The sequence below is a fragment of the Heterodontus francisci genome, chromosome 11 (assembly GCF_036365525.1).
Source record: "Heterodontus francisci isolate sHetFra1 chromosome 11, sHetFra1.hap1, whole genome shotgun sequence".
NCBI lineage: Eukaryota > Metazoa > Chordata > Chondrichthyes > Heterodontiformes > Heterodontidae > Heterodontus > Heterodontus francisci.
In genome coordinates this window covers 95,037,989-95,159,884 of record NC_090381.1, presented here as the reverse complement: position 1 = coordinate 95,159,884, position 121,896 = coordinate 95,037,989, and the positions used below count along the sequence as shown (strand labels likewise).

Genomic DNA, 121,896 nt, shown 5'->3' with positions numbered 1-121,896 from the left:
TAGAAAACTTTGCAATTTTGCAACATAGGTTTGTTTGGTTTTGGAAGTGGAGGGATATCTTTGCACTATAGCCACAATGTACCAATCTTGGTACTTGAATCATTGGAGAAACTGATACCCAAAATGGCCAGATCATGGATGAAGGTGGCCCAGCAGGTACAGGATAAGATTATATGCTTAGGTAGTGACCTCCCATATTATACATTACTCCTTTACAGTAACTATAGATTTATAGTTTGTTTCATTTATAGGTTGTTTCATGTTCTTGCTATTGTTTGGTAAATCACATCATAATTCTTGCATGACGAGCAGTACCATGACTGTGGTTGGAGGATCAAAAGATTATGGAAAGAAATGTCCAGGTGCAGTCTGGAATATAAAATTTTTGTTCTAGATATGATCTGCTAATTCAGCATGTAACAAGACTGATCCAGGGTCATTCCTGGTCTATATGACTCATTTACTTACTGGATAACCTTGCAGTGCCACTGGGAAACTGGAATTTTCAATACAGTAACAGGTTATGTTTTAAACCAGTTTGTGTAGTTTGATTGTGACACGGGTATGTTGCAGTAATAAGTAACTTAATGTCGTCTACTACTTGGAAAAAATTACCTCATGGCAGATGTTATGCTGCCTATCACAAAGTCTACAAAGATTTTATTTCAGTACAGCATCTCTTATAATTGGATTTTAAAATGTAAAATTTAAAATATTGATGTGATCTTTATGAACATAGTTCCAAAATCCTGTGGCAGTAGTTCAATAATAATTGGTTAAAGACTAAGATTAAGATATTGTTGACTGGAAATTTTTTTTCAAATGTTGAAGGGTTTCTGGGCGTCAGTCAAGGCAATTTTGAGGTCACCATCTGTGAGACCTTAAACTGCTCATAGGAAGATTATAATTGACTTTTGGGAGAGGGAGAGGAAAACAAGGGAGAATGCCCTTGAGTTCCTTGGTCATAAAAAGGCCACACAATGAGGCTCAAGAGCCTAAGAGGATGCATAACATCCTAATTCAGACAAAAAAAAAGTAAACTCAACAGTCTTAAAAAGGACAATTTGAGTTACATGGATAGTTTCCGCGAATCATGTCAAAGGAAGATATTTTATCACTTCTTATCATGGGCAACCTAGGTTTACTCATGTGGCAAGTGAAAAAGGTAATGAAATATGATTTTCATTTATATTGGTAAAGAACGAGCCTGCTTTCTAAAAAATTTCTGTAAACAGTTTTAAAACTTTAAGTGCAGTAATTTGAATCCCATCATCCCTTAAACTGCCACAGATTTCATAACTTAGTGGCTTGCATACCAAGTTTAAATGCAAAAATGTAAACCATTCTCAGTAACTGTTTAGAGGGTAATGTTATTATGCAAAAAGTCTTCATTAGTCAAGAACCACCTGGGGCCTTAAACAATATATTTCAAGGTTTAAAAGATTGCCCTATGCACAAGCCACTAATGTCTAATTCGGAATCCAGATGTGTCTCATTGCATTTCTGGTTGATGTGGATGTTGGGGATGTGATCTCAATATTTATATTTGCTTACTGTACATATGTGTACTTTAACCTTTGTGTGTTTTCTTCTTTTTTTTCATTTTACCAACAATGTGTGAATGCTTTACTTTCCTCGTTAGTGAACAGTGGTAGATGTTAATATACATGAAGGACACGAACCTGTATTATGTGAGTGCATACAAGGCATTTTCTACTAAAATTATGTATGTGGCTAAAATGGTGTCACTGTAGTCACATCTGTGGTTCATCAGCAGTAGCTATCGGACAAAACTGGTTTAGATTAAATACTGCTTTAAAGGCTTCTGCTCAAGAGACAAAAGTTTTGCAAAGTTTAAATATGCCAATCCACACCCCAAAAAAAGTTTAAAATCCAGTTTTATTTTCTCTTTTTTTCCATACAGGTTTTAAGGCATCTGCACGAAAGACATAAATTCTGCAAAGGTTATAAAATCATTTACGGTCAGCCTGGGGTATCGTTTGATCTTGCTTCCTAGATTTTCCATTCTTCTTCTATGTGAAAGTTAACCTGTGTTAAGTCCCATTAAATATGTACACAGCAACAGCACATTAAGCTTTAGACATTCACTTGGGGCAAAAATCACAGCACAAAAAGGACAAAGACCGCCATTATTCAAAGCTATAAGTAGAGCTATTTACAGGTCCCTTATTATGGCATGATGTCTTAATATGTGCGTAATCTGATCCAACAGGGGGTTGGGCTGGGGCAAGGCAGGCAGCTATGTATTTAGGATTTGTTTTAACACTTGATATTTGGAAGCACAACATGACGCTACCATAAAATGCCATTTAGCTCATACCCCCTTCAAAGTGGTCACACATCTACAATGGCAGGTCCAGCGCATTTTAACAAAACAAGACAACAAAGTAGTCATCGTGCAAGCTCTCCCGTTCATGCTATTCTGTTACGTGAACTCTGAAAGCTACCCGACCCAAGAACCGGTCGCGATCATCATCATTCTTCAGATTGGTACCAGTTATTTTGCACTCAATCATTAAATCCTTGTTGGTATCATTGGTACCCAACATTAGTTTTACAGCAACCAGAGGCTGAGAGTAGTTAACCTACAAGGAAAGATAAAAACAAAGATCAGGTTTTTAATTTTAATGTCACCTCTTCTAGCTAACTCCAGAGCATTTTCCACTATAGTTGGAGGAATGATATACCTAACTCCATATAGAAAGCCAGCTGGTTACTTGTCAAATACCATTACTGGATTTATGTGACAAAACAAACTTTCACTTGGCTAATTTCACAAACATGAAAACCGTCACAGCAACATTGTAAAGTCAGGACTGTTCACCTGTGGGAGGATGGGAACAGGAATTGGACATTCAGACCCTCGAACCAGTCACAGAGCATGGCTGACCTGTACCTCAGCTCCATGTACCCACCTTTGTTCAATGTCCCTTAAAACCCTTAGCTAACAAAAATCTATCAATTGCCTTGGAAATTTCAATTGATCCAGCATGCACAGCTTTTTTGGGCAAGAGACAAGCAATTAGATCATGGTTTTGTTAGGTTAGTGTATATGATTGCAATGTCAAAGAGGAGCAGAGAAATGTAGAATTAAAATTAAAACAAACTTACATGGGCTTTTTTGCCATAATATGGATAGTACATTTTATCAAATGATCCAAAGTATTTTAAATCCACTTGCGGTTCTTTCTGCATAAAGACAAAAAAAGTTTACAATACCTCATATTACAGTTGAATACTATTACTTAACTGATCAGAGGTTCTGGGAGACATATGAAGTACATATTAATTTAAAAAAGCAAATTATAGATTTAATAACACATCCATCATTTTATGCAGATATTTAAATTGAAGACAGAGGCAGTCTGGTGGTTAAGTGCATTCATGTAATATGCTGCACCATGAAGCAGAACGATGAATGAATCTCTGATGAGTTAACCAGTTTTGGCTGGTCAGTCAGGCTAAGGGAGGAAAAACAAAACTAAAACATCCAGTAACATTTAGTATTCCCTAGTGATTGCGCACAAATAAAAAGTCGAAAAACAAAAAGCCACAATCTTGCTGTAACAGCTATACTTAGACAATTACAACTAAATCTAATACACATTACGAGATCATGTCTCATTGGATTTCTACCGTGGTGCAATTGGAGTGGGGGGAAAATTTTAAAAGGTATTCCACAACTACCTTGCTGACCCATGACTACCTTTTAAAGTCCTAAATTTAAAGTTCCTTATAAAATACACAAGATGAATACACCGAACTAATACACATTTCATCAAAAGCAATGTCTCCACACTCTCAAATTGGAATTTTCTTTTCCTTCAAATGTGTTCAGAACTACCAGCATTACTGGAAATTTCTATTGCTGAAAATAGACATGTCGAAGCTTTTCGTCTTGCACTCATCAGGACAATCTGCAAGAATACCAATGTAAGGGAAAACAACAATTTTATACATGCATTCTCCATGGCACGCCTCTACCAATCAGAGTTCACTTGCCAACCAATCAGCACTCTCTTCTCATAAAGTATAAAGTAGTTGTTTTCCCTTACATTGGTATTCTTGCGAATTCTCCTGATGAGTGCAAGACAAAAAGCTTCGACAACATGTCTCTATTTTCAGCAATACTCAAGTTCTATACTACTAAACAAATATTTGGACATTTCTATATTGCTAAACAGAACACTAGTGATCTTGCAAGAAAGTGCCATAACACAGATGTATAAACATCAGGATTCTAAAATTCAGAGAGTAGAAAGGCAGCAGAGGCTTATTTAAAAGTAACAATTCTAAATTGAAAACTTCTAATTTTGAATTGTATATAATCCAAAACCATTTAAACAAAAGTTAATCTGAAACCTAGCACACAAGTAACATATTTGCCCATAGAATGCACAGATTTAAACACCAACAATTTACAGTTTTGTGAAGATTACAAAGGACAATATTTAGCACAACCCTATAAACAACAATCTGTTCCACATCTCTCATGTAACATTGCTCGAGGGGTGAGCCAGATGGAAATTCATCTGCTGCTACCCTTTGTTTTTCCTAAATGCCAAAATTTCTGTTCTGCCTTAACTTTCCCCTGTACCTCACCCAATTCCTGAATCAAACTGGTTGTTAAAGCAACTAATTTTAGTAAGGCTGCAAGCAATGAAAAAAAAAAAATCGCTTAAAAATTTTAATCTGTTACTTTTGGTTTTAATTGCATATTTGATATAATTACTGCATCCATCTCTATCGATGCTATCATCCAAATATGAATCCAGCATAAAAACCTATTTCTTTTTTCCCATTTATGCATTCATACAAATCTTCTGTACTTTTAACATAGCTAAGTATTATGTATGTACTCACACATCAGAACCACCTGATCATGTGACCATGATTGCACTGAAGTTAGCACATGGACAGAAGAGCTACTACTCTGGAGGACCTCAGATCGTAACAGCAGGTGACAAATGCTGTCAGCATGAAACACTGACGGTTGTTGTGTGTCAATTGATACTTCCCTCTGACAACATCGTGGAGCCTGGGTATTCACCACTTTTGGTATCAAAGGCATCTAATCCACATCCTACCAGAGTATTAGTTCATGACACCATGATGAGTTAAAAGTTAAATTTGTTGGTGTTGAAACTACCCTGTGCAAATATTATTGTGCAAATGTAGTGTACATTTGTATGTTCCCAATTTTTAAAAAGTTCTTCAAGTGTCATGGTGTAGCCATTACACAATACCGTGGTGTGTTGAGGATCAGGTCTGAACTGTGATTTCACCACCCCAACTATTGAGTTCCCAATCTCAATGATAAAGTGACAAAAGTGCCAAGCCAAGACCAAGTTTCTCCACTCAGAGAGTAATGTAAAATGAAAGTCAGCAATCTCACCGGCCAGCTCAGAATGGTCCAAGTAACAGGAGGAAAGGAATTTTTTTTTTTAAAACTACAAAAGCAGAGCTTACTTTTTTTCAGAAAAAATCTTTTGTGGAATATCTGTGATTTATGTAATTTTTTAAAATCAAAAGAATGAATGCATTACTCACAGAAGTTAACTGATTAATTTCTAATTTCTAGCCTTTTACAGTTCTTGAATTAGTTGTACCAGATGGTATGGATTGATTCTTAAGAAGAGTGCATTGACCATGAATCAGGAATTTCATGTACAGGAAAAATAACAGAAGAAAACAAGCTATTCTCTGAATTGTAGCACAAGATATTTCACAGACCATACCATTCAAAAAAACTAAACCGGTAGGAACAGCAAAAGGGCATCAGGCCCAAATGACTTTTTTTTGCTGGAAATGAATCCCAACAATTTTCCTTCTTACCATATTCCTCCTTCAAGAAAAGAGATCTACTTTCTTCTTAGGCTAAGTTATGTAGTGTGGGGGTGGGGGGGGGGTGGTGTCAGTTAGCTCAGTTGGCTAGAGTGTGATGCAGAAAGACACCAACAGCGTGGGTTCAATCCCCATACCGGCTGTGGTAGTTCATGGAGGCCTGCCTTCCCGCCTTGCCCCACACTTCAGGAGTAGTAACCCTCAAGCTATACATCACCAATTGTCTCACTCTGAAGGGGAGAGGTACCTATGGTCCATTGGGATTATGGCTAGAGCATAGCATAGTTATTTAGTTGGTTTAATAGCTTTGTAGCTTATTTTATAACTTCCATTTGTGTAAAACACACATTTTCTTTCTCTTAACTTCCCAATTTTTAAACTCTTGTCTGCTACTATGCAAACATTCTGTTATTGTGAACAATATTTCTCTCTGCACAGCTTTAGCCATCCCTTTCATGACCTTAAAAACTTCAATTAGGTCACCTCAGTCTCATTTCTAAGAAAGTAAGTCCTAGTACTTTGATATTTTCACACAAATTCCTATTAATTGGAATAATTTACATTGCTCACCTCTTTACCATTTCAAGGGCAATAATATTCTTCAGATTAGGAGACCAGAAATGCACATACATACTCCAGGTACAATTTACCCAACACCTTATCCCCCCCACCTACTAATCCAATTATGGAGGGACATACTTCACCTGTATTTTGCAATTCTTTACCTCACCCCTTGATTTTCAGTATGGAATGGTGTCAAAAGCTCTTGAAAATACAGGTATATAAAATCAACTGCATTATCCTTCTCTTCAGAAAACCTAACCAGTTGTCCTTCCCAAGTAGTCACCCACTAAACCCCTTAAAAAAAAATTAATACAACAGTTCTGAAGGTCACTGACCTGAAATGTTAACTCTGCTTCTCTCTCCACAGATGCTGCCAGATTTGCTGAGTATTTCCAGCATTTCTTGTTTTTATTTCAGATTTACAGCATTGGTAGTATTTTGCTTTTATTATTACAACAGTTTATTCTCCCAATTGTTAAACTTACTGCTTCTAGATTTGTGCATTGGCTTCTTAATAATGAATGATGTTAGCAATCCTCAGGCATCTCTCCTCAATTTAGTGAACTTAAAGATATTAGATAAAGCTTCACTAAATGTCTGTTATCACAGACTTGTAGAATGGACCAGTTAGTGAACCCTTCTATAAGTACTTGTTGACTGTTACCCACTTCAGACTATCTAGGCCTGTTCAGCCATTCCCCCAAAACAAATTCTGACTTGGGTAGTTTTTCCTCCTCAGTAAAAAGGAATACAGTAACTTTTTTAAAGTAACTATTCAGCGTCCAAATTCTAGCTTCATATCTTCATTGTGATGGAAAGTCCTGATGAAGATTACACAGATCATTCTGAAAATTAGTCTTATTTTGTTAGTTGGGGCTTGAACGTGCACAAGAACCCAATGACCATGCTTAAAGTCTCCACATTAAACTACTGAAAAATCCACCGTTTGTTTGCCTAATATGGTGTGCGTGCACTCACCAATAAAGACACACTCTACTTATCTAAGCCCAGGAAATTTAGGCCAAGGCTGGCAAGAGCAAAAGCTTAGGGACCCTGAAGCGCGCATAGTAGCATTACTGAAGTTTAACTAGCTACATCAATGCAACCCTCTGGCACAAATCATCAGAAATTTTCCCACTGCCTCTCTACCCAAGTCTCCCCACCCATTAGAGCACTGTCTAGAAGTCTTATCTGAAGCCAAATGGGGAAAATGCCTGCCTCTTGTGCTGCGTCAACACCTCTAGCTTCCAACAGTCAGATTGGCCAATCAAGGTTTTTTTTTGAGAAACTTTAGCAGGAGGAAAAGATTCATATTTGCAAGAAACAACCAAGATTGAAAACAGAAGAGAAAATGAGGTAAATAAAGTAAAGCAAGTTTTGGCATTGCCTAGATGGAGATTATAGTTTTAGAATGCTTTACTGCTTTAAAGTTATATTTTCATCTCTGTTGTCTTAAAACACCATTAACCATTCCATCCTCAAAAAATTTCTCATCTAAATTCTACAGCTTTGCTTGCTCATGATTCTGTCCAACCTATGCAATGCCTCTGATGGCTTTTCATGGTGTACATCAGGTGCCCTTCTCCAATCTGCCTTCAACAACATCTGGAAACTTGTATCACAATGACACCCAGCTCAGCCCATTGGGCGCAGGCTTGTTCTACTCTCTCCAAATCCATCAACAAGACCTGAATGAGCCAGAATTCCCACCAGCTAACTCCTGAAAAGCCAAAAATTTTTGGCTCCCTTAAACATTTATGGGATTCCCCAAGGCTCTCAATAGTGAGCTTCATGAATTCCCTCTCTTTAAACTACAGCTCATCCACCTTTCATTCTCACTCATATCCCTATTATCCCATCCTTGTCAAGTTTAACTAGGTCCCTGTGCCCCAGATAATTGAATAAGCTTCTTGTCCTGTGCCTCATTCCTCCCTACCTCCACAATTTCCTTCAGTCTTATATACCCTAATGCACTCTCATTTAACATAGGCCTATGCAGTTGTCACTTCCTCCACTCCACTATCAACAGCCACACACCCCCACCCTCTGAAGCTCCTCATCACCTTCATCCCTACTTTCAAAAGCCTCCTAAAGATCCTTCCTTTAGGCATTTTATTTTTGCTCTCTTCTCCATGCACACCCAACGTCCACAGCTCTGTAAACCATTACGAGAAGTGAGCGCGAGAAAACAGAAGTCATCAATGATGGGTGAAGAGTTATATAATTTTGAGATTGTGTATTATAGAGTTAGGTTACTTCTGCTAATTTAACTTTGTGGTTTTAAATTTATGTAGATTTACACAGAAAATCAATAAGCACCAAACCATTCAGACCATAAGAACATTTTAAATAATGTGAAAATTCGCAACGCAAGACTACTGCCTCCTCATGTACATTCATAATTCAAACAGAATTTTAATCTAGAACATCTGTCTGCATTTACTAACCTGAACAATTTCAATGTTACAGCATACATTGACAATGCTGCACAAAGAAAATCAAAGCATGCTGAAATACATTGTCTGTAAGGTGGTTATATGGAATGCTTGACCTGATTTGTTGCAGCTTTCAAAGCAAAGTTAACATTTTCACTGAATTTTAGACCCCTGAATGGAGCTTTCATCTTACCAAGAAATATTACTGGGTTGGAAGTTGGCAGCATGGAAGTAAAATAAAACGAATATGAATACAGACAACAAAAATAGACAAAAATACCCCCCGTCCCATCATCTCCCCCACCCAGAGTAGCTCACTCCAAACCCCTTCTGGGACTTACCCAATGAATGCCACCACTAAGGCAGGCAGACTGATACTAGTATTGCCCATGGGACAAGCTACCTGTGGAAGCACAACAAGTACCCAGCAGTTCACCGAGTAAACAGATGAGGCCCAAAGATAAATTTCTATTATTCTCAGGGCTTTTGCTTCAGGCACATGCTGCACAGAGTTTAGGCCCAAAAACAGGTCCAGACTAAAAGCAGAAGCATTTAGCAATGTTGCACTGAATATTGGCCCCATCTGGAGTTGAGGTATTCTGTAAAGTTATGGATTAAGACCCAGTGGACTCTCTGGCTATTGTAAATGCAGAGATTTTCACTACAGCATAAGCTCCACTTACAAAGCAAGGTTTTACAGCAAGCACTTGGAGACTCCTCCCCAAAATATCTTTATACCACTCCTTCAACTAAACACAGAACACAAGCAGCCAGTGACTTTCATCCATAACTTGGAGCACCCTGTCCATTTGAATGAGACTCTATCTCAAACAAAGTACTGGAAATACTCAGCAGTACTCATTTGGTTTAGTGACAGCACCTTTCCTACAACTTCCAAGACTGATGAGGTCAAGAGTAGCCTCATTTTGGGGAACCATTAGAGGTCGGCTAGAGAGGAGCCGAGAGAATATATTTCACCTAAGAGGTGGTGGGCGTCTAGAAATCACAGCTTGAAAGGGTGGTAAAGGTAGAAACCTCATCACATTTAAAAAGTACTTAGATATGCACTTCAAGTGCTGTAACTTACAAGGCTACGGATCAAGGGCTGGCATGTGTGATTAGGTTGGGTAGCTCTCTTTCGGTCAGCACAGACAAAATGGGCTGGATTCTATGAGCTCGCTGCCAATCTGGCAGCCCACCCGCGCAGGCTGCACGCCAAAGAGCCACCGTGATGGCATCAGCTGACTGTGTGCAGGCGCCATTTTTAAAGGGCAGTCAGCCCTGCCGGGATATTTAAATGTTTAAAGACATATCTCCCAGCATTACATAAAGTGGCAACGCCCATTTTCCATCCCCTCCCCCCAATAATAATTACATGAACTATTTTCCCTTTCCCTCCCAAAACACTTAGCTTTAACATCTGACCTTCCTCCTCCCAAACTGCACAAAATTTAAAGCACAACCCTTCCCACCATCCCCTACACCCATGATATTTATTTGACCCCATCCCCCTCACCATACTGATAAACTTACTTCCTCCCCTCCTCCCCACCAGTGTTGCGTCGCATTTCCCCGGACGACAATCTGAAGGCGCGGGAATGCCGACCACCGGGCCGAAGATCATGGCGGGCCCTCAACATCGCGGGTGAGTATATTTAAATTAATTAACTTTATTGATTTAAATATTCAAATTGTGGTTCTGTTGCCCAGGGGAGGGGGCAGGCGAAGGGGGGGTGCACCATGCAACCTCCCCCGCCACCCCCCAGGAGGATCAGGCCGGGCCCTGCCGGAGTCAAGGTCCGTGGTGGGCCTCATCTAGAGCCATGCTCCCCCGCCACAGATCATGATGTTGAGGGCTGCTTAAAATCCAGCCCAATGGGTCGAATGGTCTCCTTTAATGTCATAAATTTCTATGATTCTATGATTCATTTCCTCAAAGTTCCCCTTCCAAGTTACACACTATCCTGATTTGGACATGCATTGCCATTCCTTCATCATCACTGGATCAATATCCTGGAATTCTCTATCTAACACTATCACCACATGGGCTGCATTGTTTCAAATAGAAAGCCCATTAACACCTTCTTAAGGAAACTATGGATGGGCAATAAATAAAGACTTGCCAACATCAGCTATGCAAAAAATTTTTAAATAAGTAGAGACAATAAATTTTGAGGGCTGGTTTGTGGATCAGTATTGATTAATGCCAAGTTTCAAAGATAATTTTCAAGCCAATTTGTTACGAGATCAGCTGAAATTTGGAGAATGCTGTACATGGCTGAAGGTTGTTTGAACTGATTGGTGCTAGGAAATCTGGCTGATGAGTAGCAAGAACTTATGGCAGGATGCAGAAGTCTTGAAACCAAGCCCTGACGTGGAAAGTTATGGAACAAATGAATAAACATTCCAAAAATTAGTTAAGCTAATAACTACAAATGGTGAAAATACAATTCTCTACAAGAAAGATTTGAAAGGACAGTAAAAACCATGAAAAGTGCAATTTAATTATGGAATCCTCCTGGTGCCTTGCAACAAAATAAACTACTGCCATACTAGTCTAGACCTTGTATGCAGGAGGGAAATGAAATGACAACATGCTTTTTGGAATAAGATGTGGCACCAAAATATCAAATTAATGATATATTGGTGTTTTCTCCTGTTCTTCCTTCCCCCTACTCTCCACTTACTAGATGACATTTTTATATGCAAGCTGAATTTCTATTCTCAAATTTTTGGCAAACCCATCTAAGCTTTATCTTATAGGATATTTTTATTTGTATTTTTTAGCTTTAGTAGGAACTGGATTACATACAATTAATTACAATTTTACAGTAGCATTTTACATTGCACTAATTCCTCAACTTAAAGAAAGTGAAGTGTACTGAGGCAATTTCTTTTCAAAGTACTGCCTCAACTTGGTCTTAAAGAAATATAGCAAGTAAAATAATAAAGGAATGAAACCGGACAGACCACCCGGCATTGACCTAGGCACCGGAAACGACAATGGCAAACCCAGCCCTGTCGACCCTGCAAAGTCCTCCTTACTAACATCTGGGGGCTTGTGCCAAAGCTGGGAGAGCTGTCCCACAGACTAGTCAAGCAACAGCCTGACATAGTCGTACTCACGGAATCATACCTTACAGACAATGTCCTAGACACTGCCATCACCATCACACCAGCAGGACAGACCCACCAGATGTGGTGGCACAGTGGTATACAGTCGGGAGGGAGTTGCCTTGGGAGTCCTCAACATCGACTCCAGACCCCATGAAGTTTCATGGCATCAGGTCAAACATGGGCAAGGTAACCTCCTACTGATTACCACCTACCGCCCTCCCTCAGCTGATGACTCAGTACGCCTCCCTGTACTACAGCACTTGGAGGAAGCACTGAGGGTGGCAAGGGCACAAAATGTACTCTGGGTGGGGGACTTCAATGTCCATCACCAAGAGTGGCTCAGTAGCACCACTACTGACTGAGCCCTAAAGGACATAGCTGCTAGACTGGGTCTGCGGCAGGTGGTGAGGGAAAAACACACTTGAGCTCATCCTCACCAATCTGCCTGCCGCAGATGCTTCTGTCCATGACTGTATTGGTAGGAGTGACCACCGCACAGTCCTTGTGGAGACGAAGTCCCACCTTCACATTGAGGATACCGTCCATCATGTTGTGTGGCACTATCACCGTGCTAAATGGGATAGATTTCAAACAGATCTAGCAATGCAATACTGGGCATCCACGAGGCGCTGTGGGCCATCAGCAGCAGCAGAATTGTACTCAACCACAATCTGTAACCTCATGGCCCAGCATATCCCCCACTCTACCATTACCATCAAGCCAGGAGACCAACCCTGGTTCAATGAAGAGTGCAGGAGGGCATGCCAGGAGCAGCACCAGGCACACCTCAAAATGAGGTGTCAACCTGGTGAAGCTACAACACAGCACGATCTGCGTGCGAAACTGCGTAAGCAGCATGCGATAGACAGAGCTAAGCGATCCCATAACCAACAGATCAGATCTAAGCTCTGCAGTCCTGCCACATCCAGTCATGAATGGTGGTGGACAGCACATCAGTGTGAAAGATAAGGCTGAATGTATTTGCAACAATCTTCAGCCAGAAGTGCCGAGTTGATGATCCATCTCGGCCTCCTCCTGAAGTCCCCAGCATCACAGATGCCAGACTTCAGCCGATTCGATTCACTCCGCGTGATACCAAGAAACGACTGAAGGCACTGGATACTGCAAAAACTATGGGCCCTGACAATATTCCGGCAATAGTACTGAAGACCTGTGCTCCAGAACTTGCCACGCCCCTAGCCAAGCTGTTCCAGTACAGCTACAACACTAGCATCTAACCTGCAATGTGGAAAATTGCCCAGGTATGTCCTGTACACAAAAAGCAGTTCAAGTCCAACCTGGCCAATTACCGCCCCATCAGCCTACTCTCAATCATCAGTAAAGTGATGGAAGGTGTCATCAACAGTGCCATCAAGCGGCACTTGATTAGCAATAACCAGCTCACTAACACTCAGTTTGGGTTCTGCCAGGGCCATTCAGCTCCTGACCTCATTACAGCCTTGGTTCAAACATGGACAAAAGAGCTGAATTCAAGAGGTGAGGTGAGAGTGACTGACCTTGACATCAAGGCAGCATTTGACCGAATATGGCATCAAGGAGCCCGAGCAAAACTGAGGTCAATGGGAATCAGGGGGAAAACCCTCTGCTGGCTGGAGTCATACCTAGCACAAAGGAAGATGGTTGTGGTTGTTGGAGGTCAATCATCTGAGCTCCAGGACATCACTGCAGGAGTTCCTCAGGGTAGTGTCCTAGGCCCAACTATCTTCAGCTGCTTCATCAATGATCTACCTTCAATCATAAGGTCAGAAGTGGGGCTGTTCGCTGATGATTGCACAATGTTCAGCACCATTCGTGACTCCTCAGATACTGAAGCAGTCCGTGTAGAAATGCAGCAAGACCTGGACAATATCCAGGCTTGGGCTGATAAGTAGCAAGTAACATTCGCGCCACACAAGTGCCAGGCAATGACCATCTCAAACAAGAGAGAATCTAACCATCTCCCCTTGACATTCAACAGCATTACCATCGCTGAATACCCCACTATCAACATCCTAGGGGCCACCATTGACCAGAAACTGAACTGGAATAGCCATATAAATACCGTGGCTACAAGAGCAGGTCAGAGGCTAGGAATCCTGAGGCGAATAACTCACCTCCTGACTCCCCAAAGCCTGTCCACCATCAACAAGGCACAAGTCAGGAGTGTGATGGAATACTCTCCACTTGCCTGGATAGGTGCAGTTCCAACAACACTCAAGAAGCTCGACACCATCCTGGACAAAGCAGCCCGCTTGATTTGCACCCCATCTACAAACATGCACTCCCTCCACCACCAACGCACAGTGGCAGCAGTGTGTACCATCTACAAGATGCACTGCAGCAATGCACCAAGGCTCCTTAGACAGCACCTTCCAAACCCGCGACCTCTACCAACTAGAAGGACAAGGGCAGCAAATGCATGGGTACACCACCACCTGCAAGTTCCCCTCCAAGTCACACACCATCCTGACTTGGAACTATATTGCCGTTCTTCCACTGTCGCTGGGTCAAAATCCTGGAACTCCCTTCCTAACAGCACTGTGGGTATACCTACCCCAAATGGACTGCAGCGGTTCAAGAAGGCAGCTCATCACCACCATCTCAAGGGCAATTAGGGATGGGCAATAAATGCTGGCCTAGCCAGCGACACCCACATCCCTGAATGAATAAAAAAAAAATTACAAAAATATCAAATCTACTCCCTCACCAGAAATATACTATTTCAGCATTCCTTCTCTCCTTGGGCACTCCAGTGATGTCAGTTATTGGGAGGGGCTGGAAGCAGAATGGAGACCAGTAGTTCAGACTAATCAGCAAGTGTATTTCTTTAAAAGCACTTACTGGTTGCCATTGTTTTAAATGTTGTTTTTCAGCGTCCAGCAGCTTTGGTGGCTCCCATCACCAAGAAAGGCTCGGTAGCACCACTACTGACTGAACTGGCCAAGTCCTGAAGGACATATCTGCCAGACTGGGCCTGCCGCAGGTGATAAGAGAATGAACAAGAGGGAAAAAAAACTACCTGACCTTTCCCTCACCAATCTATCTGTTGCAGATGTATCTGTCCATGACAGCATTCAGTAGGAGTGAACACCGCACAGTCCTTGTGGAGACGAATTCCCATCGTCACGCTGTGAATACCCTCCTACGTGTTGTGTGGCACTACCACCACGCTGAATGGAACAGATTCAGAACAGATCTAGCAGCTCAAAACTGGGCAACCATAAGGCGCCGTGGGCCATCAGCAGCAGCAGAATTGTGTTCAACCACAATCTGGAACCTGATACCCCAGCATATCCCTCATTCTACCATTACCATCAAGCCAGGGGATCAACCCTGGTTCAATGAGGAGTACAGGAGGACATGCCAGGAGCAGCACTAGGCAAATCTAAAAATGCAATGCCAACCAGGTTAACCTACAATACAGGACTACATGCATGCTAAAGAGCAAAAGTAGCATGCAAGAAACAGAGATAAATGATCCCAAACCAGTGGATCAGATCAAAGCTCTGCAGTCCTGCCACAAGCAGTCGTGAATGGCAATGGACAATTAAACCATTAAAGGAGAAGGAGGCTCCACAAACACCCCATCCTCAATGACGGGGGCGCCCAGCAAGTCAGTGCAAAAGACGAGGCTGAAGCATTGCAACCACCTTCATCCAGAAATGTTCAATGGATGATCTACTGTGACTTCCTCCTCAGGTTCTCAGCATCACAGATGTCAGTCTTCAGCCAATTCGTTTCACTCCATGTTATATCAAGAAACAGCTAAAGGCACTGGATAATACAAAGGCTATGGGTTCTGATAACATCCCGGCTGTAGTACTGAAGACTTGTGCTCCAGAACTAGCTGCACCCCTTGCCAAGCATTTCCAGTGCAGCTACAACACTGGCACCTACCCGACAATGTGGAAAATTGCCCAGGTATCTCCTGTCCACTAAAAGCAGGATAAATCCAATCCAGCCAATTATCTCCCCTTCAGTCTACTCTCTATCATCAGTAAAGTGATGGAAGATGTCACAGACAGTGTTATCAAGCGCCACTTACTCAGCAACGACTGATGCTCAGTTCGGGTTCCATCAGGGCGGCTCAGCTCCAGATTCATTACAGCCTTGGTCCAAACATGAACAAAATAGCTGAATTCCAGAGGTGAGGTGAGAGTGAATGGCCATGACATCAAAGCAGCATTTGACCGAGTGTGACATCAAGGAGCCCTAGCAAAATTGAAGTCAGTGAGAATCAGGGGGAAAGCTCCACTGATTGGAGTCATACCTAGCACAAAGGAAGATGGTTGTGCTTGTTGAAGGCCAATCATCTCTGCCCAAGGACATCGCTGCAGGAGTTCCTCAGGGTAGTGTCCTCAGCCCAACCGTCTTCAGCTGCTTCCTCAATGACCTTCCCTCCATCATAAGGGCAGAAGTGGGGATGTTCGCTGATGATTGTACAGCTCCTCAAATACTGAAGCAGTCCATGCCATATGCAGCGAGACCTGGACAACATTCAAGCTTGGGCTGATAAGTGGCAAGTTACATTCGTGCCACACAAGTGCCAGACAATGGCCATCTCCAACAAGAGAGAATCTTACCATCTCCCCTTGACATTCAAAGACATTACCATCGCTGAATACCTTGCCATCATCATCCTGGGGGTTACAATGACCATAAACTTAACTGGAACAACCCTAAATAATGAACCCTAAAACCCTAATTATTTAGACGTGAATATAGGAGGTATGATCAGTAAGTTCGCAGATAACACGAAAATTGGTGGTGTTGTAAATAGTGAGGAGGAAATCTTTAGATTACAGGGAGATATAGATGGACTGGTAAGATGGGCGGAGCAGTGGCAAATGGAATTTAATCCTGAATTTGGGAGGACCAACAAGGCAGGGGAATACACAATGGATGGTAGGACCCTAGGAAGTACAGAAAGTCAGAGGGGCCTTTGTGTACTTGTCCATAGATCACTGAAGGCAGCAGCACAGGTAGATAAGGTGGTTCAGAAGCATATGGGATACTTGCCTTTATTAGCCGAGGCATAGAATATAAGAGCAGGGAGGTTATGATGGAGCTGTATAAAACACTAGTTAGGCCACAGCTGGAGGACTGTGTACAGTTCTGGTCACCACACTATAGGAAGGATGTGATTGCACTGGAGAGGGTGCAGAGGAGATCCACCAGGATGTTGACTGGGCTGGAGCATTTCAGCTATAAAGAGAGACTGAAAAGGCTGGGGTTGTTTTCCTTTGAGCAGAGAAGGCTGAGGGAGGACATGATTGAAGTGTACAAGATTATGAGGGGCATTGATAGGTTAGATAGGAGGAAACTTTTTCCCTTAGCAAAGGGGTCAAGAACCAGGGGGCATAGATTTAGGGTAAGGGGCAGGAGGTTTAGAGGGGAGATTTGAGGAAATATTTTTTCACCCAGATGGTGGTTGGAATCTGGAACGCACTGCCTGAAGAGGTGGTGGAAGCAGGAACCCTCACAACATTTAAGAAGTATTTAGCTGACCACTTGAAACGCCATAGCATACAGGGGTACGGGCCAAGTGCAGGAATATGGGATTAGAATAGTTGGGTGCTGTATGGCTGGCACAGACACGATGGGCCAGAGGGCCTGTTTCTGTGCTGTATAACTCTATGGCTCTAAATACTGTGGCTACAAGAGCAGGTCAGAGGCTGGGAATCTGCAGCAAGTAACTCACTTCCTGACTCCCCAAAGCTTGTCCACCATCTACAAGGCAAATGTCAGGAGTGTAATAAAATACTCTACACTTGCCTGGATGAGTGCAGCTCCATCAACAGTCAAGAAGCTCGACGCCATTCAGGACAAAGCACCCCACCCACTACCTTAAACATTCACACCCTCCACCACCAGTGCACAGTGGCAGCAGTGTGTACCATCTACAGGATGCACTGCAGTACTCGCCAAGCCTCCTTCAACAGCACCTTCCAAACCCGCAACCTCTACCACCTAGAAGGCCAAGGGCAGCAAACACATGGAACACCACCACCTGCAAGTTCCCCTCCAAGCCATACACCATTCTGACTTGGAACTAAATTACTGTCCCTTCATTGTTGCTGGTTCAAAAAGCTGGAACCGCCTTCCCAACAGCACAGTGGGAGTACTCACACCAGGAGTACTGCAGTGGTTAAAGATGGCGGCTCACCGCCATCTTCTCAAGGGCAATTAGTGATGCGCTGCAAATGCTGGCCTAGCCAGCGACACTCACATCCCATAAAAAAATTTTCAATTTTTTTTTTGAAGTAAAAACACTGGGGATACTTAGTACAGAAACTACTCAATTTAGATATTCTTTGAGAATTATCAAATTACAATGATATAAATAATGTATTCCAAGTAAAATTTTTCAACACAAAGGATTTTGAAGATGGTGGCAAAAACACTTTCCCAATGGGAGAATAAGGCACCATTTTGAAGCTGTGTGGATGATAACTGATAACCACTGCTCCCATTTGTTCAGACAGCAGGTGACTCTACTGTTGCCATTTACAGCACCTCTAAACCAATCTTTTTTTTTCAAACTTGTCCTATCACAACTCCTTTTTGCCTTGCACCATCATCCCTCCTGACATTTAATCTCCCCTGTCTTCCACCCTTTCACAGACCTTCCCTTTTGTTTTTCTCTGCCTCTAAACTTGCTTAAAACCATCTCTAACCTTTGCCAGAGAAAAGGTCATCCACCTGAAACATTAACTCTGTTTCTCTCTCCATCGATGCTGCCTGACCCGCAGAGTATTTCCAACATTTTCTGTTATTATTGGATGAGAACTGAGTTTTGAGCACTTTCCCACCTGGAGGGAAACAGGTGAAAAAGACACTTGAGCCTTTTGTCATCTTCTATTGATCACCCCTCAAAAGCAGCATTAGCTGAATCACACAAGGACATTGGCCCAGAGTGACCTAAACAAGGTATTTTTGTTGGGGTGGAAGCTGGAGTAGGAGAATAGAAAGAAACCAGTATAGTCAACCAATGTAGGGTTGGAAAAAACCATTTGTACTTTAAAAACTAGATACCATTTCATTCTTTCTTAATGGTGAGACATGATTTTACAGATCAGATGATCTCCTGTGCTATTCCTTATTGGGGGGGGGGGGGGGGGGGGGGGGGGGGAGGTGGGGGCATGGGGAAAGGAGTGCCTCTTTCTGGGAGTCCCACTTAAATTCTTTGCATTTATTGGTCTTCCATTTTCTTTCATTTTGTGATCCCTCATCCACTCCTGGCATCTCCATCTCTACAAGTGTTTCTCACTCTCTGCACAAGCCTTTCCTCAATTCTCTCTCTTGTACATCTCTTATTCTGTTTGCTTCTCATATGCCGACTTCCATTACAGAAGTCTCTATTGGCTTTTGATGGGTGTCTGATATCCGACATGTTTCTGCATCTCTCCCCCTTTCCTTTTACTCTCACCTGTCACGGAGACCAGGAGGCAGACTCGGAGCTCCAAATCTTTGGAACCGCAGAAAGAATCTTGACTCTTTGGTAGTGGAACCTGAGGCATATCATGCGTGCGATGAATAGGCAGATCAGGGGTGGAGAATGGGAGCTGGTACTTGGGGATAAAGCTTGGGGGGCTCAGAGGAATTGGGAAGCTGGGACTCAACTACAGAGCAATAGTTTGACCAGGAGTACAGGGACTGATAACCACATAAGCAACATTGCACTAATGGTTAAATAGTTAGGATGGATTAAAGCAGATCTGTGGAACGTAATGCACGACTATAAAAAAGAAAAATCTTTATATATAAATATTGAATAGATATTTTATTCCATTATATAAACACCCAAATATGAAATTATAATACTGAATTATAATTGTCTAAATAACTAAGATTTCAATTTATAATTATATCCGGCAAATGAAAGACTTCTTTATAAAAGTTGTTATACAAAACAACCAATAGAATTTTAATATCATACATAAATTGGCAATAAGTTAGAATTCCAATAAAATGAATATTAGCCAACAGTTAACAACATTGTAAGCACAAACCATTTCAGGACTGAAGGGAAGACTGCAGAGCAAAAGCTGTAATAAAAACAAGAAATGCTGGAACCACTCAGCTGGTCTGGCAGCATCTGTGGAAAGAGAAGCAGAGTTAACGTTTCGGGTCAGTGACCCTTCTTCGGAACTAGCAAATATTAGAAATGTCAAAGGTTATAAGCAAGTGAGGTGGGGGTGGGGCAAGAGATAACAAAGAGAAGGTGTAGATTGGACAAGGCCACATAGCTGACCAAAAGGTCATGGAGCAAAGGCAAACAATATGTTAATGGTGTGTTGAAAGACAAAGCATTAGTACAGATTAGGTGTTAACGGACTGAATATTGAACAGCAGCAAGTGCAAACCTGAAAAAAACAGTGGGTAAGCAAACTGGACAAACTAAGATGAAATGAAATAAATGCAAAAAAAAAAAATTGTAAAAAATGTAAAAAAGAAAAAAATAACTAAAAATGAAAGTAAAATGGGGGGCTGTCATGCTCTGAAATTATTGAACTCAATGTTCAGTCCAGCAGGCTGTAGTGTGCCTAATGGGTAGATGAGATGCTGTTCCTCGAGCTTGCGTTGATGTTCATTGGAACACTGCAGCAATCCCAGGACAGAGATGTGAGCATGAGAGCAGGGGGGAGTGTTGAAATGGCAAGCAACCGGAAGCTCAGGGTCCTGCTTGCGGACTGAGCGGAGGTGTTCCGCAAAGCGGTCACCCATTCTGCGCTTGGTCTCCCCAATGTAGAGGAGACCACATTGTGAGCAGCGAATACAGTATACTACATGAAAGAAGTACAAGTAAATCGCTGCTTCACCTGAAAGGAGTGTTTGGGGCCTGGGATAGTGAGGAGAGAGGAGGTAAATGGGCAGGTATTACACCTCCTGCGATTGCAGGGGAAGGTGCCATGGGACGGGGACGAGGTGGTGGGGGTAATGGAGGAGTGGACCAGGGTGTCGCGGAGGGAACGATCCCTTCGGAATGCTGACAGGGGAAGGGAGGGGAAGATGTGTTTGGTAGTGGCATCACGCTGGAGGTGGCGGAAATGGCGGAGAATGATCCTTTGGATATGGAGGCTGATGGGGTGAAAAGTGAGGACAAGGGGAACCCTGTCACGGTTCTGGGAGGGAGGGGAAGGGGTGAGGGTAGAGGTGCGGGAAATGGGCCGGACACGGTTGAGGGCCCTGTCAACAACAGTGGGGGGGGAATCCTCGATTGAGGAAAAAGGTCATATCAGAAGCACCGTCATGGAAGGTAGCATCATCAGAGCAGATGCATCGGAGACGGAGAAACTGGGAGAATGGAATGGAGTCCTTACAGGAGGTAGGGTGTGAAGAAGTGTAGTCGAGGTAGCTGTGGGAGTCGGTGGGCTTATAATGGATATTAGTAGACAACCTATCCCCAGAGATGGAGACAGAGAAGTCATGGAAGGGAAGGGAAGTGTCAGTGATGGACCATGTAAAGGTGAGAGAAAGGTGAGAGGTGAGGTTTTTTTTTTTGCATTTATTTCATTTAATCTTAGTTTGTTCAGTTTGCTTACCCACTTTTTTTTTCAGGTTTGCACTTGCTGCTGTTCAATATTCAGTCTGTTAACACCTAATCTGTACTAATGCTTTGTCTTTCAACACACCATTAACATATTGTTTGCCTTTGCTCCATGACCTTTTGGTCAGCTATGTGGCCTTGTCCAATCTACACCTTCTCCTTTGTTATCTCTTGCCCCACCCCCACCTCACTTGCTTATAACCTGTGACTTTTCTAATATTTGTCAGTTCCGAAGAAGGGTCACTGACCCGAAACATTAACTCTGCTTCTCTTTCCACAGATGCTGCCAGACCTGCTGAGTGGTTCCAGTATTTCTTGTTTTTATTTCAGATTTCCAGCATCCGCAGTATTTTGCTTTTATTTTAGAGCAAAGACTGTATCTGGTCTTGGACTGTGCAGAGACTGAACACTGTTCAGCTTGTGGTCATGGTAGGAGAGGAAGGGAGCTTTGGGTTCAGGCAGATCAGAAAGATAGATTATAAATTTTAAAAAATGAAATAGTTAAAAATTGGGAAGTGGGCTTAAAGATAGATAATGGAAAGTATGGGTCAAAGAGCTAAATAATTTACAAAAATGTAGGAGTCAAGCTTGTGGTATATATTCAGTGGCTAAGCTAACATTTCCTCTTGAACCCACTGCTAACTTGCCAGCACTGTGGTAATGCAACCTGTTCAATTTGGTGGACCAGTGTTGTTAACAGGTGAAATTTACCTGTAAAAGGATTTGGCTAGATTTGAGGGGAGGTGCAGTGGGTAGGAGAGAGAACCACCACATCCCTCTATACAATGCTTATTGCTGCATTTAGCTGAGTCCTAAAAAGAATCATGTACAACTAAGAAAATATTATTGCAAGAACAGAATCCAAACAGAAAAATGGTTGATAACTAACCTTGGATGAACAGTTTACTATAGGATTGCTTCCTGCGCCTGCCTCTAATCCAATTATCTAGAAAAAAAGTCGTTAAAATTTAGTTTCAAAACCAGCTAGTTAAATTATTTTCAAACAGATATTTCTTAAAGAATACTTACTCTATTCATTTTAACAAGGACACATGGTTTTCCCTCATTATAGCCAAAACTGCTATTGTTTGCTCCAGAACAGTCACCAAGCATTGTGCGGTTAAACTGACAAGCCTTTTTCACCAATATACTTTCAGGCTGCCTGAGGTACTCTCCAGGGTGACAATGAATATTTTTTCGTGCTTGTATCAAATCATCGTAAGCTATTTAAAAAAAAAATATTTCAACAAGAATGAATGAGGCACACAAAGAACATCGAAAAATATTCAAATTAATCAGTACTTACGTTTTAGAAAGCCATCAAGAGCAGCTACATATTTTTCATAAGACTTTGCATCAGATTTGTTAAATACAATTTCCAGACCAGATCCTACTTTTGGTCTAATCATAAGACCTACAAATAAAGGAAACAAATTTCAATTAGTATGAATATTTATATATTAAAGGACATGTTTAAAATGTTTTAAATATTCAGCTGCATTCCTTTCTTCCATTCTAGGCAATTTTTTGACTCATTGTGTCTCAAAAATCCTTAAGGTTTAGCCAAAGTGAAGATTCACTGGCCCAGATTTTGCGGTAGTAATGACAGCAATACTGTCAGCATTCACTGTCATTTCTCCTTTGAAACTGATAGCAACTTCTGGAGTCCATGCATGCAGAGTTAAACACAGAAATCCAGAAGTTGTTGTCAGTGATTCTACACTTTCCCAGTCTGTTGAAGTCTGCCCAAACATGCATTCAAGTAGAAGAAAATCACTGAACTGATAAAAACTTGCACTTTTACACTATCTCGCTGTATAAACATTCGGAACAGTTACACTTTGTCGAATGAGGTATAACTAAGTTCAGAATTACTGCTGAACATCCTCACTGGCTCTGAAAAATAAATTCTATATTTGTGGAATGTCCTATTCCTACATTATGATAACAAAAATCACATTTTAATTTTTTAAATAAAGTTTATGATATTGCTAAAGTTTATGATATTGCAACTTCTACCTTAATCCCATGTCTATGTCCCAATCATTTATTTCACTCCCTAAAATTTTTAATCAAAAATGAAAAATTCAGTGCATTTTACTTCCTGGTTTGCTGTCTGTGAGAATAATTCAATGTGATTGGCTGCTTACCCTGCTTTATGATATCATACCCTGCTTGATGACATCACTGTAGCTGGATGCCTGGAGATGCTGTTGACTTGAGGCCAGATTCAAACAGACTTCAGGAAAGGGTTAATCCACACCACAGAGATCATTAGATCTTTGCGAGCAGCTTTCATGGAAGTCAGTGGCTTTGGCGTGACTGTAAAATCAAGGCTATTGTCTGCTATATTAACAGACAGAATCCTGCATTGCAAACCCACTGGTAGATGCACACTTTGCAAAAATGAATCAATAACGTGAAAATTATTATTTCACACTTTCACATCAGCTCACCTTCTCCACAGCCTGCTGACTGACCAGGCTCACCAACTACATACCCAATTCTTTGTTCAACAAAATATTAGATAGCATCAGAGTCTAGTTAAAAGTTTTAAAACATTTCAATCCACTTTTGGAGCGAACACAGTCACTCAGCTAGTGACAATTAACAATCATCACAAGAATTATGAAATATAAAACTGTGTTCTAGAATTTATGTATATAGCTACAAATTAAATACACTAAAACCAAATAAGCCAGAAGTCTTAGCCATACCAGGTCAGAAAGAGAGGGGTTACCAGCAATGTTCCCTCTAAGCTGCGCAAAACGTCCTGTGCAGGCCGCACAGAAGTCGACCCCATTAAGTTACCGCACATGCCTATCCGCAAATAAAATATTTAAAGGGAAAAACATAAACGAATTGGCTTCACACGATGAAAAAAAGAGGGTACGTTGGTTGCCAGAGAGGAGCTTTTTATATGAAGTCTGTACTTAAAGATAGCAAAGGCGACAAACAGTATGCAACTAACATTCATTGATCATTTCATCAACTCAATGTTGAACCAGGAAACATACCACACATGTATGAACACTGTTGGTGAGGAATTAAAATTTGTTGGAAACATTATAAAAATAAAACTGAAGACTGGCAAAGTTTTTTGAACCATCCATATAGTAATGCCCTATGTCAATAAACCATAAGTCATCTCCTCTTGACAGCAAAATCTCAAGAATAGGTAAAACCTTAGTATACCAATTTCCTGATACAGCTGTAAATGAAAGTAATCCTGAGCATGAATGAGAGCGGAGACTGCTAAACAGTCCTATCCTCAATCCAGATTAAATATAGTCCAATGAATTAGATTTGCTGCTTCTGCATACTAATGCACGAGTCAAAGCAACAGTTTAGAAGGCAAATAGCTTCAGTTTACAAGAACCTATAGGCTTAAATGCTTGACAGTTTTTTGATAACTAAAGTCTGTTGAAACAAGTTGGAGCTATGAAGGGTTGTACCTAGTAACCAGATTTTCTTATCCAGGACACCAGGACCTTATCTCACTTGTCAGAGGCTGATCGGCTGAAATAGTAGCAAAGTGGACTCTATGAAGTTGAAAACTATGGCATACTGCTCCCAAACAGCTTGAAGCAGTGTTCCTGACATCAGTGGATGAAATGCTTCCAGTGGCATTATACACTTTTAATATGAACATTTTTCTGGAGGATAACCAAGCCCACATTACCGCTGGAACTGTATTCTGACTGCATTTCTCAGAGCCATCCTGTCAAATCACACTGGCTCAAAACATCTGACCTTCTACCAAGGACTTGGCACATTATGCCATTATTCAGGACTAGCCAATCATCCTAATCTAAGTATACATCAAATTCTTCTTGCATGAACAAAGCTGCTACTATGAGCACCATCAAGAAGCAGTGGCGAAGAAACTGTGTCAATATCAGATCAGATGACTTTTTGGATAGTGTCAAACTTCTTATGAATTACGACATTAAAAGTACAGAGATTAAAGATGGATAAAATGCCGTACACTTTTCATGACTACAAAATAATGGAATAGAACTGGAATTTTCCTGGTCTTAAGTGATCTCTTCAATAGCTCCAGTCACTAGCAGCTTGTGTACCGAAGAGAGTACATGAATCTTTGGACATTTGTATGCAGAGTCAGCGAACCTAATTCATTAAACTCCAAGAACTTTGGAGATGTTCCTTAAAGCAGAAAGCAATAAACATTTTCAGTCTTCCAAACCCACAACCTCTACCACGTAGAAGAACAATGGCAGCAGACGCATGGGAACACGACCACCTGCACAAATTCCCCTGCAAGTCACACACAATCCTGACTTTTTTTTAATTCATTCATGGGATATGGGCGTTGCTGGCTAGGCCAGCATTTATTCCCATCCCTAATTGCCCTTGAGAAGGTGGTGGTGAGCTGCCTTCTTGAACCGCTGCAGTCCATGTGAGGTAGGCACACCCACTGCGCTGTTAGGAAGGGAGTTCCAGGATTTTGACCCAGCGACAGTGAAGGAATGGCAATATAGCTCCAAGTTAGGATGGCGTGTGGCTTGGAGGGGAACTTGCAGGTGGTGGTGTTCCCATGCATTTTCTGCCCTTGTTCTTCCAGTTGGTAGAGGTCACGGGTTTGGAAGGTGCTGTCTAAGGAGCCTTGGTGCGTTGCTGCAGTGCATCTTGTAGATGGTACACACTGCTGCCACTATGCGCCGGTGGTGGAGGGAGTGAATGTTTGTGGATGGGGTGTCAATCAAGCGGGCTGCTTTGTCCTGGATGGTGTCAAGCTTCTTGAGTGTTGTTGAATCTGCACCCATCCAGGCAAGTGGAGAGAATTCCATCACACTCCTGACTTGTGCCTTGTTGATGGTGGACAGGCTTTAGAGAGACGGGAGGTGAGATACCCGCCGCAGGATTCCTAGCCTCTGACCTGCTCTTGTAGCCATAGTATTTATATGGCTACTCCAGTTCAGTTTCTGGTCAATGGTAGCCCCTAGGATGCTGATAGTGAGGGATTCAGCAATGGTAATGCCATTGAATGTCAAGGGGAGATGGTTGGATTCTCTCTTGTTTGAGATGGTCATTGCCTGGCACTTGTGTGGCGCGAATGTTACTTGTCACTTTATCAGCCCAAGCCTGGATATTGTCCAGGTCTTGCTGCATTTCTACACGGACTGCTTCAGTATCTGAGGAGTCGCGAATGGTGCTGAACATTGTGCAATCATCAGCGAACATCCCCACTTCTGACTTATGATTGAAGGAAAGTCATTGATGAAGCAGCTGAAGATGGTTGGGCCTAGGACACTACCCTGAGGAACTTCTGCAGTGATGTCCTGGAGCTCAGATGATTGACCTCCAACAACCACAGCCATCTTCCTTTGCGCTAGGCATGACTCCAACCTGCAGAGAGTCTTCCCCCTGATTCCCATTGACTCCAGTTTTGCTTGGGCTCCTTGATGCCATACCCAGTCAAATACTGCCTTGATGTCAAGGGCAGTCACTCTCACCTCACCTCCTGAGTTCAGCTCTTTTGTCCATGTTTGAACCAAGCTGTAATGAGGTCAGGAGCTGAGTGGCCCTGGCAGAACCCAAACTGAGCATCACTGAGCAGGTTATTGCTAAGCAAGTGCTGCTTGGTGGCACTGTTGATGACACCTTCCATCACTTTACTGATGATTGAGAGTAGACTGATGGGGCGGTAATTGGCTGGGTTGGACTTGTCCTGCTTTTTGTGTACAGGACATACCTGGGCAATTTTCCACATTGCAGGGTAGATGCCAGTGTTGTAGCTATACTGGAACAGTTTGGCTAGGGGTGCGGCAAGTTCTGGAGCACAGGTGTTCAGTACTATTGCCGGAATATTGTCAGGGCCCATAGTTTTTGCAGCATCCAGTGCCTTCAGTCGTTTCTTGATATCACGCGGAGTAAATCAAATTGGCTGAAGTCTGGCATCTGTAATGCTGGGGACTTCAGGAGGGGGCCGAGATGGATCATCAACGCGGCACTTCTGGCTGAAGATTGTTGCAAATGCTCAGCCTTATCTTTCGCACTGATGTGCTGGGCTCCCCCATCATCGAGGATGGGGATATTTGTGGAGCCACCTCCTCCAGTTAGTTGTTCAATTGTCCACCACCATTCACGACTGGATGTGGCAGGACTGCAGAGCTTAGATCTGATCCGTTGGTTATGGGATCGCTTAGCTCTGTCTATCGCATGCTGCTTACGCAGTTTGGCACGAAAGTAGTCCTGGGTTGTAGCTTCACCAGGTTGACATCTCATTTTGAGGTATGCCAGGTGCTGCTCCTGTCATGCCCTCCTGCACTCTTCATTGAACCGGGTTGGTCTCCTGGCTTGATGGTAATGGTTGCGTGGGGGATATGCCGGGCCATGAGATTGCAGATTGTGGTTGAGTACAATTATGCTGCTGCTGATGGCCCACAGCACCTCATGGATGCCCAGTTTTGCAATGCTAAATCTGTTTGAAATCTATCCCATTTAGCACAGTGGTAGTGCCACACAACATGATGGAGGGTATCCTCAATGTGAGGATGGGACTTTGTCTCCACAAGGACTGTGCGGTGGTCACTCCTACCAATACTGTCATGGATACATGCATCTGCGGCAGGCAGATTAATGAGACGAGGTCAAGTATGTTTTCCCCTCTTGCTGGTTCCCTCACCACCTGTCGCATACCCAGTGTCTAGCTGCTATGTCATTTAGGACTCGGCTAGCTTGGTCAGTAGCGGTGCTACCGAGCCACTCTTGGTGATGGACATTGAAGTCCCCCACCCAGAGTACATTCTGCACCCTTTCCACCCTCAGTGCTTCTTCCAAGTGGTGTTCAACACAGAGGAGAACTGACTCATCAGCTGAGGGAGGGCGGTAGGTGGTAATCAGCAGGAGGTTTCCTTGCCCATGTTTGACCTGATGGCATGAGACTTCTTGGGATCCGGAGTCGATGTTGAGGACTCCCAGGGCAACTCCCTCCCGACTGTATACCACTGGAACTATATTGCCGTTCCTTCAATGCTGCTGGATCAAAAATCTGGAACTCCCTCCCTAACCGCACTGTGGGTGTACCTACACCAAATGGACTGCAGTGATTCAAGAAGCTGGCTCACACCACCTTCTCAAGAGCAATTAGGGATGAGCAATAAATGCTGGCCTTGCCAGCAATGCTCACATCGCACAAATGAATGAATTAAAAAAGTCTCTATCATCCGTGCCTCCAAAGAAACAATTACTACAGAAGTCAGCCACGTAGGAACATAAGAAATATGAGCTGGAGCAGGCCATACAGTCTACTGAGCCTGCTCCACCATTTATTAAGTTCATGGCTGATCTTTGACTTCAACTCCACTTTCGCACCCAATCCCCATAGCCATCTTAGACTTCAAAAATCGATCAATCTCAGCCTAAATAGCTGACCCCTTGTCCTGAGACTCTGCCCCCCCCTAGTTCTGGGCTGTCCAGCCAGGGGAAACAACCTCTCAGCATCGACCCTGTCAGTATCTTGCATGTTTCAATGAGATCACCCCTCATTCTTCTAAACCCTGGAGAATACAGGCTCATTCTACTCAAAGAACAACCCTCTCACCCCAGAAATCAATCTAATGATCCTAAATTGCACCCCTTCCGAAGCAAATATATCCTTCCTTAGGTTTGGAGACCAAAACTGTACATGATACTCCAGGTAGGGTCTCACCAAAGACCTATACAACTGCACCAGGACTTCCCTACTCTTGTACTCCAACCCCCTTGCAATAAAGACCAAGATACTGTTTGCCTTTCTAATTTTTAGCTGTACCTGCATGTTAACTTTCGGTCTTTTGTGTACCAGGTCACCCAAATCCTTCTGATCAACAACATATAGGGTGGTAATTGCATCTCTGTAACGCTACTGAGGCCTTGTGCCCTCCTGGATGTGCGCGCTGTGTTACCAGCTGCTCCTGCAGCAGCCTGCATGGTGAGCTTTCGAAAAGGATGCCTGGGCAGGCATCCCAAGCGCGTGCTGGAAGCTTCAGAATGAACACTATCCTGAGGTCACACAGCCCTTCCGGCTGATGTAATGCCAGAATGCAGGTCCAAGCAATGAATTTTCACGTCATGCTACAAAGAGAAGCACTGAGCTGCAAGCGGGGCCCAGCACGAGCATTATTTAAAGGGCAAGACACCCAACTTGCAAGTTAGGTAATTTTTAAGAACTGCTATTGCAAAGTGTCTGCAAGTACTGCAGAGCGTTTTGGGAGGTGTTGTGGTGAGTTGCTGCAACCTCACAGGGGGGTGCAGAAGATCTGGTGACTTGTCCACACAAAGGCTGCAGCAGGTATGCAGACAGCAGTGGCAGTGCCTCTGGGTCTGCAGCATGACAGGTAGATGCAGCAGAGGCTGCAGAGAGTGCAAGCACTGCACAATACCCTCTGCTAACTTGAAGCTGGACTCCTCCAATCTTCTTGACGTGACAGGAGGCTGACTAGCAGCCCAGCTAATGCACCCAGCATCTGAGCGTACATGGCCATCAGCGCTCTCCTATATGCCACAACACTGAGGTCCTCAGAGTCCTCTGCAGCAGAACTCGCCTGCAACCTTGTCCTCCACTGAGCTGACAAACAAACTATCCTTTACCCCTGGTCTGGCTTCAGCCCACTCGTGCCCAGTGATTCACCACGTGCTGATCCCAACTCTATACTAGTCTCCAAGGTACATGCCGTGCCATATATCTGAGCTGGTAACTCCGAGTGTTTGATGACTCTTCATCAGCGTTGGGCTGTTGCTCTTTCTCTTCCTCCTGAGGCTGCTGTGGCTAGGTAGGCAACAGTACTTGGATGTTTGAAAGCAGAAAATCAAAAGGGGAAGGTTGGTGTGAGGGAAGGGGACCAAGGTGAGAAGCAAGAGGTCCACGGTCACACTATCTGCAGCTTGCTCATCATGCCGGATAGGAGAATGAAGGTGAGCTGCGAGTTGAGAAGTGATGTAAGTGCCACTTTGTCCTGCAAGAGAGAGGGCAGAATGTCAGTGATTTCGGAGGACTGTGTTTGGGTGATATGCCCACCATAGCTGAATAGCTGGAGGTATGTGGAGGCAGCCAGTAGCGATGATTGGCTAAGTGGGTGAGGGTGAGGTGGAATGTCTGGACGTTAGGTGTGAGTGCTGAGTGCCAGGCACTGCTGCTGGGTGAGTGCTGGGGTGTGGTGCATTGAGCAGCACGAGAGGCTGGTGGTGTGGTGGGTATTCACTGACCTTGATCACCCATGTGAAGTCATTAGTCTTCTTGTCACACTGCTGTCAGGTCCTCCAGGCCAGATGCCGGGAATTGGTCTCCCTAGCCACCTGCTTGCACTCCCTTCTGAAGATGGTCCTTTAAGGCCTCCTGGCCCCCACATGGAACCAAGGTGTGTCTCCTCCTGCCCACTAATGCCTCAAGCACTGCATCCGTCACCCTGGAAACCTCTCTCTGCCCTGTTGTAAGATTTTCCATGTTTTAAATTGTAGCAATATTAATCAGTGGAGCATCCCTTTAAGAGGGACAGACTGTCTTTAAGAGCAGCAAGCTGGCTGCACCACATGCTATTAACACAAAGCTGAGTGCAGAGGCAGCATACAATGAGGCAGACACATGGCCCCAAGCTGTAATCATAGAAATGAAGTGGGAGCACCGAATTTACGTGCTGCCCATTTCCAACAGAATCACAACCCAAAAACCAGGGTAAGATAATTTTTAGAATCTGTGCCCTCCTCACAGCTTACTTTACCATTTAGCTTTGTATCGCCAGTAAAGTTGGATACATTACACTCGTTTTTTTTTTATTCTTTCATGGGATGTGGGTGTAACTGGCAAGGACAGCATTTGTTGCCCATCCCTAATTGCCCTTGACAACTGAGTGGCTTCCTATACTATTTCAGAGGGCAGTTAAGAGTCAACCACATTGCTGTGGGTCTGGAGTCACATGTAGCCACAGACCAGGTAAGGACTGCAGGTTTCATTCCCTAAAGGAAATTAGTGAACCAGCTGGGTTTTTACTACAATCGATGATAGGAATGGTGCCATGAAACTGAGACTAGCCTTCAATTCCAATTTTTATTTTAATTAATTAATTGCATTAACTTCCACCAGCTGCTGCAGTGGGATTTGAATCCATGTCCCCAGAACATTAAGAACATTAGCCTGGACCTCTGGATTACTAGTCCAGTGCCATTACCACTACGCCATTAGCTCCCACTTCATCTAAGTCATAAATATAGATTGTAAATAGCTAAGGTCCTTGCACTGATCTTTATGGCACCCACTAGTAAAAGTTTACTCTCTGTTTTCTGTCCTTTAACCAATCCTCTATCCATGCGTCTCTATCTTGTGCAACGGCCTTTCGTGTAGCATCTTAGTGAATGTCTTTTGTCAAACACAATTTCCCTTTCATAAAACCATGCTGTTTCTGCCTAATCATATTATGATTTGCTAGGTGCCCTGTTACCATGATACATGATACATGGGAATGCCACCACCTGCAAGTTCACCTCCAAGCCACACACCATCCCGACTTGAAACTATATCGCCGTTCCTTCACTGTCGCTGGTGGAACTCCCTTCCTTACAGCACTGTGGGTGTACCTACCCCACATGGACTGCAGCAGTTCAACAAGGCAGCTCACCACCATCTTCTCAAAGGCAATTAACGATGGGCAATAAATGCTGGCCTAGCCAGCAATGCCAAATCCCATGAGTAAAAAACACCATTTCCTTGATAAGAGCTGCCAGCATTTTCCAACAAATGCTGTCAGGCTAATTGGCCTGTCGTTCCCTGTTTTCTCACTCCCTCCTTTCTTGAATAGTGGTGTTAATTTTGCTACCTTCCAATCCACTGGGACCATTCTAGAATCTAGGGAATTTTGGAAGATCCAACCAGTGCACCCACTATCTCTGTAGCTGCCTCATTTAGACCCCAGGATGTAGACCATCAGGTCCAGGAGAGTAGTCAGTTTTTAGTCCCTTTAATTTCTCCAGTATTTTTTCTTTGCTAATATTAATTATTTTAAGTTCCTCACTCTCATTAGACCCTTGGTTCTCCACAATTACTGGTATGGTATGTCTTCTACTGTGAAGACAGACACAACATATTTGTTTAATATCTCTCTATTTTCTTATTCCCCATTATAATTCCTCCTCTCACAGCCTCTAAGGGACCCACATTTACTTTTGCTACTTTCTTCTTTTTACATACTCGTAGAACCTCTCACAATCTGTTTTCATATTTCTTGCTAGTTTACTCTCATTGTATTTTCTCTTTTGTCAGATTTTTTTGGTTCTCCTTTGCTGGTTTCTAAAACTTTCCCAATCCTCAGGCTTACTACTCTTGTTGGTAATATTATAAGCCTCATCTTTAAGTCTAACACTATCCTTAACCTCTTTAGTTAACCATGAATGTATCACTTTTCCTGTGGAAATGTTTTTAATTTCTCAATGGAACAGATATTTGTTGAGAATTAGGAAACATTTCTTTTAACAACTGCCATTGCTTATCTACCATCATGCCTTTTAATCTAATTTCCCCATCTATCTTAGTCTACTTGCCCCTCATACCTATGTAATTAGCTTTATTTAAGTTTAGTACTCGAATGTCAGATTTATGTACAATACTCTTAACTTTATGGGAAATTCTATCATATCACTGTTCCCCAGAGGATCCCTTACTGTGAAATGACTAATTAATCCTGTCTCATTACTCAAGATCTAACATAGCCTCTTCCCAGCTTGGCTCCATGGCGTATTGTTCTAGGAAACGGTCTCAGATGTATTTGATGAACTTGTCCTCCAGACTAATTTTTGCCGATTTGATTTGTCCGGTCTATATGAAGATTAAAATCCCCCATGATTATTGGATTGCCTTTGTTACAAGCTCTTCTTATTTCTTTATTAATACTTTGTACAACAGTACAGCTACTGTTCGGGGGCCTATAAACTACTCCCACCAGTGTTTTCTGCCCCTTATTATTTCTTACCTCCACCCATATTGATTCTACTTCCTGATCTTCCAAAACAAGACTCTTCCTCGTTATTATATTTATGTCCTCCTTTATTATGAGGGCTACCAATCCTCCAAATGTTTTGTGTCTGTCTTCACAATGGAAGACACAAGTTACATAACAGAAATAGAGGGTAACCAAGGGGCTAAAAAGAGTGAAGAAGTTAAGGTAATTAATATCAGCAGAGAAAAAGTATTGGAGAAATTTAAGGGACTAAAATCTGACAAATCCCCAGGCCTCGATAGCCTACATCTTGGGCGCTGGCTATGATTTTTCAAAATTCCCTGGATTCTGGAGTGATCCCAGCTGATTGGAAGTTAGAAAATATAACACTGCTATTCAAGAAAGGAAGAAGAGAGAAAACAGGGAACTACCAGCCAGTTAGCCTGACATCAGTTGTCAGGAAAGTACTGGGATCTATTATTAAGACAGTCTTAACAATGCACTTAGAAAATCATAGTATGATCAGACTAAGTCAGCATGGTTTTACAAAACGGAAATTGTGTTTGTCAAATTTATTAGTGTTTTTGGAGGATGTAACTGGTAGGGTGGATAAAGGTTAACTAGTAGATGTAGTATACCTGGATTTCTAAAAGGCATTTGATAAGGTGCCACACAAAAGATAAGGGCTAATGGAGTTTGCAGCAATAATATTAGCATGGATAGAGGATTGGTTAATGAACAGGAAGCAAAAGGTAGGCATAAATGGAGCATTTTCAAGTGGGCAGGCTGTGACTAGTAGAGTGTCACAAGGATTAGTGCTGGGGCCTTAGCTATTTACAATCTATATTAATGACTTAAACGAAGAGATAGAGAGTAATGCATCGAAGTCTGCTGATGATACAAAGGTAAGTGGAAAGGTAAGCTGTGAGGAGGACACCGAGAGGCTGCAAAGAGATATAGACAGGTTATGTGAGTGGGCAACAAGGTGGCAGATGGAGTATAATGTGGGGAAATGTGAGGTTAGTCACATTGATCATAACAGAAGAGCAGAATATATTTTAAAAGGTGTGAAACTTGTAAATGTTGATGTTCAGAGAGATTCGAGCAGGCTCGTACATGGAACACAGAAAATCCGCATGCAGGTACAGCAAGCAATTAGGAAGGCAAATGGCATGTTGGGCTTTAGTGCAAGGGGACTGCAGTACAAGAATAAGGAAGTCTCGCTACAGTTGTACAGGACTTTAGTGAGACCACACCTGGAGTAGCATACACAGTTTTGGTCTCCATATTTAAGGGAGGGTATACTTGCATTGGAGGCAGTACAGTGAAAGTTCACTAGATTGGTCCCTGGGATGAGAGGGTTGTCCTATGATGGGAGGCTGAATAAATTTGGCCTATATTCTCTGGAATTCAGAAGAGGTGATCTCATTGAAACTTACAATATTCTGAAGGGGCTTGACAGGGTAGACACAGAGGTTGTTTTTGTTGACTGGGGAATCTAAAACATGGGAGCAAGGGGGGACAGTCTCAGGATAAGGGGACTATCATTTAGGGCTGAGATGAAGAGAAATTTCTTCACTCAAAGGGCTGTGAATCTTTGGAATTCTCTATCCCAGAGAGTTGTGGATGCTCCATCCTTGAATACGTTTAAGGCTGATATAGACTGATTTTTGGTCTCTCAGGGTATCAAGGGATATGGGGAGCGGGCAGGAAAGTGGAATTGAAGCCCAAGATCAGCCATGATCGTATTAAATGGCGAAGCAGGGTCAACGGGCAGTATGGTCTACTCCTGTTCTTATATTCTTAGCCATTTTGTCTGTCTTTTCGGAACGTCAAGTACCGTGGAATATTTAGTTCCCAATCTTGGTCACCATGCAACTATGTCTCTGTAACGGCTAATAAATCAAACCCATTTATCTCTATATGTGGCATTAATTAGTCTAGCCTGGTATGAACGCTTTGAGCATTCAGATAAAGCACTTTTAATTTTAACCTTTTAACATTTTTCCCTGATTTGACCTTATTCACTGCACTATTACTGTTAAACTCTGTCCCTTCTGGTCACACTCTGCTCATCGTTGCCCAAATCACTAAAAATCCATTTCCACAACATTCACAAATCCTACAGCCTTGACTTTTCTCTTTGGTCCTATAGGCTGGGATTTTATCCAGGTCTCAAACACAAGTAAAAGTGCCGTAAAAGACCTGCGTCACCTCCTCTGGGGAAGGCCCACCAGATCAAGTGCCAATTAGGCACTAAGTGGACAGCAGCAGGCCTTCCCCAGGATCAAGCACCCCGGTGGCGGAAGTCCTGCCAGCCCATCAGAGGCCGGCAGCTCTTTAACTGAGCAGTGCCACCGGAGAGGTGGTGGCGATGGCAGCTGCTGGTGCAGCACTCACCTAAGGCCCTGGCCACAAGCCACAAATAAGTCTTAGCAGGAGGGATTTTGCGGGGTGAGGGTCACGGGGGAGGGTATAGAGGGGGTTGGCAGCAAGGATGGGGGGGGTAGCGCTCAGCGGACCAAGGGACAACCCTCCTCCCCCGAGCTGACTAGCAATCCCTCGGGAGCTGACAAACAACCCGCACAGTAATTGCTAACAAGGGCTTCAATTGGCAGTGCGGCAGGAAGGCCATTCACAGACCTTCCCGCCCCGGACTTAATTTGGCTGGAGGTGGGAAAGTGGCAGGGTACCCCTCCCACCCCCCACCACCATCCCGCCCAATTATATGCCCTCCCCGCCTCCAAACCCAACGTGGGGACAGCATAAAATGATTCCCATAAATTTCCCCTCACCTGAACTCTCTGCCCCCACCCTTTTTAGTTTAAAGCCATACCTACAGCCCTGGTCATTCAATTCGCCAGGACACAGCTATCAGGTTTAAGTGGAACATGTCAAATTGGAACAACTCCCTCTTTCCCCAGTACGCGTTCCAGCGCCCCATAAATTGAAACCCCGGTCTCCCACAGAGCTTTTTGAGTCATGCATTCATTCAACTCTCTGATCTGTTTGACCATATGCCAATTTGCATGTGCAAACACCTTCCAAATGAATATTTGATGGAATGATGGCAGGCAGGACAGAATGAGTCACTGGAAGCTCTCTTTTTAAGCCTTGCTGACCTTACTTAAAAGGAGCATTTATTTCCTAGTTACAACTTCCATGGGAACAAAATGGGCAATTGTGTGGAATTCCCTTGACAGCGAGTGCCTGGATATAACACAGCTGTTTTGTTACTGCTTTTTAACAGCTGTCTTTATGATTACAAAAGGGAAGACTAAGAGAACATATTTCCACTTGTGTACGAGACCAGAACCAGGGGCCATAATTATCAGATAGTTGCTAATAAGTCCAATAGGGAATTCAGGAGAACCTTCTTCACCCAAAGAGTGGATAGAATGAGGAACTTGGTACCACAAGGAGTTGTTGAGGCAAATAGCATTTAAGGGGAAGCCAGATAATACACGCGAGGGATAAAGGAGTAGAGGATACATTGATGGAGGTTAGATGAACACGGGTAGGAAGAGGCTCCTGTGGAGAAAGACAAGCATGGATCTGTTGGGCCAAATGGCTGTTTCTCCGCTATAAATACGATGTATTTTAATTTCCTCTAGGACAGGATTTCTCTTCATTCAGAATTCGCTACGCAGCAAAGTCAGCTCATCCTGTCCATGCATCATTTTCCTTCAGTAATAAGTAGTGTCAACCGGCTGATACAATCACCCAACTGCAGACTGTACCTACTTAAAATCTAACATTAACCTAACTCCCAATCACTCAGTTTGTTAGCAAATATGACCATATGGTTTGCACCCAGACAACCTTTCATTGGTATCCTGAAGAATGCAAAGTGCAAGACTTGACTAACTAAGTGAAAACCACAGCAAAAGAGACAAGGAGGGAAAAATAAAAACACAGATTAGAAAGACGATAGACCAACTAAGGAGAGGTGGTGGCATAGTGACAATGTCACTGGACTGGTATGCCAGAGGCCCAGGCAATGCTCTGGGGACATGGGTTCAAATCCCACCATGGCAGATGGTGAAATTTGAATTCAATTGATAAATCTGGAATTAGAAAGCTAGTCTAGTGTGACCATGAAGCCATTGTCGATTGTTGTAAAAACCCATCTGGTTCACGAATGTCCTTTAGGGAACATTTACTTCCTAGTTACAACTTCCATGGGAACAAAATGGGCAATCGTGTGGAATTCCCTCGACAGCGAGTGCCTGGATATAACACAGCTGTTTAGGGAAGGAAATCTGCCGTCCTTACCTGGTCTGGCCTACATGTGACTCCAGATCCACAGCAATGTGGTTGACTCTTAAACTGCCCTCTGAAATGGCCACACAGTTCAAGGGCAAATAGGGATGGGCAATAAATGCTGGCCTAGCCAGCGACGCCCACATCCCATGAACGAATTAAAAAAAAGGTAATTTGAACCGCATGTGCATTAATGCACAAAGCACTGTGAATAAAATTGAAGAGCTAGGGTCGGGGGCATGATGTAAAAACATCAACAGAAACATGACTTAGGCTTGGGTATCATTGGGAGCTAACAGTCCTGGTTACAAAATAATCGGGTGGGAAAAAGAGAGGCGTTGTGGTATTGTTAATCCAAGTTACCATTAAAATACTAGTACATACTATAAATATTGAATCTATTTAGTTAGCGTTAAGGAGATTATGGTCATTGTAATATGATTGACTGCTGAACAGTGAAAAGGAAACCAAGACTTATGTAGAGCAATTAAGAAAAAAAATGCAGGAAGTGTAGAATAATGAGTGACTTATATTATCCAAAAGTAGACTGAAGTGAGTATAAATGTAGCTAGCAAAGAAGGGTAGGTATGTCTACAATGTGTCGAAATAAAAAGGGAATGAGCCCCAATAAACTGGAAAGAAGACTTGGCAAGTAAGACAGTGCACAAACAATCGGAACCATTCAAACACAAGATGAGAGTAGGGTCAAACTAGACATATTCACACAAGTATTAAAAGTGGCATAGCAAAATCTAGAGCTCCTTAAGCAGGTAGAACCAAGACCTTTTTTATTTAAGTGGGGCACATGACAAATCTAGGGATCATTACAAAAAAGAAAAATCAAGCAGAGTGTAGAAAACAGAAGGGAAGCAAAAAATAATTGGTTAACAGGAGGTAGCACAAAAGGCATGGCAGGTAACAAAAGGGAAATTAGTAAAGGATTTTCCAAACATAGAAAAATAAAAGATATTTAAAGGTAGGATTAAAGAAGGAAATCTTATGGAGAATATACGAAGAACTATGCCATTATTTTCATAGAACAGTGTAATACTGGGAACGAAAGGAGGAGGTGGAGCAATTAGAGTAACTGTAGATAAAGGATGTAGGACAGAAAAAAGTTGGTAAAACTGAAAAGTGGAAAAGGCAATAGGCCCTTAATGGCATGCATCCTAGAATGCTGAAAATGGGGAAATAGCTGAAGCTTGAAACACAATCTTCCTTAAATATAAGGGAAGTGTCAGAGATGTGCCAATGTAACACTTCTGTTCAAAAAGGGAGACAGAGGTACAGTCATACAGTTATACAGCACAGAAACAGGCCCTTCGGCCCATCATGTCTGTGCTGGCCATCAAGCACCTAACTATTCTAATCCCATTTTCCGGCACTTGGCTCGTAGCCTTGTATGCTATGGCATTTCAAGTGCTCGATACTTCTTATATGTTGTGAGGGATCCTGCCTCTACCACCTCTTCAGGCAGTGTGTTCCAGATTCCAACCACCCTCTGAGTGAAAATTTCTTTCCTCAAATCCCCTCTAAACTTCCTACCCCTTACCTTAAATCTATGCCCCCTGGTTATTGAACCCTCTGCTAAGGGCAGAAGTTTCTTCCTATCTAACCTATCAATGCCCCTCATAATTTTGTATACCGCAATCATGTCCCCCCTCAGCCTTCTCTGCTCTAAGGAAAACAACCCTAGCCTATCCAGTCTCCCTTCATAGCTGAAATGCTCCAGCCCAGGCAACATCCTGGTGAATCTCCTCTGCACCCTCTCCAGGGCAATCACATCCTTCCTATAGTGTGGTGCCCAGAACTGTACACAGTACTCCAGCTGTGGCCTAACTAGCATTTTATACAGCTCCATCATAACCTCCCTGCTCTTATATTCTGTGCCTCGACTAATAAAGGAAAGTATCCCATATGCCTTCCTAACCACCTTATCTACCTGTGCTGCTGCCTTCAGTGATCTATGGACAAGTACACCATGGTCCCTCTGACCCTCTGTACTTCCAAGGGTCCTACCATCCATTGTATATTCCCTTGCCTTGTTAGTCCTCCCAAAATGCACCACCTCACACTTCTCAGGATTAAATTCCATTTGCCACAGCTCTGCCCATCTTACCAGCCCATCTATATCATCCTGTAATCTAAGGCTTTCCTCTTCACTATTTACAACACCACCAATTTTCGTGTCATCTGCGAACTTACTGATCATACCTCCTATACACATCTAAATCATTAATGTATACTACAAGCAGCAAGGGTCCCAGCACCAATCCTTGTGGTATACCACTGGTCACAGGCTTCCACTCGCAAAAACAACCCTCGACCATCACCCTCTGCCTCCTGCCACTTAAGTCAATTTTGGATCCAATTTGCCAAATTGCCCTGGATCCCATGGGCTCTTACCTTCTTAACCAATCTCCCATGAGGGACCTTATCAAAAGCCTTATTGAAGTCCATGTAGACTACATCAACTGCTTTACCCTCATCTACACATCTAGTCACCGCCTCGAAAAATTCAATCAAGTTTGTTAGACACAATCTCCCCCGACAAAGTCATGCTGACTATCCCTGATTAATCCCTGCCTCTCCAAGTGGAAATTAATCCTGTCCCTCAGAACTTTTTCCAATAGTTTCCCTACCACTGATGTTAGACTCACCGGCCTGTAATTACCTGGTTTATCTCGGCTACCCTTCTTGAATAAAGGCACCATATTCACTGTCCTCCAATCCTCTGGTACCTCTCCTTTGGCCAGAGAGGATTTGAAAATTTGTGACAGAGCCCCTGCTATCTCCTCCCTTGCCTGGGTTACATCTCATCTGGGTCTGGAAATTTATCCATTTTTAAGCCCACTAAAACACCTAATATTTCCTCCCTTTCAATGCTATTATGTTCAAGCTTGTCCCCAGCTTGTACACACTACTGAGTCAGCGGCGCTTGAGATGGCTTAGCGATGTGAGCCGCATGGAAGATGGCAGGATCCCCAAAGACACATTGTACAGCGAGCTCGCCACTGGTATCAGACCCACCGGCCGTCCATGTCTCCGTTTTAAAGACGTCTGCAAACGCGACATGAAATCCTGTGACATTGATCACAAGTCGTGGGAGTCAGTTGCCAGCGTTCGCCAGAGCTGGTGGGCAGCCATAAAGACGGGGCTAAAATGTGGCGAGTCGAAGAGACTTAGTAGTTGGCAGGAAAAAAGACAGAGGCGCAAGGGGAGAGCCAACTGTGCAACAGCCCCGACAAACAAATTTCTCTGCAGCACCTGTGGAAGAGCCTGTCACTCTAGAATTGGCCTTTATAGCCACTCCAGGCGCTGCTTCACAAACCACTGACCACCTCCAGGCGCATATCTATTGTCTCTCGAGATAAGGAGGCCCAAAGAATGTTCAGGTATATCACAATCCCCCTCCCTGATCTCTACACCTACATCGTCCTTTCCATAGTGAACACAGATGAAAAGTACTTTCTTAAATACCCCCCTACACTTTCTATACTCCTCTAGTGCCTCCGCTATTTTCAGCGCTCTGAATCTGCCATAAGCCTTCTTTTTTTCCTGATCCAATCTTCTATATCCCTTGACATCCAGGGTTCACTGGACTTGTTGGTCCTACCCTTCACCTTAACAGGTACATGTTGGCTCCGAACTCTCACTATTTCCTCTTTGAATGACTCCCACTGGTCTGATGTAGACTTTGCTATAAGTAGCTGCTCCCAGGCTACTTTGGCCAGATCCTGTTTTATCATATTGAAATCGACCTTCCCCCAATTCAGTACCTTTATTTCCGGTCCATCTTTGTCACTTTCCATAACTAGCTTAAATCTTACGGAGTTATGGTCACTATCCCCAAAATGCTGCCCCACTCACACTTCTACCACTTGTCCGGCTTCATTCCCTAGGTCCAATACTGCCCCTTCTCTTGTAGGACTTTCTACGTACTGGCTCAAAAAGTTCTCCTGTATGCATTTTAAGAATTCCACCCCCTTTAAGCCTTTTGCACTAAGACTATCCCAGTTGATATTCTCTTTGGCCTCCTTATCTCGAGAGACAATGAATAAGCGCCTGGAGGTGGTCAGTGGTTTGTGAAGCAGCGCCTGGAGTGGCTATAAAGACCAATTCTAGAGTGACAGGCTCTTCCACAGGTGCTGCAGAGAAATTTGTTTGTCGGGGCTGTTGCACAGTTGGCTCTCCCCTTGCGCCTCTGTCTTTTTTCCTGCCAACTACTAAGTCTCTTCGACTCGCCACATTTTAGCCCCGTCTTTATGGCTGCCCGCCAGCTCTGGCGGACGCTGGCAACTGACTCCCACGACTTGTGATCAATGTCACAGGATTTCATGTCGCGTTTGCAGACGTCTTTAAAGCGGAGACATGGACGGCCGATGGGTCTGATACCAGTGGCGAGCTCGCTGTACAATGTGTCTTTGGGGATCCTGCCATCTTCCATGCGGCTCACATGGCCAAGCCATCTCAAGCGCCGCTGACTCAGTAGTGTGTATAAGCTGGGGATGTTGGCCGCCTCGAGGACTTCTGTGTTGGAGATACGGTCCTGCCACCTGATGTCAAGTATTCTCCGGAGGCAGCAAAGATGGAATGAATTGAGACGTCGCTCTTGGCTGACATACGTTGTCCAGGCCTCGCTGCCATAGAGCAAGGTACTGAGGACACAGGCCTGATACACTTGGACTTTTGTGTTCCGTGTCAGTTGATATTGGGGAAGTTGAAATCCCCTACTATTATTACCCTATTATGTTTACACCTCTCTGAGATTTGCCTACATATCTGCTCCTCTGTTTGGAGGCCTGCAGTACACTCCCAGCCAAGTGATTGCCCCCTTTTTGTTATTATGTTCTACCCACATGGCATCATTTGAGGAACCTTCTAAGATATCATCCCTCCTTACTGCAGTAATTGGCTCCCTGTCAACAGTGCAATGCCACCTCCTCTTTTACCCCCTCCCCTGTTTCACCTGAAGATTCTATACCCGGGAATATTGAGCTGCCAGTCCTGTCCCTCCCTCAACCATGTCTCTGTGATAGTAATAATATCATAATCCCACGTGCTAATCATCGCCCTCAATTCATCTGCCTTACTAATAAGACTCTTTGCATTAAAATAGATGCATCCAGCCTTGCATTTTTCATTTGTGCCTTAACAGGTCGATATAAACCAGATAACATAGACCAATCTGCTCAACATCAATAGTGCATTACTTCTAAAGGCTATTATGTGGCGTTAAATTAATATTTACCTTGTAAGATAATGGGTTAATTAAGGATGGCCAGCGTGTAGAAAGCAAGTTGTGTCTGACAAATCTTGAGTTCAAGAAAATAGTTGATAAAGGAACTGCCTCAAGGTGGCATCAAAGAATTTTCAAATGGCATTTGATAAGGTTCTGCATAGGAAGCCTGTTGATTAAATTACCATATACAATAAATGAAGTGTATATGCATGGATAGGAAGTTGGTTAAAGAGCGGAAAACAGTAGTAGTTAATGCTGTTTTTCAGGCCTGGAAATGTAAACAGTGAGATACTCCAGGAGACAATGATGGGACCAGTGGTATTTTTATTTTATAACTATGACTTGGGTCTAGAAAGCATAATATTAGAATTTTCAGACAAGAATAGGACTTCAGGACAGCAGACAGGTTAATAGATTAGGCAGGCAAAACTTAATGCAAAACAATGCAAAGTGAAATTTTGGAAGGAGGAATAAAAGGATAGGAAAGGACATATACAAAAAATATAAAACTTTAAAAGCAGTAGAGTGGCAGAGATACTAAGAGCTTCAGAAAAGTATTTTTCTCATTAGTATTTGAAATAACGATTGCACCTCTATAAACGTCAACTGGGAACTCAGTTCTGATACTTTGGATGGTCACCGATTTACTTACTGAATAAACTGTTTCACTTCTGGGGAATGTGAAGGTTCATGGGCCAATGAATATTTTGTGAACTCTTATTAATCTTAAGCAATAGGGCTTTATTAAAATATACATCTTCCCTGAATGCTCAGTGAAATCCTACAAACTAATTTGTAAACAGTCATTTTAACTATTTTTAAAAACTAGGGGCTTGACAAAATATAACTGTCAAAAGCAAAGCATCAAATTCTTCACTTCTTTTAGGACAGTATGAAACCCATTGAAAAATTGTGGAAAAACGCCATAACTCATTATTTGTAGCACATTTATTGCCACACACAAGAATTTATCACATTTTATTTTGGAATACGATGAAGTTGGAGCTTCTGCAGCTTATTACTTTGTCCTTTTTCTTCTATGGGATGTGTATGTGGTTGGGGGAGGGGTGTCGGAGTGGTGGGTGTAGAAAGGGAGGAGAAAAGGAAGATGACAGCAAAATGTCTACTCTTACAAAGCAAGTAAAGGCTGAACTATTATTTGGAATGATATTAGACTAATCGATAGATGAATCTAACTAGACGCATGGTGTTAGAAAAATAATGAACAGGCAGTTACATTTGATCTTGCTCTCTGCCGAGTTCTTTGTAAGGAGGGGACGAGAAAAATAGGGGAAAATCATTATTCGACTCAGGCACAATTTATTTTTCTTTGTTCATGGGATGTGGGCATCGCTGGCTAAGCCAGCATTTATTGCCCATCCCTAATTGCCCTTGAGAAAGTGGTGGTGAGCTTGAACCACTGCAGTCCTTGGGGTGTAGGTACACCAAAAGTGCTGTTAGGAAGGCAGTTCCAGGATTTTGACCCAGCGACAGTGAAGAAACGGCGATATAGTTCCAAATCAGGATGGCATGCAGCTTGGAGGGGAACTTGCAGGTGGTGGTGTTCCCATGCATCTGCTGCCCTTGTCCTTCTAGATGGTACAGGTCGCGGGTTTGTAAGGTACTGTCGAAGGAGTCTTGGCTGTATCATTCAATATGTCCCCGCTTATACCACTTCAACACTGTTTTCAATGCCATAAACTAGTAATATAGATTTAGTAACCAGGTGCTTGCACCATTAATTTTCTTTAATTTGTCTCCCAGTAATTTAGGAATGTCTATTCATAAGCTACCTGGTTTCTATTACACAACTAATTTGAGCTGCCATAACTTTCACAGTGGATACATTCTGTATATATATCGCTTGCTGCATGGGCTAAAAAAGTTATACAATTAAAAAGGAGTCCTACAAAAGTGACATCCATATTTTCTTCCTGTATTTATATAGCATCTATCATGTCCTCACGGTATTGAAAACAGCCTGACAGTCAATTAATTACTTTTGAAGTGTAGTCACCGTTTTATTGGCTAATATGGCAGTGAGTTTGCACCCCCACAAGGTCCCACAAACAACAAATGAGATGAGTGACCTGAACTTGTTTAGCTGTTGTTCGCTGAGCCAGAAGACCAGAACTCATGCTTTTCTCTGAATACTGCCATGGGATCTTTCATGTCCATTTGAACAGGATGGGGGCTTGATTTAATGTCTCATGCAAAAGACGATACCTCTGACAATGCTGCACTCCCTCAGAATTGCACTGATGTCTTAGCATAGGTTATTTATTTCTTACAGTAGACTTTATCCTACAATCTTCTCAGAGGCAAGTACGCTACTACTAAGCAAAGCTGACATCTTTGTAAAATGCAATTGTGAATTTTTTTAAAAACTAAAATTTCAGTTCAGTATTGAAAAACTTGATTATTGACAAGAATTCTTCATAAAATTACCAATATGGAACAGTTACCTGGACTGGAAACTCTGTCACGATACTTGGGTGTGTAGTCATCCAGCATCTGAAGCATAACCCACATGGTGAAGCTGAACAGACCAGCTAGGAAGCCATAAAAGACCAGATAGAACAGAAAAATCAAAGCTGTACAGAAAGGAATAAAAAAAAAGTTAGTTTGTATTTCCAAGTGTCTTTCATCGCTCCCATAATCATTTTACAGCTCTCACTCTGCATATTAACCTGCAAGTAGGAGTGCATGAGTGGATGAAAACCCTCTCATTATTTCTAACTTACCAATGAACCAGTCACCATCTGGTGTGTCTTTTCACATAGCAGCACAACTGCAAACCACAGAATTACAGCAGTGGGTACTGTATTTTAGAGTGGGGGCTGGGAAGAAGGAAGGAGGGGTGAGGAAAGAAGAGAACTAAGAATTTGGAATCAGTAACATTGAAAAAAATGCATAAACGCAAGTGCAAATTTCAAATGAAAGGAGGAACCAAAATAAAAAATGGAAATAAAATGAGCAGTCAGAACCAAAGAAATTTACAGCACAGAAGGCCATTCAACCCATCATGTCTGTGTGAACTCCTTGCTAGATCAATCCTAAAACTAATCTCAGCGCCATGCTTTCTCCCCAAAACTCCACTACTTCAAATATTTCTCCAATATTCCCTTAAAAGATGCAATGGTCTCTGCATCAGCTACTTTCTGTGGAAAAGTATTCCATGCTCCAACAACCCACTACATAAAAGGAAATTTTGCTAACATCTCTCTTCACTTAATAACAATTTTAAAATTTTCTTTGACTCACTCCTTCCCCATTCATTCTATCAAAACTGGTCAAAAAAATTTTTTTTAAAACAAACCTCAGAAATATTCCCTTCGCCTTCTCTGCTTCAGTAGAAATAGTCCCAGTATTTCAAATCTCTCATAACAATAGCCTAAGATAGTATTACTTATTTACAATTATATTCTAATGCCCCTATTTATAAAATCCAAAATGATGTTGGCTTGATCCATCTGCACCTGCACTTTCAGGGAATTAAGTATTTGAATCCCTTGGTGTCTCTACTCATTCACACTCTTCAATGTCTTTTCACTAAGTGTTTGCTTCCATTCCTTGTTTTACCTCCCAAAAAGTAGTGCCTCACACATATTCGCATTAAATATTAGCTTCCACTGTTTTCTTGTTCTGCTAGTCTTTCTATGTCGACCATGTGGCCCCATCACTCCCACCCCCCAAAAATATATTTATCTAAGTTATGGATTTTAAGTTTTAAACCAGGGCACTTCTTATATTACTGTGCAGACTGCCAGGCTCTCCAATGACTATATTTAATTAACTAATTAAGCAGAATGAAAATGCAAAGAACCTGATCCAAATACCGGTCATGATGGACGTATGAGGGATTAAGGAATTAGAATCAAGAATGCAACTGTTTGGAGAGACAATTACAAGATACAGAACTTCAGTATAAAAAAAAAAGTACACACTAGTTTGTAGACATGAGAAAGTGGTATCAAAAGGCAAAAGGAGCCTTATCTTCTAGATACTTTATGCGTCTCACTACAGAATTTTTCAGTGTTTCCGTTTACAGAAGTTTGGTAGGCCAAAGGAGTAGAGTCAAGCTAAGAGCTTGGTTTAAGATTTTGTTCAATAAAAGATTACAGATAAAGGAAGTTTAAGATCAGTTTCAGTAATCAAATGCAACTATTTGCTAAGCCACACAACAATTTCTTCCACCTTGCCTTGGTGGGAGGAACAGCAAGAGGTTGATGGACACTTAGCTCTCAATAATATATTGTTTACTTGTATGGCATTATAGAACTAATATTGCTCCTTTTGCCTGAAAAAGGCAATGCCGACGTCTCAATCAAATGCACAGAAAAATATTCTCTCCCAGGAGCATGAAAAAGTGGTTGTAGCTCAGCAATCTGGAGCCGAAGGAGAAAAACCTTGCTTTCCTCCCATTATGTTTGCATTACAGCTTTAAAAAAAAATGTTTATCTTGTTATATTCATACCAATGATGTAATTATTCCATGGAAGTGCTAAATGAACACTAAAAGGTGTTACCACTCTATATGCTCACTATGGAGAACTGAAGGGTAGATATTTTTAAGTCTGGAGTAGTTCTGTCAAAATCCATTACTATCTCATTCCTTATACCTACTATAAATGTTACGTGGACAATTTTGCTTAGAAAATAGCATAAAACCCATACAGGATAACAAATGATTCCTTATATTATTCAATAGCTTCTCAACCCTTTTTGGACATGCCACTGAAATGTAATAAATTGAGCTTTATAAAGCACTGTTTATTGGGATTGGAGTTTATGCCCAGTTGTGATCTTTATACTGACAAAAAAATGAGGGGTCCAGAAAAGATCCAAAAAGAGAGGCAATCTGAGGCTTAGATAATTTAACTACAAGGAAAGTTTCAAGGAACAATTCTCATCATTGGAAAAAATTTAATTTGGGACATGTTAAACAATATTAAAAACAGCGAATTGATAAAAAGAAAACCAGGAGATTGTTTCTGCAGAAACCGGAGCATAAAACTGAAGATTACGATTATAAGTTTAGGAAATCATGAGCTTGCTGCAACTTAAAAGCTCAAAATTCAAGTTGCAAACTTATTGAATAAACTTCAGCACACATCACCAATGCAGGATCCACAGAATCTCTGAAGGAGAAAAATCAACATATCCCTCAGGAGAAAGGAAAAATGGACTCATATTCGGAAAGAGTAAAAAACATAAATAACTAGCAAAGTAAATTAAAACAACGCAATAAAATTCCCTCTAAGCATCTTCTCTCAAAGTGTTAGATCATAAAGTTTAAATACTTCAAATATCAATTTCACACTGATGTATGTACTTTAATTACAATAAAAACATGAATATTGAATTTATTTTCCATCAGAAAACTTAAATGAAATTTTTTTGGCAAATTAGTTTATACACTAAATTAATTAACTGCAACAGTTAATTTTGTAGAAAGATATCTTTACATCTAATGAGTCAATCTCTTGTGGCATTGCAAACGGGGAGTCAAAACCAAGCCTAGTCTTCAGGTGTAATAGGGTTAGAGGATGTGGATAATTGAACCAGTGCACAGTTCAGCCTTCATTTCAAAGTTATATATTGTCTTTATTTTCAAATAATTTAATTTTATATTATGGTAAAATAGCAAAATGGGCACTCATGTAGAATGTAGAGCAAGAGAATTGGTTAGAGTTTTTGATTTTCTCTGTAGTAGAGCCTCTGGACCTGCAAGATGCAAAACCAAGGCACGACAGTGGCATCGCTGGTGCAAGAATATAGTTATAGTTTTTATAGGCAGTTTCCATTATAAATATGAAATTCAGAACTTATAATGGAAAAAGTTGAAACAAGTGTGACAAAAGTAACAGGATGCAAGGTTATTATCAATAGATATGTTAATGGCTGGGAACATTAACGCTATGAAATTGCTTCAAGTATAATGGAGCCATTTATGGCAAAGAAGGAGGCCATTTGGCCCCTCAAGTCCATGCCAGCTCTCCACAGAGCTATGCAGTCAGTCCCACTCCCCAGCTTGAATATTTGTTTCTCTTGTTAGCAAAATTTTAAGTGAATCCAATTTTATCAACAGTTTTATTTTCCAACTCTTGGCTATGAATTGTTAGAATCAAATTACAATGAAGTATTTAGACTTGTTGATCTGACACAGGAGATAAAGCTATGCAGGAGAATTTTATTGTGCTGTTAATCACTTTCGGTGAATGTTATATTGGATATTTCTTGTTTGTTTGTTTGTTTGTTAGAATCAGCACGGAAGAAAAACAAATTATGGATGATTTCTGCAGTACTCATAACTTTAATTGAACATACAATTAAATATAACATATTACATAAGTAAAATGCTGGGAACAGTTTATCCATTAATTAATGTGATATTTAGGGACATTATATACTGATATAATATAGAACCAGTAGACGTGTTTGTCTGCAGGTAAGACTAGATATCCAAACATCAGTTAAATTTAACTATGAAAGAGACCACTAGATATTCATGAACAAAAATGTCTTAAAAAGAACAACTTGCATTTATCTTCTTTGGCCTCCTTATCTCGAGAGACAATGGATAAGCGCCTGGAGGTGGTCAGTGGTTTGTGAAGCAGCGCCTGGAGTGGCTATAAAGGCCAATTCTAGAGTGACAGGCTCTTCCACAGGTGCAGCAGAGAAATTTGTTTGTCGGGGCTGTTACACAGTTGGCTCTCCCCTTGCGCCTCTGTCTTTTTTCCTGCCAACTACTAAGTCTCTTTGACTCGCCACACTTTAGCCCCGTCTTTATGGCTGCCCGCCAGCGAACGCTGGCAACTGACTCCCACAACTTGTGATCAATGTCACAGGATTTCATGTCGCGTTTGCAGACGTCTTTAAAGCGGAGACATGGATGGCCGGTGGATCTGATACCAGTGGCGAGCTCGCTGTACAATGTGTCTTTGGGGATCCTGCCATCTTCCATGCGGCTCACATGGCCCACGTGTTTGACGCAGGAGATAAAGCTATGCAGGAGAATTTTATTGTGCTGTTAATCACTTTCGGTGAATGTTATATTGGATATTTCTTGTTTGTTTGTTTGTTAGAATAAGCACGGAAGAAAAACAAATTATGGATGATTTCTGCAGTACTCATAACTTTAATTGAACATACAATTAAATATAACATATTACATAAGTAAAATGCTGGGAACAGTTTATCCATTAATTTAATGTGATATTTAGGGACATTATATACTGATATAATATAGAACCAGTAGACGTGTTTGTCTGCAGGTAAGACAAGATATCCAAACATCAGTTAAATTTAACTATGAAAGAGACCACTAGATATTCATGAACAAAAACGTCTTAAAAAGAACAACTTGCATTTATAAAGTGCCTTTAATGTAGTAAATTGCCCCAAGGCTTTTCACAAGAGCATAATCAAAAAAAAACTGATTCCAAGTCAAAGGAGGAGATATTAGGACAGGTGACTAACAGCTTGGCCAAAAAGGAAGGTTTTAAGGAGTGTCTTAAAGGAGGAGAGAATTTCCGAGCTTGGGGCCTAGACAGCTAAAAGCACAGCCACCAATGGTGGGGTGAATGAATTAGTGGGATGCACAAGAGCTAGAGAAACACAGAGTTCTCGGAGGGCTGTAGGAGTTTATAGAGATAAGGAGGGCGTGGTGATGGAGGGATTTGAACATGAGGATGGAATTTTTTTTTAAATCAAGACATTGGATTGGGAGTCAATGTGGGTCAAAGAACATAGGGTTGATGGGTTAACAGGGCTTGGTGTAAGTTGGGATAAAGCAGCAGAATTTTGGATGAGCTCAAGTTTATGGAGGATATAAGATTGGACCTGGTCAGGAGAACACTGGAAGTCAAGTCCTGAGATAACAAAAAGCATGGCTGTGATTTTAGTAGCAGATGAGCTGAGTAGGAACAGAGACCAAAAATATTACAGGGGTGGAAGTCGGCAGTTTTAATGAGGTTTTGATGAAGAAGAGAATATTGGGTCGAAATCTCAGCTCAGGATCAAATAGGGCACAAAGGTCGCAAACAGTCTGTTTCAGCTGAGACGCAGGGCAGGAAGGAAAGATGGAATCGGTGGCAAGGGAATCAGGTTTGTGGAGGAAATGGCTTCAGTCTTTCCAATGTTTATTTGGAGGAAATTTCAGCTCATTTAGGACTGGATGTTGAAACAAGTATTCTGGCAACCCAGAGGCATTGGAGGGGTTGAAAGAGATAATGGCGAGGTAGAGCTGGCTGTCATCAGCATACTTGTGGAACCCGATTGTGTCCTGATGATGTCACTAAGAGCCATATGTGAAATAAGAGGGGGCCAAGGATAGCCCTGTGGGCAACTCCAGAGGCAACAGTGCAGTGAAGAGAAGCCATTGCAGGAGATTCTCTGGCTGTGATTGGATAGGCAACAGTGGAACCAAGCAAGACACTCCCATTCAGCTGTGCCATGGAAGAGAAGCTTTGGAGGAGGATGGTATGGTCAACTGTGTCAAAAGCTACAGACAGGTCAAGAAGAATATGGTGCACCATAGTCACACTCACAGAGGATGTCATTTATAACTTTCATTAGAGACATTTCAGTACTGTGGCAGGGGCGGAAATCTGATTGGTGGGTTCAAACAAGGACTTGCAGGTAAGATGGGTACAGATCTGGTAGGCAACCATCCTTAAAGCACTTTGAAGAGGAAAGAGAGGTCAGAGATGTGACAGTAATTTGCAAGGACAGAGATCAAAAGCGTTTTTTTTGAGAGGGGCTGATGATGGTAGATTTGAGTACTTGAGGAAAGGAAACCGTTTACAATATCAGCTAACATGGAGGCCAGGAAGGGAAGTTGATTGGTCAATGGGTCAGCAGTTTAATGGAAATAGGGTCAAGAGAGCAAGAGGTGGGTCTCATGGATAACAGTTAATTCATAATGTATTACAAGGATTTAACAATCTCAAAAAAGATATTCATGTCTTGATAAGCCACTTGATCAAGATAGCTCCTCAGTCTCTTGTAATATATTATAAATCTGCCCAGAATGTTAACTGTAGATTTGTAACTGGGAAAGAACAATTTAAATGAGTACTAGTAGCCCAATAAAATTAGTTAAAGCTGGAGTACTGTGCCCAGTTTTGGTCACAAAAATACAAAGAAGACATTAAAGACTGTGCGAGAAGACCTAAGCAGAAAAAGAGGAATGAGTTCAGGAGAGAGAGACTCAAGAAACTTTCAGCCTTGAAAGAAGATAACCAAGAGATGACCTTATAAGAGCTATAAAGATAAAAGTAGTATAGAAAAGATAAACCTGGAACACTATTTCAAAACAAACTGACAGTAGGACAAGGGGAACAAGTTTAAACTATGAAAAAGCAGATTTAGGACTGATATCAGGATGTTTTTCTTCACACAAAGATTGAACAACACATGGAATTGACTCCTACCTAGGGTAGTGGAGGCAAAACCTCTGGAATCACAAACATTTGGAAGCTGTATTGCAATGGAGTGGTAGGAAATTATACGATCATTCTGTGTGGATGAGTCAAGATGTGCCAAATGGCCTTCCTCATCTGTATCCATTTGGCTATTTTGCATATCCCTGGAAATATATTTCCACATGCATTGTTTAAAACAAAGTTTTTATCAAGGTGATACTAGATCAGGGCTATGATACTGTCTGATTGGAAGAACCGTGTTGTTGGAGCACCTTCACCACACAGACTGTAATGGTTTAAGATGTTCCACCACCACTGTCTCAACAGCAACTGGATATGGGCAATAAATACTAGCCTTGCCCGTGTTGCCCACATCCTGAGAATTTAAAATATATATATATATATTTTAGCAGGTTATACAACTTGTATGTCATACAATTCAACAGACAATGCAAAAGGATAATCAGCTCCTTAGACTAATATCGCACATGTAGTGCAACCACTGGTAATGGCTATTCATTATCCAATGCCAATATTATGATTAAGTATTTATCCTCAGGTCATCCCAGGTATTGATTTTATTAGCCACTGAAAGGTCAGATTCCTTACCATAGGTATGGTTCACCTGAATGTAGTTCAACTCCATATACAAAGCTCCCGCACTTCCTGCTCCTCAGTTCTCCTTCATATCAGGTGCTGCTTGCAGTATACTATTTAAAATTAAGAGTTTCAGTATTCACAGTCTTGTTCAGTGCTTGGGTATCTCTACCTACACTGCCCAACCAGATCTCAGTATGTCTATTTTGGGAGCTTATAATACAGGACTATGGGAATGGCGGAAAGCACCTATTAATGAATGATGCAAAATTTTAAGAGTGACATTGATGCTGCTCTTGCCCCCTCCTTTATAGATTATTTCATTTTTTCTGTGGAGTTGAACAAGTGAAGGACAAGCCCATTACAGGGCTCTTTTGTGCAATATTTCGTACAGCGATAGGTCTTCTGTGGAGTCTGTTTCACAACCTAAACAGTGATGCTAACATTTCTCTGATGACATAAGCCAATGGGACACTCAGTGTGGCTGTGTTGTTGTCCAAGTGATTAGTTGGTTTCAGAAACTGTATTTCCCATTAACCACACCCCTCCCCCCCACCTCACTTTTCAAAAACGGGTAATTTGTTCTGGGGGTCGGGGTAGGGATGGAAGAGAACAAACACACCTGAAATCAGTCAAAAAAGGCAAATCTGCAGTCGGGGAAAAGGAAGATCAGACTAACAGCAATGCTATAAGCAGATGTTCTTGATAAAGCATGGCTTTCTTAAAATAATCTCACAGCACCCGCGTCACAGTTTAGATAAAAATGAAGGACACAAAGACTTACTGAGGAGCCCATGAATGGAAACATTTATTTTAAAACAGTTAAAACTATCTGGTGTCCTCTTTTGGTTTCTTGCAGGTTCTCTTCAGGCAAAATTGTTAAACTACACAACACTTTTTAAAAAAAGGCAAGATCAAAAAAGCTGCATATTCTAAATAAATAAAATGGCTAAAAGTCACCCTTTCCACTATAGATAGGTACTTGAAATCCAAATAAAATGCCCTCACCCCCACAAATTGCATCAGCTTAACCCAAAACAGAAATCCTCAATATTTCAATGTGCCCAGTAAAATTTCCTCAAGTAAGATTTCCCTTCCAACAATGTGGACATAATGCATTAAAGTTGAAGGTGCCAAACCCTGAGTGTTTTTGTAAAGTCCCAGGCTCAAAAAAAAAATAATATTGATGTAGCATTATGACATATACAGAAAAAAACCTAGAAATTTACAGCTGGAGTACTATTGATTTTGTTCAAAATTTCAAATTAAAATCCTTTGACTGATTAAATCATTTAAATTATGCAAATTAAGTAACACAAGTGGAAATGTCATGTTAAAAGCAATTAAACTGAATTAAACAACTTGGAATTAAAAGTAGACTGGTGTTAAACACTGGCTGTTCTGAGGATCTTTACCCCGGCTTCCCTTCTCCAGTTTTTCATCCATAGGGATTCCTTTCCTTTTCTGTGGGAGCTCTGATGAAAAAAAATCACAGCTCCTTTTCAAAAAGATTACTTCACGGATCCAAAGGTACAAATAAAAATCGACTCAAAGCCTTTAGCTGATAGATATTATTATGTACATACAATGTTGCTATTGAACAGGTGAATCCCAGTATTAAATCAGAATGACGAGAGTTCAGTTCCGATATGATGTTTCTCAATGGAAAAAAAACATTGAAAATACTGACATTTATTTTGCATCCAATTCTAACATCTACAGCAATGAACGGCAACATTACAAGAGGCTACAGCGAGTGGAAATGTTCTCCAAGGCCAGCGCCTCGCCGAAGTCTATTTCAACAGTAAAATCTTGCTTAACAGAAAAAAAAGAGGCGAAAGCTGGTGGAAAAGCACAGCCTGTCAGATCAAACATTAGGAGTTTGCTCACGTTAACACCTCTGCGCATCGTGACTGGCAGTCGCCGCATAATGCGCAGGTTTCACCCCAATTACTCCCTTCATCCGCCCAAAATCTAATCATTTTCTGACACCTTCCTTTAAATTAATGTCTCTCCCGCCTCCCACTACATCCATATGACTTATTTCCCCGGCCTCATCTCCGCTGTCTCTTTACCAGGCAATGGGAGCGGCTGCCTGTGAAGGGCAGAGAGAGACAGACACCCCCACCATCATTCTCCCTCCTCTTGTGTCCAGTGCCTGTCGGGGAAGGCGCCCGGCCTGACCGCCCACAACCCCGGCTCTCATCAGCACCTCAGCACCGAGGGAAGGCACTGCGAAAGCACTGGGAGGGTAGGGGGCAGGCATTGCGATAGCACCGGGGGGGGGGGGGGGGGCAGGCATTGCGATAGCACCGGGGGGCGAGCAGACACTGCGATAGCACCGGGGCGGGGGGGGGGGGGGGGGGCAGTCACTGCGATAGCTCCGGGGGGCGAGCAGACACTGCGATAGCACCGGGGCGGGGGGGGGGGGGGCAGACACTGCGATAGCACCGGGGGGCGGGGGGCAGACAGTGCGATAGCACCGGGGGGGGGGGGGCAGACAGTGCGATAGCACCGGGGGGGGGGGGCAGACAGTGCGATAGCACCGGGGGGGGGGCAGACAGTGCGATAGCACCGGGGGGGGGGGGGGCAGACACTGCGATAGCACCGGGGGGGGGGGGGGCAGACACTGCGATAGCACCGGGGGGGGGGGGCAGACACTGCGATAGCACCGGGGGGGGGGGCAGACACTGCGATAGCACCGGGGGGGGGGGGCAGACACTGCGATAGCACCGGGGGGGGGGGGGCAGACACTGCGATAGCACCGGGGGGGGGGGGGGGCAGGCACTGCGATAGCACCGGGTGGGGGGCAGGCATTGCGATAGCACCGGGGGGGGGGCAGGCACTGCGATAGCACCGGGTGGGGGGCAGGCATTGCGATAGCACCGGGGGGGAGGGGGCAGGCACTGCGATAGCACCGGGGGGGGGGGGGCAGGCATTGCGATAGCACCGGGGGGGGGGGGGGCAGGCACTGCGATAGCACCGGGGGGGGCGCATGCACTGCGATAGCACCGGGGGGGGGGGGCAGGCACTGCGATAGCACCGGGGGGGGGGGGCAGGCATTGCGATAGCACCGGGGGAGGGGGGGGGGCAGGCACTGCGATAGCACCGGGGGGGGGGGGCAGGCATTGCGATAGCACCGGGGGGGGGGAGGGGGGCAGGCATTGCGATAGCACCGGGTGGGGGGCAGGCATTGCGATAGCACCGGAGGGGGGGGGGGCACTGCGATAGCACCGGAGGGGGGGGGGGCACTGCGATCGCACCGGGGGGGGGGGCAGGCATTGCGATAGCACCGGAGGGGGGGGGCACTGCGATAGCACCGGAGGGGGGGGGCACTGCGATAGCACCGGAGGGGGGGGGGCATTGCGATAGCACCGGGGGGGGGGGGCAGGCACTGCGATAGCACCGGAGGGGGGGGGGCACTGCGATCGCACATCCATCAGCTCCTTTCGCTAAAAGCTCATGTCTAATGGACCTGTCAAACCTGACTGTAAAACACACACAACGAAAGGAGCTGCTGCATTTACAATAAATCAAAACGCAGCCCCAGGAATAGTCTTGGATTGGGATTTTTAAAAAATTATTGTTGTTGCCTGCACAGACAACACTGGCGTTCCTCTGCCTCTCTCTCTCCCTCTCTGTCTCTCCTTGGCTCCTTACCCCAGCTGCTGGCGGTCCTGCCCATAAACTGGCCGGTTCCCGGGTTGTAGATGAACTTCTTCCATCCTCCTGCTCCCTCCTCGAAATCCTTCTTCTCATCCTTATCAGCCATGGTGTCAATGTAAATGGAGGGTGGGGTATGAGAGGGGGGAAAGGAGGCAAGAGTTTGGTAACCGAGTTGTAGGAGTGATTCTGTTGATCTTGCTCTGGATGCTGTTTCTCTCTCTCTCTCTGTCTCTCTGTCTCTGCCTCCCGCTCCCGCTGCCGCTGCTGCAGTGAAGAACCGCAGCGGCTGCCCCGCGGGTATAAGGCTCGCCGAGCATGCGCCTTGCGCAAAGCGGGGTGAGTGAGCCAGTGCGCGCCGCCGGACCATGCGCGCCGCGCCGCGCCGCAGAGAGCGTGATCGCGCAAGAGCGGGTTGGGGAGCGCGCACACGGTCTGGCATGCGCGATAGGGATGGGGAGAGAGAGAGCTCGAGGAGGGCGGTCATTATGTATCAGTCTGGAGGATGTTGCAATGCGATGGATACATTGGAGACACAACCCGGTAACTTGGTGGATGGAGGGAGAGATGCAGCAATGATGGAAAGTGCATCCATCGGCTACGGTAGCAGGCAGGCGCATTGCACCATTTACACAGCCGCAGCGGATAGACTCCTGCCTGTGCACACGCCCGCAATTGGAGGGAGTAAAAGTCTCAACGAAGCATATGAATTATTTATGTCTGTTCCTATGCAACTGCAGAGAAGGTGTTGCTACCTGACTCGGGTTATGGACTGGGCGGTATATATGCACACAAAAAAAATCTAGCATCCTGTAATGGTTTTGTCTCAACAGCAACACAGGCAAGGGCAATGTCCTAACATGTTGTCATATTAATGCGATGTGGATGCCGCCCTTGTGAGTACCCTAGTTTCCTCACAGTAAGCCACAGATTGCACGTTCACTTTATCCCTGGGCATGTTGAATTGGCTCCTCAACACTCCAGCAACAACTGGCATTTTCAGAGTTCTCCCACAGCAGAGAACAACATCGCAGTGCTTTACAAACACGTGGACACACAGCAGAGTAAAAGAGGGAAAATCAGATGGACAAAAGCATGATCAAAGACAGGGACTTCAAGCAGGTTTTTGAAACCAGGGAAAGAGGTAGCAAGGTGTTGTAGGACAAGGCCTAGTTACTGAAAGAATAGTTACAAATGATGGAACAGAGGGAAAAACAAACAAGGAGTAGAGGATGGATGTAGGATGCACAGCTGGAGGAGACTGCAAAGGTGGAGGTGTGCATTTGACCAAGATGATTTTACAATTGATCTGTTGGGGTATGGGAAGCCAGTGGGGCTAAGCATGGACAACCATTTAAGAATGCAGAAGAGGGCAAGGATCAAGACACTCCAGTTAAGTTATAGTTTGTGGAAACTGGAAGCTAGCAAAGGAGAGTAGGGCCCAACAATGGGTCTCGGTAGCAATAGGTAAGATGATGGGCATTTCTAGAGTTTGAGGAAAGCAGTTTTGATAATGGATTAGGTGTGAGAGGACATCAACAGTAATGGAGGTGGAGAGGTAAAGCTGGGTGTCATCAATATATATGGAAGCTGCCTCTATTTTCACTTACTCATCTTTAAATATGGTTTAGTGGTAGCATTCTTGCCTTTCAGTTAGAATATTGTGAGTTCATGCCCCACTCTGGAGCTCAGCACATAATTAGAGATACAGCACTGAAACAGGCCCTTCGGCCCACCGAGTCTGTGCCGAACATCAACCACCCATTTATACTAATCCTACACTAATCCCATATTCCTACCAAACATCCCCACCTGTTCCTATATTCCCCTACCACCTACCTATACTAGTGACAATTTATAATGGCCAATTTACCTATCAACCTGCAAGTCTTTTGGCTTGTGGGAGGAAACCGGAGCACCCGGAGAAAACCCACGCAGACACAGGGAGAACTTGCAAACTCCACACAGGCAGTACCAGGAATTGAACCCGGGTCCCTGGAGCTGTGAGGCTGCGGTGCTAATCTAGTTTGATACTGGAGTGCAGTACTGAGCCAGTGTTACACTGTTGAAAGTGTTGTCTTACAGATAAGATATTAAACCAAGGCTCTGCCTGCCTATTTAAATGGACTTGAAACGTGGCACCAATTGAAGAACAGCAGGGAATTGTGGCCAATATTTCTCCCCCATCCAGAAAATTAATGGTCATTAACTGAAATGCATTACAAACTTTGGCTCTGCCTCATAGTATTTCCTTCAATTTTGAGTATCTCTATATACTGAAGGACTTTCATTAATGGTTACACATTTGCTTAGATGCTTCTTGTTGCATAATAACTTCACCAATTGTCAAATTTGTCTTGGGTGCTCAAACCGTGCAAAGTGAGACAAGCTCCAACTTCTGGAATCTCTCCTCTTTGAAAGAGAACAGTCCCTACAAGGAAACGTCCTCTTGTGGCATCAGTTAGTATTGGTTACCACTGATGAGATAAATACAAAAAATCTTGTACTACATTGTCTTTGATATGGAGCATTGATCTCGCTCATAGTGGTTCATAATGAGGATAAGGCCTTAATGTGTGCCCCTTTAATATAAGTCAGTGCTCTTATACACCCTGAGGAGCAGGCTGTTGCCGCATTCATTTGGGTCAGTGCTGAGATATGCTTACCATGCATGGCTTCAGCACCAATAAGTACCCTATCCTACTTGAGGGGGAAAAAGATCTCTTGATACTGATCAGAGTCAGAAACGTGGCTGGAAAGGGAAGGAATCAGCACTGGAGTATACAAATATTAGGCTAATACTGATATATCTCCATCTTCAAAAGAAATTAAATAAGAACACTGTTCATGACAAAATCTATATAGGAACAGCAGTGGGCCATGTTAACACTGACTTTTTTAGTGGCTTTGTTTTTGTTTTGTTGAACACCAACAATGAAGTGTTAGAATCTTGAATCTCTGCCACTTGGTTTATCAAACAGTCTTGAGTATTTTTGGGTCAAACATTGACTGTAGTACTGCTTTTTTATGAGCATTATGGCACATAATTTGTTAGCATTCTGATCTTTTTCAGATCAAACAACTTCAAGTGAGAGAATACAATCTTCATTTGAGCCCAATTAGTTTCATCTACAGTGGGCTTAGCTTTGTTCTGATTTCTAACTTCTGGACACCAGGCTGAGAAATGGTTTAGTTTTGTACATGTGCTACACTTCTGACCACGAGAAGGACAGATTTCTTTCCAGCATGACATTTACCTAATGTTTACAATCTAGCTTTCCACAATGTTGTTGAAAAGGTAATCAGCAGAATTTAATTCCTGAATCTCTCATAGGTTGCATAAGTCTTTTCAACAAAAAAAGTTCTATCTTGTTATGAACAACTTCAGTATCAGATGTTGGCAGACCTGCTGCGGATTTGCAGAATGCTTTCAACGTTTACAATTTTTTTTTTACTTTTCTATATTAATCTTTCTTCATCTGTCTGAAACTGAGGGCCATCTCTTAAACCATTCTGAGACTTGCAGAGAAACACAAAACATTTGCAGTGAAATTAGTGTCTTTATTGCAACAGTACTTCTTTAATTCCCCATTCTATTCCATTCCATCCTACCCATGGAATCTGTCTCATGCCATCTCCATCCCATTCCTTTCATACCTCTCATATCATCCCCATCCCATCTCCCATCCCACCCCTTCTTCCTATGCAATCCCCATCCCCCATTCCATACCTCCTATGCTATCCCTGTCCCCCCAATCCATACTTCCCATGCCTTCCCCCAATGCCATTCCCCTCCACCCTCCCGTGCCATCCCCACCCCCTCTCATCCCCCCATGCCTCCTCTTCCATCCCTTTCCCCCTCCCATGCCTTCCTTCCCAATGCCATTCCCCACCACTCTCCTGCACCATCCCACCCCCTCTTATGTTGTTCCTCCCATGCCTTCCCCTCCTAATGCTATTCCCCTGCTCCCTCAAATACCATGCCCAAACCCTCTCATGGCATTGTCCCCATGCCTTCTGCCCCATGGCGCCCCCCTCCCATACTGACCCCCTCCAATGTTGTTCCCCCACTCCCATCACCCCTCATGCTGTTCACTCCGCCCCATGCTGTCCCCGAACCTCTCTGTGCCATCCCCTGCCGAATGCTGTCCCCTCCCCGATGCCGTTCCCCCTCCTCACACCCTCCCATGCTGTCCACCCCGCTCTCCAATCCCTCGAGCCAGGGTAACTTTGTTGATGGGCTCCCCTTACCTTCCAACCTGCAAAACATTTGCAGTGAAATTAGTGTCTTTATTGCAACAGTACTTCTTTAAATCCCCATCCCATGCCATTCCATTCTTCCCATTGCCATCACATTCTGCCCATTGCCATCACTCTCATATCATTCCCCATCACCCCTTCTTCCTATGCCATCCCTATCCCCCGGTCCATCCCTCCAGAGTAAATTACTTCAAATTCGGACAACATGTAGAGTTTCTTAATATGTTCAGTTGGTAACAATGTAGAAAAGAAAAAGAGATTACAAAATGTGCTCTTTATTCTCATTCCTCTCAACTGGGCTACAATCAAACAGTATCAGGTCAGGGAACAGTCGGGGAATTTCCGATGCTTAACTGGGGATACAAAGTTGCACCAATATAAATAGCTGATGGCCATGAGAGTTCCATAATTGGAAGCAACGGCAGTCTTCCTTAATCTGAAGACTAGAAGCCAGAAAATGTCACAAAATCAGAAAACAGGTAGGAAAAGATTGTGCAAAACCAAAAAGCCAGCACATGAACTGAAGATGAATTTAAACTGATAGTGGCAATATTTTTTAAAAATTCATTGTCTGGATGTGGGTGTTACTGATAATGACTTGATAAGCCACTTCTGAGAGCAGTTATTATCACAGTAGACCAGGTAAGGTTTCTTTCCCTAAAGGATATTAGTGTTAAAATTGGGTTATTAACGACCTTCTGATAGCTTCATGAGCGCTTTAATTGATGCCAGTTTTTATTTCTAGATTTTATAAAATGGAATTCAAATTCTCAAACTTCCATTGTGGACATTCTGTGGATTATTAGTAACCCAGGCTTCTGGATTACTAGTCCATTAACATAAACATGATGCTACTGTATCCCCATTGAGTATAGAAAACCTGGAGAGTGTTGCACTGGCTGATTTAAGAGACACTGTCTTGACACTGTTAGAGTCTTGATTAATTGTATGGTGACTGCATGTATATGTATGATTATGTTAAATGTAAGGTATTGTGCCATTAAATCTTATCAAAGCATACTTCAGGCCATATGTAGTACAAGAGATCTTGTCAATAATCTTGCTTTACTCACTGTTAATGTGATTTTGAAAGTCTTGGTAAACACTTCTTTATAGATGAATCTGGACTATTTGGAGTGACAGTGTACTCTATCATAGAGTATGCAACACAAATGTCACATCAACAAGCACCAGCAGAGAGGATCAGGCACCTACATTGCGTGGCACATTGTCAGTTCTCTGTGCCACAAAGGGAGCAGCATTCTATGTGCGGAATGATGAATTCTGTCAGGTTGCAAATGTAATCGACCTTGTGCATATGGAGAAACAGGAAGGTGAAGAAATCCTTCTTGAAGTAACCTGCATTTGAAAAGCAGTAGGACATGCGCAATACCAATATTCATTTTCGGGATGTTGTAAGTTGGACTTTTTTGAAGGCTCTGTCTCCAAAGCACATACTGGGCTGTAACAGAATGACTGCACTGGAGTCCACAATACAGGGACTGTCAAACAATACAATAGTTGCAGCAAATCCTCACCGACTTGTTGAAGATTAGGTAAAATTGAACTCTGTGCAAACTATGACGATCTCAAGAATAAGATTAAATCTCCAGGCAACCTGCAAGCACGGCTAGCTGATTTTGGAGAAGGATTGCATCATTCAGCATCTTGCAAATTAAATTGTGCAAAAGTCTAAGAAAGTGTGGAAATGCTGTCTCTCAGCTTAGTGAACTGTCATGATGTATTCATAGCTGTTCACCACCCCCCCACCCAAACCCCAATGCCAAGAAGATGTTGTACACAGTGCTGAGATTGCAGGCAAGTTTCTCCTGGCATCCTGCCAACATTCGCCCCTCAAACAATACCTAAAATACATGAACTAATCATTTATTTAATTGCTGTTTGTGGAACCTTTCTTTGCACAAATTGACTGCTACCTTTTCGACATTACAACAGTGACTACACTTCAAAAAGCACTTCATTGACTGTAAAGTACTTTGGAGCCGCCTGAGGTTGTGAAAGATACGATATAAATGCAAGTTCTTTTTTCATAAGCTGTTCTGTGGCTCAGTATCATTCTGGGTTTACACTTGTGTTTATTTAGGAAGAGAAGTTGTAAAAAAATGTAATATTTCACCTTGTTACATAGAATTGTATATAAATTACAACGTGTAACCAGTCTATGTTAGTATTCATCCCTCACACAGACAGCAGTCCTAATTCCATAGTGCCTGCCCTGTACTCATATCCCTTTATTTCCTTTCCTTCAACCACTTATCTAACCTAATAAATGTTGACATGGTCTTTGCTTTAATCACTAACTCCGACAGTTCATTGTACAGACTCACAACCTTCTGTGTAAAAAAAATGGTTCTCCTGCCCTCTATTGTAAACATCTTACATTTAATCTTTTATCTATGTCAGTAATCACTAGAAACAGTCTTATTTTATTTACTCTGTCCCTTGCCTTAACAATTTTAAACACCTCTGTTAAATCACCCCATAATCTCCTCTGTTCTAATGAAAACAATCCCAATTTTTCAACTCTCCAGATTTATATATCCTCATGCTAGGTAGCATCCTAATAAATCTGCATTGTACTCTACATATTGCCTCAACATTCTACCTTTAGTGCAGAGCCCAAAACTGCACAAAGTACTCAAACTGTGGTCTTATCAAAGTTTATATAGTTTCACCATTACACCTCAACTTTTATATTCTCTGCATCTTGCCTTAAATCCCAGTATTCCATTAGGATTTTTAATCATCTTTTCCACTTCAGCTGCTTCTTTTAGAATCTTGAACTTGGACTTTCAAATCCCATTGCTCTTGCACATCACCCAGCTTTCCCCTATCGAAAGTATAATAATTATTTTTATTTTTTTAACAAAATGTACCATCTTGTAAGTTGATTGTAAAGTCAGATATCAAATATATGTGATGGGAAATGTCTCATTATATTGCTAGTGTAAAATGTTAATAAAAAGACAAATGTTGTACTGGAAAGTGACAATGCTCGGAAACGGGAGAATTTACCATTTGCCAGAAAAAGGTATTTGATAATGTTATGAACGGGTGGAAAGGGGTGTGTGTGGTTCCCACTGTTCACCTCCCAACTGACCGCAATCATATTTTGTTAAAAATGGTAAGTTGGTCCCTGAGTGTTTTTTTAGGGTCAAATAAATAGGCAAATGATAGGTTTTCTCATAGGTTAAAAAAATAACTTTTTTTATATAATTCCCAAAATAGTCGCAACCTCACACACATATTCGCTCACACACCCATACACAAGAATAGATAGAGAGAAAAGGGTAGGATGTAGTTCAAAGTGAGGCTGGTGTTCGTGGTTTACAGTAAACCTGTAGAATCTTCTAACGAGGACAGTCTCTTTTAAAGGTGCAGGCCTGGGTGTTTGTAGTCTTGAACTTGTTGAGATGTTGTAGATTTCAGGTGGTTAGGACTTTAGACTGGAGGTGGTGGTCACTTTTAGTTCTGTGCTGCAGCAAGTTGAAGTGTGGAATTAGCAATGGGCCTTCTTGTTTGGTAGGATTTCTTTCCATAGCCTCTAGCTGGACTGCTTTCTGAAGGAGTTGGCTTGATCTCTCCTTTCTCTCCAGAGGGCTACATTAGGTAAAAATCCATCTGTCAAGAGACACATGGCCTTCTCTCCTAGTGTGGCCACACAATGGACCACATTTTAAAAAAATTATTTCATGGAATGTAGGCATCGCTGGCAAGGCCAGCATTTGTTACCCATCCCTAATTGCCTTTGACAGCTGAGTGGCTTGCTAGGCCATTTCAGAGGGCAGTTAAAAGTCAACCGCATTGCTTTGGGTCTGGAGTCACATGTAGGCCAGACCAGGTAAGGACATCAGATTTCCTTCCCTAAAGTACATTAGTGAACCAGATGGATTTTTATAGTTTCAATTCCAAATTTGTATTATTAATTAATTGAATTTAAATTCCACCAGCTGCCATGGTGAGATTTGAACCCATGTCCCCAAGGCATTAGCCCAGGTCTCTGGATTACTAGTTCAGCAACATGACCACGACACCACTGTTTCCCCAATGTGGAATCCGTGGCTATCTATTGCTATCTGGATGGGTGCCATTCTGTTATGATGTGGTTACTGTACACTGATTCATTTTTGGTTTAGGCTATCTGTCACTCTGTCTCTATAACCCTTTGTTCATTCATGTTGTTAAGAGTCATTAATATGTAATAGTGCTCTTTTCAATTTCAAAAGGGTTCTCCCCAGAGCTATTTCAGACGAGGTTAACAAATTCCATCTTGGCGGACAAGTTTGTTTATTTCCAGTAGAGGAGGGATCATGTGACTGCTACGCCATTTTGATTGTTAGTGTCCATGTTCTTGTGGTTTTCTTTAGCATACTTTTTAAATTCATAATTTTTCCATTTCATTGGGCTCCTTCCGTGCATGACAATAATAATACTGATATCTGACTTTTTAACACTTCGTATTAAAATAACCAATACATTTGGCAGATAATTTCTGATTTACTTAAGCTCTTAATTCTGTTTTGCAGTATATACAAAAATAGCATACAGATTTCAAAGTCATTAACCATAGCATAACGTCAAACAATTAATTCATACATAAACATTTATAAAACAAAATTTCTTCGAATATGTAAGCTGAACATAGATTATTCATTGTCAAGCCTTCTGTAATTTATGCAGTTGTCAATTTTACGTGAACATTATTTGTACTGGACATTAGATCAGTAGCTTACCAATAATCAAGTGAAATCCTACATAAAAGTTGAAAAGGTAAATGACACCATATAAATGCTCAAAGTAATAATCCGAGGATGTGAATATAGTGCATCTGCAACAGCTGAGAGCAGGTGTGGAGGAGTGTACTGCCAGTATTTGTGTGTTAGTCAAATATATACTTGCAGGACAATGTCTAACGGGAAGCATATGACAACTGGAGGGGCACCTGCTGTGGAATCCTCTCTTAATTGGCTGCCACCAGTAAAATGCCACCCAGGGCCTTTCCACCCATCTGCTTTCAGTCCCAATGGTGGGACAACCTGGAATTGAGAAACTTCGGGCCCTGGTATAAAAATCATGAGTTTCCTTTTTTCAAACATAAACCAACATAGATTGACAGTTTTTTATTAGAATTAGAATTAGAACATTACAGCGCAGTACAGGCCCTTTGGCCCTCGATGTTGCGCCGACCTGTGAAACCATCTGACCTACACTATTCCATTTTCATCCATATGTCTATCCAATGACCACTTAAATGCCCTTAAAGTTGGCGAGTCTACTACTGCTGCAGGCAGGGCGTTCCACGCCCCTACTACTCTCTGAGTAAAGAAACTACCTCTGACATCTGTCCTATATCTATCACCCCTCAACTTAAAGCTATGTCCCCTCATGTTTGCCATCACCATCCGAGGAAAAAGACTCTCACTATCCACCCTATCTAACCCTCTGATTATCTTATATGTCTCTATTAAGTCACCTCTCCTCCTCCTTCTCTCTAACGAAAACAACCTCAAGTCCCTCAGCCTTTCCTCGTAAGACCTTCCCTCCATACCAGGCAACATCCTAGTAAATCTCCTCTGCACTCTTTCCAAAGCTTCCACATCCTTCCTATAATGCGGTGACCAGAACTGCACGCAATACTCCAGGTGCGGCCGCACCAGAGTTTTGTACAGCTGCAGCATGACCTCGTGGCTCCGAAACTCGATCCCCCTACGAATAAAAGCTAACACACCATATGCCTTCTTAACAGCCCTATTAACCTGGGTGGCAACTTTCAGGGATTTATGTACCTGGACACCAAGATCTCTCTGTTCATCTACACTACCAAGAATCTTCCCATTAGCCCAGTACTCTGCATTCCTGTTACTCCTTCCAAAGTGAATCACCTCGCACTTTTCCGCATTAAACTCCATTTGCCATCTCTCAGCCCAGCTCTGCAGCCTATCTATGTCCCTCTGTAACCTACAACATCCTTCGGCACTATCCACAACTCCACCGACCTTCGTGTCATCCGCAAATTTACTAACCCACCCTTCTACACCCTCATCCAGGTCATTTAGAAAAATGACAAACAGCAGTGGCCCCAAAACAGATCCTTGCGGTACACCACTAGTAACTAAACTCCAGGATGAACATTTGCCATCAACCACCACCCTCTGTCTTCTTTCAGCTAGCCATTTTCTGATCCAAAGCTCTAAATCACCTTCAACCCCATACTTCCGTATTTTCTGCAATAGCCTACCATGGGGAACCTTATCAAACGCCTTACTGAAATCCATATACACCACATCCACGGCTTTACCCTCATCCACCTGTTTGGTCACCTTCTCGAAAAACTCAATAAGGTTTGTGAGGCACGACCTACCTGTCACAAAACCGTGCTGACTATCTCTAATGAACTTATTCTTTTCAAGATGATTATAAATCCTGTCTCTTATAACCTTTTCCAACATTTTACCCACAACCGAAGTAAGGCTCACAGGTCTATAATTACCAGGGCTGTCTCTACTCCTCTTCTTGAACAAGGGGACAACATTTGCTATCCTCCAGTCTTCCGGCACTATTCCTGTCGACAATGATGACATAAAGATCAAGGACAAAGGCTCTGCAATCTCCTCCCTGGCTTCCCAGAGAATCCTAGGGTAAATCCCATCTGGCCCAGGGGACTTATCTATTTTCACACTTTCCAAAACTGCTAACACCTCCTCCTTGTGAACCTCAATCCCATCTAGCCTAGTAGTCTGAATCTCAGTATTCTCCTCGACAACGTTTTCTTTCTCTACTGTAAATACTGACGAAAAATATTCATTTAACGCTTCCCCTATCTCCTCTGATTCCACACACAACTTCCCACTACTATCCTTGATTGGCCCTAATCTAACTCTAGTCATTCTTTTATTCCTGATATACCTATAGAAAGCCTTAGGGTTTTCCTTGATCCTATCCGCCAATGACTTCTCGTGTCCTCTCCTTGCTCTTCTTAGCTCTCCCTTTAGATCCTTCCTGGCTAGCTTGTAACTCTCAAGCGCCCTAACTGAGCCTTCACGTCTCATCCTAACATAAGCCTTCTTCTTCCTTTTGACAAGCGCTTCAATTTCTTTAGTAAACCACGGCTCCCTCGCTCGTGCCTGCCTGACAGGTACATACTTATCAAGGACACGCAGTAGCTGCTCCTTGAATAAGCTCCACATTTCGATTGTGCCCATCCCCTGCAGTTTCCTTCCCCATCCTACGCATCCTAAATCTTGCCTAATCGCATCATAATTTCCTTTCCCCCAGCTATAATTCTTGCCCTGCGGTATATACCTGTCCCTGTCCATCGCTAAGGTAAACCTAACCGAATTGTGATCACTATCACCAAAGTGCTCACCTACATCTAAATCTAACACCTGGCCGGGTTCATTACCCAGTACCAAATCCAATGTGGCATCGCCCCTGGTTGGCCTGTCTACATACTGTGTCAGAAAACCCTCCTGCACACACTGGACAAAAACTGACCCATCTAAAGTACTCGAACTATAGTATTTCCAGTCAACATTTGGAAAGCTAAATTCCCCCATAACAACTACCCTGTTACTCTCGCCCCTGTCGAGAATCATCTTTGCTATCCTTTCCTCTACATCTCTGGAACTGTTCGGAGGTCTATAGCAGACTCCCAACAGGGTGACCTCTCCTCTCCTGTTTCTAACCTTGGCCCATACTACCTCAGTAGACGAGTCCTCAAACGTCCTTTCTGCCGCTGTAATACTCTCCTTGATTAACAATGCCACACCCCCTCCTCTTTTACCATCTTCTCTGTTCTTACTGAAACATCTAAATCCCGGAACCTGCAACATCCATTCCTGCCCCTGCTCTACCCATGTCTCCGAAATGGCCACTACATCGAGATCCCAGGTACCAACCCATGCTGCAAGCTCACCCACCTGATTCCGGATGCTCCTGGCGTTGAAGTAGACACACTTTAAACCAAGTTCTTGCTTGCCAGTGCCCTCTTGCGTCCTTGTAACCTTATCCCTGACCTCACTACACTCAACATCCTGTACACTGGAACTACAATTTAGGTTCCCATTCCCCTGCTGAATTAGTTTAAACCCCCCCGAAGAGCACTAGTAAATCTCCCCCCCAGGATATTGGTACCCCTCTGGTTCAGGTGAAGACCATCCTGTTTGTAGAGGTCCCACCTACCCCAGAAAGAGCCCCAATTATCCAGGAAACCAAAACCCTCCCTCCTACACCATCCCTGCAGCCACGTGTTCAACTCCTCTCTCTCCCTATTCCTCGCTTCGCTGTCACGTGGCACGGGCAACAACCCAGAGATAACAACTCTGTTTGTTCTCGCTCTAAGCTTCCACCCTAGCTCCTTGAATTTCTGTCTTAAATCCCCATCTCTCTTTCTACCTATGTCGTTGGTGCCTATGTGGACCACGACTTGGGGCTGTTCCCCCTCCCTCTTAAGGATCCCAAAAACACGATCCGAGACATCACGAACCCTGGCACCTGGGAGGCAACACACCAACCGTGAGTCTCTCTCGTTCCCACAGAACCTCCTATCTGTTCCCCTAACTATGGAGTCCCCAATGACTAATGCTCTGCTCCTCTTCCCCCTTCCCTTCTGAGCAACAGGGACAGACTCTGTGCCAGAGACCTGTACCCCATTGCTTACCCCTGGTAAGTCGTCCCCCGCAACAGTATCCAAAACGGTATACCTGTTGTTGAGGGAAACGGCCACAGGGGATCCCTGCACTGCCTGCTGGTTCCCTCTCCGTCCCCTGACGGTAACCCATCTACCTTAGGGTTCTGAAGAAAAGTCACATCTGATTCAAAACATTAACTCTGTCTCTCTCTCCGCAGATGCTGCCAGACTGGCTGAGTATTTCCAGCACTTTCTGGTTTTATTTGAGGTATTTGTCTCAGGTTACATTGCATGGCCGTGCTTTTTACCTTGCATGCACTCCCTCAGGTTAGATATAGCCAGGTAAAGACTCTGGTTCCTTTCCCTCACTTTCACTTTTCTCATTTAAAAATATTGTTCCGTTCTGCAGTGTTCCCACAGCATCCCAGTGGTGACCTTAAAGCCTGCAGCTGCAAGTCTCTTCAGGGGTCCAATGTTAATATGGTCCAATGTTAATATGCTGACAGCTCCAGGAAGGACAGAAGGGGAGAAAAATGGGGTGGTTTAAAGAGAGAGAGATTTAAAGGGAGGCTGCCCCAAGCCTCCTACAGCTCAGGCCGAGGCCCAGGTCCCGCCTCAGGTTCAGGTTCTGTGCAATCTGCATTATCCTAACATTGGCCTGGAGTCCCACCAAGGGGGAGGAGTCTCTGCCGTGCAGCTGAAGATGGCACCATTCCAGGCCTTGCAACCCCCCGCCTCCACCGTCCCACCCCCCCCTCCACCGTCCCACCCCCCCCCCCCGCTCCCTTGACAGTCACTATAATCACTCGGCGCGCAGGCCACAGGTTCCCCACTCCAGCACCCATGCCTTCCCTGACTGAGTGCGGGGTTGAGTCGCCATTCAACAATCCCGAGGTTTTAGAGCACTCTGCCAAGTGAGGTTCAATTCTACTTCAAAATGGCATCTCTTGTGATAAATTTGTGATAGTTGGCATGTCTGTTACCATAAAGATCTTGAGTGCCGCGGTAGAATGGTCTCACTCCTCTGGCTGCAACAGGAGTAGAATCAGATAGCGAGAACCATGAGATAGGGCACAGGTGCCATCGTGTTGATCACTGGCTATGATGTGGTGGCCAGAAGCAGGGGCATATCTGAAAGGGGCATGAATTATGGCGCTGTTTCTTAGAATGACAACACATCTGGATCCTCTTGCCAACTCATTTCAATGACTACAGATGTGGTACAAATGGTCAGACTGAACCAGCTGCTGTTGAAATGTTGAGCCAGTAGCTATGCATCTAAAGACACAGTTCATGGAGGTACGAGCTAACTTGTTACTAAGTGGCTCTCATCGACACAAAGCAGCCAGCAACCTCTCCTGTTCCTACCACTGAGGAAGCGCCTTGAAAGGAGGCAAAGTATACGCACCAGGCGCAAGCGTATTTCATATCAGGGAAATAAATATCTGGTTGCACAGAGGCTTAGCTGTTTCCAAAGTGTTTTGGATATGATGTTGAATACTTGATTAACAATTGTTGGAAATGAGACCCTTGGTAGTGTATTTGCAGTTTCAGGCTGTGTATGTGAAGGTATAGTTAATAATGGCATGTTGAAAATATGAAGGGGACCGTTGATGGAATGCTCATCTTTGAGAACCTATTATATGGCTCTGGCAGCTGGCCTGCAAAAGAAATGCTGGATGCTCCTGCTCATCTTTATTTCCTTGCTGTTTTTGGTTGTCCTTGTCCTCCAGACATGCAGTAGTTATCTCTTGTTGGACAATACAATGTTTTCACATGCAGCAGGCAATGATATTCAAGAGATATTGGCCAGGCTGGATTGAGAAAAGTTCCTGGATCTGTCAAGCCATTCAAACGCAACTTCAGCATGCTTATGGTACATTCTATTATGCTTCTGGTACCTAGAGGCACCTCATTGTACCTGTAGCATTTGTGGTTTATAAATGAAGCTTGTAGAGCCATATGGGTGCTATCAATGACATCTTAGACTTTAAGGACTCTTTGTAAAAAGTGCATATGCCTCTTCTGCTGTTTGTTGGTTGTCTGTGGCAAATTTGATGAATTTGCTTGCTTTGTCAAACAGGGAATCAGTTAATTGCTTGATACACCCGTGCAGTGCTGACTGGCTTATGTTGTTAATGTTCCCACTGACATCCTAGAATGAACCACAGATATAAAAGTTGTGTTTGTTGTGACCTTGAGAGTTACTAATTGAGTTTAACTGAAAGTTAGGTTCCAGTATGAAACCCAACCCTTATCATGGCCTCACTGATGAATTTTAATCTTTTAAAGCTGAGTAATCCGTGTAATACACCTCTACCTAGTTTATCCAAATTCTAGGATAGCAGCAAATGTGGGGAGGTCTCCCTTTGATGCAGTCTCACCTACCTGGTACCCTTGTTTTCTCCTCCCGCCTGCTCACTTCTTCCAAAAAAAGACAAAGAGAAAGATTGGAATGTTCATGGTTCAAATTTTAATGATGTAAAATTCAAGTGACTGTGCCAAAACGCATGGCACAAACATTATGAAGTAAGCGGAATCCAAAAAAATACAGACTACAAATTTCAACAACAAGAAAACTGTTATACATCAGTTCCAAAAGTTAAAATTAAAATTGCTCTATTCTAGTTTAAATTCACATTGTTTTCAGGACAGCAAGCACACATGCATGCCCATTTTATTGGGTGTCAGTAGATAAATAGAAATAAGCATTAAATTCTGTCATGCAGGCCCACACCTGCTAAGAATGAGGCCTATTGATTTTGCCATATGGACATTAAATTTCAAATTGATGCTGGGAAGAAGAGAAGGCCTGTTGCAAGGACTCCCAGACCTTGGCTGGAAAAAAAACATTTACATACTAACAGACATTGAAGGCAGGGAAGTGCATTCCATTCCCTGCTAAGATGCAGCTCCAACAACACTCAAGAAGCTCGACACCATCCAGGACAAAGCAGCCCGCTTGATTGGCACCCCATCTACAAACATTCACTCCCTCCACCACCGACACACAGTGGCTGCAGTGTGTACCATCTACAAGATGCACTGCAGCAATGCACCAAGGCTCCTTAGACAGCACCTTCCGTGACCTCTACCAATAAGAAGAACAAGGGCAGCAAATACATGGGAACACCACCACCTGCAAGTTCCCCTCCAAGTCACTCACCATCCTGATTTGGAATTATATCGCCATTCCTTCATTGTCGCTGGGTCAAAATCCTGGAACTCCCTTCCTAACACCACTGTGGAAATGTTAATCTGAGTTCTTTTTGCCTTCAGTCTGGTTCAGTAAATATACCGAGTCGGATGTGTAGGTAAAATCAATTACTTTATTTGCGCAGTCGCCAGCGGACTTACTCTGAGAACAGCGGCACTGACTCCACCAGAGTCTGTCGGGTCCTCCCCAGAGTAAGTAAAGTTTGTGATACAGGTACTACTGTTTATACATTAAGATTCATGCTACACCTCCTTGTTTAACTAATCAGTGCGGTACAATTCGACTTCACCCACGTGGTGACATGCAGTACATCTGTTACTGAGGTTACAATACATTCCATTCTCAATACATACTTGTTACTAATAAAATATTGTTTTGTACCAGCAAGATAAAAGAAAGCGGACTAGCAAGCTAATTAGCAAGAGCATAGGAATCATCAATAACCATGCTGGTCTCACTCCCTACATGGATCATGAGTTCTGCATCCTGCTATCTCTATTAGGTTTACATTCCTGAGTGTTTCATGCAGTCTGCAGCTACAAGTAGTGGCAGCTCACGAAGATAAGAGGGGCCTAGCACTCCTTATCACTCACACAGGGATGGACATCATTTGATTCACAGGAGTCCATTTGTTCCAAACCACAGGGAGTCACACAATCAGGCCATAAAGAACAGACGTCCTTGCAATTACCAGTGTCGGCTAGTCTTTACAGTCTCACACGCTCTGCCTTTACTTTTAACTATTTCATTGTGGTTTCTGCCACTTAAAATCAAAGCTCATCAAAGCTACTATTCCTAACTTGGCTATATTTCCCATTAAGCATAGTGCCATGCCTTTCTGCTCACTTCCACAGGTATACCTACTCCAAATGGACTGCAGCGGTTCAAGAAGGCAGCTCACCACCACCTTCTCAAGGGCAATTAGGGATGGGCAATAAATGCTGGCCTGGCCAGTGACGCCCACATCCCATGAATGAATAATAATAAAAAAAAATGATACAATACACAGAGGCAAGACGTGGTCAGACCAGTTAGTCACATGACTAACCTGCTTAGCAACCTGGGGGTTTCTGAATTGTACAATTTGAACTGAGAGTCTGCAGAAAGAAGTATGCTCCTGGACTGAAGCAGACCTCCTCTCCTGTCTGTCTGCTCCCATCTCTTTCTCACAAGCCTCTAAATCCACTGAAGACACATGAGCCCCAAGAGAGAAAAGTCTCCTGCAGCGAACAAGGTTTAAGAAAAACACTGGGCCCCAACGAAAAGCAAGATCTACCTACAATCAAGAACTCTACAGTGAGCACGAAGAACTGTAACAACAACTCTTCAGATATTGCCTCAAACTTTTCCACTTTATTTTTCTTCTGCTCTTTTCTCTCTTGCATGTGTGCATCGCGTATGCATGCTAGCAGGGGCACGTCATGTATCTGTAGGCTTTAACTGAATTAGAGTTTAAGTTTGAGTTTAATCAATTTCAACCATTCTTCTTTAAACCTAAGAAAGCCTGTTTGCGCTGGTTTCTTTGCCTTATTATTGAAAAGCAGTGAACAAGGATTCATCAAGGGGGAGTTAAAAACACAGTGTGTTTAAAATTAAACCCTCTTACAGTAAGACCAGGTGAAGGCTGAAAGGGAACCCTAGACCTCTTTCTCACCTGGTCGTAACAATTCTTATATGAAAATGAAGCTCCTGCTCATGCTTGCATCAACCAAACCCTACTCAACCAGAAATGCACATGATGTACATTATGACAGAGATCGTGTAAGTACAATCTCCTCTCCTGACTTCAGAGCCCCTTGCTGTGTGATGTGAAAGTACAGTCACGTGATTGCGTAAAATTACTTACATTTTAAAAATTATTTTGTATTACTCTAGTTGCCACATTGTGAGAACAGTATTGTCCAATAGATATCACTAACAACCCCAGGTGTGGCTATGGTGGAACTATTTTAACCACGTGCACTCATTTCAGTAGAAGACGCTTTATATACATTTGTGCTGGAGGTGGGGGCATCCCAGAGCAATCCTTGGTCTTTTTGATTCAAAGTTTTAGGAGATGGGATCCCCAACCCTTTAGCACTTTAAAGGGACAAGGATCCCACCTCCAGGAGCTGCCGGCCCACAGAGGGCCAGCAACTCAGCAGTATCAGCAGCGTCACTGGGAGCAGTGGCCACTGCCGGTACTGCAGAGGCCTTGGACCCACGCCCAGCAGTGAATCCTGGAACAGAGGTAGGTGAGGCAGGGTCGTCAGGGCCAGTCTGGAAGGCCCCGGTGTATGTGTGTGCGGGGGGAGGGGGGGGGGGTGGTGGTCGTTCAGTCCATGGGGAGGGGCTGTCCCGGGAGGTAAAATGGATCCCCACGTGACGGAGGCCCTCCTCACCGCTGGTAAGATCCCAGCGGCTATGAGAAGAGACCCCTAATTGGCCATTAATAGGCCACCTAAGGACCTCCATTGCCTCTTGGTGGGAAGGTTGTCATCAGCCTATCCCACCCCCGGGAAAATCACTGGACGACAGGCCCTCTGCCCGGCCGCCCCCACTCTCTGACCCCTCCCCCCCACTCGCCACCTGTCACGATACTCCGTGTCTCTCCCGCCTCAGATCCTGTCTTGGGGAGGGCCCGTAAAATCACAGCTATAATATGGGTACATGCATCTTATATGTGTCTACGTATTTAGTGAACAGGATCACCGTTCAGTAGCCAAGTAAATAAAGCACTCACCACAATCAAACAAGACAAGCTCACTTTGCTCTTTGTCTTACCATTTTACCAACAAACAAACAAAATGATTAAAGTACACATGCATTCACTGTGTGAAAGTGAGTATTGGAAATCTCAATGACTTTATGTCTGTTTATTCTTTTTTTACTAACCAGAAATGCAATTCATCACTTATGGATTCCCAATTTGCCACTTGTGACTAATGGCTAAAGTATTGTACAATACTATGGCGGAGTACTGGATTTTCATTTGGAAAACCCAAGGTTGAATCCTAGCTGTGGTAATCATTTTTATTCTGTGCTCCAAAACACACTGATTTTGTTAATCGCTAAGAGGTAATTATCAAAGAGAGTTAAGATTGCTCAATGGAATTAAGTCCTTTCCTGTATATCTCACCCATACTTAATGTAGGAATGAAAAGCAAACAAATGCAGAACTCAAAAAGATCCAAATTAAGCAGTTTTGAGTTATCCTTCAAATTTATGAATTTTGCCCAAATTTGATCATTTTTTCACATTTTTGTTTATCCATCACAGAAATTGGCAATATACATGCTCAGAAAGTGAAAATGTATCTGAGCATGTCCACTTCTATTGAATGTTTCTTGTTATTTACTCCCTGCAGTTTGACAGGCGACTACAACAATAATAGTTGCCAAGTTTTAGAAAAATTGTTTTTACAATTTTTTTTTGTACTCTGCAACTATACTGCCAAGAATATATGTTTCCACTTTCCCTATAAGTCAGGTGGAGTAGTTAATTACTGCATGTATCTTTTTCCACTGGTGATATTGATTGAGAGCTGATGTCTGCGTCTGTATCTGCATGTCTTATTGGTCAGGTACAGAAGCAAATTCTGATCCCTACTTCTGGGCAGTCTGAAGGGGATAGAGTGCAGGAAAATAAGGAAAAGTTTGATGAAACATTTTTTCTTTCACAGAATTGTGCATACACCTGATTTTGCCTCCCCAGAGTCATTAGCTAATGCCTTTGACTCTCGCCTGGTAGGGTCATTGAGTTCATCAAAGAGGCCACATTCAATCATTTCTTCCTGCCAGGGGATGGTGACAGCACCTGTAGAAAATTTCTTGTGGAACTGCTTATCCTGGTCAGTGATGTCAACACCTTTGATCTCAGAAAAATCAGCAATGTCTCCAATATCCTTACAATAAACCGTACAGGGGTCTGGGACAAAAGGAGGATCAATAAGTCCAGCTTCTAACCGTTGAAAGTTGATTGATTTGAAGAAAGGGTGATTTCTAGGATCATCATTGTCTCCCCTAAAATGAAAAGATGGTACATAATATATGATTAACCTACATTTTCAGTTGTTATTGTTCAGGTGTTATACAAACCAAACATCATTTGGTCAGTTTCAGAAAAAAATTGGTGTGAAGTCATGATACCTGATGAGCTTTTATGGTACACTTTTATCAGTAAGCATTTCATTTCCTTTACTTCCATGAAGGAAGAATTTGGAGATTTGACTGAGTACCAAGGAAGTCATTCACAGAGAGATCAGATTTGTAAACCTTCAAACCTATCATTTAGTCCAGAATTACAAAAGAAAATCTGGAAAAAATGTACGGTATGAAAATCATGTTAAAATACACACCTTTATTTTGTGCATTGTTGAGTACTGGTTTGTCCAGTCACCATACCCAATGTTCCAGTCAAATTACTTAGATATTAGAGGAATGTTTTGGGAAAAGTTCATGAAAACATATTGTCAATTTGCCTAATTATCTAACAGTCTCATGTAAAGGAAAAAATAGAATTAGATATTTTTCTTTGTGACCTACCAATGGCTGAAGGTGATTGCAGCCATTAACCTTTGTTGAAAAGGGGTAAAGGTTGCCTTGTTAAGAGTTATGCTATGAGGACATGAACAAGGGACCATTTAGGAATCTGTACCCAGTGATCGACTATTTTGGATATTACAGCCAATATACATGTAACAGACATCATGATAACATGTGAGGGATTAAAATTGATCTTTGGCGAGAGTGCAAAATGAGCGATAGCAAATTGGCAGCACATTTTCCATCGAAAAGAAATTCAGGTGCAGTATGGAATGGATTTACTATCATCAATTTTATGCTATCACCAAACATCAATTTACAGTGCTATAATTTAAATTGTTGAATAAGATACAGATAGGTTGCAGATCAGCACTGATCTCATTGAACGGCAGAACAAGCTCAAGGGGCTAAATGGCCTACTCCACAAGATACCACAAGACAGAATTCCAAAAAGTGACGCATAAAATTAGTGGTAATTTTTGACAAAGTTAGCAAAGCAAATTGTAAATTTGTATGCCCAGTTGGGTGAAAATAAATCCATTGCAAGCTGACATATAGGGGAAGATTTGGGGTGAAATGCCCCACTTCTCGGCAGGATAGTGGGCTTGTGACATTGCTGTATTTTCCTGTTTCAGGATTCATCTGGTGTGCATGTTGGGCTCCTGATGGAATCCCTGCTGCCTACAGGAAGGAATGTTGCTGCAGAAGAATATCTCCATTTTTTGTTTTTTAAGGCTACAGCCAAAATCCAGGCCACTACAAGGCCCTTCCTTTCTATTCACTGACTTGAGGGAATAAACTATGGCTGCTCAGGATCTGTTGCCACATTTATCTTAGGGTTCACAAAGACAGTGGTGGCAAGAAGGAAGATTAGCTGAGAATCCAGCTCCACAGATATTGACAGGGAAAAGGAGGAATCCAGCAGTCAAGGAGAACTATAAAAAGCAACAAAGAAATGCAATGAATGGAATAAGAGATGCAAAAAGGAATATGAAATAAACTTGCAAGGGATAGCAAAACTAACAGCAAAAGTTTTTATAATTATATTAAAAGAAAGAGTGGTAGGGGCACACGTGGGGCTGGATTTTATCTGCTCGCCGCCATACTCGGCAGCAAGCTTGAAAAAAGGCACGGCACACGCGTGAGTGGTGCGCCGCTGAGTCCCGTGATATTTTGCGCAGCAGTTCATTTACATGGAGGGGATGGAATGCCGGCCTCCGATGAAATAGAGGGGGCAGCTGCTCCGTCCCTGGCAACGGCATCCAGCGCCACCGTGCAGGCGCCATTTTTAAAGTGCTTCAAACCCTTCACTTTAATTTAAAATTTTTAAAGGTTCCACTCCTATAAAAATGGCAATAACATTTTAATTTAACTTTGAAGATCCTCTCCCATCCCCCCCACTGAGTACTCAGTAAAGAAATTAACCTATTCCCTCAAAAAAACACTTTTTGCTATTACGAACCTTCCCCCTGAACTTCAGCACCTTGGTCCCTCAACCCCTTCCCACCATCCCCACAACCAATCAGAACAGTTTTCCCCGCTCCCCCCACCCTGAAAATTTCACTCCACCGCCCAGTGTCACGCCTCGGATCTCTGTACAGAGATCTGAAGGTGCAGGAGTTCCGGCCACCGGCTGGAATATCTGCATGGGATGGCCGTCGAGACAAGGTAAGTGCTTTTGCATGTATTTAAATTCATTTTAATATTTAAATGAAGGCCCACTGAGCAGCAGGAGGGCTACACTGAGGCCTCGCTGCCGCTGGTAAAATGCGGCAAGGCCTTCCCAGCATCGAGGCCTGTGGTGGGCCTCTTCCGGATGTATTTTCGGGGCCCCCCCGTCACGACCCCCGATGTCGGAGGGCTGGTAAAATTCAGCCCGTGTACCCATCCAAGACAAAGGTAGTTGATACTATAATGGGTAATAAGGAAATAGCAGATTTGTTAAATGAATACATTGTATCCATTTTAACAATAAAGGAAGAGGATGAAATACCAGCAATACTAGAGAACCTAAAAATAAGTCAAGGTGATGAACTTATAGGTGGTAAGTAACATTTATGTCATACAAGTGCCAGGCAATTACCATCTCCAACAAGAGAGAATCTAACCATCTCCCCTTGACGTTCAATGGCATTACCATCGCTGAATCCCACTATCAACATCCTGAGAATTACCATTGATCAGAAACTTAACTGGACCAGCCGTATAAATACTGTGGCTAAAAGAGCAGATCAGAGACTGGGAATTCTGCAGCAAGTAACTCACTTTCTGACTCCCCAAAACCTGTCCACCATCTACAAGGCACAGGTCAGGAGTATGATGGAATACTCATCACGTGCCTGGATGACTGCAACTCCAACAACACTCAAGAAACTTGAAACTATTCAAGACAAATCAACCCGCTTGATCAGCAACCCCTCCTCCACCTTAAACATTCAATCCCTCCACCACCAGCACACAGTGGCTGCAGTGTGTACCATCTACAAGATACACTGCAGCAACTTGTCAATCCTCCTTTTACAGCAGCTTCTAAACCCCCAACCTCTACCACCTAGAAGGACAAAGGGAAATGGTGCATGGGAACACCACCACCTGCAAGTTCTCCTCCATGCCACACACCATCCTGAGTTGCAACTATATCACTGTTACTGGGTCAAAATCCCGGAACTCTCTTCCAAACAGCACTCTGGGTGTAACTACACCACATGGGCTGCAGTGGTTCAAGAAGGCAGTTCACCAGCACCTTCTTAAGGGCAATTAAGGATGGGCAATAAATGCTGGCCTAGCCAGCAACATTCACATCTCATGAATGAATAAAGAAAACAAAAGACTTACTCCTGCTCCTCTGGGAAAGGAGTGGTCAACTGCCCCCTGCAGGGGTAGTTGGAGAGAGATTGAGGCCCAGGCAAGAACGCAGTGGTCGATATCACCAACTGTTTCACCCCATTTTCCAATTTCAAGTGGGGATAATGATGGGAAATGGTGTGAATTTAAACAGTAAATTATGGCAGTGTGTATAATTAAAATAATGGATGAATTAGATCAGAGGATAAGAAACAGAAAATTGATTTGAAAACACTGTAAATGTTGTCATCGATTTAATCAAATTGAATTTACAGTGTCCACTTTGCAGGGAAATACAATGGCCGGAATTTTACGCCAACCCAGCGAGCCGGATGCTGGTGAGGGTGTGGCGTAAAATTGAGCGGGAAGCTCCGGGAGGCATTCCTGACCTGCTCCCGCCTCCTCCCCGCTTTACATGGGCCGCGGGGAAGGGGGGGTGGGTGGCGAGAAATGGGTCGCCTGCCCCAGGCCAATCAAGGCCCTAAGTGGCCACTTAAGGGCCTTCGTCCACCTCCATGGTATTTTACCCGTGACAAGTGGGCATCCGGGAGATGTGAAAGGCCACCCAGTGATACTTGGCAGCCTCTCAGTGCACCGGGGGTGGGGGGGGGCCTGACAATTGGGCACAGGGAAGGTCTGTGATAGGGTGGAGGGCAAGAGGGATTAAATGACTAAAGGTTTCATGGTGCAGGGCCAAAGGGAGTGGTAATAGGACAAGTAAATAAAGAAACTGATGTGTCTAGAGGAGGTGTGAATGGCAGGATCCTGAATAGCTGCCATCCAAAAGAAAAGTAAATAAGAGAAAAGTGAGGAAAAAAAACAAACAGCCAGCAAATTTTCCAATCAGCCTGTGGGCCTCCCACAGCATCAGGAACAGCCAGCTGCATGAAGGTGGCCTCTCAGCAGCAGCCCGGGGGCTCCTCCACAATGATCGTCCAGCAGCTGTGGCTATTTTTTAATTTAAAAGTTTAAAAATTTACTGAGAGGGAACTTTAAGATGGAGTCAACCTCTCTCTCTTATCTGAAATGGCAGGCTGCAGCTCCTCCTGTGCTGGAAGGCATCCTAATGGCCCCCCCAGCTTCAAGAGCCCTCCAGCCATCCTTAATTGGACAGTGGGCCAGCCCTCTGGCCACTAATTGTCCAATTCAGGGAAAATCACTACAAGGTGACTGTTCCCCATTTTGTGCAGATGTGGGGGGTGGGGGGGTGGGCAAGAGGCCAACTATTCAATTTAAGTATTTTGGGGCAGGGCGGGGGACGGGGCTACCATTTATTTTCTGTGTATTGGTGGCAGTGGGGTGGGGGGGGGCACCTGACAGGTCACACATTTATGTACAGTGTAGTGGGGGAGGGGCGTTGTTCCAGGGCTGAACTTTGTACTCTCTTTAAAAGAGCCGCCGCGTGCTAAATCATCGCGGCATGGCGATGCGCGGCCTGTGTATGTGGGCCACCATAAAATTCAGCCCAGTGTGGGTCGCGTCCTCCATTTGACCCCAACAGTGGGGTCCCGACCCAAAACCCAAAATCCTGCCCTCTGTTTCTCTCTCCACAGATGCTGGCAGACCAGCTGAGTGTTTCCAGCATTTTCTGTTTGTATCACATTATATGAGTGACTCTGGGATACAAAGGAGTATCTAAATGGGAAAGAATAATGTTATGTAATATTAATGATATTGTTGCAGATGGACATAATGGAAAGTACTCTTACTCAGCTGGCTACAGGAAATGGACATATGCCTTATTTCTGGTTTTAATTGCATTTCAGAGTATGTAGCATTGTGGTGATGTATGTATTTCAAGCTCCTTACCTGCAGCCTAAACGTTCTTCTGAGTTCTTTGCTAAAAACAGTCTGCAAATTTCTTTTGACTCCTCTGTGAAGTTGGGGTGCTCATATTTCACTTCATCTTCCAGTGTTCTCCTTTTTACTTCATCTTTACTGACCTTCTCTTTGTAATCTTTGAAAGGTGTTCGGCCTGCAATCATTTCATATATGCTGCATCCCAGAGCAAACCAATCCACAGGGTATTTGTACATTTCTTCTTTTAAGATTTCCGGAGCCATATAACCATTAGTTCCAGCCTGCAGTAAAAAAAAATTGTTCATTTACAAGTTTATAAATAAATGCAAAAGATAATTAAACTAATTAAAACTAATTAGTTTGACTATTAAACTAATTGAAATTTATTTGCCATATATTCCCAATGAAATTGTTTATTTACCAATAACTGGGTGCCATAAGTCTACATAATGTGAGATGCAATCTTTGTAATGTGGGTGTAATGAAAATGCACCAATGTTGTGCATGGAAATACTGTATTAATGTACACTTATTGTTTTAGGCAGTGATTACAATACTGTATTGTAATAAAGTTTGGATGGCATCACAATCTGAAAGATTGAAACTGAAACAGTTGAAAATCCATATTTAGGCTTAAAAGTAAATTCAGTAATCAGAGTGCAATCTAGAACTGGAACAGTAAAAATGAGTCATGGGTGCAACTAGATGCAGCAAAAATCAACCTGCACTTAAAATTCCAAAATACTGCTGTTAAAAAAAAATAAAATAGAATAAGATGGACTAATATTGATTTGCATTGGCATTTATTTTGCAAAGTTCATTATTTGTTGCAAGTTTCACATTCCAAAAAATGTTTCTAGTCTTTAATTCTCTTCACTCTAATATTTAACTTTATTTCATTCTTTTTATTCATTTTGCTTCTTTCTTTCCCGTTTCATTTGTTCCTTTTCACCTTTATTTCTTTTTCCTTTCTCTAACTTTACTGTCAGTTTCTCCCCATATGCTTTCTCCTCTGCTGACCTATCCTGGAAAACAGTACCATGGTCATTGGTAGCCCCTATGATCTTGCACAAAAGGCCATTTTTCTATTAATTCAGAGATTCAGTGATAGTGAGTTATTCAACCATACGGCCCATCCTAACTGAGCCCCGTCTTCACTCAACTACAGTGCCAATATGGATTGCTAGGAAAGAGTCAGCATGAGGAACCCTGGCTGTTTTGTTTCTAGGCTAGGGACACAGATTCCTCAGCATTGCCCTGGCTGAGATAAGCCAGCAAAGATTAGAGATAAAAAGTAACAGCATAATACCACTGAGCCACTGGGGGAGATTACCACTTATTTCTGTGTTTTCCCCTTTCTCATTATTCTTCTGTTTCCTTTAGTGCATAACTTGTTTTCTGATTCTCATATTTTATTTTCATGTCTCCGTGTCCTCCTGGTTCTATTGTCATTCCAATAATTTGGCCATTCTTCATTCGCTTGCCCCACCAGCTCAACAACATATACCAGTAGCAATTGCCGATCCAGTATCACAGCATCTTCATTCCTCTGTCCTACTTTACTAAAAGTCTTTAATGTTGCATGAGCCATGCAGTTATCATTCCGAACTGAGGAGATATGCAGTTGACAGTGGGCTGAATGTAAACCATGGTGGTCAGCCCGCGCAAACCGCTCGTCGCGGAGTCACCGCGATATTGAACACGGCAACTCATTTAAATGACCGGGGTGGATCGTGCCCCCCCCAATGACATGGAGGGGGTGGGCAGTCCGTCCCCGGCAACGGCGTCAGGCATCACTGCACAGGTGCTAATGCCATTTTTAAAGGGCTTCGAGTCTGACATAATTTAAACTTTTAAAGAAAAATGACTTTAAAAAATTGAATGAAGTTATCCCGACCCTCTCCCACCCCCAATGATTATTAAATTCATTACTTGCCCTCTCCCCTCACAAAAAAACTTACCTTGTGCTCTTGACCTTCCCCCCTCCCCCACAAAGTTCATAAACTTTAAACTTTACCCCTTCCCACCACCCCCTAGACCAATCAGAAATGTTTGGCGCCCCTCCTCCCCACCCTGAAAACTTACCTGCACCCCCCTTCCCACTAGTGTTCCGCCTCGTAACAGACAGGAATCCGAAAGCGCGGGAGTGGCAGCCATTGGCACGAATATCGCACCGGGACCGAAGGTGGGAGGGGTAAGTAATTAATTAATTACTTTTAATAAATTAACATATTTAAATTATGATCCCTTTGCCAAACGGTGGAGTGGGGGTGGGGGTTGCCACGAGGCCTCGCCACCGGCGGAAATATGGGGCTGGCCGTCCTGGCGCCAAGGCCCATGACGGGCCTCTCAGAGGCATTTTCCAGCCCCACCCAACTACAACCCCTGACGTTGGGGCGGTGAGGGTTGGGTGGTCTGTGAAAGTCGCCCCAGTGTTTCTGAGCTCTCCCAATATTACTATTTACTAAAAACCACATGAGGATGGGAATAGGCAACTTCCTGGGAGATCATCTCAGGCTTTATTAATCACCTGAAGTGCAGTTTCTGCACTCTCATTAATGCATAAACCACCGAAACTTCACTTTCTGATTTATGATGCCATTGTTCTTGCTTTGTTGCACACTTCCACCTAACTATTAAACTTCCCATGTTTTAAATAAGGAGACCAATTTAATAATATTTTAGATCTTACCCAATGAGCTACAAATTAATGTTGCACATTATTAATGTTACATAGTTATTAATGAGGGACGTGTTAAATTTCATTTTTTTGTCCACAGTTCTGCAGTTGAAACCAAGGACACTTATGTTTGCACAAGTGTAGAAGCTTAAATGGAATTGAGAGGATTTTCTGCGATAAACCAAATACTGTATTCCAAAAATAGTTAAGCTAATTTCAGTAATTTTCCATATTGAAATTAATATATGACCTGGGTTCCAAATATCAATGGCAGACAATCTAACATTAATTCTTTAGATATATCTATTGAATAGCTTAATCAAGTTCGCATTTGATTGCAACATTTTATAAAATTTGTGACAGTTATTCTTAAAATTGGGTTCAATACAATTTGTCAGTAATTTACAAAGAGTGTTCAAACCGTGAAATTGGTTGATACTTTGTAAGACAAATGTTATTTACTTATTATTACAGTATTGGTAGGCAGGGCAGAGGTCACTCTGTGGTCACTCAAAAATGAGTAAATGTTGCATTTATAGCATTAATGATCTGGATATTGTGCTCAGCGGTGAGTGTGTGGCGGTCACCATTCATTATGTTTATAGCTACCAGCAGACTTTTAGTGGCCTTTTGTGCAGCCGCCTATGGTAATTAGAAAGCCATTTCTAATTAATGGGAATGGTAGCATAGTGGTAATGTTACTGGACTTGTAAATCAGAGACCCCACACTAATCCTCTGGAGACGTGAGTTCAAATCCCGCCACAGCAGCTGGTGGAACTTAAGTTCAAATAATTAATAAATCTGGATATTAAAAAAATGAAACTACCAGAATATTATAAAAACCCATCTGGTTCACTAATGCCCTTTAGGGAAGGAAATCTGCTATTCTTACCCGTTCTGGCCTACATGTGACCTCAGACCCACAGCAATGTGGTTGACTCTTAATTGCCCTCTGAAATGTCCTAGCAAACCGCTCAGTTATATCAAACTGCTGCAGAAAAGTTGAAGAATAAAACTGGATGGCTACCTGGCATCGACCTAGGCATTGGACACGACAAAGGCACACCCTGCCTAGTCAGCCCTGCAATGTCCTCCTCTCTAACATGTCGGGACTTTTGACTAGTCCCACAGACTAGTCAGGCAACAGCCTGACCTAGTCATATTCACCAAATCATACCTTCCAGCCAAAGTCCCTGACTCCTCCATCACCATCCCCAGCAGAAACAGCCCAGTGGTATGCAGTAAGGAGGGAGTTGCCCTGAGACTCCTCAACATTGACTCCGGACCCCATGAAGACTAATGGTATCAGGTCAAACATGGTCAAGGGAACCTCTGCTAATTACCACCTACTGCCCTCCCTTAGCTGATGAATCAGTACTCCTCCATGTTGAACACCAGTTGGAAGAAGCAGTGAGGGCAGCAAGAACACAGAATGTACTCTGGGTGGGGCCTTCAATGCCCATCATCAAGAGTGGCTGGGTAGCACCACTACTGACTGAGCTGGCCAAGTCCTGAAGGACATAACTGCCAGACTGGGCCTGTGGCAGGTGGTGAGAGAACCAACAAGAGGGAAAAAGCTGCTTGAACTTGTCCTCACCAATCTACCTGCCGCAGATGCATCTGTCCATAACAGTATTGGTAGGAGTGACCACCGTATAGTCCTTGTGGAGTCGAAGTCCTGTCTTCACATTGAGGATACCCTCCATTTTGTTGAGTGACACGACCACCCTGCTAATTGGGATAGCTTCAGAACAGATCTAGCAGCTCAAAACTGGGCATCCATGAGGTGCTGTGGGCCATTAGCACAGCAGAATTATATTCAACCACAATATGTAACCTCATGACCTGGCATATCCCTCACTCTAACATTACCATCAAGCCAGAGGATCAACCCTGGTTCAGTGAGGAGTGTAGGAGAGCATGTCAGGAGCAGCACCAGGCTGAGGTGCCAACCTGGTGAAGATACAACACAGGACTAATTGCATGCCAAACAGCAGAAGCAGCATGTGATAGACAGAGAAAGTGATCCTACAACCAGTGGATCAGATCAAAGCTCTGCAGTCCTGCCACATCCAGTCATGAATGGTGGTGGACAATTAAACAACTAACCAGAGGAGGAGGCTCCACAAATATCCCCATCCTCAACGATGGGGGTGCCCAGCACATCTGTGCAAAAGGCAAACTGAAGTATTTTCAACTATCTTCAGCCAGAAATACCAACTGGATGATCCATCTCGGCCTCCTCCTGAGGTCCTCAGCATCACAGTTGCTCATTTTCAGCCATTTCGATTCATTCTCCATTATATGAGAAAGGGTTGAAGGCACTGGATACAGTAAAGGCTATGAATCCTGACAACATCCCGGTTGTAGTACTGACAACTTGTGCTCAAGAACTAGCCATGCCCCAAGCCAAGCTGTTTCAGTACAACTACAATCCTGGTGTCTACCCAACAATGTGGAAAATTGCCCAGGTATGTCCTTTCCACAAAAAGCAGGACAAATCCAATCCAGCCAATTACCACCCCATCAGTTTACTCTCAATGATCAAATGAGTGATGGAAGTTTTCATTGACAGTGCTATCATGGCACTTACTCAACAATAACCTACTCACCGGCACACAATATGGGTTCCACCAGGGCCACTCAGTTCCAGACCTCATTACAGCCTTGATCCAAATATGGAAAAAAGAGCTGAACTCCAGAGGCAAGGTGAGAATGACTGCCCTTGTCATTAAGGCAGCATTTGACCAAGTATGGCATCAAGGAGCCCTAGCAAAACTGGAGTCAATGGGAATCACGGGGAAAACTCTCCATTGGTTGGAGGCATACCTTGCACAAAGGGAGATGGTTGTGCTTGTTGGAGGCCAATCATCTCAGCCCCAGGGCATCGCTGCAGCAGTTCCTCTGGGTAGTGTCCTCGGCCCAACCATTCAGCTGCTTCATCAATGAACATCCCTCTATTATCAGGTCAGAAATGGGGATGTTTGCGGATGATTGCACATTGTTCAGTACCATTTGCTACTCCTCAGATACTGAAGCAGTCCATGCCCACTTGTAGCAAGACCTGGACAACATTCAGGCTTGGGTTGTTAAGTGGCAAGTAACATTTGCATCACATAAGTGCCAGGCAATGACCATCTCCAACAAGAGAGAATCTAACCATCTCCTCTTGACATTCAATAGGATTACCATCACTGAATACAACACCACCAACAACGTGGGGGATCACCATTGACCAGAAACTTAACTGGACCAGCCACATAAATACTGTGTCTACAAGAACAGGTCAGAGACTGGGAATTCTGTGGTGAGTAACTCACCTCCTGACTTCCAAAAGCCTGTCCACTACACAAGTCAGGAGTGTGATGGAATACTCTCCACTTGCCTGAATGAGTGCATCAAAACAACACTCAAGAAGCTCGACATCATCCAGGACAAAATGGCCCACTTGAGCAGCACCCCATTCACTACCTTAAACATTCACTCCTTCCACCACAGGTGTACAATGGTAGCAGTCTGCACCATATACAAGATGCACTGCAGCAACTCGCCAAGGCTCCTTCAACAGCACCTACCAAACCGGCGACCTCTACCACCCAGATGTACAAGGGCAAATGGCACATGGGAACACCATGTCCTGCAAGTTCCCCTCCAAGCCACACACTATCCTGACTTGGAACTATATCGCCATTTCTTCACTGTCGCTGGGTCAAAATCCTGGAACTCCCTCCCGAACAACACTGTGGGTGTACCTATACCACATGACCTGCAGAAGTTCAAGAAAGCGGCTCACCCCCACCTTGTCAAGGACAAATAGGGATAGGCAACAAAAGCTGGCCTTACTAGTGACACTCACACCCTATGAACAAGGTTATTTTGAAAATAGATAAGACTTACCACACTGTTAAGAATTCACTTACACTTGAATGGGCAAAATCTAAATTCTTTTAGTGTGTTTATTATCCATGGGTATGCACCGCAACATCACGGCCTTCATGTGTTTACATACCAAATCTATCGGTGAGGTACCAGTATAGTGCAGCTTGTGAAGGAACAGGGCAAATCTGACAGCAACTTCCTGATTTCCACATTGCAGTGCAAGTGTGTGGATGTGGGAAGTTGCTACCCAACTTACTCCTATTCCCATTTCAAAATCCAGGATAATGTGGATTTTACAACAGAATTACACTGAAGAAGTCAAACTAATTCCAGCAATATAATTAGTGAATTTCTCTAATCTGCTAACATAACAATAAAATAAGTACTTTATTGGCATATTTGTAATTGGATTTTACCCGATGGCATGATGAGATTTACAAATTTCTAGACCATAATAATTTTGTATGTGCCCGTGTGTCTACTGTGCCCGTTTGTACTTACAGTATGGTTAATGGCTTTGTCTTCCTTCACTTGGACTGCAAGGCCCAAATCTGAGAGCCTGCAGTTGCCATTGTTATCCAGGAGGATGTTCTCAGGTTTCATGTCACGGTACACAATATTCATCGAGTGCAGGTGTAAGATTCCACAGGTAATCTGGGCTGTGTAAAATATTGTACGGTTCATTTCGATTCCTTTTGCTCCAATGTTGTAAATATGAAATTTTAGATCTCCTCCATTCATCAAGGTTATGACCAAGCAGAGGTAGTTCTTGTTCTCATAAGCGTAGGCTAGATTGACAATAAATCGACTGTTCACCTTTTCCAAGATTTCCTTCTCAAGGAGGGCCATGTCCTCCCCATGCTTCTTTTTCAGTCGCTTCTTGTCTAACTGTTTACAGGCATACATTTTGCCACTTATTTTCACTTGTATAGCACACACCTGAACCAGGCAAAGTTTGACACTTTTAATTAAAACAATAATATCTCTTAATCCATTTAATTTAAACTTTAGACAATTCTCGCGCAAATCCAAAAGGATAAACAATACTTATGACAACAAATAAAAATATTGTTTGTTGTATATCCTTTCATTTGATTGAACATATCTAAATGCTAAGATGCCTCATTTACTTACTCGAAAAATAATTATTTTGAAACAAATTGCTCGATAATTATTTTTTTCAAGACTTTGGCAGAATTTTTGTACCGGGGTTGGGACCCTGATATATGATGAATTTCCGGAACCTGCATCGTGTGAATGTCAGACGCCTGATGTGATTTCAGTTGGGATGGTCAATTAGTGGCCAGGGAGCGCACTCACTGCCCAATTAAGGACAGCGGGCTGGCTCCCAAGGATGGAGAGTCAATAGGATGTCCTCCAGCATTGACACATCGGCAGCCCCACCGTCCAAGGTCAGCACTGCCAATGCCTGTAGAGAGAAAGGGTGCCTCACGATGGAGCTTCCCTCAAGAGAAGCCAAATAATTTTCAATCAAAAAAGGCCACAGCTGCCAGGCTGTCATCTTAGAGGGGCAACCTCTCCACTGGACAGCCAGCGGCCGCAGCTGTCGCCTGATAGCCATGGCAGGTGCTGGGAGGGGGGTGGGGGGTCCCTAGCAGGATGGAGTGCTGCCTAGCCCCCAACCCCCTCAGTCTGCCGCCGGGAGGCCACCTCCAACCCCTGGCCATATTTCGGCCTCTGTGGGGGGGGCCACAAGCCGACTGGAAAATTCTAGTCAGCTTCTGCTGAGTGGCCCTAGTAGGCTATTTTATTGTCCTCACAGGCTATCCACTGCTTGTGGGGAGGTAGTTGTCACCCCCCTGCTCATCCCAGAACAAAAATGTCCCAGAGGTGGAAATGTGCTGGCCACCCAGCATGCCACATGCTGATGCCAATTTTCACTCCTTCCCTCCTCAGACGAAAATCAAAAATTCTTCCCATTAAATTCTACAAAATAGAGATCTTACCTCTCCGAATCCCCCTTTGCCTAAAACTCTGAATTGATAAAAGTACTTATCAGTTATAGGCTGCCGTTCATAGGTCTTCCATTGCAAGTACTTGGTAAAAAATGGACTGTTTTGAAAGTCTTGGAAAGGTTGTCCCATGAGGAACCTTTGAGATTCTGATTGAGCCAGAGCCAGGAGTTCCTCCAAGTCCTTTTCTGCTGCATCTTTACATTTATCAGCCAGTTCTTGGCTGAGGAAGGAGAGGTAATTTTTAGAATCAGATTTCAGAAAGTTAGTCACAATGTTCTGCCGCAGGTTATTCTTTACCCCATTTTCAGCCAGATAAAAGTTGGTAACTTCATTTACAAAATCAACAGCAACTTGATATTCAGGGACTGTTGCTGTAAACTGATGAAACAACTTCCTGCCAATTGGTTGTTGTTCACACACATTCTCATATACAATGCTGATATTTTGCCTCACTAAAACACTTTGCTGATGGCTTGGTAAAGCCAAACTTTTTCGCCTCTTTCGCATTTTCTCGATATCTCCATCCACACTTTTTCTGGCTTGCAGATAAACCGTGTTAGCAATTAGGTTATCGAGTGCTCCCATATCACACATGTTGCTTTGTCTTGTAGATCCTCACTTGGTGTGAAAACGTCTGATAGTTTGTCTGCACCTTGTGTAGCTATGAACAAACAGAGTTCTTGTACCGTTAAATACCTCACGGATTTCCCTAAGTACCTTTAAGCATTCTATTCAGGGATTATGATGCCTAAGAGGTTTCTATCTTAAGCAGATTTCAATTTTCTATTTTCGTTGTCAGTGGTGTTTACGAAATGCATTTCATAACATATTTAAATAGGTGATCAGCTAGACATCAATTGAGTTCAGCAGCTTTCATAACTTGTCCTTCATATTATGAAATAGTTTTTCGTAACCATTTGAACTGCAGCATGAATCTTTGAAAACTGATTCTGTCCAGAACAGACTAATTTGAAGTAACCTTAAGAAAAAAGACCTATGCAAAAATTTTGGATACTTACAAACTGAAGTATAGATGCGTGTCATGTAGCTTCTTTGCATGTTACAAAGATGTGGCTTAGAGCAGGATAATTCTGTCACAAGGTTATTGTAATTGTATCTAAATCCCAGGCTCCTGTTCTATGGGGGCTGATAGAAAAAACAGCAGTCTACAGCGATATATTAATTTAAAGCAAACTGTAACTCTGATGTGATATGTTATTGTAGTTAGTGCATGAATAATTATAAGAAAATAGTATGACTGAAATTAACTATTGTGTACAAAAAATAAAAAGCTGCTACCAAAATATTTTAAAAATATTATTTTAAATGAGAAAAGTTTGAGGTGCTGTTATACTATAGCGAGCAATTTCAGCAGTTGATTTTTAAATAGGCACAGCTTGGGTAGGAGGGTCTGTATTTTCAAGCATTTTTAAATAACCTCTGGGTAAAGATTATATAATGTCAGTAGGACAACAGACTCTGTGAGCACATTGTAATCCATGCAATGTGAAAGTTCCAAGTTCCTCTGAAGCTATAATGTAATTTGAAAAAATGAAAACTACTCCACAGTTGCAGTATAAATGTACCAACAATCTTTACTTGAGAACTTGTGCCTGTTCCAAAGAGATGTGAAACAGCCTTAGAAAAAGATTATAATCAAGAACCACAGTAGATTTTAACATTACTACATTAACAATTGGCAAAAGAAAGCAAAAGCACACAGAAAATGAAATTAATTTAAAGACAATTATGATCTCATATTACTGCCACCTGTCTGGTATTCATTTGAGGTGCACTAACATTTTAGCAGTGGCATTAATTCATTTAATACAATTCTATTACTCTTTACAAACCAGTGATTTTTGAACACCTGTTAAATTTTGTATGATTTTTAAACCTTTAAAACTGTCAATGCTGCCAGCTTAATCCTCTTTACATTTAAACACTTACCTGCTCAGCCAGCCTTTTAAAATATATTCCCACTTTCTCTGTCTCATGCCTTGCAGAGTCTCACAGCTGTGGCAGGCAATCTGCCCTTGGTTTTCTGCCACTGCTATATTTGAATGGCTGTTTGGGTATGCCCAGAAGAATTCCATGGTGACTCACACTACAATTTCCTCTCCTTCCCTTTGAGGAATTACCTACGCTCTGATTGGCACCTCCTCCTGACCAAAATTCTCAAGTGTGGAATCATTGGCACTAAGCCGTAACCAACCATTCTGTGCATAGCATATTAAAGCTTCAATGGCTGCCTTTAGCTATGCAATGCAGCAATCGGAGGAAATTGAATCACTGATAAAGAAACCAGACTTCAATCCAGTTTAAACTGATGGGATGGAAATCTCCGTCCTCTAAAGCTGCCATCCAGCTGGATGAGACCATCCAGTTTTTCAGTCAACCATTTGGAAATTTCGAAAATGTAAATCAGGCAACAACAGTCTGCAGTTATAGTGAAAGTCCATTTTCCACTTATATCTGTATCTTATGATGTGAAGCTATTGGTTGTTAAACTTGTCCATTTTTTATCACTAGCACGGCAAACATTAGAACTCAAGCCATGATTCTAGCTCTTTTTGAAACTGCCAGGCCTCCGATCTGGTTTTAAACTTCACAAAAAGCAATAACACTAACTTTCTCAGATACTCTTGGTCCTGAGTAAAATAGTTTGACCACTCAATGGCATAAAACTATCAATAATTCATTAAAAATTATATAGAATATTTACCAGAATCCTTCTGCAGCCAAAACCCAACAATATTTCACTGTTCATTTATGCTGTAAAGTTACTGAAACAATATAACACAATGGGCCAGATTTTGTAGTAAAAATAACAGTGAGGCTAACAGTGGTCATCATTATTAGTATGTAAACCAGATAGCAATTTCGAGCAACTGCACATGCACAGTTCACTGCAGAAATCAGGAAATTGCTGTCAGAGATGCTCTTCTGCTCCAGAAGCTGCACGATATTGGTATTTTGCCAAGAAATTCATCATTGAAATATATGGAATGAGCTAAAAGACGCACACTAAACTTGCCATAAGAAAGGACTTGTCCACATCTGGGATAAGTACCCTTTTAAAGGCATGATAAACCTTAATTACTGCCAAACAACCTCTCTGGCTCTGAGAATTAACTTTTACAAGAGTGGAGTCTCATTCCTTCAGATTTTAATTATTGTTGGAAATTTTAAGAAATGAAATTAAAAAAAAACTTTTCATGTATCTTAATCTAACCTTCTTTTCCCTCTCTTTATTTCACTGCCTGTACCTGATTTGAGATTGAATTATATATTCTGACACTTTCTAGTTCAGACACTCCACTGCTTATTAAGGATTCTTGAAGCTGATTGGTTAAGGAGATACAGAGTTTCTTATTCTCACACAGGTCCCAGATGCTCTGTCGAGGGCTCCGTGTTTATTGCTAGTTGGCTGACAGGAACTTCCAGTGCAAAAGCTGATGAAAAGTCTATGGTAAGTGCAAATGTAACGAATGGTGCCAATTCAACCCAATACTGATACAAGATAAAGATGTTACACATTTTACTAATACTGAAAGATACAGGGGTTCACTCGTATAATATTTCTAATACTGGCCTAGATTTTCGTTCAATGGCAGGATCAGCAATGCACGTCTTAAATTTCAGCATCTAGTGCACTCATTCCACCACTTATAACTTCCTCCATATTTTCCTGCATTTCTAATTAGAATAGACAACAGCGAGCATGATGGCAAATCATGAGCAGTGAAACCAATGGTCAATTGTTTGATGCTGCCACAAACGGTGCCATTTCTTTGTTACTCTGGTGAAATGCCACAATTGAACTTACTGAAAAATTTAAATGAGTCTTGCCTATTTGGGATAGCATAGGAATTACCTTTTGCAGCTTGTTCTTAAAAACTTAGGAAGTTCAGTTTCTACAAAAAAAATAAAATATAGATGTGTTCATATAATAGAGGGTGCAGAGAGGATGGGGGAGAGGGGGAAGGGAGGAGGCTAGCTAACTACAAGATCCAGTGTTCACATTACTGCTGTTTGGTGACACTCCAATATTGGCACATTTGCTTTAATAACCACCTAGGAGTTCCAACAGGTGTGTATTATTGGTGCAACATCCAAGCTTGTTTTTCAAGCTTGTTTTTGATAATGAACAGATTTCAGAAGTACCTTTTCGACAACAGAGGGTGTGTTTTTTAAAACTGCAATTCCCAATATCATTGAGACGCTTACACTTCCATTCAGTTAGCAATTCAATTATTTAAATACATAAACACTGTTGAACAATCTTTGCACCACCTGATTTGGAGAAAAGAATGTCTTTGAGGACATCATGGATTTTCATTGCTTGTTGGTTTAATGAAGCTTTGGCTAGTTCCAGTCAGTTGAAAAGTTTCTATCATTTGCTGAAAGTTCACTGTGAATAAAGAGGATAACTAGCTCTTCAGGATTGCTGAAAGGGGTGAAGGTTACAGCAGCCTTTTACATAATGTTAGGGAGAAATCCCCATTTGTTAATAGGGCAGCACAGTGGCGCAGTGGCTAGCACCGCAGCTTCACAGCTCCAGCGACCCGGGTTTGTTTCTGGGTACTGCCTGTGTGGAGTTTGCAAGTTCTCCCTGTGACCGTGTGGGTTTCCGCCGGGCGCTCTGGTTTCCTCCCACAGCCAAAGACTTGCAGGTTGATAGGTAAATTGGCCATTGAAAATTGCTCCTAGTGTCGGTAGGTGGTAGGAGAATTGTGGGGATGTGGTCGGGAATATGGGATTAATGTCTCTCTTTGGCCTCCTTATCTCGAGAGACAATGGGTAAGCACCTGGAGGTGGTCAGTGGTGTGTAGAGCAGCGCCTGGAGTGGCTATAAAGGCCAATTCTAGAGTGACAGGCTCTTCCACAGGTGCTGCAGAAAAATTTGTTTGTCGGGGCTGTTACACAGTTGGCCCTCCCCTTGCGCCTCTGTCTTTTTTCCTGCCAACTACTAATTCTCTTCGACTCGCCACACTTTAGCCCCGCCTTTATGGCTGCCCGCCAGCTTTGGCGAACGCTGGCAACTGACTCCCACAACTTGTGATCAATGTCACAGGATTTCATGTCGCGTTTGCAGACGTCTTTAAAGCGGAGACATGGACGGCCAGTGGGTCTGATACCAGTGGCGAGCTCGCTGTACAATGTGTCCTTGGGGATCCTGTCATCTTCCATGCGGCTCACATGGCCAAGCCATCTCAAGCGCCGCTGACTCAGTAGTGTGTATAAGCTGGGGATGTTGGCTGCCTCGAGGACTTCTGTGTTGGAGATATGGTCCTGCCACCTGATGCCAAGTATTCTCCGGAGGCAGCGAAGGTGGAATGAATTGAGACGTCGCTCTTGGCTGACATACGTTGTCCAGGCCTCGCTGCCATAGAGCAAGGTACTGAGGACACAGGCTTGATACACTTGGACTTTTGTGTTCCGTGTCAGTGCGCAATTTTCCCACACTCTCTTGGCCAATCTGGACATAGCAGTGGAAGCCTTTCCCATGCACTTGTTGATTTCTGCATCTAGAGACAGGTTACTGGTGATAGTTGAGCCTAGGTAGGTGAACTCTTGAACCACTTCCAGAGCGTGGTTGCCAATATTGATGGATGGAGCATTTCTGATGTCCTGCCCCATGATGTTCGTTTTCTTGAGGCTGATGGTTAGGCCAAATTCATTGCAGGCAGCCGCAAACCTGTCGATGAGACTCTGCAGGCACTCTTCAGTGTTAGATGTTAAAGCAGCATCATCAGCAAAGAGGAGTTCCCTGATGAGGACTTTCCGTACTTTGGACTTCGCTCTTAGACAGGCAAGGTTGAACAACCTGCCCCCTGATCTTGTGTGGAGGAAAATTCCTTCTTCAGAGGACTTGAACGCATGTGAAAGCAGCAGGGAGAAGAAAATCCCAAAAAGTGTGGGCGCGAGAACACAGCCCAGTTTCACGCCACTCAGGATAGGAAAGGGCTCTGATGAGGAGCCACCATGTTGAATTCTGCCTTTCATATTGTCATTGAATGAGGTGATGATACTTAATAGCTTTGGTGGGCATCCAATCTTTTCTAGTAGTCTGAAGAGACCATGTCTGCTGACGAGGTCAAAGGTTTTGGTGAGATCAATGAAAGCAATGTAGAGGGGCATCTGTTGTTCAAGGCATTTCTCCTGTATCTGACGAAGGGAGAACAGCATGTCAATGGTCGATCTCTCTGCACGAAAGCCACACTGTGCCTCAGGGTAGACGCACTCGGCCAGCTTCTGGAGCCTGTTTAGAGCGACTCGAGCAAAGACTTTCCCCACTACGCTGAGCAGGGAGATTCCACGGTAGTTGTTGCAGTCACCGCGGTCACCTTTGTTTTTTCGAGGGTGATGGGATTAATGTAAGATTAGTATTAAATGGGTGGTTGATGGTCGGCACAGACTTGGTGGGCCGAAGGGCCTGTTTCAGCGCTGTATCTCTAAATAAATAAAATAAGGTGTTAAATGTTTGCTCACTGCAGCACCTGCAGATCCAATACAATTTAAATATGTTTTACTGTGTGTTTAAATATAGCACAATTTTTGTGTAATATGTATGAATTAGTGAATATAATTTGAATGAATCTCATATAAATCATACAATAAAAATACTTGAGAGCTGTATATTTGTGATTGTGTCACTTTCTTCACTGAAGTGAAACTGTAGGGTTCAAGAAGTGCCAGTCAGAGGTTGTAGTTTGGGGAGTAACATTTCAGTTTTGGGAAGGTATGACATATTAAGGAAAGATGAGGAAACTGGTTTTGATAGTTTTATAATGGTGACTGTAAAAGGGGCTGTAGTAGCAGGTAGGTAAAAAAATTTACACAGAATTACAATGATTATACAGCACACAAACAAGCCATTTGGCTCATCTAGTCAATGCTGATGTATATGCTCAACACTAGTCTCCTCCCATTCCAGTTACCTAATATCAGCCTTTCTATTCCCTTTTCTGTCCCGCACTCATCTAGTTTTCTTTTGAAAGCATCTAAGCCTCAACTATTTCCTGTGCTAGTGAGTTCCACATTCTGATCACTCTCTGAGTAAATAATTTCTTCTTATTTCCTTATTGGATTTATTAGTAACATATCTTGTATTTATGCCCCCTAGTTTTGGATTCTCCCACAAGTCTCCCCTGTTTAACCCATTCATAATTTTCAAGACTTCTATCAGGTCACCTCTCTACGTCTTCTCTTTTCTAAAGAAAAAAAGCCCCAATCTGTTCAAAGGTGCTGAAAAGTTTGAGAAGGAAGGTTGGGATTCAGGAGAATTCGTGTTGATGAAAGGGGTGCACACAGATAAATTAGTGGTTTGTGGTCCAAGTAAAAAAGAGGTAAGCAGGGCAATCACGATGAATTGTGAGAGAAGAAGTATGAAGGAAATTTTTGAAATAAACACTGGGGGGTGGGGGAGGAGTTTTTAGGGGGTTTTACAGTGTGTGGATTCTTCTTAAAGCAGAAATACAGGAGCATAACTAAAAGGAATAGTAATTTACAAAAAGGAAAACCATTGTAAAATACAAACTTTACAAATGGGAGTTTTAAAAAAATGAACAGACTAAGCAAGACTCCAGGATAGAAAGGAAAAGAAATACTGCAAGTGGTGTTTAAAAGAAACAGTAAAACTAGCTAAAAATACAAGTAAGCGGAATAAAAATACACAAAAAGCAGGAGCGGTACTTAAAAAGAAACCTAGATTGACACTAACCACACCCCCCACCCCCATAAACACAGGAAATGGGAATAAAAGTAGCAAAAGAATCATACTTAATTAAGGAGTGGAAGGAGACGTTAATGGGGTGAATTTTCCCTGCCCTGTGGTGGCAGGAATGGAGGCTGCGCAGTGGGAAAATAGCAGAGAGCGCGTTGGGATGCCTCCCCGATGCAATTCTGCCATTGGGAAAGTATCCCAGGGATGGCCTAGGAAGTTGATCACCTGCTTGCTGCATAGAGGTGCACAGGCTTTTTAAATAGAATCATAGAAAGTTTATGGCACAGAAAGACGCCACTTGGCCCATCGTGTCTGTGCTGGCCGAAAAATGATCCACTTTTTCTAATCCCACCCTCCAGCATTTGGTGTGTAGCCCTGCAGAATACGGCACTTGAAGTGCATATCCAGACTCCTTTTGAATGAGTTGAGGGTCTCTGCCTCAACTACACTTTCAGGCAGTGAGTTCCAAACCCATACCACCCTCCAGGTGAAAACGTTTTTCATCTCCCCTCTAATTTTTCTACCAATCACTTTAAATCTATGCCCCCTGGTCACTGATCTCTCTGTTCAGGTGAATAGACCCTTCACCTCCACTCTATCCAGGCCCCTCAATCAGATCTCCCCTCAGACCTCTCTGTTCCATGGAGAACAACCCTAGCCTTTCCAAACTTTCTTCATTGCTGCATTTTTCCAGTCCTGGCAACACCCTTGCAAACCTCCTCTGTCCCCACTCTAGTGCAATTACATCCTTTCTGTAATGAGGTGACCAGAACTGCACACAGTACTCAAGTTGCGGACTCGCCAATGAGTTATACAGTTCCAGTATAACCTTCCTGCTCTTATATTCTATACCTTAGCTAATAAAGGAAAGGATTCCATATGCCTTCTTAACCAACTTATTGACGTGTCCTGCAACCTTCAGGGATCTGTGGACATTCACTCCAAGGTGCCTCACTTCCTCTACACTTCTCAGTATTTCCCATAAATAGTGCATTCCTTTGCCTTGTTTGACCTCCCCAAATACTTCACCTCACACTTCTCCTGGTTGAGTTCCATTTGTCACTTTACTGCCCATCTGACCAGACCATCAATATCTTCCTGCAGCCTACAGCTATCCTCCTCACTATCTACCACACGGCCAATCTTGGTGTCGTCTGCAAACTTCTTGATTATGCCCCCTACATGGCAGCGAGGCCTGGACAACGTATGTCAGCCAAGAGCGACGTCTCAATTCATTCCATCTTCGCTGCCTCCGGAGAATACTTGGCATCAGGTGGCAGGACCGTATCTCCAACACAGAAGTCCTCGAGGCGGCCAACATCCCCAGCTTGTACACACTACTGAGTCAGCGGCGCTTGAGATGGCTTGGCCATGTGAGCCGCATGGAAGATGGCAGGATCGGCGCAGGCTTGGAGGGCCGAAGGGCCTGTTCCTGTGCTGTAATTATCTTTGTTCTTTGTTCTTTTATCCCCAAAGACAAATTGTACAGCGAGCTCGCCACTGGTATCAGACCCACCGGCCGTCCATGTCTCCGCTTTAAAGACGTCTGCAAATGCGACATGAAATCCTGTGACATTGATCACAAGTCGTGGGAGTCAGTTGCCAGCGTCCGCCAAAGCTGGCGGGCAGCCAGAAAGGCGGGGCTAAAGTGTGGCGAGTCGAAGAGACTTAGTAGTTGGCAGGATAAAAGACAGAGGCGCAAGGGGAGAGCCAACTGTGTAACAGTCCCGACAAACAAATTTCTCTGCAGCACCTGTGGAAGAGCCTGTCACTCTAGAATTGGCCTTTATAGCCACTCCAGGCGCTGCTTCACAAACCACTGACCACCTCCAGGCGCTTATCCATTGTCTCTCGAGATAAGGAGGCCAAAGAAGATACCACAAAAAGTAGAAGACCCAGTACTGACCACTGGAAACAGCCTTCCAGTCGCTAAAACAGCCGTCAACAATTACCCTTTGTTTCCTGCCACTGAGCCAATTTTGTATCCACCTCGTTGCATTTCCCTGGATCCCATGGGATTTTATTTTTTTAACCAGTCTGCCATGTGGGACCTTGTCAAAAGCCTTGCTAAAATCCATGTAGACCACATCAACTGCACTACCCTCATCTGTCTTCCTTGTTACCATGCTGACTAACCTTGATTAACCTGTGCCTTTCTAAGTGACAGTTTATCCTGTCTCCCAGAATAGATTCCAATAATTTGCCCACTACTGAGGTTAGACTGACTGGCCTGTAATTATTCGCTCTATCCTTTACTCTCTTTTTAAGCAGAGGTACAATGTTAGCAATTCTCCAATCCTCCGGCACCACACCTGTATCCAGTGAGAACTCTTGCTTCTTTTAACAGCCTAGGGTACATTTCATCTGGTCCTGGTGATTTATCAACTTTCAAGGATGCTAATCCCATTAATACTTCCTCTCTCCCTATGCCTATCACATCCAATACTTCACACTCCTCTTCCTTAACTACAATATCTGCATCGTCCCGCTCTTTTGTGAAGACAGATGCAAAGTATGCATTAAGAAACAAACCGACATCTTCTGCCCCTACACATAGGTTACCTTTTTAGTCTTTTATGGACCTTACTCTCTCCTTAGTTATTCTCTTACTCTTAATGTATTGATAAAACATCTTTGGATTCACCTTGATTTTACTTGCCAATATTCTTTCATGCCTTCTCTTTGCTTTCCTAATTTCCTTTTTGATTTCACCCCTCCACTTTCTATACTCCTCTCGGCTTTTTGTAGTATTGAGTTCTTGGTGTCGGACATGAGCTTTCCTTTTCTGCCTTTTCTTATCCTGTAGGCTCCTTGACACCCACAGGGCTCTAGATCTGGTCGTCTCGCCCTTTTTCTTTGTGGGAACATGTTTACTCTGAACCCCTTGAATCTCCCCTTAGAATGCTACCCACTGTTCTGACACTGATTTACCTTCAAGTAGCCGTTTCCAGTCCACTTTCGCTAAATCACTCCTCAGTGTAGTAAAACTGGCCTTGCCCCATTTGAGAACTCGCACTCCTCTTCTGTCTCTGTCCTTTTCCATAATTATGTTAAAACTGACCAAATTATGATCACTACCATCAAAATGCTCTCCTACTGCCACTCCTTCCACCTGCCCATCTTCATGTCCTAAAACTGCACTCTGTCTTGTTGGACTTGCTACATACTGGGCAAAGTTCTCCTGAATGCACCTCAAGAATTCTGCTCCCTCAATTCTTTTCACACTAAAACTGTCCCAGTTAATATTGGGGTAGTTAAAACCCCCTACTATTATTGCCCTATTGTTCTTGCACTTCTCAGAGATTTACCTACATATCTGCTGTTCTATCTCCCTTTGACTGTTTGGGGGTCTATAGTACACTCCCAGCAGTGTGATTGTCCCTTTTTTTTATCCTTAGCATATGATCCATTTGATGAACCTACCAACATATCATCCCTCCTCACAGCTGTAATATTTTCCTTGACCAAAATTGCCACTCCCCCTCCTTTCTTATCCCCCTCCCTATCGCGTCTGAAAACCCTGTAACCAGGAACATTGAGCTGCCATTCCTGTCCCTCCTTAAGCCATGTTTCTGTAATAGCTATGATATCATACTGCCACATGTCCATCTGTGCCCTCAGCTCTTTTGCTTTATTTGCTATACTCCTTGCATTGAAATAGATACCCTTGAACACTGCCAAATTCTTTTTTTAAATTTTCTAACCTTTGTTTCCTCTGTCTTCCACACTCATCCATTAACTTTCTGCCTTCCATTTTCATTTCTGCTTTTGTCCCAGCTGAGTCTACTCTCAGGTCCCCATCTCCCTGCCAAACTTGTTTAAATCCTCCCCAACAGCACGAGCAAAACGTTTTGCAAGGAACTCAGTCCCGGCTCTGTTCAGGTGCAACCTGTTCGGCCTGTACAGGTCCCATCTCCCCCAGAGTCGGTCCCAATGTTCCAGGAATCTGAAGCCCTCCCTCCTGCACCATCATTCCAGCCACGCATTCATCTGTCTTATCCTTCTATTTCTATACCCACTTGCGCATGGCACTGGGAGTAATCCGGAGATTACTACTTTTGTGGTTCTGCTTGCTAATTTCTTACCTAGTTCCCTAAATTCTGACTGCAAGACCACATCCCTCTTTCTATCTATGTCGTTGGTTCTGATGTGGACCACGACTGCTGGTTGTTCATTCTCCCCCTTCAGGATGCTTTGCAGCAGCTCAGTGAAATTCTTGGCCCTGCAACCAGGGAGGCAACACACCATCCTGGATTTATGTCTGCGGCCACAGAAATGCCTGTCTGTTCCCCTGACTTTGAACCACCTATCGCTATGGCTCTTCCAGTCTTCCCTGTACCCCACTGTGCAGCTGAGCCACCCATGGTGCCATGGACTTGGCTCTGCTGCACTCCTCAGGTGAAGCATCACTTTCCTCAGTATTCAGAACTGAATACCTGTTGGAGAGTGAGATGCACTCAGGGGTCTCCTGCACTACCTGCCTGATTCTTTTTGACTGCCTCGTGGTCACCCATTCCTTCTCTCCCTGCATTCTCTTATGCTGTGGGATGACCACATCTATAAATGTGCTATCCATGTAGCTCTCATCCTCATGAATGCATCACAGTGTTGCCAGCTGCCGCTCAAGTTCCAGAAACCCAGAGCTCAAGCTGCCGCAATTGACAACACTTCCTGCACAAATCGTTCTCCAGGATATGGGAAGTATCCTGGAACTCCCACATAGTACAGGAGGTGCACTCTTGAGGTTGAAGCACCCCTGACAGTCCTTTATTTATTAGTAAAGTACCTACTCCACATGGACTGCAGCCATTCAAGAAGGCAGCTCACCACCACCTTCTCAAGGGCATTTAGGGATGGACAATAAATGTTGGCCTAGCCAGCGACGCCCACATCCCATGAATTAATTTAAAAAGTTTACCGTTTGTTACTGCTAAAAAACCCTTACCAATACTACAACACCTTAGAATTGTTGATAAAACCTTACTAGTGCTGATAAATCCTACTAAAAATCAATACAGTTCACTAGTTAAAATAAAACTTACTCAAAAAAAAATACTCACCAGCTACTCACGCGTTCAAAATACTCACCAGCTACTTACTTGTTCTAAAGTTATACTTTTCTCGATTACTCAGATATGTAGACCTTCCTACTGGAAATAGACCTTACCAATGCTAATAAACCTTGCCTATTCTAATAAACCTTACTACTATTAGTAAACCTTACAAATACAAATAGCTACAGTCCCAATTAGGGGAGACCTTGCAGCATGCAGAGTGGCCCCTCGTCACATGGGGAGGTCACGAGTTCCATGGAGGTGGCTTCCATGCGGCAGTCTGGGGGTGGGCCAATGGATCTAGTGGCTCCATCCCCCAAAGAGGGAACGTGGGCAGGGAAAGCATCCCCCATGGCCCCAATCATCCAACTGGAGGGGTTTCCTCTCTGATCTGAGGCTTTCCCCCCTCTGAGATATTGAATTATTTTTATGCCTCCGAGTGTGCCTGCATTTTAAGGTGCTTTCGTGGTGTCCGGCCTGCCTCAGCAGTGCCCACTGCTCTCGGTGGGATTGCCGAGGCTCCAGAGCTGCCTGCCTGTGATTGGGCTGGCAGCATCGGGAGCCCGCCCATCCTTTCTAATAGGTCAGCGAGCACAGAGGCGGCCAATTAGGAGCTCACCTCCAGGAAACTAGCTCTATCAGTCAGGCTCCTGGCAAGTGTGGATTCGGGACCCCCATTTGGTCCCAACATCGGGGTCTTTAGGCCCACAAGAAATTCTTGTCCAAAGAGTAACTGTGGAGCTGTACTTAAAAGGAGAAGCAATAGGAATAACACTAAATAAGTACATAAATACCAGGTGCAGGACTGAAAAAGAAGGGAAAAATATCAGGAGCAGAACTTAGAAACACAAAGCGCAAGGAGTAAGATGAAAAAACACCAATATGAGGAGCTGCACTGAAAAGTACAAAAACATCAACAATGGGACTGAAAAGGAGAAATATCAGGAGCAAGAAGAGTAAAAAAATAACAACTGCAGCGTGATTCAGAAAAATATAAGAACAACATAAATGGGACTAAAACAGAAATATTAGATTAAAGAAACACACAAGAAGAGGATAAAGACTAAAAAAACACAAATGCAAGGAGCAGAATTAAAAACAAAATACAGAAAGACTGGGAGAAGCACTTTGAAAAATTAATGCCATGAGAAGACTCCAGTAAAACAAACAGTAGGCGTGGGAATTAAAAAATCCAGAGTGAGAGTAAAAACACATCAGGTGGGACGGTAGGGAGGATTTAGGATTATAGGTGGGAAGAAGAAGAAGGAAAGTTTCAGGTCATGTCAGGGAGCATGTGTTCTGATAGCAGGCATTCTCTTCACTACCTGTTTTTGAACCACACGGGCACACCCCAATTTTAACTCGCTTAGCGACAAGTAGGGTGCCTGGTTCACCAATGTGGAGTCTCAGCCATTTTAGCTTCCGAGCTTCATTTAACTACTGCAGACCTCGTTCCTGCCTGAATCCAGTGTCAATAATGTTAGGCCCGTGAGCTAGTGTCAGTCAGGTGAGATGAGTAACTTGCTGCTAGGAAGTTAACCCCACATGCGCCCCGTTCATGTCGAAGGGAGCCAATGGTTAAAATTTTACTTTGTATTTTACCTTGCTTCTTGCAGCTTATGTTACAGTCTCTCCCTCACTCCCTATAGTTTATGCTTCTTTCCCTATACCCCTCTTCCTTACTCCTCCTCTTTTGCTATTGCCTCACTCCCTTCTTTTCATCATTGCCACGAATTCTTCTTCTTCCTTGCATGGCATCACCTTTTGAGGTTCTCTCCCAGTTCTTTGTCTGTGCTTCACCTCATCCTCCAGTCACTCTGTATCATCCAATCTAATGCTCATATGACCCCTACCTGACCCCTTATCCCCTGTCTGCATGAAGCTTCTCACTGCTTTGTGTTTCTTATTCTCCCTTCTATTTCCCATCTGCTGCTCATTGTTTTCTCAGCTATTTGTTTCTCTGATTGGCCTCCATCTCTCCTCACTCCCACTCCTCCCTCCTCCCTTTGTAGCTGCCCCCATTCCTCTATGTAACTTTCCCGTTCCCCCCTCTGCGGCTGACCCACATTCTTGCTTTGCAGCTGCCTCGTATCTGGGGCTCTACAATTTAGAGAAGCGTAGACTTACGGGTGATCTGATTGAGGTTTATATATGACGAAGGGAATAAATTGTGTTAATGTGGACAGTTTGTTCAAATTAAATAGGTTGGTGAGGACAAGTGGTCATAACTTTAAGTTGTATAAAGTCAGATCTGGGTTAGATGTCAGGAGGTGGTTCTTTTCCCAGAGAATCGTGGAACAGGCTGCTCGTCCAGCAGATGCTGATTTGCTGAATTCCTTCAAGCAAGAGCTGGGGCGGAGATCACGTCGAGCAAGAGGAAGGTATTGCAAGGAATTATCAGGGCCAGAGTTATCTGGAATAGTTTCAATTGCCTGGGGGCTGGAGAGGAATTTCCTAAATTCTTCAAATTGGCCTGGATTTCTATATTTCTTTCAAAGTGATTCCTGACAACGCTGGCCACCACTGACGTCATCAGGCCGTGCCGCAGTGCGCACATGTGCAGATGGTCTCCTGCTCTCTGTGCATGCGTTGCGTTCCGGTTTGCCAGGACAGGTTAGCACATTCGCCGATGACGTCATCGTGTGACGTGTTTCTTTTGCCTCTCCCAGGAGATCACATGGTATCTGGCTGGAGTGGAAAGTGTATGTATTGTGATATTGTGGAATAGGCTGGTTGGACCAGAGGCTTTTCTCCTGTCCGCTATTGGTCGCATGTCCCCTCCTTCTTTTGTGGTGCCCTCCCCCCACTCCATTCCTTTACTATATCTGCTCCTTAAATGCCTCATATTGTCTGGGTGGATGCCCAGATAACCCCCTCCCCTTCCTCTCTCTCTTTCCACTCCCTTCTCTGCTTGTTCCCATCCATTTTTTGTGTATTAATTGAAAAATACTTTCCCTGCACATCCCTGCACATCTTCACATTGCCTGTCATCCTGGATCCAGCCCCATGTCTGAGGTCAATAGTTTAATTCCTACTTCTTATGTCAAATATGACCTCAAGCATTCCCTCTCCCAACCCACTCATTTACATGATTCTAGCTCTGGGCATCGATCCAAGTTTCAGGAGCGGGCACCACGGTAACAGACCCGAGCATGAGTTAAAAAAAAGGAGGCTATTTATCTTTGCTGTAAAAGCAACAATCTCATTCCTGTTCCTGGCTGACATTTAAAGTGAGGCAAATGTTTTTTATCCTGAATGAAGTAATCTTTCCAGCAGCTGCAAGGACTCATATTGGGTTTGTCCAGACATGATTTGTGAGGAGGAGTGGGTTGTGGGAGTGTTGGGATGGGGGCCTGAAAATCAAGAGTTCAGGTAACGAGGGAGACGTGTGACTGCAATGAATGATCTCAGGCTGGGCTGTAAACCAGGACACCTTTGGTAAGCAGTAGGGTGAAAGGCCACCAATGGGAAGAAAAGAAACTATGAAAGCAGCTTACAATCAAAGCCTGCGAGGATGAGCATGCAATAGATTGAGCACTACAGCAGTTTTGGAAGTTCCGTTAATCTATACTGTAATGTGTTATATATTTGTTCCACTTGCATTTCCATTTTGTACTCGGTTCCACTATTTTTATTCGGGCAAGGAGTGGTTTGCACTGATGTGGGTTCAATAGGGAGCGCCCTGTAATGTTAGGGTTTGCACCATTGTAATCAAATAGCCACTTAATGTTACATTTAAAGTGCATTTGGAATCTTGAAACAACTCACTACTTTTAATGTCATTGGATAGAACATTACAGCATTGAAGGAGGCCATTTGCCCCTTGCACCTGAAAGAGCTGTACGATTAGCCCCATTTTGTTTCCTTTTCCTCTTAGTCTCTTGTTTCAAATATTTGTCCACTTTGATTTTAAAAATTAATATGGATTCTACTTCCATCACTGTTTCTGGTAGAGCATGCCATGTTCTAACACTATTTGATAAAACATTCTCCTAACCTCTGCCTTAAGTCTTATGGAAGTGATCTTAAATTTATGCCCTCTAGTTACCAACTCACTATTCAATGGAAGTAGTGTTTACTATTTACTTTGTGAGGTAAACCACACCTACCAAATGGAAACATATTAATTTTGTCATTTGGAACACTATTTGAACTTGTACTGGACATTGAACATAACTTGTTTAAAAAGACCACAGAGCTGAATGGCTGAAAACATGGCTACACATTTGCATCCTGAGAGACAGTTGAATAGAGAGACAGTGGAAGTGCTCCCTGATTCAATTAGCGAGATGGGTTTTGTCAATAGTGATGATCCAAAGACATTGAGAGCCATTGTCTGTGTAAGAGCCAGCACTCCACCCTCCACTGATTGTGACTGGAGAACTTTTGAAATCAACAACCCTCGCAGACGATGCTGTTTCAAACAAAGAGCTGGTCACATGATTAACCTGCTGGCCAACCTGGGGACTTTTTGAATTGTGCCTCACACAAAGGTTTGAGGCAGTCTGCAATTGAACTTCAAGAAGAAAGCACTGCTCTCTCCCTCTCTCTCTCCAGCAAATTTCCAGGGACCCACGGAAGCAGCTTAAGCCTCAAGACAGAGGACCTCTTCAGCCTTCTGGTACAAGCAAAACAAGTTTGAAAGTATGCACTGGGCCCCAACGAGAACTGCAAAACTTAACTCCAATCAAGGACTTTACATCCAAACTAAAGACAGTAACTGAATTCCATTTACTACTCCAACTGCCCCCCTTTATTCTTTCTCCCCCTCTGTATCTATTTGTGTGTGTGTGTGTGTGTTTATTTTGTATGCCTGCTTGCATGGTTGCATTGTGTATTTTAGTCATTTTAACTGAGTTAGAGTGATAAGGTTAATAAACTTACATCTTTCTTGTTTAAGCCGAAGAAAGCCTGTTGGCTGTGGCTCAGTCAGTAGCATTGTTGTTTCTGAGCCATAAAATTGAGGATTCAAATCCTACTCCAGAGACTTCAGCACAAAAATCTAGATGGGCACTCCAGTGCTGTACTGAAGGAATGCTGCACTGTTAGAGGTATCATCTTTCAGATGAGGCCCTAATGCTCTCTCAGGTGGCTGCAGAAGATCCCATACAACTCATTTGAAGAAGAGCTGTGGGGGTTCTCCCCTGTGTCCTGGTCAATATATATCCCTCAATCAACATCACTAAAATGAATTATCTGATTATTATCACACTGCTGTTTGTGGGACCTTGTTGTGTGCAAATTGGCTGCATTGTTTCCTACATTACAACAGTGAATACATTGCAAAAGTACATAATTGTACCTATGTGAGGTGCTTTGGAATGTCCTGAATTCTTGAAAGGTACTATATAAGTCTTTCTTATCCTTCCCTGTTCTAAAGAAAACAGTTTATTTAGCTGCTCCTCACAACTAAAGCTTCTCACCCCCATTACCATCTTACTGAATCTTTAATGTACCCTCTAAATGGCCTTGACATTCTTCCTAAAGTAGAACTGGATACAATATTCTAGCCACCCGAACCAATTACCCTGCAAGTACCCCTGAAATGTGCTCTGACCTCTTCTTTCACTGTTCAAGAGTTGCCACAGGATGTCCAACTTCACCCCACAATATGGACTGCTTATTATAACATCCTTCTTAATGCCAAAACACATTTTCACATTCACAGGTAACACAGAGTTAGCCATTTTGATATTACAAATTTACCTATCATTCATTGCTCATTTGTTTTCATGTTTCTTTAAAATATTTAGAAACATTTTGATGCAAATTTAATACCAAAGTAGTTTTGGCAATTCATTCTTTAAACAACTGCAAGCAATTTCTTCTGATTAATCAGGGTTTTCTTTTAAAAACAGATGATTAGAAAAATTATTAAATAACCTTTAGTAATATGCATTACCAGCGATTCTGCTGAATTTACAAAAAACTGATGATTCAAATGCTTTGTTTTATCTCATAATAACTTTGATGCTGTAAGTCTTAGTCAGTCCAACCTTTACATAAAAATTGCAGTTAAGCTTATGTTGGAAAACAATCCCATAAGATGCTTATATATTATCAGAAAAACTATCACCAGTGAAAAGACATCAACATTGCCATCATTTCATAAACTTGCAAATCCTGAATAACATGAGCTCAAAGCTCTTAAGTTGTGTTGTTATCTCTCTCTCAAAGAATATTTTGCTATGAGGAACATTAGTATGTGAAAAAGCTGTCAGAAACAGATAGTGCATGGTACTTGAGATGAAACTAGGTTACATTGAAAGGATAATCCTCTAAAACCTTAGATCCACAACACTTGGATCTTTGTAGGGCATATTTAATTTCAAATTAGAACTGAAAAATACTTCAGAAATTATGTGCTGACTATTTACATCAGAGGAATATCTAATTAGTGTGATACATGGTGCAGTTCTGATTGGCATTGTAGTTCTTTCATATGCAATTAATCAGGCTGATGAACATCAAGGGTTGAAAATTAGGTTATTACCATTGAGAGGCAACTGGTGAACCAAGTACAAAAAGATGAACTGCTGCTGAATTAAAGGAGTGTGTTTGTTGCAAATTTAGGTCTGCACTGATACCTTCTCAGATTCAGTGACATCAATCAATCTCGCAGGTGGTGTAAACATCTTCATTTCAATCAGAGTTGACTCACACTACCCTATATCCTGTTGCATGATGATGTAATCCTGGGGTATAATAATAGCTTTTGATCTGAACTGGATATTTGCAACTTTCGTATGTGCCCTCAAATGCTTCTGCAATCTTTCCGAAGGCGTAACTAGAAAATGCTCAAGATATAGCTTGATTCAAAATAATAACGGCTTTATTGCACAGTAAGGTAAATATACAGAACAGCAGTTATGATTGGGCTGACTTAACTCAATCAGTACAATTTATCTTTGTGTAATAATACAAAATAAAGAATGTGCCAGGCTACACCACCCCTGCCATCAGTGCACCATCTTTGACTTAAACATGGTGACCTCTAACTGTCTTCCAGCACTTCTAACCACTTAGCCTTGGTAAAAGCCCCTGTCTTTTGATTTAGAATCCTGACTGATCTCTCAGCGTTTGAGAGACCTTACTGTCTATGTCTCAGTTTCTGTTTTTTACTTTGCTGCAGTGAAGAGCAAAAATAGACACCGGTGAGACACACCTATCTTACTAAGCACCCGAAACCAGAGGTTTCCTAATACAATAGGTGTGAGGGGATTATCAATTGCCAAATTAAGCTAATGAATTATTTATTGTTTACAGGCTTTGGGGAAAATAACACTGTTAAGATATTAACAACCTAACAACCTTTAATTAAAGCACAACATTTAAAGTAACACTTTTTCCAACTCCCTTTTGTGGAAAATGATCAAAAGATCACAAAACATGGCAGTGCCTTTGAGAGAAAAAAAAAGACATGTGAAACTGGTTGCGTCATTTTTCTTCCCAAATTTGGTTGTGTCAAGCCAGTCCAAAATGTATCTCAGGCAGGGTTTGGTTTCCAAGGTGTGTTATGCACCGTACTGTATGAACACTAAATACTAAATTTAGACAGGTGCACCTTTTCAAAATCCTACTGGTGACAGGTAACTTCATTTTAAAGTGGAACTGCGTAAACATATCTCAAGGTGCTGTTATAATCCACTGGACTTCCAGTGCCTGAAATTCAGTATCTGTTTGGATATTGGCCCCTATCTAAATGAATAATAAATCACAAAGGACATTGTTCATTTTGCTCTCTCTGGTCACAGTCTGAGGCGGAACCAGACTGTGGCGTTCTACGTGACTCAGAGCAGAGCTTTGCCCTCATTTTCGCTCTATCACCAAGACCACCTACTTCCACCTCCATAACATCGCTAGTCTCCACCCCCCCCCTCAGCTCACCTGAAACCCTCATCTGTACCTTTGTTACCTCTAGATGCATTTCTTCTGATGCTCGCATGACTGGCTTCCCACCTTCCACCTTCTGTAAACTTGAGCTCATCTAAAATTCTGTAGCCCTATCCAAATCCACATTAGGTCCTGTTCACCCAACACCTCTGTGCTTGCTGATCCAACAACCCCTCCCACCATGGCATCGCCCCCTCCCTATCTCTGTAACTTCATCCATCCTTACATCCTCTGAGATCTCTGCATTCCTGGCCATTTGAGCATCCCCAATTTTCATCGCTCCATGACTGGTGGCTGTGCCTTGAGCTGCCTAGGCCCTAAGCTCTGGAATTCCCTTTCTAACCCTCTCTGACCCTCCATCTCTCTGTCTCTCTCTCCTCCTTTAAGATGCTCCTTAAAATCTACTTCTTTGACCGAATTGTGGTCACCTGTCCTAATATCTCCTTTGTTTGATAACACTTCTGGGATATTTTACTACATTAAAGGCATCATATAGATGCGAGTGATAGTAGTAGTCTGCAATTCAAAATGACTGACTAAGTAATTATTTTTACGACAACTTTTTTCTGTGCAGTGGTTCTGCAGTCTATGGGTGATTAGAGAGATGAACAAATAAATTTATAGATGGAATCATCTGGATTTATCAACTATTAAACTGGACAGTTATGCTGTACATTCTATTCATATTAAGATTAATGTGTTGGACAATTGTAACTGTAGAACAACTACACTTTGCTAACTCTATTGCAATTAGAAGAGAAAAAGAAACTTCTTCTGTCATTATATGAGTTTCTGACCTTCACCTTGTCACCATAACTCAGAAGCACCAACAGAAGATAAGTGGAATAGTAAAATTTGGAATATAGTGGTCGATGATAGCTGTTATATGTTCGTGTTCTGTATGCTTTCCACCTTATTGAGTCTACCAGAGAGGTTCTTAGACTGTAGATTTTAAACATTAATATTTATTTCATAACAACTATAAACTCTGCACACTAGCCTGTGTGACTCCTTCAAAAGCCATGCTGCAACTGTTCTCGAGTCTCTTTCACATGATCTCTTACATCATCATGGTGGGCGGTAATCTTTAGAGTCTCTCAAGATTAATCCTTTGATGCCTTATATTGCATCTCCCCCCAATTCTTTATCCCAATATATATTTACATGCGTTCACTTTTTTATTTACATACTACCCCATCTAACCCCCCCCCCCGCCCCAAGTCTCTGACTTCATAGATTCAGCCTATCAGGAGGCTTCACAACTCTCCCTGATCTTGTTGTCGTCAGATGTGGAAGACTGGTAGTCTTTCTCTGATCCCTTGTTTCTTGACTTGGACGGCCTTCATTGAGATTTGTAGTATTCGGTGCTTTTTGAATTTTTGGTTCTTCATCTGTGTCGTCTAAATATATGACTGAATGATGTCTTTGTTATAAAGGAATAAATTCCTTCTTTTTCTCCATAGGGTACTTTCTTGAGTTTGTAGTATATAAGATTGCTGTTGATTCTTGTCTTTCTAGAGAGTTACTCCTCTATTTTGGTCTCGACCCATACCTTTTGCCTTTCTGACAACTTTGATAGCTTTCTTGAATGGTATGTTCTGTTGTAATTATGGGTTTGTTTGTTTCGATACAACTTTTCTCTGTCTTGTACTCTCTGATAATCCTTGCTTTGTAACCCTGGAAGTAATTTCTTGGGTAGAATTGGAAGTTGCTTTCGAAGTTTTCTTCCCATTAAGAGTTCTGATGGCGCTAATCCACACAATAATGGAATAGTTCTGTTGGTCAGTAGCACCAATTGGAAACCTTGGTTTTTCATCAACATTTAATGGTTCTACCTGCTCGCTCAACTTCTCCATTAGATTGTGGATACTAAGGAGAACTTGTTAAATGAACAAATTCCCATTTTCCCGCAAAATGCACAAAGTAATCATTTGCAAATTGTGGTCCATTATTGGACACTATCTGGTCAGGCATAGCATGTGTTGTGAAAACCTGTTGCAAAACTCTGATGACTGCTTCAGTTGTTAACTTCGATTAACTTTGATCCATCTTGAAAAGTAATCAACTCTAATTAGATAACTAGGGAAATAGAGAGGGCTTTGAACTAAACAAGGGGGGAGAGGGATCAAGCTTGGTTAGATGTAGCAAACCAAGGGGTAAAGTCAAGGCAGGAGAACAGAATAGTAATATGGGAAATTAAGGTCTGAGAATGGCAGGAAGGGACAGAGAGAAAAAACCTAAGACCACACCAACAGTCAAGACTAGATGTTACAAAGATAACATAAAGACAAAACTAAAGGCTCTGTATCTGCATGGACATAACATTCATAATAAAGCAGACAAACTGATAGCACACATTGAAGTAAATAAATATGATCTGATAGCCATTATGGAGACGTGGCTGCAGGATGACAAGGATTGGGTCCTGCATATTGAGGTGTATATGACATATGAAGAAGAATAGGAAGTGAGGTAAAAGTGGAGGCATAGCACTGTTAATCAAGGATGGCATTGGTGCAATAGTTAGAGATAACCTTGGTTCAGGAGATCAGGGTGTAGAATTGGTTTGGGTGGAGATGAGGAATTGTAGGTCAAAGAAGTCACTTGTGGGAGTGGTCTACAGGCCCCAAACAGTAATCACAATGTAGGACGAAGTATACAAGAAGAAATATTGGGTGCTTGTGATAAAGGGATGGCAATAATCATGGGTGATTTTAATCTACATAATAACTGGAAAAATCAGATTGGCAATAGCAGCTGGATGATGAATTCATAGAATTCTTTCAAGATAGTTTCTTAGAGCAGCACATTCTGGAACCAACTAGAGAGCAGGTTATATTAGATTTGGTATTGTGTAACGTGACAGGATTAATTAATGACCTCAGAGTAAAGGCATCTCTAGGTAGCAGCGACCACAATATGATTGAATTTTACATTGAGTTTGAAAGTAAGAAGAGTGGGTCTAAGACTAATATTTTAAACTGAAATAAGAGTGACTATGTGGGCATGAAAGCTGAGCTCGCTGAAGTGAACTGGGTTACTAGGCTGGGAGATAGATCAATAGAGAAGCAGTGGCAGACATTTAAGGGATATTTCAGAATACTCAGAATAAGTATATTCCTACTATAAAGAAAAATTCTAAGGGGAGGACTCACCATCCGTGGTTAACTAAAGAAGTTAAGGAAAGCATCAAACGTAAGGAAAAATAATATAATTGCGCAAAGATGAGTGGCAGGTCAGATGATTGGTCAGAATGTAAAGAGCAGCAGAGAATGACTAAAAGGTTAATCAGGAGAAAGAAATTAGAATATGAGAGGAAGCTAGCTTGAAATGTAAAACAGATAGCAAGAGTTTCTACAGGTATTTAAAAAGGAAAAGAGTAAGTAAAGTGTGAGTTGGTCCTCTAGAGTGTGAGAATGGGGAATTAATAGTAGATAATAAGGAAATGGCGGATGAAATGAACAAATAATATATAATTTGCTTCTGTCTTCACTAAGGAGGATACAAAAGACATTCCAGTAATAGCTGTAATTCAGGAGGTGAAAGGAAAAGAGGAACCTGGTTAAAATACAATCACCAGGGAAACAGTACTGAGCAAACTGATGGAGCTGTGGACTGACAAGTCCCCGGGTCCTGATGGGCTTCATCCTAGGGTCTTAAGAGAGGTGGCTAATGAGGTAGTAGATGTGTTGGTGTTAATTTTTCAAAATTCGCTGGATTTCGGAAAGGTTCCATCAGGAAAGCATCAAATATAATCCCTCTATTCAAGAAGTGCGGAGGTGGGGGGTGGGGGGGGTGGTGGGTGGAGAGACAGAAAACAGTAGCCAGTAGGCCAGTTAGCTTGACGTCTGTCATGGGGAAGGTGTTAGAATCAATCATTAAGGAGGCTATAGTTGGGCACTTAGAAAAATTCAAGGTAATCGGGAATAGGCAGCATGGTTTTGTGAAAAGGAAATCATGTTTAACCAATTTATTGTCATTCTTTGAAGGAGTAACATGTGCTGTGGTTATAGGGGAACCCATTGACGTACTGTACTTGGATTTCCAGAAGGCATTTGACAAGTTGCCACATAAAAGGTTATTCAACAAAGTAAGAGCTCATGGTGTAGGGGGTAACATATTAGCATGGATAGAAGATTAGCTGGCTGGCAGAAAACAGAGAGTATGTATAAATGGATCCTTTTCTGATTGGCAGGATGTGATGAATGGAGTCCCGCAGGGGTCTGTGCTGGGGCCTCAACGTTTTACAATTTATATAAATAACCAAGATGAGGGGAGCGATGGCATGGTAGCTAAATTTGCAGATGCCACAAAGATAGGTAGGAAGGTGTGTTGTGAAGAGGACATAAGGAGGTTGCACACTGATATAGATTGGTTGAGTGAGTGGGCAAAAATCTGGCAGATGGAGTATAATGTGGAAAAATGTGAAGTTATTCACTTTGGCAGGAAGAATAAAAAGTAGAGTATTACTTAAATGGAGAATGACTGCAGAATTCTGAGGTGCAGAAGGATCTAGGTGTTATAGTGCATGATTCACAAAAAGTTAGTATGCAGGTACAGCAAGTAATAAAGAAGGCGAATGAAATGCTATCCTTTATTACGAGAGGAATTGAAAATAAAAGTAAGGATGTTGTGCTTCAGTTATACAGGCATTGGTGAGACCACATCTTGAATACTCTGTGCAGTTTTGGTCTCCTTATTTAAGGAAAGATGTTAATGCATTGGAGGCGGTTCAGAGGAGGTTTATTAGATTGACATCTGGAATGAGCGGGTTGTCTTATGAGGAAAGATTGGACAGACTGGGCTTGTTTTCACTGGAGTTTAGAAGAGTTAGGGGAGACTTGATTGAAGTATATAAGATCCTGAACGGTCTTGACAAGGTGGATGTGGAGAGGATTTTTCCTATTGTGAGTGAGTCCAGGACTAGGGGGCATTGTTTTAAAAATTAGGGGTCACCCTTTTGCGACAGAGATGAGGAGAAATTTTTTCTCAGAGGGTTGTGCAACTTTGAAACTCTCTGCCTCAGAAGGTGGTGGAGGCGGGTCATTGAATATTTTTAAGGCAGAGGTAGATAGATTCTTGTTAGGCAAGGGAATCAAAGGTTATTGGGGGGTAGATGTAAATGTGGAATTCGAGACACAAACAGATCAGCCATGATCTTATTGAATGGTGGAGCAGGCTCAAGGGGCCGAATGGCCTACTTCTACTCCTAATTTTTATCTTCGTATGTTCGTATAGGATCTCCCATCAAAGAAGAATAAATCCATCGCCAATTGTTCCCACGGTCTCGTTAGGAATTGGGTCGAAATTAGTGGTTCTCTTTGATCTTGTCTGTGTACCTGACAAATTTGTTGGACTTGCTTCAATCTTTTTCTTCAGGGTGTCGATCCTACCATGTTCACCATGTTATTTGTTCGTGTTCTGTATGCTTGCCACCTTATTGAGTCCACCAGAGAGGTTCTTAGACTGCAGAATTTAAACATTAATATTTATTTCATAACAACCATATACATTCCACACTTGCCTGTGTGACTCCTTCAAAAGCCACACTGTAACTGTTCTCGAGTCTCTCCCACATGATCTCTTCCATCGTTATTGTGAATGGTAGTCTTTACAGTCTCTCAAGATTAACCCTTTGATACCTTTATACTACAATAACCAGTACAGCAAAATGTGATCAGTGTTGCAGAAGATACGAACATGTACATAACAAAATACCATGCTAATGGGAAGTAGAAATTATGATAACAATGTTGATGAATATGAATGGTAGAACACAAACTCTTAAAACAAATAGAATATTGCATGCTTTATGTAAAACAAGAGCTTCCTTGGAATACCCATAGCAGCATAATATTAGGATGCTGATGACATGCTGTTGTGTCTTGAAACCACATAAACTCTCTCAACTGTAATATTGCTTTGTTACACACCCCTTTATAGCTCTACTTATATACTCGCTCATTTTGAATCTAATTTTTTTCATCATTCATTCTTTATATGATGGCCCATGAAATGTTTCAAAGTGTAGGTTCAAAAACAGGTGTTTGTTTACTTATGAAATAAAATATTTTAGAATGAAGAAATCATATCTCTAAAACTTAAACATAAAAAAGGAGAACTGAAAATAACTTGCAAGCTAATGGTAAATGTTTTTAGGAATATATTGACAGAAAGAAAGTGGAATATGGACTCATTAAAGGCAGAAGAAGCTGACAGTACAATGGATAAAGAAATGGCAGAATTGTTTAATGAATACTTTGCAGTAGAGGAAGAGGACATCAGAACCCAAAATCAGTCAAGGTGAAGACGTTAATGCCTTTAATATAAGTAAAAAAAATGGCAATGGAGAAAAAAGTGGGACTTATGTTAGACAAATCTCCAGAACCTGATGGTTTCCATCCTAGAGTATGAAAAGAAACAGGTGGGAAAATTGCAGATGCATTCCAGAGGTGCGTGAGGATGCCCTTGATATCAAGGCAGCATTTGACTGGGTATGGCATCAAGGAGTCCTAGCAAAACTGGAGTCAATGGGAATCAGAGTGATAACTCTCCGCTGGTTGCAGTCATACCTAGCGCAAAGGAAGATGATTGTGGTTGATGGAGGTGAATCATCTCAGTCACAGGACATCACTGCAGGAGTTCTTCAGGGTAGTGTCCTAGGCCCAACCATCTTCAGCTGCTTCATCAATGACCCTCCCTCCATCAGAAGGTCAGAAGTGGGGATGTTAGCTAATGATTGCGCAATGTTCAGTACCAATCGCAACTCCTCATATACTGAAGCAGTCCATGTCTGTATGCAGCAAGACCTGGATAATATTCAGGCTAGGTTTGATAAGATGCAAGTAACGTTCACACACCACACAAGTGCCAAGCAATGACCATCCCTAACAAGAGAGAATCTAACCATCTCTCCTTGAAGTTCAAAGGCATTACCATTGCTGAATCCCCACCATCAACATATGGATGTTATCATTGACCATAAACTTAACTGGACCAGCCATATAAATACTGTGGCTACAAGGGCAGGTCAGAGCCTGGAATGTCTGCAGCAACTAACTCACCTTCTGACTCCCCAAAGCCTGTCCACCATTTACAAGGCACAAGTCAGGAGTGTGATGGAATATTCTCCACTTGCTTGGATGAGTAAAGCTCCTATAACACTCAAGAAACTTGACACCATCCAGGACAAAGCAGTCTGCTTGATCGGCACCCCATCCACCACCTTAAACATTCACTCCCTCCACCACCTGCGAACTGTGGCAGCAGTGTGTACTATCTACAAGACGCACTGCAGCAACGTGCCAAGGATCCTCTGACAGCACCTCCCAAAACTGTGACCTCTACCACCTAGAAGGACAAGGGCAGCAGACACACGGGAACACCACGACCTGCAAGTTCCCAAGTACACACAATCCGGAGTTGGAACTTTTAGTTTCGGTGACTGCAGCGTGGATAGCAACGGAGGTGCGTGAACGGGCTTACAGCTGTGAAGTCAATTTCAGCGTAAGTTTAAAAGTGAATTCCCTTTTGTTTTCGGAGGACCAGGGGACTGCTGGGTAAGGAAAAAGGTATATATTTGTGTGGTTTAGAATCTCTTTCTTTTAGTTTCGGTGACTGCAGCGTGGATAGCAACGGAGGTGCGTGAACGGGCTTACAGCTGTGAAGTCAATTTCAGCGTAAGTTTAAAAGTGAATTCCCTTTTGTTTTCGGAGGACCAGGGGACTGCTGGGTAAGGAAAAAGGTATATATTTGTGTGGTTTAGAATCTCTTTCTTTTAGTTTCGGTGACTGCAGCGTGGATAGCAACGGAGGTGCGTGAACGGGCTTACAGCTGTGAAGTCAATTTCAGCGTAAGTTTAAAAGTGAATTCCCTTTTGTTTTCGGAGGACCAGGGGACTGCTGGGTAAGGAAAAAGGTATATATTTGTGTGGTGGCTGTACCCGAGACACGACACGTGTAGTGTCTCCCACCCACCCTCCTCCTCTAACCATAAAAAAAGGACTCTGGTGTGTTGATAAGGAAAGCTTTTTATTTAGGAAGTTCTGTCCGTTGGATTGCTAACCTAACAAGTTTTGACTTTTTGTTTTTTTTGGTTTTTCAGTAGATTTGTTGGGAATTTGGAATAGTGGGAATGGAGGTTAAGGCAGTTGCATGTTCCTCCTGCAGAATGTGGGAGGTAAGGGTCGCCAAGAGTGTCCCTGCTGACTGCATCTGTGGGAAGTGCACCCAACTCCAGCTCCTCGAGAACCGCGTTAGGGAACTGGAGCTGGAGCTGGATGAACTTCGGATCATTCGGGAGGCGGAGGAGGTTATTGAGAGGAGTTATGGGGAGGTAGTCACACCTCAGGTAAAAGAAGTAGGTAGATGGGTTACCGTCAGGGGAAGGAGAGGGAACCAGCAGGCAGTGCAGGGATCCCCTGTGGCCGTTTCCCTCAACAACAGGTATACCGTTTTGGATACTGTTGCGGGGGACGACTTACCAGGGGTAAGCAATGGGGTACAGATATCTGGCACAGAGTCTGTCCCTGTTGCTCAGAAGGGAAGGGGGAAGAGGAGCAGAACATTAGTCATTGGGGACTCCATAGTTAGGGGAACAGATAGGAGGTTCTGTGGGAACGAGAGAGACTCACGGTTGGTATGTTGCCTCCCAGGTGCCAGGGTTCGTGATGTCTCGGATCGTATTTTTGGGATCCTTAATGGGGAGGGGGAGCAGCCCCAAGTCGTGGTCCACATAGGCACCAACGACATAGGTAGGAAGAGAGATGGGGATTTAAGACAGAAATTTAGGGAGCTAGGGTGGAAGCTTAGAGCGAGAACAAACAGAGTTGTTATCTCTGGGTTGTTGCCCGTGCCACGTGATAGCGAAGCGAGGAATAGGGAGAGAGAGGAGTTGAACACGTGGCTGCAGGGATGGTGCAGGAGGGAGGGTTTTGGTTTCCTGGATAATTGGGGCTCTTTCTGGGGTAGGTGGGACCTCTACAAACAGGATGGTCTTCACCTGAACCAGAGGGGTACCAATATCCTGGGGGGGAGGTTTGCTAGTGCTCTTCGGGGGGGTTTAAACTAATTCAGCAGGGGAATGGGAACCTAAATTGTAGTGCCAGTGTACAGGATGTTGAGAGTAGTGAGGTCAGGGATATGGTTACAAGGACGCAAGAGGGCACTGGCAAGCAAGAACCTGGTTTAAAGTGTGTCTATTTCAACGCCAGGAGCATCCGGAATAAGGTGGGTGAGCTTGCAGCATGGGTTGGTACCTGGGATCTCGATGTAGTGGCCATTTCGGAGACATGGGTAGAGCAGGGGCAGGAATGGATGTTGCAGATTCCGGGATTTAGATGTTTCAGTAAGAACAGAGAAGATGGTAAAAGAGGGGGGGGTGTGGCATTGTTAATCAAGGAGAGTATTACAGCGACAGAAAGGACGTTTGAGGACTCGGCTACTGAGGTAGTATGGGCTGAGGTTAGAAACAGGAGAGGTGAGGTTACCCTGTTGGGAGTCTTTTATGGACCTCCGAATAGTTCCAGAGATGTAGAGGAAAGGATAGCGAAGATGATTCTCGACAGGGGTGAGAGTAACAGGGTAGTTGTTATGGGGGACTTTAACTTTCCAAATATCGACTGGAAATACTATAGTTCGAGTACTTTAGATGGGTCAGTTTTTGTCCAGTGTGTGCAGGAGGGTTTTCTGACACAGTATGTAGACAGGCCAACCAGGGGCGATGCCACATTGGATTTGGTACTGGGAAATGAACCCGGCCAGGTGTTAGATTTAGATGTAGGTGAGCACTTTGGTGATAGTGATCACAATTCGGTTAGGTTTACCTTAGCGATGGGCAGGGACAGGTATATACCGCAGGGCAAGAATTATAACTGGGGGAAAGGAAATTATGATGCGATTAGGCAAGATTTAGGATGCGTAGGATGGGGAAGGAAACTGCAGGGGATGGGAACAATCGAAATGTGGAGCTTATTCAAGGAGCAGCTACTGCGTGTCCTTGATAAGTATGTACCTGTGAGGCAGGGAGGAAGTTGTCGTGCGAGGGAGCCGTGGTTTACTAAAGAAGTTGAAGCGCTTGTCAAGAGGAAGAAGAAGGCTTATGTTAGGATGAGACGTGAAGGCTCAGTTAGGGCGCTTGAGAGCTACAAGCTAGCCAGGAAGGATCTAAAGGGAGAGCTAAGAAGAGCAAGGAGAGGACACGAGAAGTCATTGGTGGATCGGATCAGGGAAAACCCTAAGGCTTTCTATAGGTATATCAGGAATAAAAGAATGACTAGAGTTAGATTAGGGCCAATCAAGGATAGTAGTGGGAAGTTGTGTGTGGAATCAGAGGAGATAGGGGAAGTGTTAAATGAATATTTTGCATCAGTATTTACAGTAGAGAAAGAAAATGTTGAGAATACTGAGATTCAGGCTACGAGGCTAGATGGGATTGAGGTTCACAAGGAGGAGGTGTTAGCAATTTTGGAAAGTGTGAAAATAGATAAGTCCCCTGGGCCAGATGGGATTTATCCTAGGATTCTCTGGGAAGCTAGGGAGGAGATTGCAGAGCCTTTGTCCTTGATCTTTATGTCGTCATTGTCGACAGGAATAGTGCCGGAAGACTGGAGGATTGCAAATGTTGTCCCCTTGTTCAAGAAGGGGAGTAGAGACAGCCCTGGTAATTATAGACCTGTGAGCCTTACTTCGGTTGTGGGTAAAATGTTGGAAAAGGTTATAAGAGACAGGATTTATAAT

At 42.9% G+C, this 121,896-nt stretch overlaps 2 protein-coding genes across 6 annotated transcripts; both read right to left on the bottom strand.

The window, feature by feature from the left end:
* Window positions 1-1,880: 1,880 nt before the first annotated feature.
* Window positions 1,881-56,985, bottom strand: atp1b3a (ATPase Na+/K+ transporting subunit beta 3a). 5 transcript variants are annotated; one of them, XM_068042562.1, is made up of 8 exons: window positions 56,652-56,985; window positions 53,004-53,104; window positions 45,432-45,560; window positions 22,838-22,945; window positions 22,561-22,754; window positions 22,421-22,477; window positions 3,133-3,210; window positions 1,881-2,606 (listed from the first exon to the last, which is right to left on the bottom strand). In XM_068042562.1, the coding sequence occupies exons 2-8, from the start codon at window positions 53,038-53,040 to the stop codon at window positions 2,439-2,441; spliced, it is 771 nt and encodes a 256-aa protein (XP_067898663.1). In that variant the 5' UTR covers window positions 53,041-53,104; window positions 56,652-56,985; the 3' UTR covers window positions 1,881-2,438. The 5 variants fall into 5 exon arrangements, with proteins under 5 accessions (XP_067898663.1, XP_067898664.1, XP_067898665.1 ...); XM_068042563.1 differs by lacking the exon at window positions 56,652-56,985 and adding an exon at window positions 55,067-55,156; XM_068042564.1 differs by lacking the exon at window positions 56,652-56,985 and adding an exon at window positions 54,407-54,424.
* Window positions 56,986-76,436: 19,451 nt separating this feature from the next.
* On the bottom strand, window positions 76,437-91,078 carry LOC137374933 (rhodopsin kinase grk7-a-like). Its single transcript, XM_068041537.1, has 4 exons — window positions 90,476-91,078; window positions 89,010-89,447; window positions 81,958-82,229; window positions 76,437-76,782 (listed from the first exon to the last, which is right to left on the bottom strand). The coding sequence occupies exons 1-4, from the start codon at window positions 91,076-91,078 to the stop codon at window positions 76,437-76,439; spliced, it is 1,659 nt and encodes a 552-aa protein (XP_067897638.1).
* Between the last annotated feature and the right edge of the window lie 30,818 nt (window positions 91,079-121,896).

What these genes read in the sequence shown, in the direction of transcription:
- LOC137374933 (XM_068041537.1), bottom strand. Translation starts at nt 91,078, where the DNA reads ATGTGTGATATGGGAGCACTCGATAACCTAATTGCTAACACGGTTTAT. An exon ending in GCAAAGGGGGATTCGGAGAG is followed by an intron (nt 89,448 to 90,475) that starts GTAAGATCTCTA and finishes TGCCTGGTTCAG; the next exon opens with GTGTGTGCTATACAAGTGAA. An exon ending in ACAAAGCCATTAACCATACT is followed by an intron (nt 82,230 to 89,009) that starts GTAAGTACAAAC and finishes TTTTTACTGCAG; the next exon opens with GCTGGAACTAATGGTTATAT.
- atp1b3a (XM_068042561.1), bottom strand. Translation starts at nt 52,578, where the DNA reads ATGTGGAAATATATTTCCAGGGATATGCAAAATAGCCAAATGGATACA. An exon ending in TCCTTGTTAAAATGAATAGA is followed by an intron (nt 22,478 to 22,560) that starts GTAAGTATTCTT and finishes CTTTTTTTCTAG; the next exon opens with ATAATTGGATTAGAGGCAGG. An exon ending in TAGTAAACTGTTCATCCAAG is followed by an intron (nt 3,211 to 22,420) that starts GTTAGTTATCAA and finishes GTCTTTATGCAG; the next exon opens with AAAGAACCGCAAGTGGATTT.